General features: G+C 45.2%; 1 protein-coding gene across 1 annotated transcript; it reads right to left on the bottom strand.

Moving 5' to 3' along the window:
• Window positions 1–11695: 11695 nt before the first annotated feature.
• GALNT13 (polypeptide N-acetylgalactosaminyltransferase 13) lies at window positions 11696–104994 on the bottom strand. Its single transcript, XM_068407408.1, has 13 exons — window positions 104910–104994; window positions 91078–91177; window positions 89888–90136; window positions 66344–66512; window positions 59485–59651; window positions 56276–56483; window positions 54067–54237; window positions 47235–47352; window positions 41147–41327; window positions 32802–32941; window positions 27794–27892; window positions 23982–24116; window positions 11696–13314 (listed from the first exon to the last, which is right to left on the bottom strand). The coding sequence occupies exons 3-13, from the start codon at window positions 90027–90029 to the stop codon at window positions 13174–13176; spliced, it is 1671 nt and encodes a 556-aa protein (XP_068263509.1). The 5' UTR covers window positions 90030–90136; window positions 91078–91177; window positions 104910–104994; the 3' UTR covers window positions 11696–13173.
• Window positions 104995–122062: the final 17068 nt, after the last annotated feature.

Raw genomic sequence — 122062 nt, 5'->3', positions numbered from 1 at the left:
CCCTGGGCAGCCCCTTCCAATGGCTAATGACCCTTGCTGAGAAGAAATGCTTCCTCATGTCCAACCTGACCCTCCCCTGGCCAAGCTTGAGGCTGTGTCCTCTTGTCCTATCGCTGGTTGCCTGGGAGAAGAGGCCGACTCCCACTGCGCTCCAACCTCCCTTCAGGTAGTTGTAGACTGCAAGAAGGTCACCTCTGAGCCTCCTCTTCTCCACGCTAAACACCCCCAGCTCCCTCAGCCGTTCCTCAGAGGTCAGACCCTCCAGACCCTTCCCCAGCTTGGTCGCCCTCCTCTGGACTCACTCCAACACCTCAACATCTTAATATACTCATATACTTACAATTAACCCAAGTTTAGAGCAATAGTTCACCAAAATGCACAGGTAAAGCCGGCAAGTTACAGAAAATATGGCTGTGTTGACTGGAAAATTAAATCCATCTTCATTTCAGATAAGCAGTTAAAGCAGAAATGCAGCAAATGTCTTTTTCTACAGAGAATAAATGGCTGTTAGCTCAAGACGAGCACTCCAGCAGTCTCTAAATTTCCCATCTGTGCTATTAGCAAATGAGCTTTTCCCCATTTTTCCTATAAAACAAGTGTAAATCATGACAATAAAATGCTGCTGCTCTCAGAAGTTGTTACTGAGGCTGGAAAACATTTTTTTGTGGTTTCAGTTTCTGTGTGAAGCCAAGCAACCTTGAGGAGACCCCAAGACGCAGGGAAGCACTCAGACAGTGAGAAGAGCCTGAGAGATGGCTCTGGGACCTCTGGGACCAAACCGATGCGCAAACACAAGGGATGGGGCAAGGAGGTGCTAACAGGAGCTGAAACCAAAATGTCCTACTGCCTGCTTTGTATTGTACTGATCCCTGGAGGGAATGAGAGAGGTCTGCTCCGTCCCAGCCTTTCAGCTCATCCCTGGGCAGGAATTGCCCAATAAATTATCATTGGAATTTGCAATAAAATATTATTGGAATATTTTAAAGCCATATTAAGAGCATATGACAAAGATGTGCTTGGTCCAGGCTTCCTGAGCCAGGCTGTCCAGCACGAGGCACCTCGTCCTTGGCATCAGCCCCTGTCCCACCCCTTCGGGTCATTTTTTCTTCTCAGCAAGGGTCATTAGCCATTGGAAGGGGCTGCCCAGGGAGGTGGTGGAGTCACCATCTGTGGAGGGGTTTAAGACAAGCCTGGCCATGGCACTTAGTGCCCTGGTCTAGTTGCCATGGTGGTGTCAGGGCAATGGTTGGACTCGATGATCCCAGAGAGCTCTTCCAACCTCATTGGTTCTGTGATCGGTCTGGTTTTCCATGCCCCCATTCCTGCTGCGGCTGTTGGACTCCCGCACCCCCTTCCAACCCCTCCACCACTTGTACAAGACACAGCGGTGACATTTGACAGCACAAAAAGATTCACACAGCCTAGAAGAGAGAAAAAAAGCGTGTGTGTGTGTGTGTTTCCAGCTCTTTGAATTCCCTTACAAACGTGTTTCCAAAGTTACAGTGCCAGAGCGCTGACCCTAGGTCATTTGTAGGCTTTTATGAGCTTCCCATTTGAAGTCTCGAATCATTAATTCTTCCCCGAATAAACTCACACCTTTTAAAAAATGTGCAGTTAGTTCTGTTTCTGCTGGCATGTAGGCAGCTAAAAATACACCCAATTATTTCTGCTTGAAACGCCAGCACAGACAGGTCTGGAAGTTGTTCCCTTCCCATCACATCTTCAACAAACCAGCCTGGATCTCCCTTCTAGAACAAAGTTTTATTTGCTCCTGAACTCTGGGAGAGAAGTGGATGTGAATGCAGGCATGGGTCAAGCTTTGAAAAGTTTGCAGGAAGGAGGGGGAAAAACCAGCCTGGGCTTTCTGGAGGAAGTTTGGCTCTGTCCTAACTCAGATTCCTTGAACTCCTGGATCAAAGGAGCTGTTTGGGCTGCAGCAGCCCCATGGATTGCGAGGATGGGGGCTGGCAGGGACGGATGGGCTCCTTCCTGGGGCAGCATTGGGGCACTCACCCTATCCCTCACAGCCACAGCGAAAATCACACACCCCAAACCCTCCAAAACATTAAAAAAAAAAAAAAAAATATATATATATATATATATATATTCTTCACAGGGCTGCCCTCCTGGGAGCATGGATGCTCTCTGCTGGGACCACAGCTGCTGCACAGGGGGAAAGAGGAGGGATCTTCCCTTTTTTTCAGGAAAACCTTTATTCTGCTTCTCTCCATCCTCCCCCTCGCTAACACATCCAGGCTGTAACCTGCCTGCCCGGCCCCCGCCCCATCCCCGGTCTCCTGCGGTCTGGCCTTAAGTCAGGATCAGGAAGAGAATCCAAATATCTCCCAAAAACGGATCAGGCTAAAAGCCTGGTCTTAGAGCAGCTTGAGAGGGAGCAGGGGCTGGCGCTGGTTAGGGGATGTCTGTGCCAATCCTAGTGACTAAATCTGAGTGGAGAAGCTGCCCGCTCACATCTATCCGACCCGAGGCACGGCTCCCCTCCGGATCACCATCAGCTTAACATAACAGCAATGCTTCAACTCAAGCCTCCCGTGTTTAATTTATACCTAACAGGCAGTTTTCAGCATGTCTCAGCCCGGCAGCCCCACGGTGTCACCTTTGGGATGCAACTGCCCAAACCCGCAGAAAGCAGGGGATGTTACATGGCGTGCCTCAGTTTACCAGCTGCGAAGCAGTGGGGTTTATCCGCTGGCAGTCAAGTCCACTGGCTGGGGAAGAGCGTGTATTGAAACTGCCCCTTCCTTAGGCCACTGCTGAGGGGATTCATTATTAATCTTACTGTTTCCTTATGACTGCAAAAGTCCCTCTCCCCCAGCATAGATTTAGGCTGCTCAAAATATTCCTGCAGATGTTTCTCTTGTAGCATCTCCCAGCTCCCCTTTTCACAGAATCACAGAATCAGTCAGGTTGGAAGAGCCCTCTGGGATCATGGAGTCCAACCATTGCCCTGACACCACCATGGCAACTAGACCATGGCACTAAGTGCCATGGCCAGGCTTGTCTTAAACCCCTCCAGAGATGGTGACTCCACCACCTCCCTGGGCAGCCCCTTCCAATGGCTAATGACCCTTGCTGAGAAGAAATGCTTCCTCATGGCCAACCTGAACCTCCCCTGGCCACGCTTGAGGCTGTGTCCTCTTGTCCTAGCACTAGTTGCCCGGGAGAAGAGGCTGACTCCCACCCCGCTCCAACCTCCCTTCAGGTAGTTGTAGACTGCACTAAGGTCACCTCTGAGCCTCCTCTTCTCCAGGCTAAACACCCCCAGCTCCCTCAGCCGTTCCTCGGAGGTCAGACCCTCCAGACCCTTCACCACTTGGTCGCCCTCCTAGTTTAAAACACCTCTTGATCAGCCCTGCCAGCTTCTGGGCCATAACCCTTTTCCCCTTCTGACTTAAGTTTTCCTCACTCAGCACCTTCTGTTAGCATTCCCAAGGAACTAATGTCACACTAATAACCAATATAACATTTTACAGAGATTTGAGGGTTATCCAACCTGCCAGCGCGTCTGGTCAACAGTTTTCAGCTGCTTCACCATTCAGATGATTTTAACCAATGTCACAGATCGGTGATGCCAGGTGTCCCCTGGAGGGGATCCATTTAAAAAGAACAGGGGAAAAAAAAAAAGCCAAAGTGGAATATCTTCTGAAAAAAATTAATTAGGAAAATGTAGTTTTGCACAATACATTCCTGGGAAGCTTATTTATTTATTTACCTGCTCAAATCCTTCCCGCTGCTGATGTGCAGAGCTCGGCACAGCAACGGCAGTGACTGTTTTCGCTGTGACAGTGCGTTCAAACTGTGCCAGGCATGGGAAAAGGGAAAAAAACCAAGCACAAAGAACCATTTGTGTCTGTTCCTTAGATACTCACCGAGTGTTAAGCCGGGAGAGCCTGCAGGTGCTTGTGTGTCTCCTCTCTACAGGAGAGCAGAGCAAAGAACCCCCATCCCCATTTATAGTGACCCTGATGTCAATGACACAGAACCCACCCGTGGGCCAGCCTGGGGCAGCTGCCCTGGGTTTAGCTGCTCATGGCCCTGATCACCTCAGCTGGCCACACACTGAAACAAAATCTAACAGAAAAGGGATTCTATAAATTTTATCCCCATGAAATCAGGTCAGCAGCGTTGTTGTGCAGCGTTTTCTTCAGTGCTTTCCTCCCTTCCTGTTCAGTGTCTTGCCCCTGGCTTTATTTATTGCACATAACTCCAACTTTATCCAAACTATTAATTCCCTCCCATGTTCCCCTGTCACGCCTGTCATTATGGTATCGGGGTACTTCATAAAAGCTAATTGGTTTTTACCGAATCCCTGCGAGGCAAACGGATTTTATCTTCCCCTAATTTTACAGGCTGGAGTAAGACAGAGGAATTGAGGTCAAAAGAATTCTGAGAGCCTCGTTTAAAATATCTGGCGACGTGATCTTCTGTAGCTCATTGCACTTCGTTGCGTTTGGTGTGTTCAAACACGGGCTTTATCGACACCAACCGCAGCACTCCAGCAAACGACGCTGTAGCACATCGACCCGAGCAGGAAAACAATCAGTTGGAGTGGGATATTAAACAGCCCGCAAGAAAGGAATCAGACCTCCAGAGCATCGAAGTGGTGATACTTCTGAGAAACCTCCATATGTCCAACACCCCCCCGGGGCAACACCTGCAGCCCCGAGACCTCCCTTGGCACAGCCCAAAGGCACAGCAGCACCTCACTGGGCTGGGCACTCAGAAACCACAGAATCACAGACTGGTTTGGGTTGGAAGGGACCTTAAAGCCCATCCAGTTCCAACCCCCTGCCACAGGCAGGGACACCTTCCACTAGACCAGGTTGCTCCCAGCCCTATCCAACCTGGCCTTGAACACTGCCAGGGAGGGGGCAGCCACAGCTTCTCTGGGCAACCTGGGCCAGGGTCTCACCACCCTCACAGCAAAGAATTGCTTCCTAATATCTCATTTAAATCTCCCCTCTTGCAGTTTAAAACCGTTCCCCCTCGTCCTGTCACTCCAGGCCCTTGTAAAAAGCCCCTCTCCAGCTTTCCTGTAGGCCCCCTTCCAGGTGATAGCCTCAAGCTTGGCCAGGGGAGGTTCAGGTTGGCCATTAGGAAGCATTTCTTCTCAGCAAGGGTCATTAGCCATTGGAAGGGGCTGCCCAGGGAGGTGGTGGAGTCACCATCTCTGGAGGGGTTTAAGAAAAGCCTGGACATGGCACTTAGTGCCCTGGTCTAGTTGCCATGGTGGTGTCAGGGCAACGGTTGGACTCAATGATCCCAGAGGGCTCTTCCAACCTCATTGTCCTGTGATTTCAAGCATTTTCATTTGCTTGAACTTATTTTTAAAAGAAACTCGCCTTACGCTGGCAAGGAGGGGCTGGGCCAGCCGCTGGGGACCGTAAAGGGGAATGCCGTGTTCCAGCCCGCTCCTGCCGCTCCTGGCTCCCATTTTAGCACCCGACACTGTGACTCACGCTGCCACATGCATATTTTATCACCACCGTGACCAACGCGAAAGTGCAGCCCCATGAAGCCCCGTGGTGCTTGCTGAGCATCCCCACCTCCCCGCTTCAAATTGGGCACCAGCACCGCCCCAGCCGACTTTAAATCCACGTAATTGAACCTCAGAATCCCAGAATCAATCAGGTTGGAAGAGCCCTCTGGGAGCATCGAGTCCAACCGTTGCCCTGACACCACCATGGCAACTAGACCAGGGCACTAAGTGCCATGGCCAGGCTTTTCTTAAACCCCTCCAGAGATGGTGACTCCACCACCTCCCTGGGCAGCCCCTTCCAATGGCTAATGACCCTTGCTGAGAAGAAATGCTTCCTCATGTCCAACCTGAACCTCCCCAGCACTTCTCTGGCAAAAGGAGGAACTTCTACCACGGTGGTTGTAGTGGCATAACCACATGAAGATTTTTAAGCTCTGAGAATAAACTAAAGCGAGCAGGATGTGGGGACACAGGAGACAGAGGCTTCGGGACTGTCTCACAATCACTTGCAAACACAATGGGAGGGGGAAAAAAAAAAAAGCCTCTTTGCACAGTCTCCTCCCAAACGAGGGGAATTTAATTTAAAATGTACTGAATAGTTTGGGAGTGTTATATGCCGAGACAGCACTTTTGATGGGAAGCAATTAGAAGAGCCCTGCTGCAGTGAATAACCTCCCCTGCAGCACGGAGGGCGATCTGCTGCTGAACCACCTTCCCACTGCAGAGCCGGAGTTCTCCAAATGAAGAGCTGATTCCTTTTTAAAATGCATTTTACTCAAACGCAGGGAAAACGGGCTGGTGCCCTCCAGCCTACACTACATCAGCTAGTCTGACCTTTACTATAATGATCCCTTTTTGCCTCAAAATCTCTGAGTCTCTACGGGAAGGCACCGCTACTGGTTGCTTTTAACAGCTGGGTGAAGGGCCAGAGGCACCCAGGGTGCTGCTCAGCTGCTGCACAGCCAGACCCAGTGCCAGGGCTCTGCAGCCAAAGCCTGGCTTCCACCCGCGAACAGCCCTTCCCATGGAAGGGAAAGGCTTGCTAGGGCATGAAATGGCTACCTACCAGATCTAGATGGCAAAGCCCCTGGCACGGGGAGGGATGCTCTGCTGCACCCCTGATTGTCAGGGCAACGGTTGGACTCGATGATCCCAGAGGACTCTTCCAACCTGGTTGATTCTGTCCGGGGGCTGCTGCGCTGGGGCACCATGACCGGGGGTCCTGCGCTGCCCAGCTGGCTTCCTAGGGAGGTAACGCTCTTCTGCTGCTCAACCCTGCTGGTTTTCAAAATTAAATCATTTAAAAGCCATTACTGGAGATGTTGTCATGCAATATTCATAAGACCACTTCTCTCTGAACTGGCTGAAAGCAAAGCGAGTCACCTGCGATGGTTACGTTAGCAGATTCCCTCAGCTTTAGTCTGACCTTCAAAATAAACTCCAGTGGATAATATCAGTGTGTATAAAAAATAAAATACGCATACAAAGCATAATTAATGTTGGAGAAGGGGTTTCCTCGTTGCCTGCCAGCGTTGGTCTGGACACTTCACACTGATGTGTGCATCATTTTGACATTAGGAAGCATTTCTTCTCAGCAAGGGTCATTAGCCATTGGAAGGGGCTGCCCAGGGAGGTGGTGGAGTCACCATCTCTGGAGGGGTTTAAGAAAAGCCTGGCCATGGCACTTAGTGCCCTGGTCTAGTTGCCATGGTGGTGTCAGGGCAATGGTTGGACTCGATGATCCCAGAGGGCTCTTCCAACCTCACTGATGCTGTGATTCTGTGACCCACCTCTGTGGCTTGACCACTTTTCTCATATAAAATTTCTCCCTTTTCCTTTCAAAATTATTTAGAAGTTGGGTTTTGGGGTTTTTTTTATTTCATTTTGTATTTTTTTTTTTAACATGACTTGCGCAGCATTATTCATATTCACATTTATTCAAAACCCATGTTACCATGTTAACTACTGACTCCAGGGTGAAACACTCACCAGTTCCAGTGGTTTTGGTCTGATGAGAGGTCACTGGTGGCCAGGACAGCGCTGCATTTTTTAAAAGCTGGGTGCCTTTAGACACGTGCTTAGCAAGGATACCCCACTGCGCTGCGGAGCCGTGGCCCCCCCGAGCCGAGCAGAGCTCAATCAATCAATCAATGAGGTTGGAAGAGCCCTCTGGGCTCATCGAGTCCAACCATTGCCCTGACACCACCATGGCACTAAGAGGCTGTGTCCTCTTGTCCTAGCGCTGGTTGCCTGGGAGAAGAGGCCGACTCCCACTGCGCTACAACCTCCCTTCAGGTTGTAATCAAACCTGATTCATTAGTATCATAAGGATTAAAAGAGGTTAATGAATATGTTACTAATCCTTCTAAGCAGCTAGCCATCATGATCTCTTCTTTATACAGGACAGGTATAAAGAAAAGAGATTTCAGAAACCTCAAACCAAACTCGCTGATCTTTGCCCTTTTGCTAACAAAATTACAACAGGTTACTGGGCGTAGCTCTGTTCTCTCCTGGTCTGAAAATACTTTAAGTCAAGCTTTAGCCTGGAGCAACCTGCAACAGGTCCATTAGAATCTGCTCAACAATAGCACCACTTAAATACACACACATATATGTATACACACACATACATATGTAACATACGGATACACACATTTATTAGAGACAGAGAGCTCAGGGAGGTTATTCAGTCCATCTACTTTACAAATTTAAAACCTCCCTACAGTATATTTCCAACCCAGTTTTCAAGGCCTTTCCATATTTTTACCAGAAGATGATGCCATTCCACAAATCTCACCTGGAATTTTCCAACCTCAGCATCTCCTTAGTACTTCTTCTCCACTTCTCTCAACATTTTTTCTATTTCTGTCTTTTTACATGTGCCCAGCAGGTGTAAAGAACTGAGTGAAGCACTCACCTAGTCAAATGGACTTCTTGGTTTCCCTGGTGACCTTCTGACCCCCTTGCTGAGCCTTCTCCATGACGCAATGGGATGCTTTCATGTAGCCAAATAACACGTGTCACCCCATGATCCAGGCCAGCAGCACTGCTGCTTCTTAGGTTTTTGTCCTGTGTCATAGAAAGACATTTCAGAATTAAACAAGTGGTAAATAAACCAAAGCACGCTCTTATTCATGGGCCGCAGGAAAAGTTATCTTTGCAGTTTTGGCTAGAAAACATTTATTTAGAGATAAGGTATGCACTTGTAACTGGCTTATTTTTAAATCACAGAATCAATGAGGTTGGAAGAGCCCTCTGGGATCATCGAGTCCAACCGTTGCCCTGACACCACCATGGCAACTAGACCAGGGCACTAAGTGCCATGGCCAGGCTTTTCTGAAACCCCTCCAGAGATGGTGACTCCACCACCTCCCTGGGCAGCCCCTTCCAATGCCTAATGACCCTTGCTGAGAAGAAATGCTTCCTGATGTCCAACCTGACCCTCCCCTGGTGAAGCTTGAGGCTGTGTCCTCTTGTCCTATCGCTAGTTGCCTGGGAGAAGAGGCCGACTCCCACTCTGCTGACAGAGGTGGTTTAAAAGTGAAATGTATCTCCAAGTGCTGTAAATTTTAACTGTGTTTTTTTAATTTCAAAGAAACCAGCAGAGAAAAGGAGATCCTTTTATTGGAGAACAAGCAAGGTGCCCGTTGGCAGCCAGGGTTTCTTCTGCTGGGAAGTCGGGTGAGCTGCTGAGAAAGAGCAAGGGTCTCCTGCGCTGGGGAATGTGGAGGGCTCCCCACGGCCACCTCAGTGAGCAGGGCTTTGTTAAACCCAAGCTTCGTTACAAAGCTCGTTGGCATTAAGTGGATGGCACAAGGGAGGTTGTAGCGCAGTGGGAGTCGGCCTCTTCTCCCAGGCAACCAGCGATAGGACAAGAGGACACAGCCTCAAGCTTGGCCAGGGGAGGTTCAGGTTGGCCATTAGGAAGCATTTCTTCTCAGCAAGGGTCATTAGCCATTGGAAGGGGCTGCCCAGGGAGGTGGTGGAGTCACCATCTCTGGAGGGGTTTAAGAAAAGCCTGGACATGGCACTTAGTGCCATGGTCTAGTTGCCATGGTGGTGTCAGGGCAATGGTTGGACTCGATGAGCCCAGAGGGCTCTTCCAACCTGATTCTGTGATTCTGTGTTCCCGTTACCAGCAGTACCCTCAACCTGGGGTACATCCAAATGTACACCAAGGCGTGCTTTCCTTCTGCTGCCTCCCTGGCTCTGCTCCATCAAAGGTCCAGGGTCAAGCAAGGGAATCCCATGAGCAGCCCTCAATCACCAAGCTGTGGCACTACCAAGGCTGGTTAGTGCTCCTGCAGCTTATCAGCTGTCCTAGAAGGTCCCAAGGTGAAAGGCACCGTGGTGCAAGTCACACGCAGAAGGATGCTAAGATGTGGTCCTTAAACTTTAATTCACAGGTTAATGTAAAAATAATTAATGGTAATTAATGGTACTGCGGGTGCAGAGGGGAAGCCAGTGCTTGAGGAGCAGGCTGAGCTGATGGCAAAGAAAATGATTCAGCTAATTATTTCTGACCTGAATTCACAGCAACAGTCCCCAAACTTGTGTCGCCCAGTCCCACTGGCTCGCAAGGTGCCTGAAGATGGATTTTAGGGCAGATCCTACCTTCTTGACTCTGAAAAAGTACTTGGTGGTGCCCAGGCACGAGGTTTGTCCTCAACCCATGGTGACACCCTGCAGGGCTTCGTCCGGGGGAGTTTGGCTCTGTAAAACCCTAAAACGACCTCAGAAGAAGACGTAAACACACGTACAGCTTTTAAGGACAATGAGGTGTGGGTTGTTTCCGTCACTGTAATTTTAGCTCTATAACCAGTCCTAGTTATTAACATTTCTGAGAAATGATAAAAACAAAGCACCTCTACGTCTGCATTCATTACTCACAAATGGATTATTTTATGATTCATTTAAATGATTCACATACTATAATTAACATGAGCTCTACAGTTAATTGCATCTTTGCAAAATAGTTTAATAATCAGAGTAGGAACCTGACAGTCGCTTTTTTAACCGCACGTACGCGATGGATGTTTTATATAAACCGCAGCTCATCACACACAAACACACGTTTCTCTGAAGACAACCTGAAGAGGGTAAACCTTGACAAAAAGGGTTTAATTTTTTTTCTCTGTAGTCGCATGGGCAAGGACATCACCTTGTTAAATGAGATATTGCCCAGCAGCTCTTCTGTGCATTAGCTGATTGAAGTGCACTGTAGCAGCGTGAAGGATGAATTATACAACTCCTCTAATCCGCTCTGTGATTCTAAAACTGTTGTTATAAAAAAATCTTTACCATCTTTACTGTTATAATTTCTTTCTCAGTTACTTGGAGATAACACAGACGAAGGCTACATAATCCTTGTTTTTAAAATATTCTCCCTCCCCCCTTCTCACCAGAACTTACCCAGCCGCTTCGGGATTCAAGATGCGACGTGAAAAACCAAAATTCTCCAACCACCAAAACAAGACTAAAGCTCCGTTATCGACATCAGGTATTATCCCAGAGTCAATGAGGTTGGAAGAGCCCTCTGGGATCATCGAGTCCAACCATTGCCCTGACACCACCATGGCAACTAGACCAGGGCACTAAGTGCCATGTCCAGGCTTTTCTTAAACCCCTCCAGAGATGGTGACTCCACCACCTCCCTGGGCAGCCCCTTCCAATGGCTAATGACCCTTGCTGAGAAGAAATGCTTCCTAATGGCCAACCTGACCCTCCCCTGGCCAAGCTTGAGGCTGTGTCCTCTTGTCCTATCACTAGTTGCCTGGGAGAAGAGGCCGACTCCCACTGCGCTACAACCTCCCTTCAGGTAGTTGTAGACTGCACTAAGGTCACCTCTGAGCCTCCTCTTCTCCAGGCTAAACACCCCCAGCTCCCTCAGCCGTTCCTCGTAGGTCAGACCCTCCAGACCCTTCACCAGCTTGGTCGCCCTCCTCTGGACTCGCTGAGTGAAGAATGAAGAAACAATTATTAATTTTTTTCTGCATGGAGACTCATGTTTAAATTTGATTACAGTCTTCTGTTTTGCTGTCTTTTAAGCCACAGCGTGTACTTTTGTGGCAGTTTGAAGATGAGAACTGGACGTGTTTGACCCCACTTTGAGCAGGGAGGCTGGACTAGAGCTTCCAGCCTGAGTCAATCCGCGATACTCCAGCTCCCACGCATGCACAGCAATCACTTCTCCAATTTAACACCCTTCTATTTTTCGTTTAATGAGTATCAAGAAAATACGAATGCTCTATAAATTTATAACACGTACATATATGACTCTATTAATCCATAACAACCAGAGCATTATACAGAAAATATTGTAATTTTTAATTAATGACCCAGTGCATAAACAGACCTTTTGAGGAACTGTGGCTGAAACGATGGGAAACCATTTCACCACCTACCCGTGCTGCACCACGCTGTGGTTGCACACTGTGATTTAGGTCTTTTGAACCCTCGAGGCAACGGGACGTTACAGACTAGTGCTGAACACCCAGCCCAGCCCGGCACGCAATTTTGGGGTCACCAAAGGAAACGTCACCTGTATGTCTAGGACCCTCCTGACCCTAGGTCACGCCTCCGACGCGACCCCGTGCCATCAGCACATCTTTAATAACCACGCTAACAAAATTATTAAGCCACAAAAATATTAAAAATATAAATAAGCATCTGTCGTCGCTATCGAAGCAAGAACACCTGGAGGCAGAACTCAGAGTCAACCCAGTTCCATCCTCTGGGCGTAGGGGGTCCAGGGATGAGGCCCTCTCTGTGTCTCACGCAGGGATATGCTGAGGGGTAGCAGTGAGGGATCGAGGTCAGAGCGACCCAGTGGTCTCAGAGGGCCAGTTTGTGGTGCCTCCATCTGCAACCCCCCTTGCAGCTCCCCAGGGCTCAGCCCCAGCCATTTCTCTCCCCGCTGCAGAGGACAGTTCAATCTGCACTGCTCTGAGTTACCCCCGTGTGTCACCTCTTCTCATTGTTCCACGTCTTTTGCTGTTGCCTCATTTATTTAATTTCCATTTCTGAGTACAGTCGTTGCTCTGTTCTGCTGCTTCTCCGGACGCTGGAGCTCATTTTCCTCCCGGACAAACCACAAAGCTTTCGCTCTGTCTGGAGACTTTGCTGCCCAGTATGGTTCTTCTCCGAGTCCCACTCGACACAAGAGCACAGCAAACATTCCCACCACGCTGCCAAGAGCAGCACCAACACACCCAGCTCAGGAGACGCCTGCCAGGACGGCTCCCAGTACCAGTTCGTGTCATAAGGCATTTTATACTGGGTCACTTCTCCATAGTGGTGTGAGACACACAGAAAACACCCTCCATCCCCACCTCTTTGATGTAGGGTTCGTAGAGGTTTCTCTGGAACCATTTTTGAACACGTTTGTGTGGATAACAGCACATGTTCTGACATTTATAGGCTCAGAGGAGCTTCTTTTGAGCAGTCACAGGTTTCGAAGGGGCACATGGAGACCCACCACATCAAGGAAACCTCCCCGTGGCTTTGCTCTGACAGCTGGGTTTTGGAGAGGGCTTCAGGACCGCTGGCCTCAGCAAGGAAGAGGAGAAGGAGGAGGAGGAGGAGGACGAGGAGGAGGAGGAGGAGGAGGAGGAGGAGGAGGAGGAGGAGGAGGAGGAGGAGATCCCAGCCGAGGCAGCGGGTCTGTGCCAGCTTCAGGCACCCAGGGTCATGTTGCGCAGCAGCCACTGCTGGGAACGGCTGTCACCGCACTCCCTCATGGTGGGAACCATCTTGTCCTCCTCCGACGGCTCGTCCAGACACTGGTTGCTGTTGATGTGCCTCAGGGTGAGCTTCTGCAATAGAGAAGGGTAAGAGCTGCAGCATGGTAATTACTGCTGAGTAACACTAATTGCATTTTTGGTCTCGTTTCAGCATTATTCTAGTCACTACACAAGCCACGAGACAGGTACTCAGCCCTGGCTACCACTCATACGGCTCTACAACACCTCTACCACCCTACGTGCTGCTCCACGGGGTGCCCAGCTCACCTCCTCGCACGTGACCAGGCAACCCAGGGAGCGAGAGCCTCTGCTGAACCCAGCAACAAACGAAGGCAACAGAAAAACACAAAATAAGGGCAAGGAAATATTATTTCAAAGCAACAGAACTTTGGATTAAGGAGTTTAGACTCCAGCAACCTGAACATGTGCGTATCAGAGCAGTGGAAATACGTTTGCTAACCCAGCACGGGCGCCCATCTCCTGCCGTGAGACCAAGGGCCGCGCTGGGTGCTGGGGCAGAGGCAGCCGTTGGGTACGGGCTGCTGCTGCTGTGGGACACGTCCTGCTCCCCCTCTGCTCCCCCATGGCGCTGATGGGCTCTGCCCTGCCGCTGCTTTTAAAGTTAGTCATGCAACCTACACAGGTAGTTTGGAAATCATAGAATCACAGACTGGTTTGGGTTGGAAGGGACCTTAAAGCCCATCCAGTTCCAACCCCCTGCCACAGGCAGGGACACCTTCCACCAGACCAGGTTGCTCCAAGCCCCATCCAACCTGCCCTTGAACACTGCCAGGGAGGGGGCAGCCACAGCTTCTCTGGGCAACCTGGGCCAGGGTCTCACCACCCTCACAGCAAAGAATTTCTTCCTCATATCTCATCTCAATCTCCCCTCTTTCAGTTTAAAACCGTTCCCCCTCATCCTGTCACTCCACACCCTTGTAAAAAGCCCCTCTCCAGCTTTCCTGTAGACCCTTCAGGCACTGGAAGGTGCTAGAAGGTCTCCCTGGAGCCTTCTCTTCTCCAGGCTGAACAGCCCCAGCTCTCTCAGCCTGTCTCCACAGCAGAGGGGCTCCAGCCCTCTGAGCATCTCCGTGGCCTCCTCTGGACTCGCTCCAACAGCTCCATGTCCTTCTTCTGTTGGGCCCCAGAGCTGGACGCAGCACTGCAGGGGGGGTCTCCCGAGAGCGGAGCAGAGGGGCAGAATCCCCTCCCTCGCCCTGCTGGCCACGCTGCTGGGGATGCAGCCCAGGACACCGTTGGCTTTCTGGGCTGCCAGCGCACGGTGCCGGCTCATGGTGAGCTTCTCGTCACCCATCGCCCCCAAGTCCTTCTCCTCAGGGCTGCTCTCCATCCATTCTCTGCCCAGCCTGTGTTTGTGCTTGGAATTGCCCCGACCCACGTGCAGGACCTTGCACTTGGCCTTGTTGAACTCCAGGCGGTTCACACAGGCCCAGCTCTCCAGCCTGTCAAGGTCCCTCTGGATGGCAATGCTCCAGGCAAAATGCCTCAGGTAAAGAGGTCAAACAAGGTCTGAGCTGTTGTACAGCAGCTCCACAGGGATTACAACCCTGCCCCAGCAAGAACAACCACGGGAAGAGGTGATTTCAGGACTGCAGCCTTGTTTGCAGATCCTCTGCTGAAGCAGAGACCGATTTTATGCCAAACACCACAGAAAGGGTCAAACAGGGGCACAAGGGTGGGCGGCACAACCCCCATGTCCAGTCTTTTCTTAAACCCCTCCAGAGATGGTGACTCCACCACCTCCCTGGGCAGCCCCTTCCAATGGCTAATGACCCTTGCTGAGAAGAAATGCTTCCTCATGGCCAACCTGACCCTCCCCTGGTGAAGCTTGAGGCTGTGTCCTCTTGTCCTAGCGCTGGCTGCCTGGGAGAAGAGGCCGACTCCCACTGCGCTACAACCTCCCTTCAGGTAGTTGCAGACTGCTCTGTTGCCCTGTGTAATTTCACACTGCCCTCCATACCGGATTGCCACGTCGCATATTAACACTCCTAATTTGTACCACAAATATCCTTTGAACAGCTCGTCCCTAGAGATTCGCTCCTCAGTTTAAAACAAACTATTACACAATTCTCCAAGAAGAGCCTGTAGATATTATAACAAATCACCGAGGGGCCATTTGATATGCACTCAGTGATGAACAGAAGGCATTTTTCCCCTCTAATTACAAGAGGAAAGAATTAGTAGTGCTAACAGCAGTAGCTTGTTTACTAAATAGCACTGCTCAAAGCATCACTGATTCCTCACTTATATTGTTTTAAGTGCAATTAAGCTGCTATCATTTTCTACTATAACCACAAATGCAAACAAGTCTAAAAACGCTGCTGTTGCCTTCATCAGCTGTTCCCTTTTATTCAGCGCATAATTTCATGCTAGATTACCATATCATTGGGATTTTCAACCGTCTCATAAATTTTTTCTTTCTCTGTTCTATCATTATTTATGCTATTACAAAAAAAAGGCCTCGTTTGCTTGGAAAACAATTAATTACTAGGCAACATGATACTTACACAAGCCAGCCTACAATTTTTATTTTACTGCAACGTGCAGGGGTGCAGAGCGAGCTGTGTGGACACGCAGATGCACGGGAGCGAGCTCTGCAGCTTCTCGCATACCCAATATATGCAAATAACGGCTGTGATGGGTGAAGACACTAAATACGTCATGGCAAAACGATGGAGAGCAGATCCTTCACTCCAGCACTGCTCTGCTTTGGTGGGGTCATTATAAGGGAGGATGTAGTGAAGTGGGAGTCGGCCTCTTCTCCCGGGCAACCAGCGACAGCACAAGAGGACACAGCCTCAAGCTTGGCCAGGGGAGGGTCAGGTTGGACATTAGGAAGCATTTCTTCTCAGCAAGGGTCATCAGCCATTGGAAGGGGCTGCCCAGGGAGGTGGTGGAGTCACCATCTCTGGAGGGGTTTAAGAAAAGCCTGGCCATGGAACTTAGTGCCCTGGTCTAGTTGCCATGGTGGTGTCAGGGCAATGGTTGGACTCGATGAGCCCAGAGGGCTCTTCCAACCTGGTTGATTTTGTGGTATCAGCAATATCAGCAACTGCGGGAGTTCTCAGTTGTAAGAATCGACTCTTGTGAAACAAAGACACCAGCAAAATGTTGTTCCTAGCAGAAGAGGTGCTCAGAAAATGAAAAAAAAAAAGAAGTTTCTCGAAATAATAGCCTCTGCAAGGAGTGCTTGAGGAGGGCAGGACGTCCCCCACGCCTGTGGTAATCCTAATATCTCCAGGATTGAATTACTTAAAATTGGGAATTTTCAAAATGAACATTTCTGAAAAATATTATGCAATTGGCATTATTTATACATGTTGGAATAGGGACCAAATCTCCAGCTATCGCAAACAGGAATCATAGAATGGTTTGGGTTGGAAGGGACCTTAAAGACCATCCAGTTCCAACCCCCTACCACGGGCAGGGACACCTTCCACCAGACCAGGTTGCTCCAAGCCCCATCCAACCTGCCCTTGAACACTGCCAGGGAGGGGGCAGCCACGGCTTCTCTTAATTCTTCTTCTTAATGACCACGTTGACACCAATAGATCATGAAGGTAGCTCAAGACAGTTGAATTAATCTAAAATTAGTTCTAACTAATCATAACTAACCCTAAACATACATGACATTACACAACTATACACTCATCTGAGAGAACACGAAAGGAACGCAGCTCAGTTGAACAGGTAGAGAACAGAGAAGCGTTTTTCTGGGAATAGCTTAAACCATGACGTGTTATATTTGCTTTTGAATACCAACCTCCAACCGTCTGTTAAAGGAAATAGTCAGTGGGGCTGTAAAAAATGTTTCTAAAGACTTCCAGCCTCGTGTAGTTCCTTAGCATCCACGTTTGCGCGGGGCTGCCATTGCAAGCCTCCACGGTGGGCCCGTGGGTGCCATCCTCTATCCTGCTCAGAGTCAGGCACGACTGGGTGATGACATGAAGAAATGTGTGGGTCTGCACGACAGAAAAACGGTGAAAGTAAACAAAACCAGGCAAGGGAGAGACAAACAAAGGAAAAAGCAAGAGACTCTTTGACTAGACACCCACAGCAGCGAGCCAGGTGGAGCTAGGAGCACTCTTAGAGGGATTACTAAGGGATAATTGTGCCTGGGAACACTCTGGTGTCACACCGTAGGCAAATGGCTTTAGCGTACACACACACAAACAGGCATATGCATGAAGCAAGCTTTAGCCCCACAAAAAACCGTTCTTACTGCTCTGCTCTGAGGGCCCAGCCCACCTGAGACTCATTCACTTTGCATTCTGAGAGCTGCGCCTGCCTCCGAATCCTCCCCCACGTCGTCTCGCTGCAGTCGTGATTTCCCATTGCACAGCAGGATCTGGGCAGGGCTGACGTTGCTACTGCAGTAACACGCTGCACTAACCACCCTGAAGCCTACTCAAGCATTACTAATTTAAAAATGTAATGAATTAAACATTTGCATATAAGGAGGCTGCGCAGCCTGGGGATGCTCCTCCCGCATCCCGGCCCCGGCTGCTGCCCCCTCGCCCCTCTCCTGCTCCCTGCTTTTGGTTAGGAAGGGGAAAAAGTAACCTACAAATAAAGAGGCCACTAAAAACATCCAGAATAAATGTCCTTATAATGTCACTTTGAGTAACCAGCGCACACATCAACGCTTGGGTTTGTTTCATTTGTATTATTGCTTCATGTTCACTTCTATCTATTATTCTTTTAAGGGAAAGCAGAGGTACATAAATAAATTACTTTGAAATGTAACGATCTCTCTATGGCATGTTTATATTATATTAAATGCCTAAATTTAGTGTATTCTTCACATGGCTATAAATAGTGCTGAGCATTATCGTGGTAGTCTGACCAGCCTCTCTTCTCTGGCACATGAGACAGCAAGTTTAACTCATGTACACCAGCCATGCTGCACTGGCTTTAGCAAACCTACAGTAATCGAAGCAGGAGAGCATTTGTCCCCTTCACACAATTTATTAAACATCACCTTCTAAGGAGGTAATAAAAAAACCTGCACTGTTTTCCCTATTCATTTTTGTCCTTTCAAATCCATAGTAATAAGATCACAATTTATAGGGATATTCAAAATATTCGCCATAATCTCTTATGGGAGAAGTTAGTTTGATTCCACCAAGTGCAGCTGGTCCCATAACTTTAAGAAGAGAAAGAGTCACAAGGTCCGTAGGAAGGACCTTGGAAGGACGCAGACCAGCAGATGTGACACTGATGATGCAATGTGTCCTCACATTGTTTGTGAACAGAATGCACCAGCATCCTCCCACATCAGCACCCACCTTCCATCACAGACCCACAGAATGGTTAAGGGTTGGAAGGCACCTCTGGAGATCATCAACTCCAACCCTGGCCAAAGCAGGGTCACCCAGAGCACGTTGCACAGGGTCGTGGTCCAGGTGGGTTTGAATATCTCCAGAGAAGGAGACTCCCCCCCTCCCTGGGCAGCCTGTGCCAGGGCTCTGGCACCCTCACACCAAAGAAGTTCCTCCTCGTATTCAGATGGAAGGGCACTAGGTCGCTGCGGTGTCACACAGCACGGTAGGGAAGCGAGGGATGAGCTCTGCTAGGGTTTGCTACAGGAGGGGAAGCCGTTACCCAACTTACCTCGAAGCTATACTCCCATTTACCAGCATACTGACAGGAAGGGGGAAAAAAAAAATAGGAAATTGGAGTCAAACAGTGACTCAAGAAACATTTTTGTGCAGACCCTCATCTCTCCGTGAAGGCAAACCCAGCAGCTTTGCACAGACACCGTGTTTAGTGACAACAGTAATAACGCAAGATAAATCCTGGTGTCAATATTCATGCATGAGGAAATGAAAGTGTTTCCTACCAGATGTGACATATTTACAGCATCATTTTTTTCCTGAGATCACTCGCGTGTGTTACACATCATGAGATGTCACCACGCTGTATGTGCTGAAATCACAGAATCCCAGAATCAATGAGGTTGGCAGAGCCCTCTGGGATCATCGAGTCCAACCATTGCCCTGACACCACCATGGCAACTAGACCAGGGCACTAAGTGCCATGTCCAGGCTTTTCTTAAACCCCTCCAGAGATGGGGACTCCACCACCTCCCTGGGCAGCCCCTTCCAATGGCTAATGACCCTTGCTGAGAAGAAATGCTTCCTCATGTCCAACCTGAACCTCCCCTGGCCAAGCTCGAGGCTGTGTCCTCTTGTCCTATCACTGGTTGCCTGGGAGAAGAGGCCGACTCCCACCCCGCTACAACCTCCCTCCAGGTAGTTGTAGACTGCACTAAGGTCACCTCTGAGCCTCCTCTTCTCCAGGCTAAACACCCCCAGCTCCCTCAGCCGTTCCTCACAGGTCAGACCCTCCAGACCCTTCACCAGCTTGGTCGCCCTCCTCTGGACTCGCTCCAACACCTCAACATCCTTCTTGAAGTGCGGGGCCCAGAACTGGACACAGGACTCAAACGTGCCTGGATGTCCCTGGGCGACACAGCAGGAATCACCAGGGACGTGAGCACAAACCTGGACATGCTCTCACGCCTTCCAGCCTCAGCCTGATGGGTCTGTTTGGCAGCCAGGCACCAGCTGTATGTAACTCCTGCAAAAATATCTCCCCCAACACCAGGGGAAAACAAACAAACAACTACTCAGCAAAACCAGGTTCCATCAGACGAGCAGGATCAGGCGCTGATGGAGCAGCTCTGGCTCCAGCCCATCCTAACTCCCAGATTTTTTTCTACTGATCCGCCGCCTCGTTTCCCACCCTCGTTCCAAAGCAAAGAGCATTTATGCATTATAAATATCTTATAAAGCACATGTTGATAGGAAGCCTTTGGAAGCTGGGAAATTATGACTTGGCAGGTCCCATGGACAGAGCTGATTGATAGGGCTGCCCTTGCAAGGTAATGGGCAGCTTGAGACAGGGCCAGGAATCTTAATGTGCTGCTCAAGAAGTGGGAAAGACGAGCATTAAAATTCAATGATGGAAGGAAATGGATTAAAAAAAAATAAAAAAAAAAAAGGAAAAAAAATTCCTGGCAAGATGTAAAAACATTCAGAAAAAAAATGTTTAAAAATGCTGTGTACTACTGCTGCCTGAGTGATAAAAGCCATTTAGCATCAGAAATGGAGAGGGCTGCCCAGAGGAGGGGACCCTGCTTGGAAACAGCTCCTCCGGGTGATCCGCAGGCTGAGGCTCGTTGCTGCTGTTGCTCCTGGTGACAGCGGGTTTCTTTATTTAGCGTTCCCTTAAATCCAGAGTACACCATTGACACTTTGTGCTATAAGGGCTTCTTTTTAAATTATAAATATAATATCAATATTGGGCTCTCTTTTTTTCTTCTGTACATAATATCTAAAGTAATTTGTCCTATTGGGTTAAGAAAAAAAGATGCAGCTCGGTGAAAAACACCTTGTAGGAAACAGCAATGGAATAAAAGGTGGAGGCAACGTGTGGGGTCGGAGCCAGCAGCCCCAGAGCCTGGCGTGCTTTAGCCGAGATGAAACACAGACTTATGGAAGAGCCCTCAGGGATCATCGAGTCCAACCATTGCCCTGACACCACCATGGCAACTAGACCAGGGCACTAAGTGCCATGTCCAGTCTTTTCTTAAACCCCTCCAGAGATGGTGACTCCACCACCTCCCTGGGCAGCCCCTTCCAATGGCTAATGACCCTTGCTGAGAAGAAATGCTTCCTAATGTCCAACCTGAACCTCCTCTGGCCAAGCTTGAGGCTGTGTCCTCTTGTCCTAGCGCTAGTTGCCCGGGAGAAGAGGCCAACTCCAACTTCACTACAACCTCCCTTCAGGTAGTTGTAGACCACCTGAACTTTCTTCAAGGTGAGAGCAATCATTTGGGAACTATGACGTTCCCTTCCATGATATGGGATTCATCTGCCTGCTTTCATCTTTAAAACTACATCCTTCTCTTCAGTGACGGTTTTCAGTGACACAACCTGTGGCAATCTGCTAATATTTAGTATCTCCTCAGTCACAACTGCTTTAGCTTAATAAAAAAAGTATTTAAACTCAGTTCTGGGGTGTTTTGGGTTAAAAGCTTTTAGCACACACTTAGGGTATGAGAAAATGAGAAAGGGGCTTTTTGAATAGTCTCCTTCAAACCAATTAAACCTGTTACTCTCAAAAATATGTACAAAAACACTTGATATTTACCTTTCTTATCACCACAAAATCTTCTCATCTTGTTTATTTGTGACAAAATAGAAATGCTGGGAATATCTAAGAGAACTGTAATTATTAAGGTATAAATTCATGGGAAAGACTTTCTGTGATTTTATAATATATTATACCTTTAAATACCATAATTTAAACTAAACCAGAACAGCACAGAAAATTTAATAACAGTATGTAAATCAAAGGAAATTATCTGAAGATCTCTACTGGGAAATCCCTGTTTATGATTATTTGCACTTCTTGTACCTCCAGATGTGGCTGCTCCTGCAGCACTCGTACTGAGGGTCCATCAATACATAATAAATGTATTATAAACACCAATACTGGCATCAATGGGAATTTGCAAGCTGAAGTCTGAATGTTCAGGGTAAAATTGTTAGCAAAAATATTCTTGTCAATAAATAGAAAGGTGCATAATACAATGGGCTGTGTTTTGTACATAGGACAGACAGCAAACCCGTTCTCTCGGAGATCCCTTATATAAAATAAAGGGTGTATTTCTTTTTTGTGAGCTCCATCTAACGGCTGGTTTTGTTTTTACACAGCTACACAGAAATTTTCCATAACATTTTTTCAATATTCAGAATTTATCCTTTAAGGTATTGACAAAATAAACTGAAATACTCCAGTTTAAGAGACTGAAAAGCTGATATTTTAAGGTGTTCTCGTTTAAAACAGAACCGGGCACACCGGTGGGCTAAGGCTCTGCTGCTGTGCTACAAACTGGAGCGAAAGCGTGTGCTGCACCAAGGGGTGTGAGACCAGTGAGACCCTCCTGACCCCTCCAAACAAAACCAAAAAGCCACCCCGGCCCCATGCAGGGCCCTGCCTGGATTTGCTCGGGGGAACTGCGAGCAAGGAGGCACTGACCCCCCGCACAGGGGAGACGTTTAATTTCCTACGGAGACGGATCAGGAACCTGTGACACTGACTCCACGTCCTCGGCCACAATCTAAAACTGATGAAAAATCAATTATCACAGAATCACTGAGGTTGGCAGAGCCCTCTGGGATCATCGAGTCCAACCATTGCCCTGACACCACCATGGCAACTAGACCAGGGCACTAAGTGCCATGGCCAGGCTTTTCTTAAACCCCTCCAGAGATGGTGACTCCACCACCTCCCTGGGCAGCCCCTTCCAATGCCTAATGACCCTTGATGAGAAGAAATGCTTCCTGATGTCCAACCTGACCCTCCCCTGGCCAAGCTTGAGGCTGTGTCCTCTTGTCCTAGCGCTGGTTGCCTGGGAGATTATTATGTGCCCAGTTATCTGCTTGCAGGAATGAAACGAAGGATATAAGATCTTAAATCTCATGTGTTACTTGCAGGCATGAACATCCTCAACAATGCCTAAAAATATCAAAATATTCATGCATTTTGTGTAAGAAGAAAAATAGTTGCCTTTATTAAAGAGAAAACTGGTTTAAGTTCAAATGTTAAACTCAAGAATGTATGAAAAGTTACCAAATAAATTGCACCTCAACGCAAGTATCGTCGCTTTCCTGCTTGGCAGGTCGATGTTATGCAACAGCAGGTTTGTACGAGTTTTTTCATATCATAACATGTAAGAAAGATCCTGTCTCGAAGAAAATATTAATACCTTTGCGTGAATTCCACCGTGCAGAACTGCACATTCACATTTCAAAGCAAAAGCTTAAAATGAGTGTTTGCATTTTCATCTGCTGTTTCCTGTCTCATTTAAAAAGAACAACTATTCGGCTATAAAATACTGAGATATTTACACATATTTTGCATTAATTTCACAAGCTCTCCTTACGCCACAGAATTTCTTCAAACTGCACTCTCTGAAAACCCAGAAGCAGCCACCTCCCATCCCATGGTAGAGTCAAACTAAACACATGACTGGGATATGGAAAATGATTAAACACAATTTAAATCCAGAGTTAATAATCTTTAAGAGCCAGCAAGAATGAACTGGAAAAACTGTAACTGGAAAATAAATAAATCTTGTTTTCATCATAGAATCACAGACTGGTTTGGGTTGGAAGGGACCTTAAAGCCCATCCAGTTCCAACCCCCTGCCATGGGCAGGGACACCTTCCACCAGACCAGGTTGCTCCCAGCCCCATCCAACCTGGCCTTGAACACTGCCAGGGAGGGGGCAGCCACAGCTGCTCTGGGCAACCTGGGCCAGGCTCTCACCACCCTCACAGCAAAGAATTGCTTCCTAATATCTCATCTCAATCTCCCCTCTTTCAGTTTAAAACCGTTCCCCCTCGTCCCATCACTCCATGCCCTTGTAAAAAGCCCCTCTCCCCTCTTCATTTAGATAAAAAATGCAGAATACTTCTTTAAGTTGGTAAGAACGTGAGGCAACGGCAGCTACTAGAAATGAGCATTTTTAAACAACAATTGACTTTTTCACTCCTCTAAAAATATAATTTTGTGGAAACACAATGTAAAACCCGGCAGTCAGCTGAATGACTCCACACTCCTGAGTCCGTGCCACAGCACACCACCTCACCCAGCTCCCTCTCCCCGTGACACGGCCCTACTCCACCAAGACCCAACTTGGGTACCTCGGCATCGTACTCCCAGAGCTGGTTCCCCCTCATGTGGTGGCACTTCAGCATGATGACGGGGCCGTTCAGCCTCGAGACGTCCAGGCACAAGTCGTCTGTGCGGATCTCTTTGTCAGCAGTGTAAGAAAACACCTGTAAAGAGAAAACGATGGCAGGGACAAAGAATTAGCAGAAGTCCTCCCGACTGCCCATTCAGAATATACAATTTTCACTCCAGTGGAGCAGAACTACTTTCTCCCCCAAACATTGAGGTGATGGTGCCTTGGATTTCACGAGAGTTTCATGCACGTTTCTCCACGTGAACGTCTGTTGTACGTAAGAGAAGGAATATCATGTTTAGGAAAACAAATGTCATGGAAATGTTGGAGCGAGTCCAGAGGAGGGCGACCAAGCTGGTGAAGGGTCTGGAGGGTCTGACCTGCGAGGAACAGCTGAGGGAGCTGGGGGTGTTTAGCCTGGAGAAGAGGAGGCTCAGAGGTGACCTTAGTGCAGTCTACAACTACCTGAAGGGAGGTTGTAGTGAAGTGGGAGTCGGCCTCTTCTCCCAGGCAACCAGTGATAGGACAAGAGGACACAGCCTCAAGCTTGGCCAGGGGAGGGTCAGGTTGGCCATTAGGAAGCATTTCTTCTCAGCAAGGGTCATTAGCCATTGGAAGGGGCTGCCCAGGGAGGTGGTGGAGTCACCATCTCTGGAGGGGTTGAAGAAAAGCCTGGACATGGCACTTAGTGCCCTGGTCTAGTTGCCATGGTGGTGTCAGGGCAATGGTTGGACTCGATGAGCCCAGAGGGCTCTTCCAACCTCATTGATTCTGTGATATTAGAATAATGTTCAGCCACCAACCTACTATAATTACTATTCAACAAGAAAAAATCTGTGGGGGCTTTGGTTTTTCTTTTAAACATCTTCAGTCACAAATCACTGTTATTGATTTATCATTGTTAAGAGATTTATCCATTACCATTCACCCTGCAGCAACTCTAACTTTAATTTTCTACTAATATGTGTTGTTTTTTTACAGTAAACAAATTTGCATCAGCCATTTTCTTCCAGCCTGAGGGACAGGTTTTTAGCCTCAGAGAGATGTTTTCTTGTCTGTTTTATAGAAAGTAAATACTTATATTACGAAATGTATTTCCATTTGCATATTTCTTTTTCCTCTCATCTCTGATAACTGCAACAAACTGCTCCACTATATCTTTCAAAAGAATAAGTGATGTCTGAATTAACAAGTAGAGAAGATGGGTTTGAAAAACATGATTAGGAAAGAAAAATGAATGCTCATTAAAACGATGTAAAATTATCAGGCTAGCATTTCGTTACCATCCATATTAATTATAGATATTATTACATTAATGTCATATAAAAATAGAGGGTGAGGAACAACACGTTGCATTTTATAGCTAATTAAATAGTATATTTCACGCCATACATTCCAGTGCAAGACAGGAAAGGACTCCCCGAGCAGGAGCCCAGCCTTCACTTGAAGGAGACACTTCATAGAATGACAAAATACAAAATATTCTCCCAACTGACGCAGCACTTTTCCATACAGACACAAAGAGAGACTGTCACTCGCTTCTGCTTTTTGTGGAGCTGATCAAAACAAAAAGGAACAGAGTATTTTCCACCAACACCTTGTCTTTCATACTTCTGGTACAGACAGATTCCTTGCCTATACAGAGTAGCAGGTTTTTTGTAGGAGTTAATATATTTTGTATTTATTTTTGTTAATAACCTTTATTACTGCATTTCCACACAGCAGGTTTAGAGGAGGCTCAGAGGTGACCTTAGTGCAGTCTACAACTACCTGAAGGGAGGTTGTAGCGCAGCGGGAGTCGACCTCTTCTCCCAGGCAACCAGCGATAGGACAAGAGGACACAGCCTCAAGCTTGGCCAGGGGAGGTTCAGGTTGGACATTAGGAAGCATTTCTTCTCAGCAAGGGTCATCAGCCATTGGAAGGGGCTGCCCAGGGAGGTGGTGGAGTCCCCATCTCTGGAGGGGTTTAAGAAAAGCCTGGCCATGGCACTTAGTGCCCTGGTCTGGTTGACATGGTGGTGTCAGGGCAACGGTTGGACTCGATGAGCCCAGAGGGCTCTTCCAACCTGATTGATTCTGTGTGATTTTCAAGATCACTAATAGTCACCAGGTCGTAACCGAGTTAGGATAATCTGAAATATCCACACCAACCTAACAACAAATCCTCCAGTTTTATACTCTGGAAACAATCCTCGCATGAAGGGCCGCAGGTAATGTACTTCATTTTTCTTAATTTTTTAAAGAAATTCATATTTTTAGAATCTCATTATCCTTAGGTCCTTTAAGACACTTCAATAGCTATGAGATATTTGCCCCTGCCTCAAGCTGGATCGTGCCCATGCATCTTGCTCGGCTCCAACGAGCTCGGTTTTATTCCTGCTTCATTTTCATTCTGCAGCAGTTTCATTCCTCAGCTATTTCTGTAACCATACAGCCCCCCCCTCCCCACCCCCAGCATTTACATGTCTTAGCTCTCTTCTAATTTCTCATTAGAACGGAATTTAATAAAGATAACTTTTAATGGGAGTTGTGTGTGAGCACAGAAGGATGACTAATGCTCTGCGTGTAGGGCAGGTGCTCCCAGCAAAGCCTCCGCTCGATGACAGATACTGCTCTTGGCTCCTGCAGACTCTTCATTCTGCAGGTGGTTTCTGGCTGATGCCAGAGGTATAAAGGAGACTGAGGCCAAAATTTCTTCAGGTTTGGAAAATCTTGGCTTAGGAAGGCTCAGAGAGAATGGTCATATTTATTAGCAGTTCAGGTTTCTATAGGATATATGGTCCATACACACATTTACAACCCATCTGTCTTTATCTCAGAGCCTTACAGTCCTCCTAACCCCACACCTGGTACTTCAGAGGGACTGAGGGTTTGGAGATGTGACAGGCATCTAGGATCTTTCTCCTCTTTCAACAAAAAGAGAGCGGCCTTCCCAACGCGTACAGAAAGAAGGGGAAACACGCCGAACACCCAAGGTGTACAGAGAATCTCCAACCTTGACCATACACAGTCTTATTAAAATGCCAACACTCCCATCTCCTCGGGCAAGTTTAGAAAGATGGTGAAGTCTGGGACAAATATGATGCACGATCTTACTTCTCACACCACCATGGCAACTAGACCAGGGCACTAAGTGCCATGGCCAGGCTTTTCTTAAACCCCTCCAGAGATGGGGACTCCACCACCTCCCTGGGCAGCCCCTTCCAATGGCTAATGACCCTTGCTAAGAAGAAATGCTTCCTAATGTCCAACCTGAACCTCCCCTGGCCAAGCTTGAGGCTGTGTCCTCTTGTCCTATCGCTGGTTGCCTGGGAGAAGAGGCCGACTCCCACTTCACTACAACCTCCCTTCAGGTAGTTGTAGACTGCACTAAGGTCACCTCTGAGCCTCCTCTTCTCCAGGCTAAACACCCCCAGCTCCCTCAGCCGTTCCTCGCAGGTCAGACCCTTCACCAGCTTGGTCGCCCTCCTCTGGACTCACTCCAACACCTCAACATCTTTCTTGAAGTGCGGGGCCCAGAACTGGACACAGGATTCAAGGTGCGGCCTCACCAGTGCTGAGTACCCTCATTAAGATGTTTCCTAATTGCTGCTATTGGTTTTTACATGGAACCAATACGTCTATTTCTGAGCTGCATTAACTGAGAACATGCTCTGGGTGAATCCTCACCAGTTTTTCCTGACATCTGTTGTGCCTGTGGTTACACAGCAGCAGATTGAAGCAGTTATTGTACAAATAATACCTTTTTTCTTTTATTTTTTTTCATTTTACCTGATTTCCTCCCATGCCGTGGCAGTTGAAGATGCCCACTTTTTCATTTTCCTTGCGGCCCATGTTGTCTAAACACTGGTTGGTTTCCACATTCCTGATCTGAAGAAAGAAAGAGATGAAACGTTCCTTGAAAAAAAAAAAACGCCTGTAAATGTCATATTTGTGCAGAAAAAATTACATCACTGTAGGAGAAAGTACATTATCCGTGCATTCAGCTATAAGAATGTACTTTAACTTGCAATTTGTAAATATGTCACACTCTGAAAAGAAAATGGAAATAATTATGAAGAGTGTAATGAGGTTTTAAATTACATACTAAGTGTAAGTACGAACAGCATTCGAGGAGAACCTCATTCAATGCCCTGCGTGGTTTTGTTTAATGAATATAACACACTTGTACTTCTAAACAACGCACAGCTAACGGCGTGCCCGAGGTAAGCACGGGCTGACTCTGCTCCGAGAGAGAAACGCTGAGCACAAGCGGTGTCCAACAGCTGACTCCTGCAGAGCAGAGGCTGCTGGGCAGCTTTGTGACTAATTATGGGCTTTGGAAAAGTTTTATTTAAAAACTTTCCCCTCAGATTCAATCCGTCCTCGGAGCAGCACAGACACGCTGGCCCAGGTTGCCCAGAGCAGCTGTGGCTGCCCCCTCCCTGGCAGTGTTCAAGGGCAGGTTGGATGGGGCTTGGAGCAACCTGGGCTGGTGGAAGGTGTCCCTGCCCGTGGCAGGGGGTTGGAACTGGATGGGCTTTAAGGTCCCTCCCAACCCAAACCAGTCTGTGATTCTATGATCTCTTGGCACACTTGTACAAACATGCATCCCCCCTGCTCCTCCCCGCTCTCAGCAGCTCGGGGTGGTCTCCTTACTCATGTGTGCAAAGCAAAAGCACATCTCCATGTCCCTCGTTCCTTTGGTAAAACTCTTGTGAAACCCTCTGTCTTGCAATACTTCAGTGGCACTTCGTGCAACTCCAGTCCTCTGCAATTGCCCGTGCCATCCTCCGAGGCCCAATGGGCCCATGCACCGGTACAGGCTGGGGGTGACCTGCTGGAAACCAGCTCTGCAGGAAGGACCTGGGAGTTTTGGTGGACAACAAGTTCACCATGGGCCAACAATGTGCCCTTGAAGCCAGAAGGCCAATGGTGTCCTGGGGTGCGTGAGGAAGAGTGTGGCCAGCAGGTCAAGGGAGGTTCTCCTGCCCCTCTACACTGCCCTGGTGAGGCCACACCTGGAGTAACTGGGTCCAGCTCTGGGTCCCCCAGTTCAAGAAAGACAAGGAACTGCTGGAGAGAGTCCAGTGGAGGGGTACAGAGATGGGCAGAGGGCTGGAGCATCTCTGTGACAAGGAAAGGCTGAGGGAGCTGGGGCTGTTCAGCTGGAGAAGAGCAGACTGAGGGGGGATCTTATCAACACTTACAAATACCTTAGGGGTGGGTGTCAAGAGGAGGGGACCAGACTCTTCTCAGTGGTGCCCAGTGACAGGACAAGGGGCAATGGGCACAAGCTGACACATGGGAAGTTCCATCTGAATATGAGGAGGAACTTCTTTGGTGTGAGGGTGCCAGAGCCCTGGCACAGGCTGCCCAGGGAGGGGGGGAGTCTCCTTCTCTGGAGATATTCAAACCCGCCTGGACACGACCCTGTGCAACGTGCTCTGGGTGACCCTGCTTTGGCCAGGGGTTGGTCTGGATGATCTCCAGAGGCCCCTTCCAGCCCCAACCACTCTGTGGTTCTGTGGATCTGTAACAGGCAGGGCAGTCAATAGCCAGCCACCGCCACCAGCCTGGGCTTGACGCAGCAACACAAGTAAAATGAGATCTGATTAACGACGCTGGGGAAGAGTGGCCCAGCAAAGCTCACATGGTCGCTTCTTAATCTGCTCTGTGTTGTTAATCACACAGAAAGAAATCGCACCACCTTGTGCCGTTGAGTAATCTCAGAGGCAACTGAGATTAATCTCCCAACACTGTATGCTAGTGATGAGCTCAAATGGTACTCCGAGCTCCAACGGTAACCCCAGCCTTGTTTCTTAAATCACCTTTTTGTAGAAATAGTTTCAAGTATCTCCACGAGAAAGGTAATTTTATCTTTGCAATCCCTTGGTTCATTTTCTTCTCAGCAAGGGTCATTAGCCATTGGAAGGGGCTGCCCAGGGAGGTGGTGGAGTCCCCATCTCTGGAGGGGTTTAAGAAAAGCCTGGCCATGGCACTTAGTGCCCTGGTCTAGTTGCCATGGTGGTGTCAGGGCAATGGTTGGACTCGATGAGCCCAGAGGGCTCTTCCAACCTCATTGATTCTGTGATTCTGGGTGATTAAAACAGAGGACTAAAATAAAAGGTGACTTGAAAACTCACCTATGATTATTATGTCTTGAGTTTACAAAATAATTCTTGTCTTACACTTACTTTGTATTCACTTTCAGTGTAACATGATCAAAATGTAAGAGAGAATATTCAGTATTCACCACATTTTGCACATTTAATGTCCATTCTGAGGCATATTTTCATCCATCTAGGAAATTCAAATCTAATAAAGTCACTGTATATATGTTATGTTCTAACTGAATGGAAAATTTAGTTGCAAATAAAGGCTTGGCCACCTTCAGGGTCTGTGTATTAAGTGTACGATGAATAAACTTCATAAACTACTTACGAGCTTCAGCTCTATACAAAAATTTCATTTAAAAACTACACACTTCATTTATAAAAGCAACAGATGTATATAAATCACTTGTGCAACAGCCAAATAAAATCCAAATTGAAATGTAATACAACACTGATTATTATTTCTGACATGTTGGGCGGTGTGAGTGAACCATGTGTGACCGTGGTCTGATTTCCAGTCACGCCTACACTATCTTCCAGGAGGTCATAAGTAAATTAAGGATGATTATCCCAAATCTGTCAAAATTATTCACTCTTTTTATCACTGTTTATACTACAAAAGAACAAAATAGGCACTTGCACAATATAATTTGAGGCCCAGCGCTGAACACTCATTACATTTAGATTGCACTGCATTAGAGAATAATTTTCTCAGATTTATTAACAAATTATGTTCTTAGTAGCCACCAAACCCATGGCTTGCACCAGCGGGCTGCTGAGCATCGTCTTCGCTCGGACTCCTGCATCATGGACCATTTGTGGACTAAAGACCCCATCCCCACCAACAACTCAGACGGTTGGGCCTATCTGAGACTAAAGCTCTGCTGCAAGAGAGGAAAGTGACTGAGAAATACACTTCTGATGCTTGAAAAATTGGCCATTGCTGCTGCTGGTGGTACCTGAGCTTTAGGTCTGAAAATCCACTTCACTGCTCAGCTGGCAGCCAGCAGCTGTAATAGTCCAGTGTGAGTTTTAATCCATAGCTCCTGCCTGACCTGCTGTTTCCATAGAAACTGAGGCAGTGTTGGTAAAAATAAGGTGTTTTAATAACTATTTTATTACTTTCTCATACTTTCCCACTCCGACAATACCGTACAAAACCTTATTATCTGACCCTTGTTAGATGAGTTCTTTCCTTGCTGTAAAACCATGTTTCACTTGACTTTGTCACAGTTAAACTGGAAACCCTACCGTGGCTTTTATTTTTCCCTACAATCGCAAGTTTCAATAGTAAATTACTTTCCTGGATGTAAAAAAGCCATTTGCTCGTTTGATTGCTATTCTATCCGTGGTAACTTTAAATCAAACCATTCAAGAGCTTTGAAAAGTCGGCTTAGGTACGATGCAAGAGAATATTTTTAACAGTGAATTATCTGAATTTGAAAGAGATTTCAGTTCTGGGTGGTGCTAGAACCATCAGCCTCGCTGGAAAGCACAGCACCAGTGAACAAACACATTCCTTTAAAAAAACAAAAAAGCAAAATAAGCTTTTTCTACTCTACGTGTAATTGATAAGTGGTGATGGAAAGTTTCCTTCAACTACTGCATGCTATTTAATAATTTCAAAGTATTTTCAAAGCACTTTCCAATGTGCTACTCAATTTAAAAGATAAATTTTTAATGCTGAACGTAGTCGTTCAGAATAGCAATGTCCCTTTATGAAAGATTTAGAGAAAATGTAACCTGCTCAACACAAAGGATAAATAAGATGCAGCGAAGGCACACAAGCGCTTCACTCCTTCCTCCAAACCCACGTCACCTTCCCAGCGATGGCCCCGTTCACACAGTGTAATTATTGGTCTAATTTAGCCGAAGGAAACAGAATCAATGAGGTTGGAAGAGCCCTCTGGCCTCATCGAGTCCAACCATTGCCCTGACACCACCATGGCAACTAGACCAGGGCACTAAGTGCCATGGCCAGGCTTTTCTTAAACCCCTCCAGAGATGGGGACTCCACCACCTCCATGGGCAGCCCCTTCCAATGCCTAATGACCCTTGCTGAGAAGAAATGCTTCCTAATGGCCAACCTGACCCTCCCCTGGTGAAGCTTGAGGCTGTGTCCTCTTGTCCTATCGCTGGTTGCCCGGGAGGAGAGGTCGACTCCCACTGCGCTACAACCTCCCTTCAGGTAGTTGTAGACTGCACTAAGGTCACCTCTGAGCCTCCTCTTCTCCAGGCTAAACACCCCCAGCTCCCTCAGCCGTTCCTCGCAGGTCAGACCCTCCAGACCCTTCACCAGCTTGGTCGCCCGCCTCTGGACTCGCTCCAACACCTCAACATCTTTCTTGAAGTGCGGGGCAAAGAACCGGTCTAATGCTCCCCGGGAAGTGGAGGATCCTCTTCCCCCTCCACAAGGAGCAGGAGGAGACCTAGGGGATGGGGGGGAATGGAGGCAGGTCCCTGCTCGGGGTGGTAGGTAAATCCCATCCTGACCTTCCTCCCCTCCCCACATCCCCCTGCAGAATAGGTACGAGGCGCTGGAGCCTGAGCGTCTTCCTGAGCACCAGGAAGACATGAATCTAGGTGAAGGACCTTCTAAGGGGCTACTTAAACAGAAGCAACCAACTAGGAGGGTTTCAACCAGCTCCAAAAAGGAGAAAATTAAAAAAAGAAACAGTTCATACCTCCCCAAGCGAGTAATAGCGCCGTGGAATCTGCGAGTCGGGGTAGATGTTTTCCAAGTACCACGAGAAGGGCTTACACTGCAGATTGTCTCGTAGTGCTTTTCTGACGGACACGTCGCCATAATCCACCTTCACAACACCTGGAATTAAGAGAATAGATGATCAAAGCGCAGTTTTTGTCAAGCTGCAAAGCATAAATCACAGCTCCTTCTGCAGCTGTCGTGATTTGCTTTTTATCAATACCCATTTGCTGGAATTATGGTGCAGCAATATGTGAATATACGTGCAGCTGCTACACCGTAGGTCTTTACAAGCATTAAATAATTAATTTAGCAAGCTGAAATGCTTGGAAAATTACATTTTTTCTTTTCAGATAATTTATCAATGCGGAAAGGCAGGACCACTGAACTTGATTTCTTCATATTCCAAAATATTAAAGAAAAGAAAACCACATCCATTCACATTTTTATAAACCATTTTTCCCAAAGCATCTTTTCCAGCACTCTGAGAGAAATAACTCGGCCGCGGCACGGCTATTTTAGTGATGTAAAGAAATCCATCCATCATGCTGAGCAGAACTGTCAGACATACAACTTCAGTGCCAAAGACAGGAAGGCTTCATATATCCAAACTTCTTAACTTTCTGTATGAAGAAAGTATAACAGGAAAATACTATTTCCATTTTCCACCCTCTTATCAAGCCGACTTTTGCAGGGGTGCATATGACTTTCAGAGGTTAAAATAATATTGAACCAATGACCTGCAACATCCTTTCCAATACCAACACGCTCCAGGAAGGGGACAGCTCAGGGAGGAACCGTGCATCACAGAAAGAAACATACAGGCCAGTCTTAGGGTGCTTGGACACCTTGAGTTACCAGGAAAGATAACTAAACCCCAAAAAGCACGTCAAATATTCTCTGTAGCCTAATTTAATCTAATTTTAGACAAGAGCTATCGTCCAAAGAAACAGTGGTAGGCAAAGCATTAGTAACTGCCAGCACCCAACTGGACAAGAGGACACAGCCTCAAGCTTGGCCAGGGGAGGTTCAGGTTGGACATTAGGAAGCATTTCTTCTCAGCAAGGGTCATTAGCCATTGGAAGGGGCTGCCCAGGGAGGTGGTGGAGTCACCATCTCTGGAGGGGTTGAAGAAAAGCCTGGACATGGCACTTAGTGCCCTGGTCTAGTTGCCATGGTGGTGTCAGGGCAATGGTTGGACTCGATGATCCCAGAGGGCTCTTCCAACCTCATTGATTCTGTGATTCTGTGAAAGATGCTCCCAGATTTAAATCTGCAATCCCTGCTGCATTTCCATCATCTCCTGCTTTACATTATTTACGGGATCTTATTTTGAAATTATCACAGAGGTGAAGCTCCAAGGACATCAGCGTATTCTGCTAGGAAATCACGCCCTAAAGCAGAAGGCGGTATCAATTTGTAAAGAAATTCAGCACACAACAACAGTAAAACTATTCCTTACTATTCACAAAAAATCAGCTTATTTTGGATAGCCACTCTTACCCATATTTCCAAATCTTTACTGGTTACTTCTTTGACAAATTATGTTTATGGATCATAATGTAACTGTAGGAGTGTTCAAGGCCAGGTTGGATGGGGCTTGGAGCAACCTGGTCTGGTGGAAGGTGTCCCTGCCCGTGGCAGGGGGGTTGGAACTGGATGGGCTTTAAGGTCCCTTTAAGGTGACACGAGTTTTGCTGCAGAGTATTTGTCCTTTGCACGTACCCGTGGTGGAAGTCCAAGGACACTTGCCTGACTTCAAAAGCGATCTGTGCAACGTGTGCCACCCAGGGCTGAGCTGAAAACGTTTTTGTTTCAGAAAAGAGACTTCATTAAAAAAATAAAGTTATGTTTTCCAAGCTTTTAGGGGCAAAGGGGAGTGGGGGTCTGTGATCTTCTAGAGGAAGAGATGTGCACTACTGCTATTGTTTGTGCTACTCAATCCTTACTTATAATTAAGCTAATCTTCCCCATGGGAAGGCATTGGAAGTGTGAGGAGAAAAGCAATATCCGTGTTGTGTAGTGCTTTGTACTGTGGGGATCTGATGAAGCTGAACATGAGGAAAAGGGTATTAACACTGTTATAGTCTGCGATGGCAAACAACAGCCTGCCCCCACCGCACGCACACACCTCGATATTCCACTTACAAACCAAATCAGCAGCTCTGTCTCTCAATGAAATTACCCTGTGGATCCACCAAACACCTTGTTTCCATTTTGCTTTACAATTCTTACAGGGATTTCTATTTCCACGTCTGGTTCAGCCCCGCAATTGCTGGAACAGAAAGCAATAAACCTTTACCCACTCAACCTGACTCAACTTCATACTTGAGTTTTCTGTAACTAAACAAACCCCAGCAAAATAAATTCTAGTTTCACATTCTAATAAAACTTAGCCATATAGATGGCGAGCCTTTGGTGGGTTTGGCATGCTCACCTCACTGGGGCAGGTTTATCTAAAGGCTCAGGATCCCACAAGAGATGCAGAGACCACGGCACTGTGCTCCCCCCAGAACAGCGGTGACCCAGGTCTCCAAGGCACTGCCATCAACCCCCCCTTCAATTCAAGCTGTCTCCTCCCTTTCTCTCCATAGGCTCCTAACACCATCACCACCACCATCACCACCACCATCACCACCACCATCACCACCACCATCACCACCACCATCACCACCACCACCATCACCACCACCACCACCATCACCACCACCACCACCACCACCATTAACGTTGATAATACTCCACGCTACAACCCCGACAGGTTCTCCCTTCCCAAAGCTCCTCTATTATATACATGCCTCATCTGGCATGGACTGGGCTGGCCCATTTGGGCAGCACACATTCATGTAGCGACACCAGCATGTACCCCCCTGCTTTGTCTTCAAGCAAGGACCTCATTTGTATGGATCTCCAGGAAACCTTTACATTCCCTTCTGCTCAATTTAAAGCCAAGCTATTATAAATCAATACCTATTTATTGTCACTACTTGCTAAATAATCTATGGGACTTGGAGGAACTATAAAAATAATTAATGACTAATAAGTCTGCTTACACTTAAATAAGAAAACTTAAGTAAAATGTCCTTGGGTGCAAAAAAAGAAATGAAACATCACAAGAAGCTACAGAAATTGTAGCGTGCAGAAGAATGGATTAAAAATATCTCAGGAAAGAAGCAGATTGTTTCAACAGAGCAGCAGATGTGTTTCAAGCAGAACAAATTAAATGGTTGCAGCACTGCATCACACCTGCATTTTTTTCTAATGGGCACGTCCTGCAAATTGGCAGACAAGGTCATAGCTTCAAAACCGGCTCAATGTAGCATTTCTGCAGAACAAGACATTCATTCATGATGATGAAGATGAAAAAAATTTTATCTGGAATGAAACAGAATTTTTCCTGGCTGGCTGGCAACGATCTGGCAACGATCTGCCAACCCCCTCTTTATGCTCCATTTTACTACAAATTTAATAAAATGTTTTTTTGCAAATAGCAGTGCTATAAATGACACAAAAGATAAAACACGACTTTGATGTGTCTTGATTCGTGTATGCTAATTACACAGGAGCACTTCTGGGTTTGTTCATCTACAAACGTCATCTTGCTCCTCTGAAAAACCCCAAGGATACACACAAGAGGGATCGAGGTGCTCTCTGAACCCCTCAACTTCCACTGTTAATGCACACGAAACCAATTTCTGTAGCTCAACTGGTTCATACTCAAATCCAAATCATTGCCTTAAATTTTGTTTTGCATAAACCATCTTAGCTAACTGTTAGCACAGCAATGAAATGTTGAGCTTTCCCGAGATCAGCACCCCAAACCACTGTCTGTAACTGTAATGTTTATTACTTAGAATGATAACAACAAATTCCAGTAGACTAATACCAACCAGAAATGGGTTGGTAAATACTGATTTAGGAGGAAAGTCTCCTCTGTCAGCTCAACTACCCAGCACCATTTTAACCTCATCATAAATGAGATGGGCTTCAGAACAAATTCATATATTTCTTTTCTAAGAAAGGGACTTCCTTTAATCCCATTTGAAGTGTATCCAGCATTTCTGAGATCTTTTTTAAACTCTCCTGAATTATTTGGCTCTTACGGTTTCAGGCTGCAATCATGCTGCAGACCCTTAGTTAGGCTCCTGCCAAGTAAAATTCAAAACTCCTTGTCAAACGCAGTATTTGTACTAAAATAAAAGGTAAGTGTTCCTCGCTACGATTATATTTTGTGATCTTACTCTCAGCTTTCAAATCCACCTCAGCCTCAGTAAACAGAGTTCTCACAGCCCCGGGGCCCTGCGCCAGACAGAGAGCAAAGCCACTCTTCGCTCCAAAACACGCAGCGAAAATAAAACTGCATTGTTTCCCCACACACCAACACAAATACTCTACAAATAGAGTATATTTTCTACAAGAATTGTTCCTCCAACCTCTCACCATGTCACAAATTAAGCCTTTTTTTCAACTCAAAATATTTTGCACAGGACTTAATCTGGATGATTTTTTTTTTTTTTTAATTCTAGGTTGGATATATTAAAAATTCTGGTCCCTAACTCATCTGAGGTGTTGAAGAAACTCCAGAGGAGGGCGACCAAGCTGGTGAAGGGTCTGGAGGGTCTGACCTCCGAGGAACGGCTGAGGGAGCTGGGGGTGTTTAGCCTGGAGAAGAGGAGGCTCAGAGGTGACCTTATTGCAGTCTACAACTACCTGAAGGGAGGTTGTAGCACAGTGGGAGTCGGCCTCTTCTCCCGGGCAACCAGCAATAGGACAAGAGGACACAGCCTCAAGCTTCACCAGGGGAGGTTCAGGTTGGACATTAGGAAGAATTTCTTCTCAGCAAGGGTCATTAGCCATTGGAAGGGGCTGCCCAGGGAGGTGGTGGAGTCACCATCTCTGGAGGGGTTTAAGAAAAGCCTGGACATGGCACTTAGTGCCCTGGTCTAGTTGCCATGGTGGTGTCAGGGCAATGGTTGGACTCGATGATCCCAGAGGGCTCTTCCAACCTCATTGATTCTGTGATTCTGTGAGCATGTGGCACGAACAAACAGGTAACACACAGGATGGCCAAATTCAAGGGTAGCAGAAACAAAAAAATTTATTCTTACCCACACACAGCTTCTACAAAGATGAGGGAAGGCAGCAATTTTAAATACGTCTGAGACAACAACAAATTTCAGATGGGCTCCTCTTCAGTGGAGCTATATTTTTGCAAGCAGACAGCATCAGGAAAGCAACTCATAACTCCATTTATCAAGACTTTTACCTCAAAATATAATTACTATGTGTGCACCCTAATTACGCCAGGATATATTTAACACAACGCCACCGTGAACATCCATCGGTTCCTCTTTCTCTTAGGACATCATCTAAGAAATCCAATTACTCAGGTCCCAGAGGAGAACTGGGCAGATGAGTGTGCGCTGATAGATAATAGCTTCAGAGACCTAATTACTAAAAGGCAACTTTCTTTGTTCTCTAACAGAATCATCCAGAGATCTGTGTTTTTCAGATTAATAAACTAAGAGAAATGTGTGCCAGACAAAAGCATAAAAAAAAGACGTTTAATAATATTGGGAACAATTTCTGACGTTTAGAAATGGCCTATTTAAAAAAAAAAAATCTACTATTGCCTACATGTTTTTATTGAGATTTTTTTAGTGAAAATGTTATTGTTAACTTTATTTTCTAAAATCCTTAAGTACCTTTCTCCTCCATTTGCTTCTTAATCCTGAGGAATATCATCATGATCACTTTTTAATTGAAGCAGTTTCATTAAAAATTGTCGTGATAAAAAACAGATCATTTTGTCCTGCACTGGTTGCACAGTTGTACCTATAACTAACAATTCGTATCTGTGCTTAGGAGCCTAAATTAAAATGCCCTACAGCAAGAACTGGTCTTTTCAATGGGAGAAGGGATGTCTTCTCACCTTGGAAACCTGCTGAAGAAAAGCAGGCTAGAAAGCCCAACACTGGACATCCACATTAAAAAATGTTGCTGACAAAATCCTCTGCTGCTGCTTGCTGAAACCTCAGGAATTGTAAAGGTAGCTGCAAAACCGACTATCCAAAGCCATTTCAGAAGCTCTTCTCTAATGTAACAGGAATAGTCTGTAATTCCTGTCCAAGTGCTAATGAGGAAACTTCAAAACGCACCTTCAGTTGACCTCTTACATGGCAGGCGCTCTGCTAGACAGAGCTTCACAGTGGCTTCTGCCAGCAAAAGCATCTGCGTGTTTCCAAATGTCCATATCAGGCGTTTTCTACCCAGCTGGACTGCAGGATACTGGCCAGTTCAACAGCCCAGTAGTCACTACTCCTCCAAACAGAATCACAGAATCAATCAGGTTGGAAGAGCCCTCTGGGCTCATCGAGTCCAACCATTGCCCTGACACCACCATGGCAACTAGACCACGGCACTAAGTGCCATGGCCAGGCTTTTCTTAAACCCCTCCAGAGATGGTGACTCCACCACCTCCCTGGGCAGCCCCTTCCAATGGCTAATGACCCTTGCTGAGAAGAAATGCTTCCTAATGGCCAACCTGAACCTCCCCTGGCCAAGCCTGAGGAGTTTAAAAAAAAAAAAAATAATCAAGGCCTACAGGGAGTCCTGCTGTAACCAAAGGGACCCTTGCTTAGAAGATCCCAGAACAAAAAGAAAAGCAACAGAAGAGAGAAAAAGAAAGAGAAAAATAAGTTCTGATCCGGGATTTGAAGTGTTGCATTTAGGAATTTGAAAATTAAAACATGACCAATTTGGAAGCATTTTTTAACTGAAATATTAAGGCATTTTAGAAAAGTACACAGCAGCAATTCCATCTGGCACTCTTTGAAATTGGAATTTTTAAATTTTTCTACCATGTACATCACGATTCTCGTCGCTTTTAAATGCATTTTGCTACATCTCATTTAAAATGTATTGTATTTTAAATAGCCCTTAGTCCACACAGTCAGCACTATGACTGATGACAAACACCAGCAGCTTTAACAGCAGACCTGGTGCTCCAGACTAAGGCAGCAGCTCACCCCCGCAGTGACTCAGAAGAACCATAGACAGCAGAGGACAAACAGGATCTGAAGGTACCGATGGCTTCTGGAGACCCTGCTCTGCCCTCCAGGAATCCTGGTGCCACCTGTACAAAATACAGGCTGGAGAGGGATGGTGGTTCAACTCGTTGGCTAGTTTGGCTCTTGTTACCGGTCCTGAAGTCAGGACCATTTAGCCTTCTTCCATGGTTTCATCCCTCCTACAGGGCCAAGAAACCTTTCCTCACAGGCTGTTGCCTGGATAAAACAGACTTACTTTTCCTTGAGGAGACCAGACGTTCCTCCTTAGACGTTCCACTCTAAGCCCTGTTGCCAGAGCACCACGAGAAGGTGCACCCGAGAAGGTAATTCAGAAGGTGCACCCGAGAAGGTAATTCAGAAGGACAGAGGAAATCTGCCTGCACCTCTCTCCCTTGCAATGCAACAGCCCTTCCTCCAAGCTGGAGGCAGAGCCCTACGAACGCTTCCCAAAAACACTCGGTGCCAACCCAAACCTCTCATCAGTGGTATCACCCCAACCTCTGATTGGTGGGGATCATCAGTCTGTTGGCATTTTTTCAAGATTTGTTTCATGCTTGCATCTCTTGGTTATATACACCTTTACACACATCTATATTTAGTGTACATATAAGGTATAGATATATAATTATCTTTTTTACACCACTAACAGGACACTTAAGAAGTGCATAGACTTTTTTTTTACGGTGCTTTAAATTTTTTGGCTTGATAAGGGTTTTCCAGGACAGACTCAGCATATTTTTTGAGCACACACTGTGACAGCCACAGGACTCATGCCATAACCCATGCAGAAACCAAGTTTTTCTGACTTCACAGCAGAATCTGGCCAAACTCTGCATTTCTTACACCAAATGGCTCAAAGAGCTTTCCTACTTGGTTGCAAACTAACATTATGAGAATAACGTTCTGAAAAAAACCCCTTATGATCTTCAGGAGAGGAAGAGCCTTATTTTTACCTTGGGAACAGAGTATAGATGGTTTTGGCACCCGGGAAGGACATTCCCTTGGATTTTCAAAGCACTTTTGCTGTTATGTCTCAACTTTTAGTACATATAGAATCATAGAATGGTTTGTGTTGGAAGGGACCTCAAAGACCATCCAGTTCCAACCCCCCTGACACAGGCAGGGACACCTTCCACCAGACCAGGTTGCTCCAAGCCTCATCCAACCTGCGTACGTGTCTACACTTACCTGTATGTGCCTTCCTTTTTCTAGACAGCTTTACAGACCATCATATGATCAAAAAATAATTTCTTACCTGGGGATATTATATAGAAGAAGTCCTTAAACTCATCCATCCAGACCTCGGCCAGTCTCCTGTTGTTCTTGTTGATGACGTGTCCCGTGCCCCCAGGGAAGGTGTAAGGTGTTGCCTTTCGGAAAACGTGGCCAACGTGCGAGCAGGTGACAATCTCGAGGGAGCCGCCGCACTGCCAGATCTGGAATGAAAACGTGCAGAAAACGTTGACTAAAGCAAACACAAACCACGCCGAGCTGAGAGCAGGAGGGACTCAGACAGCTTAGCAGCTATCTCCTGATTCATGTCCCCAGGTCACAATTCAACAGGGAATGTCAAGCAAAAGTTTAAGGGAAACAGCAGGGGCACAACTCTAACAGCAATGGAAGGGCACAGACTGCAACGGCAAGGTGAGAGCTTGTGTCAACGGCTCCCTGCCTCTGTGGCCTTACAGCATGAACGGACACAAAGCATGGTCTTGGGAAGGTGTCCTGCTACAGGGGATGAAGTGTAGGGTAGGGAGGTCATCTGTGTATTTGAGTTTTCCAGGATTTCAAAATATTTAAAGAAACAGAGAACTACTTTTACTTTTTTATATATATATATGTATATATTTTTCAAAGCAGAATCGTGCTGATGACCATCCCGAGCAAAGGCACAGCAGATCTCGGTTAACACCACAGGCAGCAACACAAAGCAGCAAGCACAGGTAATGAGAACATCACGACACCACAGAAGCGAAACACAGATGCAAAACACATGTTCTCTGGTTCTTACGCTGGTGAGTACCATGATCAACTCAAAAAAAAAAAAAGTTATAGATGAAGAAGAGAATTTGTTGAACGTCTAGATGCAAACTGTCCCTTTCCACTACTGGAGCCAGGATTTATACTCTGAGTAAGCTCAGTGCCTTCAATACGACTGCACAAGAATAAAAAATAAAAATCATATAATCCTGGACTTTAATACCCCATTGTTAAATGAAGTGACGTATTTTTCTGTCAGATCACTATGATATACCTCGGTTTGTGTGCTGACCGCTGCTCTGCAACCTCCCATCTTTCTAGGCTTGGAAAGAACTAGAGAAGAAACCAAAGGTGGCGGAAAGTCCAAGTGTACAAAGCTCTGCTGCTCTGCCAAACAACATCGATTCCTTGGGATTCACTCTTCACTGACGTTTTTGGCATCACCAAAGGTATCACCAGCTGCCCAGTTCCTTATTCAGGCTCGTCCCACCCTTTGCTTTAGTCTCCTCCCAAGCAGCCAGCAGGACTAAAATTTACAATCCCTCCTGGTAATAAAGCACCGTTTAAGAACCAGTGGGTGTTTTAAACAGGAATGCTGGTACAGGCTTGTAATTAGAGCTCCTCGACACAGACATAACAGTTACCATCGTAACTTAAGGCAGATTTTATTTAATTGGGGCTAAATCCTTTTATATAATTTCATTAGCATGCTAAGTGATGTACTCTGTTGGGATAAGCCATGACAACATCACAATATTCTTGTGTGTAACATCTTGTGTTTTACAGCTCAGAGACAACTAGCCAGTTCAGGTGAAACTTCAAGCTGATGGATGCCAAGGAACAAAGAATCCCAGAATCAATGAGGTTGGAAGAGCCCTCTGGGGTCATCGAGTCCAACCATTGCCCTGACACCACCATGGCAACTAGACCAGGGCACTAAGTGCCATGGCCAGGCTTTTCTTAAACACCTCCAGAGATGGTGACTCCACCACCTCCCTGGGCAGCCCCTTCCAATGGCTAATGACCCTTGCTGAGAAGAAATGCTTCCTCATGGCCAACCTGAACCTCCCCTGGCCAAGCTTGAGGCTGTGTCCTCTTGTCCTATCGCTGGTTGCCTGGGAGAAGAGGCCAACTCCCACTGCGCTACAACCTCCCTTCAGGTAGTTGTAGACTGCAAGAAGGTCACCTCTAAGCCTCCTCTTCTCCAGGCTAAACACCCCCAGCTCCCTCAGCCGTTCCTCGCAGGTCAGACCCTCCAGACCCTTCCCCAGCTTGGTCACCCTCCTCTGGACTCGCTCCAACACCTCAACATCTCTCTTGCAGTGCGGGGCCCAGAACTGGACACAGGATTCAAGGTGCGGCCTCACCAGTGCCGAGTACAGAGGGACGATCCCTTCCCCAGACCAGCTGGCTACACTGTTCCTAATAGAGGCCAGGATGCCATTGGCCTTCTTGGCCACCTGGGCACACTGCCGGCTCATGCTCTCTTACACCTATGACTTCGCAGCTGAAAGCTGCCACCTTACACACAGTCAGGCTGAAAAAAATGCTATTAATAATCCTTTGTGCACATCTGGAAGAGCTTCATCAATAGCATCCAGCCTCATTAGTACTTACACCAAGACAGCAGCCTGCATGGCGTGGCTGCCTCTACGCGTCCTATAACGTGAGTATTTCTATAGATCGGATACCACGCTAAGTTACAAGTGAATTAAACATCCTCACTCCTTAGTCATTTGCTACGAGACTTCCTACCACAGTACAAACAGAAATTTTAGAGAAAAGTGTATTAATATCTCACACTACTTAGGAAATACACATGGGAACATTTGTGTTCTCTCTTCTGCACTCCTGACAGCTGCCAGAAAACCAAAAGTAAACAGCATCTTACTCCTGTTAGAGTATGTGTTTGCTTTCTCCAGCCTTGCTTTGGCCTAGCTGGATTATTCTAAAGAACAATCTTCTCTTTTTCTGATGGACAGATTATTTTTAATACCCTTTCCAAAGCTGTATGAGCTTCTTTCGGACTATCAAGTTTCCAGGGCATTCTCTGACTGGAAAACAACACTTAGAGAATTTAACAGAAAATTAAAAATGTTTAAGGAATTCTATAAATAGAAATATTGTAAATGTTTAAGAATAAATGAAGTTTTCATTTACTAAAGAAGACTCTTACAGCTGTAAGAGATTTTTGCCAGGATTATTTTTTTCCCCCAATTGCCATTATTAAAAGAACATCCTCCAAAAGGCATCAATAAAGCCCTTTCAGCCTTGGTATTTTATTGATCCAGCCGTGCTTCATGGACTCGGCTGTTTGGTTGGTTTTCTTTACAGACAACGGCTCTAAAGACCAAGGAAAAGCATCGCACGGCTGCCTGGTTCTGCCCTTGACACCATGCCCTCTCGTTAGGCTGATGCACGTGCTCCAGCCTGGTAATGTTTCTTGAAGTTTAAGTAGGAAAATCTTCTGAAGGCATAAAATAATGTTCTCTAGCATGATGTCCCAAAATTCACGTGCTTCCTCGCCTCACTCCCCCCACCTCAGTCTTAACGAGCAAAATAAGAGTACCACAGAGCTGCTTCCCTGCTGTTATCACCAGGGCTTTCTGTGGAGAGCACGGCTACTGGTGGTCTTTGTCTTTCCACATAGTTTGGATTGAGATTTTTAATTTAAAGCTGAAATGAAGATCTCATGACAGTCTTATCACAGAATCATAGAATGGTTTGGGTTGGAGGGACCTTAAAGCTCATCTAGCTCCAACCCCCCTGCCACAGGCAGGGACAAATTCCACCAGACCAGGTTGCTCCAAGGCTCATCCAACCTGGCCTTGCACACTGCCACAAAATTTATGTGATTAAGCCCATCGCTGGCTTATTCACATAAGCATTGAATAGAACTCAAGTCCAATTTGAAACAGGACTCAAGCAACCATTATCTAGGGAAGGAGGAAAAACAAGAGAAAACCAAACCCTCCAAGTATTATTATATATTATATAGAACATAGAAGTGCCCAGGAAGCAGAACCAGAGAAACCATACCAAAGGCAGAGGCACCAACTCAACCTTCACTACCCACGACCACGACCCCAAACCACCCCAGCCAGGAGGTGGCTGGCCCGTGCCAGGAACCCCAAGGAGTTTCCCACGCAGCTGCCAAGAGCCAGAGCAGAACAGCACTAGATGAAGACACACCACCACCACTAAATTGCTAAACTCCTCAGGAAAGGTTTTCAAAACACGTTAGCATTATTCGAGCAAGAGTATGCACGAAGAATATCCTATTTAGGGCATTTCTCCAGCACACGCTGGAAGGTGACTACACGCTCACATGCTGCTCTCAGCAGAAGATCAAATGCTTTCTGCTCAAATGAATCTATTACACCAGGGAGCGGGAAAAGGTCGTGGAATTGTAAATTATTTTATTCTGTTGCGTTTACAAGGCCTGACAAAAAAACAATCAATATTTGTGTCTTTGTTAACAAAAATAGCCACTGCTGAAAGGAGCCCGTGGAGAACCAACCTCCATATATTCTCCAACACGGACTCCTCACAAAAATCCCTTTGTATTAGAGTGGGTTTTTCAGGGATTATAATTTTTACGATGAAAACCCAGTGCTCTTCCAAAAGGAGAGTTAAATATTTTAGACTACGAGGAACGGCTGAGGGAGCTGGGGGTGTTTAGCCTGGAGAAGAGGAGGCTCAGAGGTGACCTTAGTGCAGTCTACAACTACCTGAAGGGAGGTTGTAGCACAGTGGGAGTCGTCCTCTTCTCCCAGGCAACCAGCGACAGGACAAGAGGACACAGCCTCAAGCTTGGCCAGGGGAGGTTCAGGTTGGACATTAGGAAGCATTTCTTCTCAGCAAGGGTCATTAGCCATTGGAAGGGGCTGCCCAGGGAGGTGGTGGAGTCACCATCTCTGGAGGGGTTTAAGACAAGCCTGGCCATGGCACTTAGTGCCCTGGTCTAGTTGCCATGGTGGTGTCAGGGCAATGGTTGGACTCGATGATCCCAGAGGGCTCTTCCAACCTCATTGATTCTGGGATTCTGTGACTCTTCACTAACGATAATGGGACCTTTCCACAGCGATGACCCAAAATTGGTCCTGCAAAAGGTTTTCTGTAAGCGAAAACAAACAGCTTCGAGGTTCCCTCTGTCAGGGTTTAATGTGCATCAGTAATTCTGATCTTAACATTTCAACGCACCAGGTGAGCTTCACTTCACAGAAATCACACGCTCTGATACTCAGTGAGAAACGAACAGTGGCAACAAGCAGATTTAGCCTACGAGAGGCACATCTTTAACGCTTTAAAGCCGTGCTAGTCACTCTCTGCTCCAGGGATCACTTCTGGAGACGTGAAAAACGAGCCTACTAAGAGGCTAAAGTTAAAAATAAGCTCCTCTATAGGGGCCTACGTACATCCAAGGAATATTCTTAGGGCTCTACACACCAAAAAATTTTGAAATCCACTGATTTAAAACATTCACTCTCCAAAGAAGTAACTCTACCCTTCTATTTTACTGGCAAGTGAACAATTATAGTTTATAGAAAATGGCCTGAAAATGCTTTCAGATTCTCAGCTGATCTTCTCTAGAAATACCCGCTTCAGAAAGATCTTCAAAGTAGTTTCTGGCAATAGAAAATAGCCCACCAGCCCTGGCTGAAGACAAAAGATGAATAAAAAAGCAAACGAGGATATTTCACGATGTGCTACGGGTGCTACATAGCTACACCAGGGTTTATTCTGCATACTTATTTAAAATGCATAAACGATGATACATCAGAGATGTTCAAAGCAATTTCCAACATCCTTTCTAACAATTACTTATCAAAGCCCCAATTTTCCCATTTTCCTTTATGTCTAAAGGACAATTACCAAACGCATTTCACTCAGAGATGTTACCCTTGTCACGGGCAGCACACCCATCCCCAGCAGAAACACACTCACTTTTCTGGAGGATGGGAAATTTCTTGGCTCTCACGGAATAAAAACCCCATCCAGAACTTGCAAGTTCAGGACAACAAAAGCTTCTGTTAAAACATACATTTGAATTTTTTTTTACACTATACAAATTTATATCTTGTTTGTATCAGCATGTGCACTATTTGCCTCGTTTCTTTCATGAAGGTATTACTAAATATATATTATTTTGAAAGCGTAAAAATTCCCAAACAGTAATAAAACGTTTCATGCAGTTTAAAGGACCACAATACTATAATGAGGCACCCCCAGACATCTCCAGAATTTAAATTACCCCACGACTTGCATGAGAGCTAAAGCACAAGCGCCCTGTCCGCAGCACAGGGACCGGTACAGCACAACTGTGTTTGTCGACAGAAAAATGAAGGAAAAACGGCAATTACCCTAAAAGACATTTCAAGATTCTCGCCACCCCAGATATCCATTCCTGCATCGTAAGTTCCTATCTCTTCAAAGTAGTTTCTGTCAATAGAAAATAGGCCACCAGCCATAGTAGGGGTCCTAGTTGAAAACAAACAGAAAAAAAAAAAAAGAGGAAAAAAGAAAAGAAAAAATACCTTTTGAAAGACACTGTGGAATTTATTGACACTACAGTACATTTCACTACCTCAGACATTTTGACTATAAATATATTCTATTTACAGCAACTTAAATGCAAGCTACTAACAACAATAAGAGGGTTTTGCCTGCGTGCGCTGGGCTCTCAGGCAGAGCTCCCCCGAGCCAAGAGAGCGCTGCCCAAAGAATCCCACCGCCGAGATCATCCCAGGAGCATTGTCACGGGAAAGGGGATGGAATTTTGGCTTTCTGCACCCAAATCCAATCTGAGATGCTCAGTGAAGAGAGTTTAATGCCTCAGCTTTGCCTTACAGGGAGGCTAAACGTGCATAAAATTACCAGGCGTAATCTCTCTTAACAGGATTATAAATCCTTACAACAGGCAAATCCCCTCAGAGCGCAGCTTCTCATTGTGTAAAGATGTCCCGTGTCCCCGTAAATATCTGCTCTGGGCTTTTTCAGCACTTAAAGTCTCCCTGGAATGACAAACGCTCCCCCCGGGGAGCAGGAACACGGCTCCGTGCCTGCACCCCTGCACACCCACAGCCCTCGCGGAGCTGCACGTCAAGCCTTGCAGTCAACCACCCCTCGGGTTTCTGTCCTCGGCTACAAACACCACTGCAGAGTGGGTAAAGCTGGGGTTGGAAAGTGCACACAGTAACGCTAGCTCAACACGCACGTGTCCCACCGCACGCAGACGTGCCAGTGACCACTGCCGGCGTGCGAAGGAGTCGGTCACAAAAATCCCAGAATCAATGAGGTTGGAAGAGCCCTCTGGGATCATCGAGTCCAACCATTGCCCTGACACCACCATGGCAACTAGACCAGGGCACTAAGGGCCATGGCCAGGCTTTTCTGAAACCCCTCCAGAGATGGTGACTCCACCACCTCCCTGGGCAGCCCCTTCCAATGGCTAATGACCCTTGCTGAGAAGAAATGCTTCCTAATGTCCAACCTGAACCTGCCCTGGCCAAGCTTGAGGCTGTGTCCTCTTGTCCTAGCACTAGTTGCCTGGGAGAAGAGGCCGACTCCCACTCCACTACAACCTCCCTTCAGGTAGTTGTAGACTGCACTAAGGTCACCTCTGAGCCTCCTCTTCTCCAGGCTAAACACCCCCAGCTCCCTCAGCCGTTCCTCAGAGCTCAGACCCTCCAGACCCTTCCCCAGCTTGGTCGCCCTCCTCTGCACTCGCTCCAACACCTCAACATCTCTCTTGAAGTGCGGGGCCCAGAACTGGACACAGGATTCAAGGTGCGGCCTCACCAGTGCCGAGCACAGAGGGACGATCCCTTCCCCAGACCGGCTGGCTACACTAGTCCTAATAGAGGCCAGGATGCCATTGGCCTTCTTGGCCACCTGGGCACACTGCTGGCTCATGTTTAGCTGGCTGTCGATCGGCACCCCCATCTCCCACCCATGGCAGAACCTGAATCCTTGGGCATCTCTCAGCTCCTCCTTGAGAAGCTTCTGGACGTACTGCACACAGCGTTAATTACCTAACGCACACCCAACGACCGTGTTACAGGTTAGTGTGGGTGCTGCACACCCACGAGGGCAGATGCGCAGAGCGGCAGGGACAGTGCTGGGCTGCACAGAGCTTTTCCCGTGGTGGCACTGGAGACAGCCCGGGCAGCGAGGAGTCCTCACTCTCAAACTCAACAAACGCAGGTAATTTCCCTGCTGTGCCATTATTTCCCCTTCTGCCCGAGCCAATGATCGTTACTCCCAGAAAAAAGCCTGGTGCAGCAGTGAAATAACACTGGACCCCAAGTCTACCAACACTTCTATTTTTATCCCTGTGCTCTCAGCACTTAAGCTGTTAATTAACTGTCCGTCACCTGGACGGGGCTAAACCTTCCCAGGTTTCAAAGCCGCTTTACTGCCCTCAGCCTTGCTGGGTTTCTGCCACAAGCAGCACTGCTGGCTCCCTGCGCTACCCTGAGCTACGCTACGAGCAAGCAGGGAATGGCCGTGGTGCGACCCTCTGCCTGCTGGTATCATGAAGGTTAAATACCATCGAGTAGAGGGAGACCGAAAGAAACCTGACTCTGAAATCACACAGAATCAATGAGGTTGGAAGAGCCCTCTGGGATCATCGAGTCCAACCATTGCCCTCACACCACCATGGCAACTAGACCAGGGCACTAAGTGCCATGGCCAGGCTTTTCTGAAACCCCTCCAGAGATGGTGACTCCACCACCTCCCTGGGCAGCCCCTTCCAATGGCTAATGACCCTTGCTGAGAAGAAATGCTTCCTAATGTCCAACCTGACCCTCCCCTGGCCAAGCTTGAGGCTGTGTCCTCTTGTCCTATCGCTAGTTGCCTGGGAGAAGAGGCCGACTCCCACTGCGCTACAACCTCCCTTCAGGTAGTTGTAGACTGCAATAATTAAATCCTCCCCCCTCCTCTGTCTGCAGCACAAACCCTCATCCTCTGCCTCCTCTCCTCCCTCCCCCTCCTTTCTTTCCCCAGAGGATGACAGTCTTTGATGGAATGGTACAAAATTCCCCGTTCTTGCAAAGATTCAGTCCTAAGCAGTTTTTTAATGATGCACATGAATCGCACACACAGGTCTGGACTCCTCTGAAATGTCATCAGCAACTGTTTATGAAAAACAAACAGCGTTTTCCTAATAACTCACTCGGTGAATTCGGAAGTGCTGAGTTTCAGGCTGTAAAATGTAAGTAATGATGCACCAATGTACGCCACGGATCCTCAAATAACTGAAACGCGGCAGCAGGACTCTCCTCCGTTATGTAAATTTAATGTTACACAAACGGATCTGCAGAGCTGTCACTGTAAAAACAGCTGAAACAGGAATATTCAAGAGAGTGAGGGCTCCTACAGTGTTTTTCTCAGCTTTGCACCTAGTAGCTGTATTTTGTCCATGTGGAGTCAAAACCAACAACTACAGTAATATGTTATGATTAACTCTAATCATCATTCAGACCCACTTTTAATTTTATTTTGGAGAGAACGTCTGCTTCTCATTTCTGTGATTACTGGCAGCAAGCAGTGCTCCCACTCCTGTGTATCTGCACCTTTAGCTGCCCGTAGGAGGAGCAGCACAGCACAAAGCCCCCCAGGAACCCCGGGTTTGCTGCGTCCCACCGGTGCCTCCAACCCACAGAATCACAGAATCAATGAGGTTGGAAGAGCCCTCTGGGATCATCGAGTCCAACCATTGCCCTGACACCACCATGGCAACTAGACCAGGGCACTAAGTGCCATGGCCAGGCTTTTCTTAAACCCCTCCAGAGATGGGGACTCCACCACCTCCCTGGGCAGCCCCTTCCAATGGCTAATGACCCTTGCTGAGAAGAAATGCTTCCTAATGTCTAACCTGAACCTCCCCTGGTGAAGCTTGAGGCTGTGTCCTCTTGTCCTATCGCTAGTTGCCTGGGAGAAGAGGTGACTCCCACTTCACTACACCCTCCCTTCAGGTTCGCCGTGCCTGGAAGGGAACGTGAGGAGCCGCTCCCGAGGGGACCCCAGCCCCTGCCGTGGCCGGGATGCTCAGGCCAAGTCCCCCAGGTCAGGAGCTCCCCAAAGCCACGTAACGTCACCTCACCCCGCGTCCTCCAACCTCCCCGTCCTGCGCAGCCGCTCACAGGGGTCCCACAGTCCCGAGGGCAACAGCACTAATGAACAGCACCACTATTTATCGAGTTTGGAATGAGGTTTTTTCACCAGTTTCCAACACTGCTGTGTCCATCATCTAGGCAGTATTAATTGTAGTCAGCTCTACGTTTAATTACCCATAATAAGAAGAAGATAAATACAATATGCTCCTAATATTTGATCTTGTATTTTTCCTCTCAATAACTAATTTATACTTGAGAAAAGATTTTCTGGAACAAAATGTATTTTTTTTAGTATTTATAATACTAGTCTGGAGTGTCTTCAGCTTCAAAAAATTAAGGGCAAGTATGGAAATGTCCATAGAAATGTGCTGTGGAGAGACTGCAACTGCCCAGCACAGAAACACTTCATGTCTTGAACACTGTAGATGCAAGAAGAGAAGATGTTTGTAAACTGACGTGAGCACCGACAAGTCTTCTATCGCCGGAGGCAAAACCACAGAAGGAGAAATGAGTTCACTTAAAGACAAAGGATGTCGTGCAAGGATTTTTCAGTGGAAAAAGAAGAAAATACTAATGAAAGGTTCAGCAAGGCCCTTGGCTTTAGCTGGCACTCCCCCCCTCCCTGGGCAGCCTGTGCCAGGGCTCTGGCACCCTCACAGCAAAGAAGTTCCTCCTCATATTCAGATGGAACTTCCCATGTTTCAGCTTGTGCCCGTTGCCCCTTGTCCTGTCACTGGGCACCACTGAGGAGAGTCTGGTCCCCTCCTCTTAACACCCACCCCTAAGGTATTTGTAAGTGTTGATAAGATCCCCCCTCAGTCTGCTCTTCTCCAGCTGAACAGCCCCAGCTCCCTCAGCATCTCCTCATAGCAGAGATGCTCCAGCCCTCTGACCATCTCCGTACCCCTTCGCTGGACTCTCTCCAGTAGTTCCTTGTCTTTCTTGAACTGGGGGGCCCAGAACTGCACACAGTTACTCCAGATGTGGCCTCACTAGGGCCGTGTAGAGGGGCAGGAGAACCTCCCTTGACCTGTTGGCCACACTCTTCCTAATGCACCCCAGGACACCATTGCCCTTCCTGGCCCCAAGGGCACATTGTTGGCTCATGGGGAACTTGGTGTCCACCAGAACACCCAGGTCCTTCTCTGCAGAGCTGCTCTCCAGTAGATCAGCCCCCAGCCTGTACCGGTGCAGGGGGTTCTTCCTCCCAAGGCGCAGGACTCTACACTTGTAAAATACCTGACTCAGGAATGCAGCAGTTCCTTTAGCTCCCTGGGCAAACCAGCAAGCAGCATCCTACACCTACGGACTAGAAAGAATCAGGCACCTTCTTCTGCGAGTGCAGCACCTTCTGCCTTTCCCTTCCTGGGGGTTGATGGTCCCAGCACATGGGCTGGCTGAGCTCGGCTCGTACCGACTAGTGAGCTCTCATCGCTAAGCTATCCCCACCTTTTCCCTAAAATTACTTATACAATAATATAAATTATACATAAATAATAAATTGTACATAAAATAATTCATAGTTTGAAAACGCATGCATTATCATTTTAAATCTAAAAAGCAAAGGTAGGAATTTATCAACGTTATTATGGAAGATAAATATTTTGAGTAAACATGGATTTTTATCCCATAATAAAAAGCAGAATTTGAGTGCAACGATTATATCATGCACACCCACACATAATCCAACGATGGTTCTATTCTACACCCATTCCATTGATTACAAATTAAAAATATGAATAAAGACACAATCTACATGAGACTGAAATAATGTTACAGAATGGGGAAAGCAGCATGGAATTAAGAACTGAACTCACCAATTTTTTCTAAACCTTTGGTATGGGTTAGGCTTTTGGTTATTTTTATCCCCTAATTTTTTGAACAATCAGGTTGCAGCGGCTGCTAAAACCTGCTCTGCGCCTCGTTACCATAATTAACTTCACCAATTTCAACGCACACCTCGGCTTTAATACAGGAATAGCTGCTGGAAGACTTCACAGCTGAGGGATAATATTTTAGATCGTGAGAAAAAGTGTTCTCTTGGCTCAAAAATAACTCCATCCCTTTTCTGCTGAGGACAGGGTCTGCCCCTGGGGACCCTGCCTGCTCTTCTGGGGTCACCTCCTGAGAAAAAAAACTAAAAGAAATCCCACCCTTCACTGACTCCAGGCTTCGAAGGGACAGATTTTGGCCACTTTCCAGCATAATCGATTTTGAAAGGCTTTTCTTTGCCCATCCACTGCCTCATCCGGATGGTCTGGCTCTCCCTTTACCTGCCTGTTGCGCACAGTCGGGGTCTGCAGGGCTGGAATTCCTGCCACTCCATCATGGCTCTACACAGCTTTGAAACCATTACATCCACTTTTTTTTTTTCTTTTTTTAGCTTTTCATGAAGACCACAGAAGCTATCAGAGTTGAGCAAATAACCCACTGCAAGGAAGTGATTCAATTTGTTCTGTTTCAGCCTCATTTACAATTTTTCTCCAGGTTTTGTTACACTTCGTGGTTTGAGCAATTAAAGGAAAGAGGTCAGGAATGATCACGGGAATTCAGGACGTGCTCTTAGATCATCTTTGACTCAGTGTGCACAGTCATCAGTTTTATTTTCTAGGCAATAAAAGCAAATCATCATAAATACTTGGCTTCAATGTTCAAAAATGTGTATTTCAGAAATATGTTACAGAATCAACCAGGTTGGAAGAGCCCTCTGGGATCACCGAGTCCAACCATCGCCCTGACACCACCATGGCAACTAGACCATGTTCTAATATTTGCCTTGTAAACACAAGGTCAACAAGCTACTTGCAAAAGCAAACGTGGAACTTAAAAAGCAGGGAATATTTTGAATTATTCAATGTTGGAAAGAAGATCTACAGGAGTTTTCTCAGCTCTGATAACCACGTTGCAGCATTGAGGATAGGTCAGCTTGTGGTCTTCTCTACCCCGAGCAGTGTGCCACAGCGATCCGACACGTGTTCTCTGATGCTGCAGCAAAATCTTAGGTATGAAGCGTTATTATCTACATGAACAAGTGGAGTGTGACAGCACAGTGCTCTCGGGTCGCTGTCCTTACCTCACAGGCAGGGTCCTGTCCCCTTTCCTCCTGTCCATCTCCCTCTGGGGAACCGGGTACCAGCGGAAGTTGAGTTTCCAGTTGAACCCTCCATAAGTCATGTCTGACCCAGCCATGTATTCAAACGTGTCGTCGCTGATCACATCGATGATGGGGCACACCACAGTTTTCCTGTAAGAAAAGAAAAAACGGCTTTTTTAAACAAAATGTTAGTCACTGAATATTGCACTTATTTGGAGGCTGCTCTGCACAACACCCCCTTCCCCTCCTCTCTACACAGCTCTGCTCCTCCAGAAACCAGGCTGGGCAAAACGCCTCGGCTGCTGCAACGCTGCCAGGGAGGACAGCGAGGTGCTCGGGTCTCACTTGCGGTGCCTTTAGGCACAAAAAAGGGGGGAATTGCATCACCTACTGCAAAAAAAGAAGGGGGGGAGAAGGGAAAAAAGGGGGGGAAGGGGGGAAAAGGAAAAAAGGGGGGGGAAGAAAAAAAGGGGGGAAAGGAAAAAAGGGGGGAAAAGGAAAAAAGGGGGGAAAAGGAAAAAAGGGGGGAAAAGGAAAAAAGGGGGGAAGGAAAAAGGGGGGGAAGGAAAAGGGGGGGAAGGAAAAAGGGGGGGAAGGAAAAAGGGGGGGAAGGAAAAAGGGGGGGAAGGAAAAAGGGGGGGAAGGAAAAAGGGGGGGAAGGAAAAAGGGGGGGAAGGAAAAAGGGGGGGAAGGAAAAAGGGGGGGAAGGAAAAAGGGGGGGAAGGAAAAGGGGGGGAAGGAAAAGGGGGGAAGGAAAAGGGGGGGAAGGAAAAGGGGGGGAAGGAAAAGGGGGGGAAGGAAAAGGGGGGGAAGGAAAAGGGGGGGAAGGAAAAGGGGGGGAAGGAAAAGGGGGGGAAGGAAAAGGGGGGGAAGGAAAAGGGGGGGAAGGAAAAGGGGGGAAGGAAAAGGGGGGAAGGAAAAGGGGGGAAGGAAAAGGGGGGAAGGAAAAGGGGGGAAGGAAAAAGGGGGGAAGGAAAAAGGGGGGAAAGGGAAAAAGGGGGGAAGGAAAAAGGGGGGAAGGAAAAAGGGGGGAAGGAAAAAGGGGGGACGGAAAAAGGGGGGCAGGAAAAAGGGGGGAAGGAAAAAGGGGGGAAGGAAAAAGGGGGGAAGGAAAAAGGGGGGAAGGAAAAAGGGGGGAAGGAAAAAGGGGGGAAGGGAAAAAGGGGGAAGGGAAAAAGGGGGAAGGGAAAAAGGGGGAAGGGAAAAAGGGGGGAAGGGAAAAAGGGGGGAAGGGAAAAAGGGGGGAAGGGAAAAAGGGGGGAAGGGAAAAAGGGGGGAAGGGAAAAAGGGGGAAGGGAAAGTGGGGAAGGGAAAAAGGGGGGAAGGGAAAAAGGGGGGGAAGGGAAAAAGGGGGGAAGGGAAAAAGGGGGGAAGGGAAAAAGGGGGGGAAGGGAAAAAGGGGGGAAAGGGAAAAAGGGGGGAAAGGGAAAAAGGGGGGAAAGGGAAAAAGGGGGGAAAGGGAAAAAGGGGGGGGAAAGGGAAAAAGGGGGGAAAGGGAAAAAGGGGGGAAAGGGAAAAAGGGGGGAAAGGGAAAAAGGGGGGAAAGGGAAAAAGGGGGGAAAGGGAAAAAGGGGGGAAAGGAAAAAAGGGGGGAAAGGAAAAAAGGGGGGAAAGGAAAAAAGGGGGGAAAGGAAAAAAGGGGGGGGACAGGAAAAAAGGGGGGAAAAGGAACAAAGGGGGGAAAAGGAAAAAAGGGGGGAAAAGGAAAAAAGGGGGGGAAAAGGAAAAAAGGGGGGAAAAGGAAAAAAGGGGGGAAAAGGAAAAAAGGGGAAAGAAAGGGGCGGGGGGAGAAAAGGAAAAAAAAGTGCAAATTTCACAGACTCTTGGAGATCACATGGACAAGAAGTCACACCTGGTAAAAAGGAGGGAGAAAGATGGCCATCAGGGTGGGGACACCCAGACCGTGGGAAAGTCAATGGCACATGCTGCTGTCCTTACTGGCATTATTATTGTTATTATTATTATTATTATTACTGTCAGCAACAAAACCCACCTGTACCAATCAAAAGCTTATCGCATATTTATTTAGAAATTAGATTTTGATACAAATATTAGACAACACCTATCTTCCTGATAATTTTTTTTTAAAGATGTTCATTTCCAGATCAATGAATTCTTCCCAGTTCTCTTTTCCAGCAGCACAGTGACCCCCAGGCCTGGCCCGGGGGCAGGAGGGTCCCCCCCTTACCTGTCCTCCTTGATCCTGGCCAGCAGCGGCTCGAGCCAGCCCCGCGTGCACTCGCAGTGCGCGTCCAGGAAGGTGATCACCTGCCCCGTGGAGGCCGCGGCCCCGCGGAGCCGCGCGCGGATCAGCCCCGACCTCTGCTCCATCCGGAGGATTTTTATAGGGACTTCCAGATTTTTCACGTAATTCTCTAACGAGGCCTTCAAAAACTCTGCCAAAGATAATTGGAAAAAAAAAAAGAAAACACAGAAGAAATACATTATTTTTAGCCAGGTTCAGCACCAAGGACTCCAAATATAAGAGCAGTTGATGTGTCACGCTCGGCCCTCCAAGGACTGTCGTGCACAAGCACTGCCCCAACACGGGAAACACATTTTGACATATTCAGAGCTTTCCCAAGCCGGAGAGCTGAGCCGTGGAGGCTCCCACGGGCACTCCAGGGCAGTCACACAGAAACAGCCCCCACACACACATCTGCCAGAGCATCTCACAGAATCAATGAGGTTGGAAGAGCCCTCTGGGATCATCGAGTCCAACCATTGCCCTGACACCACTATGGCAACTAGACCAGGGCACTAAGTGCCATGGCCAGGCTTTTCTTAAACCCCTCCAGAGATGGTGACTCCACCACCTCCCTGGCCAGCCCCTTCCAATGGCTAATGACCCTTGCTGAGAAGAAATGCTTCCTCATGTCCAACCTGACCCTCCCCTGGCCAAGCTTGAGGCTGTGTCCTCTTGTCCTATCGCTGGTTGCCCAGGAGAAGAGGCCGACTCCCACTGCGCTACAACCTCCCTTCAGGTAGTTGAAGACTGCATCCCATGGACGTATCCCAGACATTGTACATAAGTCATCATCAGTTTCCTTGGAATAACCCATAGCGAGCACAAACTGATCACAGTTTTGCTGATTTGTCTGTGGTTACACACAAATACAGCTCTTTGTGATGAATTTCACCATTGAGCCCTTCAGGAATCCAAAACTCTGCTATCAGGAAAAATTGTAGTCACTTGGGCTGAAGTCTTCCTCCACCCTCTGGCACAAACACGAAGCTGCTCGTTTTCTGGAGCAGGGAAATCCGGGAGAGCAATGAGAGTTAGTGCTACGTGAGGCAGAAATAAAGGACAGCTTAGGCTGCATCCCCTGTCCCTCGAGCAGTGCAGCTCGGTGCTGCATTTCCCATTACACACTCGGCTACTGCAGGAAAATTTATCGTTCCATTGATTCCATTTACACAGTGTGATGCGGTTCCTTTTCCAGGTAATATCAGTTTCACATGCAGACAGATTTCTTTCTAAACTGTGGGTTTGGAGGGAGGGGGAAAGAAAAGGGGGACGGAGGGGGAAAGAAAAGGGGGACGGAGGGGGAAAGAAAAGGGGGACGGAGGGGGAAAGAAAAGGGGGACGGAGGGGGAAAGAAAAGGGGGACGGAGGGGGAAAGAAAAGGGGGACGGAGGGGGAAAGAAAAGGGGGACGGAGGGGGAAAGAAAAGGGGGACGGAGGGGGAAAGAAAAGGGGGACGGAGGGGGAAAGAAAAGGGGGACGGAGGGGGAAAGAAAAGGGGGACGACGGGGGAAAGAAAAGGGGGACGACGGGGGAAAGAAAGGGGGGACGATGGGGGAGGGGAAAAAAAGGGGGAGGGGAAAAAAAGGGGGAGGGGAAAAAAGGGGGAGGGGAAAAAAGGGGGAGGGGAAAAAAGGGGGAGGGGAAAAAAGGGGGAGGGGAAAAAAGGGGGAGGGGAAAAAAGGGGGAGGGGAAAAAAGGGGGAGGGGAAAAAAGGGGGAGGGAAAAAAAGGGGGAGGGAAAAAAAGGGGGAGGGGAAAAAAAGGGGGAGGGGAAAAAAAGGGGGAGGGGAAAAAAGGGGGAGGGGAAAAAAGGGGGAGGGGAAAAAAGGGGGAGGGGAAAAAAGGGGGAGGGGAAAAAGGGGGAGGGGAAAAAGGGGGAGGGGAAAAAGGGGGAGGGGAAAAAGGGGGAGGGGAAAAAGGGGGAGGGGAAAAAGGGGGAGGGGAAAAAGGGGGAGGGGAAAAAGGGGGAGGGGAAAAAAGGGGGAGGGGAAAAAGGGGGAGGGGAAAAAAGGGGGAGGGGAAAAAAGGGGGAGGGGAAAAAAGGGGGAGGGGAAAAAGGGGGAGGGGAAAAAAGGGGGAGGGGAAAAAAGGGGGAGGGGAAAAAAGGGGGAGGGGAAAAAGGGGGAGGGGAAAAAAGGGGGAGGGGAAAAAAGGGGGAGGGGAAAAAAGGGGGAGGGGAAAAAAGGGGGAGGGGAAAAAGGGGGAGGGGAAAAAAGGGGGAGGGGAAAAAAGGGGGAGGGGAAAAAGGGGGAGGGGAAAAAGGGGGAGGGGAAAAAGGGGGAGGGGAAAAAGGGGGAGGGGAAAAAGGGGGAGGGGAAAAAGGGGGAGGGGAAAAAGGGGGAGGGGAAAAAGGGGGAGGGGAAAAAGGGGGAGGGGAAAAAGGGGGAGGGGAAAAAGGGGGAGGGGAAAAAGGGGGAGGGGAAAAAGGGGGAGGGGAAAAAGGGGGAGGGGAAAAAGGGGGAGGGGAAAAAGGGGAGGGAAAAAAGGGGAGGGAAAAAAGGGGGAGGGAAAAAAGGGGGAGGGAAAAAAGGGGGAGGGAAAAAAGGGGGAGGGAAAAAAGGGGGAGGAAAAAAGGGGGAGGAAAAAAGGGGGACGGAAAAAAGGGGGACGGAAAAAAGGGGGACGGAAAAAAGGGGGACGGAAAAAAGGGGGACGGAAAAAAGGGGGACGGAAAAAAAGGGGGACGGAAAAAAGGGGGACGGAAAAAAGGGGGACGGAAAAAAGGGGGACGGAAAAAAGGGGGACGGGAAAAAGGGGGAAGGGGGAAAAAAAAGGGAAGGGGGAAAAAAAAGGGAAGGGGGAAAAAAAGGGAAGGGGGAAAAAAAGGGAAGGGGGAAAAAAAAGGGAAGGGGGAAAAAAAAAGGGAAGGGGAAAAAAAAAGGGAAGGGGAAAAAAAAGGGAAGGGGACAAAAAAGCCAAGACCAAAAGAAATTAATGACAACTATGAGAAATAGAGAAACAAAAGGAAATTGGCTCAGTCTGGACATTGAGGAAAACCTGAAACTCAGAACAGCGGGAGGTTGAGAGACAGCAAGAGAGAGAGAGAGAGATGTGGCAAAGGACCATCTTTTACAGTAACATGAACTGATAAAGCACCGTGCAAAAAAAGCACCGAGGCAGTTGTGGCGGGGCTCCCCCCTGCCAGCCCACCTCTCTCGCTGGCGTCGTCCACCAGGATGATCTCGGCGAGCAGGCGGTGCGGCGAGCGGTTGATGACGCTGTAGACGGTGCGGAGCAGAGTGCTCCAGGCTTCGTTGTGAAACACGATGACGACACTGGTGTTGGGCAGCTCGTCGGGGTAGAGTTTTGTCTTGCACCTGCCAAAAAACACAGAAAAAAAAACACCGAAGGGGGGTGTTAATCTTTAAGAAAATCTTAAAGTGCTCTACCAATGGGACAGCTGGGAAAAGCACTTCAAGCCTGTTGAGCAGGACACATTTCAAACCCGTTACTGCTCTCTTCAGGCTCCCAAGCCAGAAGCCCAAAGGCAGAGGGAGTTTCAAATCCTGTTTTCTGGCTAAGAGGACACGGCAGCGTGTCCAGAGAAACGTGCACCGCTGAAGACCTTCCCGTATTCGGTGGTTTCTTAAAAAGAAGAAAAAAACCACTGCTTTCTAGAACACTCTATGTGCGCATTCAATGGAAGAACAAGAGGTCAACAGTTTCACTTATTTTTGGAAAATCACAGAATCACAGAATCAATGAGGTTGGAAGAGCCCTCTGGGATCATCGAGTCCAACCATTGCCCTGACACCACCATGGCAACTAGACCAGGGCACTAAGTGCCATGGCCAGGCTTTTCTTAAACCCCTCCAGAGATGGTGACTCCACCACCTCCCTGGGCAGCCCCTTCCAATGGCTAATGACCCTTGCTGAGAAGAAATGCTTCCTATTTTAAATGGAAATTTACGCCAGCGAAAGCTAAATAGAAAATAATTGAACAGGAATTTATCTCACTGAAAGTAGAACTGTGCCCAAACTGCATCTACATTGTCTTACTGAATTTTGCTCTATCAAAATACTCCAAAGCTAACCAATTTTTATATCCAGCAGATGATGGATGTGAAAATACCTTATGAAAACTGTTCTCTGGTGTTTCATTACAGAGTATAAATAGGTTGGCAGTTCGTAGGACCCTTCGCTCACCTTCAGCTCTGGCTGTTCATAAAGCTTCGGGTACAGCCTTGAATATCAACTCTTCCTTGGGGATTTCCAACCTCAAACTCTATTTGAATATTTTAGAAGTTATTTCAGCAGTCATTTGCTAAACGGTCAAAGTTCCTTCTATGTTTGATGAAGAACACAGAAATACAGCACCATATTATTAAAAGCAAATAACATAGTGCAGGGGGGACTGTTTCTTTTTCAGAGGACTACACTAGAGGATCCTTTGTACTTTCTCCACTTTTTCCAATAAAAATCAAAGATCTGTAATGGAAATTACAGATCAGATCAGGCTTTCCTGGATGTTTTTGATCATTAATGTCATTCTATTTCCAGCGCCATTCTTTATTATATCATTTCCTTTGAAATTCACCAAGCTCACCTCAAACTTCCCCTACTTGTTAAAATATTTCGAAAAATATTAACTTTTGTAAAGTATTAACTTTGAATCCCCAAATCTCTTATTGATATCTGCAATAAAGGATATCAGAAACTTCTCAACTGAATCTAGAGAGTCATTCCCACATTTCCCCTACGGGTATGTATAAAAAAGAAAGATGTTGAGGTGATGGAGCGAGTCCAGAGGAGGGCGACCAAGCTGGGGAAGGGTCTGGAGGGTCTGACCTGTGAGGAACGGCTGAGGGAGCTGGGGGTGTTTAGCCTGGAGAAGAGGAGGCTCAGAGGTGACCTTAGTGCAGTCTACAACTACCTGAAGGATGGGAGTTGGCCTCTTCTCCCAGGCAACCAGCGATAGGACAAGAGGACACAGCCTCAGGCTTGGCCAGGGGAGGGTCAGGTTGGACATCAGGAAGCATTTCTTCTCAGCAAGGGTCATTAGCCATTGGAAGGGGCTGGCCAGGGAGGTGGTGGAGTCACCATCTCTGGAGGGGTTTAAGAAAAGCCTGGCCATGGCACTTAGTGCCCTGGTCTAGTTGCCATGGTGGTGTCAGGGCAATGGTTGGACCCGATGATCCCAGAGGGCTCTTCCAAGCTCATTGATTCTGTGTGATTCTGTGGTTTTTAAAAGATCAGTCATTGAAATAAAAATCTTCAATTAAGCATCCTCACCATCCCCATTTTCAAAGGTCTGGGGGAAAAGCTGCATGCCAGCTGTCCTACAGACTCTCTGGGAGAAGATATGGTGGGGAAGAGGTGAGGTCCCATCAGGGCTGGCTTCCACGGCAGCCTGCAAAATCATTACTAGAAAAAAAAATGAGAACAAGACCTGCCACATAACCCTGAGGTTATCTGCTCTTTTATACAAACTGTTAAAGCGTTTACTAGTATTCAAAGTCACTTGAAGCCATAAATAAAGGAAATAAAAATCTCTCCTTTAGGTCAATTTTTCTATAAATAAAATCATTCTTTACACTTAGTAGAGTGATATTTCAGGGGCCTCTCTAGTAAGGCCATTAACCCAAGCTGACAGCAGTGCTGCCGTGAACTGAGATTTGTTTTCAACTGTTTTAACACTAAGCAAGGAGCTGACTTCTTCTATTTCACAATCACATCTCCTCACACTAACTGCATTACTCCAAAGCAGACTACAGTCCACACAGAACAGCACATCAACAAGAAGTAGGTTTATCTTTCTGGAATTCAAACTCTTTGGAAGTTCTCTGAAGAAAGGACACGTTTAAGGATTTATGTGTATCAATGTCTACAAACAAATGCCAGTACTAAGGATAAAGAACTAACTAGGTCAACAGCCAAAACCACTTACACAACCTCCAGATGCAATCCCTTCTCCCTAGCAGCAGTTCTGCTCCTTTGGTACACCTCCAGATGGACAGCAGTTAATCCATTTTCAGGTTAACAAGAATAAGCCACTTCCATTCAAGTGAGCTGAGCAGATCTACCTCTATCAAGCATTAACACTTTCTTCTCCTCTGACACACGGGTGTAAAACTGAAAGAGGGGAGATTGAGATGAGATCTGAGGAAGCAATTCTTTGCTGTGAGGGTGGTGAGACCCTGGCCCAGGTTGCCCAGAGCAGCTGTGGCTGCCCCCTCCCTGGCAGTGTTCAAGGCGAGGTTGGATGGGGCTTGGAGCAACCTGGTCTGGTGGAAGGTGTCCCTGCCCGTGGCAGGGGGTTGGAACTGGATGGCCTTTAAGGTCCCTTCCAACCCAAACCAGTCTGTGACTCTATGAAAGACTCAGAAAACCAGTTTAGAAGCCATCTGTTGACTCATGAACATAATTTTTCTCAATGCTGGAGAATTACTTTTCTTTTTTTAATCTCAACAGTCTTTAGCTAATTTATACATCGGGAATTGGCTTTGATCTCACCCAGATCACCGGTATGTACTTTCTCTCCCTACTGGCAGTCACCCTGGGGTGATCCCACCCCCACCCCCCAAACAAGGTGGAATAATTTCTAAACTGCCATTTCACAGTAATTTCTAGCCAAATCTAATTACTGATTTCTCCCTGAGCTTTCTTGTTCACGGGTGGTTTATACTTCTCTATGCATAAATGTATATACACAGTAAAATCTTAAAAAGTAAATTAGCTTTTAATTACACGAAGCTGTAAGCAGATAAACCTGGCAACAAAGGAACTCTTATGTACTGTACCCACGTCATCTGAGAGCTGGAAGAAGAACTAATACAACACTTTCTGGTGCAAGACGAATGGATTAGGTGTGAACATCACAAAATAAAACAAACTAACCCCCGTTATCAGGGCTAAATTGCATGAAGAACAAATAGTGGTCTCACCAAAAGAGATCTAATCAAAGCTTCCTGCCCATTAACACGGAATTCAAAGCACTAAAGGATTCCACAGACGTTTCACAAAGGAAATTTTCACAGGCAGTGGCCAACACTGAGTTTAAGCTGCAATTACTATTTAGAAAATCATAATGTGAGTTTGTTTCTGATCAGAAATGTGTGCTCGTGAGCACACACACACACTGCAACAGCTAACTTCAACCTAGATTTCAGTAAGAAAATCCAATTATAATGGTTTAGCAATTTGTAGAATAGCACTTGCAACCTTACTCATGCAGAAAAGATTGAAGATGGAGTTCTTGCCTTGCCAGAGAAAATACTTAGAAATAAAATTACACATTTCTATGTTGAATTAAATTGAGTTTAAGGTTTAATCAATAGCTACTTCAAATTAGACCTGACGCTGATTAAAATCTTCAAGTTGGCCATTACCAACAGAACTCGGGCAATCGCGGGACGTTCTTTGGCAGACAACAGCAGACGTAATGGGAAGCAAGTTAAACCATTAGTGTGACAGTCACATTCATTAGCTGGAATTACAAAATCAACACAGGAGCAGAGAGATGATGGGACTCAGCCATGCTGCTCCCTTACAGCACAAGGGAGGTGGATTTTGGGGTCTCCTGATGAGAGACCTCGTTCCTACAGAAGTCAGAGCAAACTGTCGTTGACCTCGTGGAGGTCAGGACATCCCATCAGGTGTGTTCACAAACATCCCTGTCACGAGACAAGAGGCAGACGCCTTATTGCACAAAACCATAAAGGGAATTTCTCATTAGCCAGCAACCAACCCAGCCTTCCTTGGCTTCCTGCAACTCATAAAATGAAACTTTTTTTACGAAATCTAACATTTTTCCTCAGGAAAAAAAATCTCCCTCGTCTTACAAACACAAGTACTACGGTTGCAGTGTACATCCAGAATTAGCTCACAGCCATCAAACGTTTAATCACAAACAAAAAGTCATGAAAGGTTTCAGGAGCTCTTTCATGTGCTAACATCAAAAACAACCCTAAGATTCTCTCCAATTTTTTTCCCCCTTAAATATGTGTTTCTTATTTAGACTCTGATGCCATTTACACACGGCCACAGCACTACTTTGATCATTTGGAGGCACAACAGCAGCAACGATCCCAAGGAGCAAGAGCCCTGGTACTATCTGCCGCTGTGGGATACGAGTACCAAGCTGCAGAGGAGAGTGAAAAGGACTGACGAGCATCTTTGATCCTTACTCCAAGTCTGTACAAGTGTAGATTGTCTCCCAGAAGTACACGCAAACCTCTGTGTAGACAGCAGCAGCCCTGGCAAAGAGAAGCCTGTACATCTACATCAAGAGGATGGGATCAAACTGCCCACATGCACAGAGTGCAGCAAGGATCGAAGAGGGAAAAGGAATGAGGAAGGTCAGAACAGGAACAGAATGGGAATGGATTAATTTTATACATATACTATATATAAAAATTTATATATAACATATATAAAATATATATAATATATTCACATACACCCCACAACAATGAAAAACTACCATGTCAGTGTACTGTTTCCCATTCAGTGCTCTCTTCCCAATGACTTGAGGACACAGCCTCAAGCTTGGCCAGGGGAGGTTCAGGTTGGACATGAGGAAGCATTTCTTCTCAGCAAGGGTCATTAGGCATTGGAAGGGGCTGCCCAGGGAGGTGGTGGAGTCACCATCTCTGGAGAGGTTTAAGAAAAGCCTGGACATGGCACTTAGTGCCCTGGTCTAGTTGCCATGGTGGTGTCAGGGCAATGGTTGGACTCGATGATCCCAGAGGGCTCTTCCAACCTCATTGATTCTGTGTGACTTTGCCAATAAATGTACTGTAGCGAAACTGAAGAATGAACTTCTAGAATGAGAAATTACAAGACGACTCTTTTCCTTGGGCTATTTGCTTCTTATCAGAATCCTTACGTCTATTTGTAGGCATTCATTTGTGACATGGACATAATATTATAATGCACAAATCTGAATAATTGTAGCAAAGATAAAGGCAGTGGGAAACCTCACCAGGAGATGACACTTTGCATTTAGGGCTAAACCACAGTTGGAAATCGTAAAACCTTCCAAGCACAGGAGCAATGGGTAAGCTGAGGTTTTGTTTTCATTGAAGACAGGGTGTGGGAAGTCAGACACATCATTTTCTGCTTTAAGCCTATACTTGAAACCACCAGGAGCAGGAAGAGGACGTCACCGAGCAAAAGGCATCCAGCTCCTTTTCCAGCATCTTAGTCTTAAACCAGCCCAAGACAAAGTCGCTGCATCCATCCTGGCCACCTCGTGCAAGGCTTCTCTAGAGGAGCAGCGCTCAGGACTGCTGACAGCAGCCGTACACTGATATAACACATTTACACCTTGGTTACACTGATCTTTAACCATAAAATCATAATCTTCCTTAACAGCAAAGCGTTATAAATTGGCTTTCAGAACCATTTAATAGTCCCTAAAGACAGAATATGTACAGAAAGCACCTATCTGAAGAGGAAAATGAGAAAACACTGGAAAGGTTGCCCAGAGGTTTTCAAAATAAACACACACATTTGTGCTTTCACATCACACACGTGTGTAAACACAAGCCCACTGTTGTGACTTTAAATTCCATTAAAAATAATTCAATGGACTCGGTGGAACACAACCCCAAGCTATTCCACAGCCTCAAAGTCACCACACAGACTTCAGGCTTCACTCAAAAATATTGATTATAAGTTACTATATGTAAAAACAAAACCAAACCTCCAAAAAACCCCAACCACAAAACTCCCTTCGGTTTTAATATTGTTACAAAACATTCTGAAAGATGTTCTATAAAATTCTGATTATTCCAGAAATGTCTATGGATAAAACTAAAAGAAAACTACATCCTGCAGGCAGTTTTTGGTACTGGGAGCATCTTCTCTTCACCAGCATTAAAGTGTTGATTTCTAAATGCTGACAGCATTAATAAGAAAATTTATAAAGTTGACATTGATATTTTTATCACTTTAAAACCTTAAAGTTTGCCATGAAAAAAGAATAATTACTTATTCCAGGTGAAATGATACTCATTACATGCTGCAATGTAAACCACAGGCGGCCCCGAGACCCGCGGGGACTCACCCGTCCAACCGCACGTCGGGCAAGCTCCGGTTCAGGGCGATCAAGTCGCTGGCCATCAGGTTGAACTGGTTGATTTTGAAGAGCTCTTTCATCTTCTCCTGCTCGTCCTTGGGGATGAGCACGGCCTTGCCCATCTCGCCGGGTCCCTCTTGGTTTCGAGAAATAACAGCTGGAACACAAGAGAGCAAGAGCCAACGTTGAGGACGCGGGCGGCAGCTTTACTCCTCACCTCCGCAACTCTCCGTGTTCACTGAGGAACATTAAAATTAATCCCACATCACCATCTCCTCTCTGCTCCGCCGTTTTATCTCTGTCTGGATCTGAATTTATATCTAGTTCTTTTCTAAAATGACTAAAAAAACCCAGATCCGTTCACGTGCATTTTTGGTTGCAATCACACTGACAGCAAGTGACTACTCTCGAGAGATTGGCATGAGGATTCCAGACTCCCTGTGAAATTCTGCAGGCAGAAAAGGTTTGGAAAACACTTGGATAGATAATGAAAATATTTTAAGAACATTAATATTAAACTAATTCTAACCAACTTCTGTTTTTTATTTAGTTTTAACTACCAGGCACGTGATAGCATCATCCCATCCCTGTAAGTAAATAAAACAATTAATCTTCAGTGACAAAAAATAAAAATCCATCATGTAAAACACAGCGTCCCAACCCTGAGAGAGTATTTTTTACCTATTATTAGAGACTAGTTTTGAGAAATATTTATACAATTTTGAATTTTAAGGAAATTATAGTATCATCTCATACAAGCATACAAAAATAAACAAGACAGACTGCCTTTTTAGGAAACAGAATGTGAAAAAGGCAACATCCCACGTATGCAAATTATTATAATCACTGTTCTAAAGCAAAAGCTTTAGACAAAGGATGACAGAGTCACCACCAGTTTCCTCCTCCAGCCCCAGCATGCAGCCCAGTTTCCCTCCCAGCTCCTTATTCCCTGGATGCTGTATCAACCAACACAACAAGAAACACCTCTTTTTAAACTCATTTTACATTCACACTTTAAATCAGCCTCTTGACTGAGGCTGATGAATTAATACTGATTAATTTGTCCTCTGACGCTCATGAATAAGCAAAACCCTGCAGCGGGTGGCTCCTGCGCTGGGCAGGACCTGGGGCTCACGGTGCCTTTCAGGCTCCGTACTTCTATGCCACGTCCCAACATTACCTTTTTATCTTCACAAAGGCATCTTGGGGTTATTTTTCTGCCATCACACTCACTTTTCATCTTTACTATCAAAATTACTTTGAAAAATTTGATATTTAATATCCTGACTTACTTATGAAGGCTTCTTTACTAGCTGAAGAGCAACTAAAATATTTATTTTTGCAAGAACAACAAAAAAAAGCTGAGAGAATAAAGCCTTTTCTACTAAATGCACAGATAAGTGACTTTTGAAGGAAAAATCTGTGATTTTTCCAAACAAATCAGCCATCAGGGCTTGCCATAGAACCACAGAACCATAGAATCATTTACGTTGGAAAAGACCTTCAAGACCATAAAGTCCAACCATTAACCCAGCACTACCAAGCTCACCACTAACCCATGTCCTCCAGCACCACATCTACCAGAACAACCTATCAGAAATTTACATAAAAGGCTTTTAAAAAATAAATATTACAGATTCTGGGCACAGAAACTTTGTTTCTGCAGTTCTAGTTTATGCTTCAGTTGAGCAAAGAACATTTTACAGTATTATTTGATATATTTTTTTATCCTTCCCTTCGATCAGAAGTAGCACCTTTACATGCAGCAACATTTCATAAGGTCTATTTATGTCAAGTGTAATACGAGCATGAAATATTTGGGATTAATGGTTGGTAATTAAACTCTATCGTCACTTTCTGGAGAAACGATGAGGCTCCTCAGAGATGGCAATGTGAAGAGCTGGTCCCTCAAGCTGCAAACAGTTCATGGAAATAAATTCTGCCTCCTTTTTGCTGGAAGAGGCAGAGGGCACAAATTTATCTAAATAGCAGGAGGGAGAAGGCAAAAAGAGTGAGCGTGACTGCTGAAACTGTGGAAAAACAGGTGAGAAGCACAGAAAGAAGCTTGGCCCGTGTCCTTCTCCTCGAGAAAAGCAACATGAATGGAAAGGAATGAAGGAATTCCTCAAAAAAAAGGATTAATGTCTCTGAGGAGGAAAAGTAGTGATGAGAAGGTGAAGAAAGTTTGTCCTTGTGATATCCTTCAGTCTGACCATCTTTTGGAAGAGGAATTCTTTGTTTTTCTGCCTCCAAAGCTCTATTGAAGGGTCTGTACTATCTCCAAGGACTTTGCAGACCCTATCCAGAAGACCAGGACCACCTCTCTGTAACGAGGCATCAGCACATACATCATCTGCCTGCCTGGGCAGGGAGCCGTACGGTTCACGTTCAGATGAACGTGATGGAGTCACCATCTCTGGAGGGGTTTAAGAAAAGCCTGGCCATGGCACTTAGTGCCCTGGTCTAGTTGCCATGGTGGTGTCAGGGCAATGGTTGGACTTGATGAGCCCAGAGGGCTCTTCCAACCTCATTGATTCTTTGAATTACGTAATTTAGTCTCTCCCCACAGAGAGGTTTCACCCAGTGAAGTCAAGTTGGTTTGAATCAAGCACCAAAAAAAAAAAAAAAATACAAAAGCTTTTGTCCTTCAAGGGCATAAATTCACATGCTTCTAGTTACAGCAAGCAAGGCTGCTTTCATTTGCAGCAGAACTCTTCTGCTGTGATTATCTTTCAACATCTTGAAACCAAAGCAATCTACAATTCTCCACAGACGTCTCCACCTTGTCACACTCGTGTAATTCCGCAGGAGCTGTACGTAATGCTTTTCGGAGGAGGCATCTGTACGCGCCTCACGGTGCTTCAGTTAACTCTAACTAACAGCTGCAGCTGAGGAGGAGCAGTGATTCAGCAGCTTTGCTTAAGTTACTGAAGAGGATTTCAAATATTTTCGATATATGTCTATCAAAAATAGCCTTACCTCCAAGCACAAGAATTAAGCTCATCTCTTCAATGACCATCTTGGTGCTCGCGGGGATAATGGAAGTAACACGAAGCGTGCCCACGAAGAATAAAAATGCTATTTTTTCCAGCATTCTGCCTGCAGACGTTTTTCATCATCTGCCAGCAGAGACAGGCCTCCTTTGGAAATGAAAACCCCCTCACAAGGGCTTATTCGAAGTGCTGAGGTCTTTGGTGGAGAATAGAAAGCACAAAATCCAAGATAAAGGAAGGGGGGAAAAAGCAGAGCCCAAAAGATTTCAAAGCATTCAATTTATTTAACAATTCAGTAAAGGCGCTGCACAGGGACTGCTGCACCAACGAGCCTGGCAACACTCAGAAGATATAAGGACTCATCATCCAAGCTTTTTTTGTTGTTGTTGTTTTTCACCCCAGATGTTCACCTTCCTTACCTGCACTCCCATTGCAACGCCCGCACTTTGGTTTTGAGCAACAAATAACACTGCAAACGATTCCTGTTTCAGAAACTGTCTAGTCAGTAAGTTATTCCAGTCGTCTTCATACATTATTAAACGGCTGAAATTTCTAAAAGGGGAAGTTGGAAACACCACTTCGTCCTTTTCCACTACAGGTAAAAACCTCATTTTCCCCCAACAGCAACGATCACAGAATCCCAGAATCAATGAGGTTGGAAGAGCCCTCTGGGATCATCGAGTGCAACCATTGCCCTGACACCACCATGGCAACTAGACCAGGGCACTAAGTGCCATGGCCAGGCTTTTCTTAAACCCCTCCAGAGATGGGGACTCCACCACCTCCCTGGGCAGCCCCTTCCAATGGCTAATGACCCTGGCTGAGAAGAAATGCTTCCCTGCCTAGGCCTGTTGACCTAAATCATGGTGTCTGCTCGGTAATAAATCTTCTTTTTACGACTAGTTTAAACTTACTAAGTTGTGGAGGCTGTAATAAGTCCTGTACTATCGTGTCAAAAATTACTGCAACTCATGATTTACAAGAAAGAAAAAGGGAAGACTGACAGTTCCCACAGACAGTAAATCACACTGGTCTAGTGATACCTTTTGAATTTTAGATTTAAGTTGGTCATTTCTAGACTTGCACCCCTCAACTGAGAAAATAACTATAAAATAATAAAACAAATACATACCTGTGATTCTTCATGTTATGGCCACTGACTTTGTTCGTAGAACACAGAGTAAGTGACAGATGTTTTTGTGCATTTGCAAAGTCACTCAGCAAAGGACAGTTCCTCAAGCAAAGCACACCGTTAACAAGAGTAAATCACAGAATCAGTCAGGTTGGAAGAGCCCTCTGGGATCATCGAGTCCAACCATTGCCCTGACACCACCATGGCAACTAGACCATGGCACTAAGTGCCACATCTAGCCTTTTCTTAAACACCTCCAGGGACAGTGACTCCACCACACAAGCTACAGAACTTGTAATCGACTCCAGAACCGGCACAAGTGACTGTCAGACCCAGAGGGAGGAGCACAAGAGGGGAGTGGAGCATCGCAGCCCCCTCCACCACAGCCCCCACACCAGCCACCAAAGGGTGGCGAGCAGAACGAGAGGACAAAAGGCTTCATTTACGGTGGTACCATCAGGATACCTCCTGAAGAACTCCTATTGTCAGAAGACATCACCATCAGTTCCCGTTCATGAATTAATAAGGAGGTTAAGGGCCAAGCAGATAGGAAGTGACATTAGATTTGGTCTTAAATCACAACAGGATGATCTGTAGGATAACAGGTGCTTTTTTTAACTTGCAAGCATTAAATTCTGCAGGTTTTATTATTTGCATCAAATTTTAAACATCAGCTTTCAGGCCACACGCATCCATCTTAATTCTATTAGAAAAAGCTGCCTAAGGATGAAGAAAGGACCCAATTATCCTTTTCATAACAGTAACACATCCCATCCTTGACTGAATTCATCCACAATTTCCCATCTAGGTGCACCAGTCAAGTGAGCAGTCTATACAGAAAGTGACATGTGAAGTTCAGCCAATACAGGTTACATCCTGAAGATGCACAGGGGAAAAAAAGAGAAATAAAAGTGGAAAAAATAATCAATCTTAGCTTAAACTGGGAAGTCTCCTAAGGGCAAAATAAAGGGAAAATTCAAGCGTGCACCTGAACACCACTACGAGTTGGCTTTCCAAACCCAAAGCGACCTACCCTTAGAATGGAAGCACACACATAATGCCTGCAGGAGAGAAAGTTTTGGTTTATAAACAGGGAAAGAATCAGACTTCAAAAAAAAAAGTCTATCAATCTCTCCATTAGTCCAATTCACTGCATGCAAATCACAGCCCCATACTTACCTCAGTCCGTATAAAATATGCATTAGCTGCATCAAACCAATGAACTACAATATGCTGTTCACATGACTCCAACTTCGTTTGAAATGTCCTAAAATACGAATTTCACACATTTCCATTAGTGCTGCCTAGAATGAATTACCTGGACTGTGCAATGACAAGACAGGAGAGTGCCATCCAGTTGCTATGAATATAAGCAGCAGGTTTCTTCCTCAGTCCTTCGCTGGGAACGATCACTGAGCACACCCGGTATCAGGAATGACAGGAACTAACGTACCCAACTGCAAGACGACAGCAACTAGAACTGTACGACAAGAACTGGTTCTGAAGCATCACTGTAACTAGTTCTCAGCCACCCCATGCAGAAGATGCTAACAGAAAATCAGAGAAAAAGGAGATACTGAAGTGCCAGTAGTCAAAGCTGATCAGATCTCACAGAATCACAGAATCTCAGGGATTGGAAGGGACCTCGAAAGATCATCTAGTCCAATCCCCTGCTGGAGCAGGATTACCTAGATCATGTCACACAGGAACGTGTCCAGGCGGGTTTTGAATGTCTCCAGAGAAGGAGACTCCACCACCTCTCTGGGCAGCCTGTGCCAGTGTTCAGTCACCCTCACCGTAAAGAAGTTCGTCCTCATATTTTTAACCTCTTGTGTTCCAGCTTGCACCCATTGCCCCTTCAAGGATATCACTGAGAAGAGCCTGGCTCCATCCTCATGACACTTGCCCTTTACATATTTATAAACATTAATGAGGTCACCCCTCAGTCTCCTCTTCTCCAAGCTAAAGAGACCCAGCTCCCTCAGCCTCTCCTCAGAAGGGAGATGTTCCACCCCCTTAATCATCTTCGTGGCTCTGCGCTGGACTCTCTCTAGCAGTTCCCTGTCCTTCTTGAACTGAGGGGCTCAGAACTGGACACAATATTCCAGATGCGGCCTCACCAGGGCAGAGTAGAGGGGGAGGAGAACCTCTCTCGACCTGCTGACCACCCCCCTTCTAATACACCCCAGGATGCCATTGGCCTTCTTGGCCACCAGGGCACACTGCTGGCTCATGGCCATCCTGCTGTCCACTAGGACCCCCAGGTCCCTTTCCCCTACGCTGCTCTCCAACAGGTCTGTCCCCAACTTGTACTGGTACATGGGGTTGTTCTTGCCCAGATGCAGGACTCTACACTTGCCTTTGTTATAGTTCATTACATTTCTCCTCGCCCAACTCTCCAGCCTGTCCAGGTCTCTCTGAATGGCAGCACTGGTGTGTCAGCCACTCCTCCCAGTTTGGTGTCATCAGCGAACTGGCTGACAGTGCACTCTATTCCCTCATCCAAGTCATTAATGAATATATTGAGCAGTACTGGTCCCAGTACCCACCCTCTCGGACGAAACGAACTCAAAAAGCAAAGAGGGTTTCACAGGCGAGGAATGAGCGTGAGCATGCACGTGTGCAGGCAAAGAATAAGACATTTCTATGCAAACTCAGTTTAATTATGTTTTAAACATGTGCTTCTAAAACCCAGTGAGATCTATTTTCAGCCCAGCACGAAGCCTGCGAGCAAACAGACAGACTGCGTTCAGAGGATACATAAATATGTTGATTCTTCTGAGGAGGTTTGTGGGGGTGTGACATCTTGTGTGTGTTTCAGCAGTTACGTACGGCCGCAACAGATGAGAAAATTGTCGATTTTGTAAAGCATTAACTAAATTAATGGATGTGTTAGCATCAGCAGTATGGTAGCGTGTAGTAGAGGGTCTAAAGATTAAAAGACTTCAAACAAATTCAAACCCATCAGCAGCTCCACCAACTACAGTAACAAGTAACTAACAACAATGAGAGTAATTACTGGTGTTCCCTGAAGAGAGCCCGTTTAAGAACAAACATTTCTAACACGAGGGAAGAAATACTGACTAAAGCTGTGACACGCGGGGGACTTTCACGTAGGCACAGTGAAATCAAGCACCAAGAGGCCTGAATTCTTCCTGCAGCGCGAGGAGCTACGGAGACTTGTTTCAAAAGGTTTCAGAAGAGCAATAAGGACACAAAGGTTGAAAACTTTTGTGGTTTCAACCACAAAGGTTGAAAACTAAATTAAAATTAATGTAGATACTATTTGTTTCATCATAAGGTTAATATTTTTCTCCTCACAAGAGCCGATAACGTTTCCAAGCATTAATGAGCCTCACGCTGCTCCTCTATATCTATAAAATATTATTCTTGGCACTTCAGACCTGGCACAAGCAAGGCACGGATGAATTTCAGCTCCATCTGCACCAGGCACAGAAGCAGCACCCAAGCACGGCCGAATCTTCAAAACAAGAGGAATAAGGTCAGTTTTAACTAGCAAAAAACAAAACCCAAGAGGTGATTGGGGTGAACTGACTGAAATCCTGCCCCTGAGCTCCAAAGACAGCTAGTCCCACTGCCAGATCTTACAACTAGTTCGACTTAATTTGTTATTTATATTATTTTCTTCATATCACAGAATCACTCAGGTTGGAAGAGCCCTCTGGGATCATTGAGTCCAACCGTTGCCCTGACACCACCATGGCAACTAGACCAGGGCACTAAGTGCCATGGCCAGGCTTTTCTTAAACCCCTCCAGAGATGGTGACTCCACCACCTCCCTGGGCAGCCCCTTCCAATGGCTAATGACCCTTTCACATAATCCAGCCTCTCTATCAATGCCACCCTTAATTAGGGAAAGCTCAAAGCCAAAGGCATTTTTAATATAAAGTGTGTGTACAGTTATTTGTGAGCTAAAATTAAGACTTACAAATGAAACTGATGGTAGCATTTATCTACTTAGGCTGTTGCAAGAAGTTGCTATAACTGTACCCTGTGTGATAATTAGCAAGGTTTTTTCCTTCTTTTTCCACATTTATGGTATAACAATTCTGACTATAAAAGCAGTAGGAATCTGAAAATACAGAGCTGGGAGCTCCAAACTGTCACCGAACGCCTGACACTTTCCCTTGTTGTAGGTCTCCTTGGTATAATAATTCACATTAGCAATTACGCTTTCATGCCGGCACGAGGTTTTAATTATATCTTACACCATTACAAAAGAAACAGACTATTAACTCCTACTCCTAAAATTGCTGGGGTATTTTTAGTTTTATTTTATAAATGGCCATCTCTCTGTTGTTTACAAAAAGCACCTGAAAGTCCTCAGGAAAAGAAGTCCTAATGTCTTTGATGCTTATTATTTTCTCATCATACCATTTTCACGTGCAGTTGACCTATAAACTGTTCTTTTATCATGATTTTCCTCTTCCATTTTTCCTCTGATGTCCAAAGAACCCAGGAGCTGCGGAACTTACAAACAGAAGACAAGTCACAATGGCGCTGCCAACACCTAGCACGTGGGAAGATGCAGAAGGAGAACTGCTGGAGGTACAAAACAATCATGAAACACTTGAGAAATCAAGTTCTGGTAATGCCGACCTCCAGAAACGGGCGATTCCTTATTATCAAGGAACTATGCTTTTTAGAGACAAACTAATTTTCAGATAACTAAATTTTTTTTAGGAAAAATTTCTTCACCAAAAGGGTTGTCAAGCACTGGAACAGGCTGCCCAAGGAAGTGGTGGAGTCACCATCATTGGAGGCGTTTAAAAGACATGTAGATGTGGTGCTGAGGGTCATGGTTTAGTGGTGGACTTGGCAGTGCTGGGGTAACGGTTGGACTTGATGATCTTAAAGGTCCTTTCCAAGGAAAATGATTCTATGATTCTATGAATCATGCAAGACCAGAGGAACGTGGTTGTCTAGCCTAAAGACAAGACTTAAGAGTCTTCGAAAGAAGAATGTACGTTCATCACACTTCCTGAATGAGTAATTTTAGTACATTTTAATGATCTATTTTTTTTTTACTCCTTGTACCATGGCCTAGCATTAACAATCAATACACCAAGGCCAGTTTAGTTTAGAAGTTAAATTTGAGATGCATGATCTCCTTGTGGGGAAGCAGTTCTTTTCTCTGAGACTTACTGTGTCATCATGCCATAAAATTTAACACAACATAAATGTGTTAGCTTCGCCAGGAGAGGGTCAGGTTGGACATTAGGAAGCATTTCTTCTCAGCAAGGGTCATTAGCCATTGGAAGGGGCTGCCCAGGGAGGTGGTGGAGTCACCATCTCTGGAGGGGTTTAAGAAAAGCCTGGACATGGCACTTAGTGCCCTGGTCTAGTTGCCATGGTGGTGTCAGGGCAATGGTTGGACTCGATGATCCCAGAGGGCTCTTCCAACATGACTGATTCTGTGATAAACAGCATTTACTATTGTAGCATCTGCCTTGCCTAATTTGTGGCTCACAACTCTGGCTTTTTTTCCCCTCTTTCTTTTCTTTTTTATTTTCAGTACACCTTCAGAATGTCAGAGCAACTCTGTACTTCTGTACCTACAGAAAGTCACAAACGTTCCCCAAATGATTTCAAGCATAACCATTTAATTAAAGATGACATAACCCGCAGTTAAAAGACAGTTCAAGAAATCCCCACTGTAGAGGCAGCACAATGCTTTCCTTTAACACCAGCACCTTCAAAACTGCAACAAAGCAGCAAATAACATATAAAAAAAACTATGTGCTTTTTCTGTAAGAAAAATTTTTATCTACAGGTAGACGCAAGCTTCCTAGCAATTGTCAACATACAGTAAAAAAAAAAACCCAAATGAAAGAAAAAAAAATCCCAAACCCCAACCAAACCAAACCTATCCCTCTGCTTTCTTTCTGAATATCCACAAATGCCTCCAGCACTCTTCCCCCCTGCCTCAGTGGGGTGCGTGAGGAAAACGAACTGTCGCAGCTCAGCATCCATAACCGAGCAACCCGATTACTCCTTCTTCAAAAGAACTAAGGGATTCTTGAAGTATAGCAAATATAATATATAAATATAAATGCTTTTTACACAGCGTATATGTCAATTTCATTGTCTTGTCATGTCATATAATAAGGATTAAAGTACCTAACTCTCAGGACTAAATGGATACCTAAATAATGAATACCTTCAGCTACAGCATCCTTGAGGAAATTAAATTAAATGCTTGAATAAAACGTTTATCAGTGATACAGATCTTTAACCTTCAAAACAGGAACAGACCTTTGAGTAGTCAAAAAACCAACAAGAAGTCAAGGAAAGCCGCTTCCTACCCCATTTTTGCTCAATGCAGCTACTTTTCCATTCCTCCTTCAAGGAGACAACCCCTGGCTCACCCCAGGGCTAACGTCAGTCCAGAGAGACAGGTCCCACCAACCCATCCCGCCCAGAATGCGCCTGGCCCAGCGGGGAAGAACCACCCGACTCCACCACGATGCTGATGACAAAACAAGCCACGAGCTCCACAAAAGCACCCACAAGCTCCTCACCTCGAGCAATTCAAGACTGTCAGCACACTCCTACCAACCACTACATCTGCCCCTAGCAGAGTCACGGCACATTCGACTCAGAGTTACGACTTCCACCGAGCAGCAAAATGAGGCAAATTGACATTTTATGAAGTTTAAAATAGGATCATTTAATACAGTTAAGTTTTAAGACTATCAAAAGTGGAAGCAACTGCTGAACCCACCAGCGCTAAGCCCCAATACGCTGTAGCTAAACTTATGAGTTCCACTGGAGTAGCAAATATAGAGATTGCTACTATATAGAGTATAAAACAAGGGAATGTAACGTGGTTAAATTATTCCTAAACCGTGAAAGACTGACAAGTTTTTATTACAGAGAGCTCTTATCACTTAATGGACAAAGTCTTTTATGATTAAAGTTTTATTTGGTTTTCAGATATCAACATTACACAAGGAATATTGGTCTTGTAATTCAACACATTCTGGAGAGCAGAATTATCTCCTTGCAAAGCCTACGATACTTAGAGCTGAATTCACCAGAATAATTGCACAGGACGTGATCTGATGGAGGCATATGTGGTTTAGGTTGGTTTTTTGTTTTTTTGTTTTTTTTGTGGTTTGGGGGTTTTATCTAAGTGTTGCTTGTCACAGTCCCTATCCGCTTTTATCGACTTTAGTGGAGCCAAGATCTATCCCCAAGCACAGGATCTGACCTCCTGCCTGGCTCCACAATACAAACTTGGACAAAACACAGTTCTATTGTTTTTCCTAAGACAGCACCACCTCCATGGAGGTCCCATAACGTTAAGTATGAAGAACTTGAGGGCTTTAGATTAAAGGCTACACGGCTGGAAAGTGCTATACACTAAATAAAGATTCTACTATAAAATAAACACCAAACTGGCAAACCTAAGCAGCAGCATCCCATGGATTTCTAGAATTAAGTGCACTGAAAAATCGCAGTTCTACAGAGACAAGCGATCACTGCTGCAACCTTTAAATCGCCACACAAAGAAGAGCCAGCACCTGTAAATAGACTGGGTTAATTTGGCAAGGCCGCACCTTGAATCCTGTGTCCAGTTCTGGGCCCCGCACTTCAAGAAAGATGTTGAGGTGTTGGAGCGAGTCCAGAGGAGGGCGACCAAGCTGGGGAAGGGTCTGGAGGGTCTGACCTCCGAGGAACGGCTGAGGGAGCTGGGGGTGTTTAGCCTGGAGAAGAGGAGGCTCAGAGGTGACCTTAGTGCAGTCTACAACTACCTGAAGGGAGGTTGTAGCGCAGTGGGAGTCGGCCTCTTCTCCCAGGCAACCAGCGATAGGACAAGAGGACACAGCCTCAAGCTTGGCCAGGGGAGGGTCAGGTTGGACATTAGGAAGCATTTCTTCTCAGCAAGGGTCATTAGCCATTGGAAGGGGCTGCCCAGGGAGGTGGTGGAGTCACCATCTCTGGAGGGGTTTAAGAAAAGCCTGGCCATGGCACTTAGTGCCCTGGTCTAGTTGCCATGGTGGTGTCAGGGCAATGGTTGGACTCGATGATCCCAGAGGGCTCTTCCAACCTGAGTGATTCTGTGATTCTGTAATATTGAAAGCAGAGTGCAACATACTGCTAATGCACTCTACTTTTTTAAAGGGAAAAAATCCACAAATTTAATAGAAAATGTGCAAGAAGTCTTTAAGGTCTGAACTGGGGTTTTCTGAGTATCTGCATTAACAGCTCTATGTGTATGAACCAATGAAAAACCAAATACTTTTCTGTACATTTGCAGATCATTTTTAAAGTTTGAATAAACTAATTAACTGCTCTTTTATACATTTTATTTTGTTGTTTAGCCTCAGAAAAGCTTTTAGCTATTTAGAATAAAACTCAATCCAGAGGTGTCAAAAGTCACACCACTGTGATGCAGAAATTCTCTCTGAGGCACTATTACACCAGTGCCACACAACTTAGCCCTGAAAGGCCTCCGAGTTCCTTCTTCATTAAACCTTGTGCCCTTTTCAGCCAAACACTAAAGGTAAATGACACCCTCCTGTCACCACTAGCTGCCAGATCAGAAAAGGCACAAGATACCAGCTGGTATTATTAATCTCACTCATATGAACACATATTTCTTCATGGGAACTTGATGGTAAGAACCTGGTTTGGTTTTTCTTTGTTTTAATACAGAGTAGAATCCCAAGGACAAGAAGGATGACATTGGGATGAATTTCATTCTGATTCTTCAGTCTTTATTATGCAAATGAATGCTCACTTCAGCTTGTCAGATTTGGCAATCAAGGCCCTGGAGAGCGTCTGTAGCTACAAACCTTCATTGCAGCATACACAAACACTCCGCACGAGATCTACTAAGAGAAGTCTCAAAGGCAGGCATTCAGATACAGAAACAATCGTGGCTTTACAACAGATATTAGGATTTCCAATTATTATTCAAATTCCATACTGTGCTAACACTGACAAACACAATTGTAAAGTATTTCTTAGTGATAAAAACAATTACTATTTATTTCCAAAGTTTCCCCAAAATTCCCCTAGCATCCTGCTTCAGGAAAAAAAAAAGTCAAAAAACGACCATAAAAACTACTTCTCTTCCTTGCAAAATAGAAAAGTCACAGCATACGAGGAGCTAACTTGATGTATCACCTATTATTCTGCTCAGTAATCTTGAGTTCTCCACTGTTTTGCTGTATTTCTTAAAATACAGAACTCATGCAAGATGAAACACTACTCTGCTGCGATGAAGTTTCAAACAGCAAGGAAGAGACTCAAATATACTGTGTAATTTGTAGAACAATTTCAAGATTATTTAAAATTGGATTAAGAAGGGCTGGTGGCAGCCTGAGCTTCACGTTTTTAAGGCTCAGTTCTTGCAAACAGACTATTTGCAGAGCTTCCCTGAGATCAATGAGGCTTCATTCACAGTCTGGAAGCGTGGCGTCAATAACAAGAAAGGAGTCGTAATTTTTAGACAATATCCACTATAAAAGCTCCTGATGATACAAGTACATGAGGTTTTCATGAGTCCTTCTTAGTTTTCATAAAACTGTTTTCTCCCGAGGTATTGATTGTCAATAAATTTTGCAAGCAAGTAGGTCTAAATGGTGACAGGTACTTTGCAAAAAAGAAAAGATAGTGCCTGAGAAGAATTTCCAGTAATCTTATGATTCATCTGTTGAACATAAAAAGTAAAACAGAAAATCTAAAATCCTCCAAAGCAGCTGGAACTGGAAAGAATATTCTGCCGTTGCCAAAGGAAAGCAGATCTGAAATTCTGGGTTTAATCCTCCTAAGAATGACTTGACATTTCTCAACACAGCTAGAAGACTGGCTTCCTTCTTCTGCCTTACAGCACAAACAATTTATGTATCTTGCTATCAGAGTAGCTGTTATTGAGAAAATTATCAGGGACAAAGCGAAATCAAACCACTCCCGAACTACACTCATGTATACACCGTGTAGTCGCAAGCACCCTCAGCCACTCACCATTTTAAACTGGCTCTCTCTCGTGCAAAGTATCAATTTCTAGAAAGGACGATACCTTTTCCTGCCCATCTTGCACATCCAACTAGCAGTAAGATCATTTCCCTTTAAGTATTTTCAATTTTTTACACGTTCCTGGTTTTGTATTTAGGATTTGATACTATACCTACATCATTAAAACCACTAATATTTATCAAACTCTCAGAGAAAGAAAATTGTCACCATTTATATAAAAACTATTTTTCTCTTGTACTATTATAGACATAAAAATTTAAGCTGTTACTGGAAGAATACAAACATTTATTAAATACATGCACCCCCAACCAGCGAGACACGTCTATGCCTACACTTCATTCCTGAGCTCCACCTTGACAAACATGCCTGGTGCCAAGATGAAGCAATGAAACAAAATAATGAAAAGCTTAACTGAAAACACAGAATCCCAGAATCAGTCAGGTTGGAAGAGCCCTCTGGGATCATCGAGTCCAACCATTGCCCTGACACCACCATGGCAACTAGACCAGGGCACTAAGTGCCATGGCCAGGCTTTTCTTAAACCCCTCCAGAGATGGTGACTCCACCACCTCCCTGGGCAGCCCCTTCCAATGGCTAATGACCCTTGCTGAGAAGAAATGCTTCCTAATGGCCAACCTGAACCTCCCCTGGTGAAACTTGAGGCTGTGTCCTCTTGTCCTATCGCTGGTTGCCTGAGAGAAGAGGCCGACTCCCACTCCACTACAACCTGGGAGAACAGTGAGATACATTTAAAGGAAGAAGAGCCAGTACAACCTGATAAGCTCTACAGCACCTGCCACCTGGAAAACTCTAGACAGGCTTTATGAGGACAGCTGGAAAGCACTTGGATACCAGGGATAATTATTGTCAACACGATACAGTTTTTACACTTCAAAACAGTGTGAGATATTCAAGAGAAAAAAACAAAAATAAACAAGCCAAAAAACCCAGCAGTTTATCGCCTTCTCACTTAAAATCTGAAGCGTTACGTAAAATTAACAATATTTCATTCATACCTTCAGGATACAGGACAGACCCACATAAGCTTTTCACACCGACAGTTTACTTCTGAAACATCAACCAAAAAGCTAAGAAGAATCATTATAAAATCCTTAATGTATCAGAACAACAAAAAAAAAATTACATTTCAACAAATAACCCAGGGACTGACAAGAGCAAGTTTCCAGACAGCTTTAAAATGCAGTCCTACCACATACTGCCCTGGAGTTATCCAACTTTTGGCAGCAAGAGAGAACATAATCTCAATTTTCTCACTGCCATGCCATTTTTCTGTCAGCTGCTAGAGATGGAAAGTACTTCTGACACCTTCCAATATTTCTGTGTTTACTGTCAACAAGCTAAGAGTGCAGTTTTCAATATCCACTAAACAATTCCCCAGATATTTGTACTGAAACACAGTTCAGCTCAGAAGACTGGCCACAGTTAAGATGGACTGTGTGATACACAAGAATGCTGACACACATTTTCATACTGCAAACCTGAATTTTTTAATTGTATCTACTTATTAGAACAAGCAGAGCATCCTTCACACTTGTAAATAACTCAGAAAGTTTTCCTCAGTAGCATCTCTGAGGTTTTCACGTTGGGTTCCAACACACTTGTTCAGATAAATGAAGATAAGGAAGGTACTCCAAATGTCAGTGAAGTATAATAAAGGTAATATTGTTCATTCCCACCAACCTTTGATTGACAGATTTTCTTATTATTTGGAAACATATCACAGATTTTACTTCATTTCAATCACAGAACTACTAACAATATTTCAAAACACTGCGTACATAAGCAATGACTTTTTTTTCCCCTTGCCAATTTTTTCATAAAGTTGTTACCCTAAATTCTTAAGTAGTATAAAAGCAATGGAAAAAAAAAATCATAAACCTTTCTGGTGGTACAGAACCTCTCATTGTGTGGGAGAGAAGGAAGGATGAGCGAGGGGGCATGGCCTTCACTAGACTTTTGGCTTGAGCAACTTCTATAGCTTAAGCACGTGTACACTGTAAGGATATACGTGTCATACTTTGCCAGGGGAGGTTCAGGTTGGACATTAGGAAGCATTTCTTCTCAGCAAGGGTCATTAGACATTGGAAGGGGCTGCCCAGGGAGGTGGTGGAGTCACCATCTCTGGAGGGGTTGAAGAAAAGCCTGGCCATGGCACTTAGTGCCCTGGTCTAGTTGCCATGGTGGTGTCAGGGCAACGGTTGGACTCGATGATCCCAGAGGGCTCTTCCAACCTCATTGATTCTGTGATTCTGTTATGGAACAATATCACTACAGGAAGAAATACCTGCCAATTCCCCTGCGGATGGGAGTCCAGTGTGCTAGAAAACATGACATTTTCTGGCTGGAGCTTGTTCGTTCAAACCAGGGAGCCCCCCACCTCTCAGCAACACAACTTCCATTTATTTTTAAGTTTGCAATCAGAAAAAGGCATCTGCTATGCAAGTTTTCCCTCAAGCTTCAGCAATGCTTTTTTCTTGAACTGTGATGAAGCCCTATAAATAAACTGAATGTGTTGTCACAATATCCAAATCAGCCCTTCAGATTTTATTTGTCAACAAGTTTGTGACAAGATTTCAGTGCAATGTACACACTCATCCCTCCATCTATTAAATCTTTATGGGATGCTATTAAAAATATTTGCTCCCATTGTTAGTGCAGACAGTCCAACGCATGCAGTAATCTGATAAACATGTTACTATGGGAACCACCAAAATATGAATGCCTTCTTTTCTAAACTTGGCCATAACCCTGAACTTTTATTGCAGCATCCAAATGTTTCATTCACTTGCTTTATACAATCATAACACAGACCTTTTCTCTTTAAAAAAATGCATAAATACATTGCAGGATTTGAATCAATGAACCTTCCTCTTATACTGAGTTCTCTTCAAAATAGTATTTTAATAATTTCTACCAATTCCTTGACAAATCCTTTTTGTAGCACTTGAGAACAGTTAACGCCACAGAAACAAAAATCTGCATAAAAGCATTAGACACCAAAATAATATTAAAGATTTGTCACCGCTTCATGAAAATCTAAAACATACATTGACATTACAAAGCTGCACTAAAAGCATTATTCACGTTGCAGAGACAAGCACTCAAAATTACAATTTCACCTCATTACTCATATACACTCACTTTAATTAATCACACTTGCTTTACAATTACTGTTTCAATCACGGCACATGCTCCCCATTTTATTTAGAGAGCAGTATTTACTTCCCCCAAGCTCACTACATATTTTAGTCTTAATCTGGACCGAAAACTGCCAACAACAACTGCCTTCAAAGACAGCTTTCCAAATAGGAACCACTAAATTTAACTCACATATTTGAATTTGAAATTAAAAGTTAGAGGTTTTTCTCCAGTAAAGTCCTTTTCCATTTCAAATTCCTTAACCGTGAATGAAGGAAAAACACAACAACAAATGCACAAAACCCCCTCTCTGACTCCAAGGCATGTTCTTCCCAACAAGATGCCTACAGACACGTTAAGATCCTCTCTCACTCAACTGCTGCACCAGGCACAATAAACCCAACACCCTCCTGGCATGGCAGAAACTTGGGGGATGATACAATTCTCTAAGAGTATTTGAGGTTGTGGATGGAAGGCCATGCATAGAGGCAGATGAAAAGACATGAGGTCTTTCTACTTTTCAGAGTAATGTTCCTCCTCCTATCAACAGCAGCTCAACAGGAGAAGCTGCACCTTTGACTCCATACCACACCTTCTTCATAAGGTCCTTTTTAATCTCACAGCTTGGAATTTAACATCGTTCCAGTATGGTTTAAACATTCCCTTCCCTGTAAGCTCATTCTGCTGAGTAAATAGACTTCTAGTTTGTGCACTGTCTTCGTTTAGCCCACACCCGGGGCTAAACAAGAGCAGTTTTTCTCTCACCCAATGTCCCTTCCCCGAATGAGGAAGGGAATTGGGAAAAGGAGAGGGAGACTTGTGGGATGAAGTTAATCAGATTTAATTAAATGAAGAAATCAATATAAATGACAACACAAAACAGACAAAAGTATACTCATCCACAGATCACTGGCAAGTTGCTCCAGGAATCACAACGAGGAAGAGGGAGAAGGGAGGAGAGGCAAGGAGAGCAGGAAAAGCCCCCACCTCTTCCCAGCAAACCCTCTCTTCTATAGTGAGCTTGATGTCAATGATATAGAACACACCTGTGGGCCAACCAGGGCCAGCTGCCCTGGATTTAACTTCTAAGGGCCTTGATCACCATGGCTGGCCACAAACTGACACCAAATCCCAGTGAAACCAGGACATGCATAAAAAAAAAAAAAGAGACTTCTGCTTTTTATCAAAGCAAGACTGCTTCTTCAAACAGACCCAAAAGCATCCTGTCCTGCCAGTTGTATTGTACATTTCAGAAGAACCACCTGCTGGGAACATTAGATTGAACGTGATGAGTTCACAGCATGAGAAAGACTGCCTTTGCAACCCCTTCCTGGGGCAGCTGCCTTTCCACTTCTGCTGTTTCGCCCGTTCACTCCCACGTGCTCTAAACGAGCCCAGAAACAGTCCCACCCAGAGAGACCTCGAGAACCAGCTTTTTGGAAAGAAACAAACCCATCCTTGACAAACCCTTGACACTGTTGTCATTAACCCTAGCACTGCACGTGGCCAAGCTGTACAGCTCTTAGCTGGAAGCCAAACGAGGAATACATCCTGCACCGACACGGAGCAGAAGAGCCCAAGACGAGTCAGAACACCAGACAAACCAAGCACTGGTTTCTCCTGTGCCACGCTGAATCCACAGCTGGCTCAGGCTGAGTAAGGGTCCTTCAAGAGGCAACACAACACATCATGAATACTCTCAAACTTCAGAAACCAAGGGATGGCAGTGGTGTGCCTCCCATCAGTTTACTCAGTGCCCAGGCTCCTCAAGTCCTCGTGCACCCACCCTACAAGCTAAACATTATGGATGTCTGGCTTTTTTTGGACTTGCCAACTCGTTCCTTCCTTTCAAAGCCCTGTCTAAGCAAACTGCTGACTGGTGCACCTTGGCTCTCGATGTTTTAAATCTCCAAGTCAGCTTTGCCTCCTGCTTTTGCGGGAAGGGCTGCACAGAGAGGAGAGCCCTCTCCCCAGCCTGCTCTCTCCTATCAGCAGCGCTGCTAAGTGCTGCCCTGGCCCCGCTTCTACTACACAATATGCATTTTATTCCCATTTGGGGAGAAGCCAGACCCAGCTTCTACTTGATGTGATGCTCTCCATAAAACCTATACCTCTCATAGCTCTTCTGAAATGGTTCAGGCATGGTCAGACCTACTTTAAACTTCCTGAAACTCAACATAAAACCTGAGTTTCCAGGGAAATCTCTGCTTTTGAGCAGGTTGCTACAAGATGCAAGGAGCCTCGGGGAACGGGAAGGGACTGCCACCCTGTTTCTATGTTATTGATTGCTCTTGAAAGAGCTTCCCCATAGTCTGTTTGACGCACTTTCTGGGAACTTACTCCTCCGTCACCTCCTCAAGATTTATCAGACAACGTTCCCCAAACAACACTGCGTCAGGCACCCCAAGGCATATTCAACCTACACTAAAACGTTAGGAGAAAGCAGCAGTGCCGTAACTCGAGCCCCTGGATGGGGACCCTACACGAAGGGGAAGCAGAACCGCTGACCTGCTGATAGGATATTTTCACAGTTTCTGCATACGCCACTGATAAACAGAGGCTGGTAAAGGCTGCCCAATATTAATTGTCTTCCAAAGTAGGAAGGAAGTTTAAGAAATGTGTTGTGTCTTTCAACAGTGGCACAAAAATAAATGCAATTAAAAATGACTTGACAGAAAGGCAGCTCGGGGTTGATTAGGATAACACTTGCGAGGTGTGGAGTCATACCACTAACCCACCTCGCTCCCATAACACTCAGCTTTTATACTGGTCACTTGTACACTTAAGAGATCTTTCCTCTCTAATTAACGACAAGGGTGATGGATTAAGTGATTTCAAATACGGGATTACCACGTCCAATTCAAATTTCTATTAGCATATTGATTCTTGTTGTGTCTTTTTGAATATCCTTGTGGAAATACTGTAATTATGGTGCTTTTTATGTTTACAGATAATCTGCACTCTCAATTAGAGGTATTCGGAGACTGACAAATACACTATTAATAAAGACAAAGGTGATAGCACCCATGCAGGTACTTTGCAGCAAAAAAAGCAGCACTACATTTCCATCATAATAGCTCATGGCACTTACTGTAAAGAGGTTTTAGAAGCCTGTTGGATTGGAAGCTACAGAAGCTGAAAAAGCATTTCTAATTACTCCACCAGAACACACATCGTTTCAGCAGAAATAAGTGAAGACATTTTGCTAAATCTCCATAACAATGTGAAAAATTACTCTGGATTTGTTTTGTTTTCAAATATGCACACTGACACGGCAATACGTATGACTATCTATATAACAAGAAATATTTAGGACACTGGAAAAACCCAAAAGTCAGAGAAATGAACTTTGACTTTGAGTGGGAGTCGGCCTCTTCTCCCAGGCAACCAGCAATAGGACAAGAGGACACAGCCTCAAGCTTCGCCAGGGGAGGTTCAGGTTGGCCATTAGGAAGCATTTCTTCTCAGCAAGGGTCATTAGCCATTGGAAGGGGCTGCCAAGGGAGGTGGTGGAGTCACCATCTCTGGAGGGGTTTAAGAAAAGCCTGGACATGGCACTTAGTGCCCTGGTCTAGTTGCCATGGTGGTGTCAGGGCAATGGTTGGACTCGATGAGCCCAGAGGGCTCTTCCAACCTGATTGATTCTGTCATTCTGTGACTGGAATATAAGTTGAATTCAAGAACACACACACTTATTTGGAACAGGCTGTACAGCATTTCAGGTCTGGGGATATCCTAACATAAAACCCCACAAACTAAGTTCCCAAATCTCCAGTGATACCTGCCAGCGAGAAAAGGTGGTTTTGTGGCAATTATTTATGCAAGTCATTGGTTAGTGAATTAACAGCTGTCACCTCCTAAACAACGTTTTCCTAAAACCAAAATCTTTTAAATGAGACTGTTCAGCGACTTTTATTTATTGGAATTGTTGTCATTTAAGTCCATATGTCACCAAGCAGAGCAGAGGTATCAGTGAAGGATGTGTTTTTAAATTCTACAGCATTGGCTTTTTTTTTTCCTCCCTCCCTTTTAAACAACCAATCAAAAACTTAAGGATAAAGTAGATTAACTCTCCTTTTTCTTATCCTGTTCCTCTGTGGCAGAAGCCTTCTAGAATTTCCGTAATCTCACAAAAAAAGGCACGCAATCATTTTCCAATAAAACTATACTAGTGTCCCCAAACCTTACATACACTTCCATCATTTTGTAAAAAAGTATTATAATGAAATATTCCTCCGGGATCACGTAGAATATGCAAAGTATAGTAACAGACTCAATATTCCTCTTTATCTGGCTTTAAAGTAGAAATAATGTTATATATTCAATATAACTTTCTTCTCAGAACTGACAGCAAGGAGTGTTGCTTTCAGAATTTCTGTGCAGAAACCTCACCTCTTTGTAACAGGCACAGCACGGAGAGCTCAATAGGTTGAATGTAAAAGAAAAAGTCATTTCAAGTAGTCAAATGCAACAGAGCCCTTCAAAAGAAAAGTCAAGTATTGAATAGTATTGTGCTGACCAAAAAAAAAGCCTCAAAAAGGTGAATTTATACTGCTAAGTTCCAGATATTTTCATTTAAATTTGAGTGGTGGTGGCAGGGACAGGTGTTTATGCATATTTTTTAAACCTATATTGTTTTAAAAGTTGTTAATGTTCAAATAAAATCTATCAGTCTAATATTTAATATTTTTCTTTACAAATTATCCAATTACACAGCAAAAAAATGCAACTGATTAAAGACATTTCACAAAATGTCATCAATTTTGAGAAAATTCCAATGCATACTTCAGAAACAATCTATGATCACTTTTCTGCTGCTGACAGTAGAGGTAAAATGGGTTGTTTTACCCACGATATGCCACATTCTTGCCTAGTATTTGTTTAAAAATACAGTAATTCAGTTACAAAGGGAAAAAAAAAACTGACAACAAGCAATATCTTTTTCCTTTGGAAAAATAACCGATTTTTTTTATTTTTAATATCATGTAGCTATTTATATGATTGGAAGGTGAAAGTGAAGTCTTGCAAATACATTTTAAGGGCTGCTATGTGACAAACCCATCACTGAATGGTATTTTCATTTCAAATTATTGCAAAGTTACCAACTCAACTGAACCAGAACCCTGAAGCCCTTTTAGAAGGATGACCATGATTTATCCTGTGGACAAAACTGAGGCTCAGTAGTTTAACACACATGTATTCATGAAGAGAGGAACAGCATCAGACACAATTTTTGTCTATAGTCAACACGTTACAAAAGCAGCTGCTCTAGTTCTCACTGATCTTGTTCCAATCCTATTAGGGACTCAAAGTATCCTCCTCCTTCCATATGCTGAACCTAAACTCCTTAAGAACAGGACGTTAAGTTACAACGAAAAACAAACACCTGTATTTTATAATTTTATAATATTATATAATTTTATATATATATAATTTTATATTTATAACATAAATAATTTTATAAATTTCTACTCCCTCTTCTTCTTGTGCATTACCCATAGATTTACAGTCTTAACTGCATTCCAGAGTCAACGTTACAGCTTCTACAGGTCACTTTCAAGCTCATGGCAAGTACTGAACTGCAGGTACTTGTGTCTTTTGGATGCACAGAAGCACATGATCTGTCCTGTCAATGACTGCTCTGGAAATCAGCAATTACAAACTCCAAACCTTGTAGCTTCTGTCAAGGCTCAGTTTTCATGAACTCCCCTTTAGTAAACTCCATTGCTAAAAATATTTGGAGTGAGATAAGAATCTATGCTCCATCTGCATTTGAGACTCAATCCTAATGTTCTCATGTGGTAGAAGGAATCTAAGTAACTCTTAAAATGATTGCTTCAGCCAGAGTTAAGAGTTTAAAAGCAAGCTTACAAGTAAGTATCTCTCACAAATGAGAAAAGCAGCATAGAGCATCGATTCTCTGGTAGGTCAAATGACTTCTGATAAAAGAGGTTCTTAATATGTTTACTTCGGTTTTCTCTTCCACGTATTGGAGACATTTTATTAGTGTTGATGAAGAAAACATAGAAGACTCGGGCTTCGTTATGGCAAAGGTCAAACACTAAGATAAATGAAAGCAATTCAGAAACCACTAAAGCACTACAGAATCAAAGTACTTCAGAACCTGGTATTTTGTCTGTTTGAATGGGAAAAATAATTTAGAAAGTACAGAGAAACATAGATTCTTTTTTTAATTATTTGGCCTCATATATGACCTTCAAAGATAGACTTGGCACTTACCCCTCAGAGCAGGCAGCAGAGACCTCTCCTTCTTGTCATCACATTTATTGCATTCACTAAAGTATAATAGTAAAAAGACGTCCACAAGCACCCACATGAGAGAAGTGGCAAGAACCACCTTGCAGTAAACAAATCTCCTCATCGCTTTACTTGGTTTCTAGCTCAGACGCTGAGGAAAGACAGCAGTTGCTGAGATGTATCAAACTCCCACAGTCAAAATCCAACATGGAAGCAAAGACAAGCATCCCACTGCAAGCAAAGAAAAAAAAACATCTGAATTAGCTAACGAGTACACACAGTTTGAACTGACAAATGGATAGGGAAGTGCAGTGTGGAGATGTTTAAAATGTTTTTTAGGAAGCATTTCTTCTCAGCAAGGGTCATTAGCCATTGGAAGGGGCTGCCCAGGGAGGTGGTGGAGTCCCCATCTCTGGAGGGGTTTAAGAAAAGCCTGGCCATGGCACTTAGTGCCCTGGTCTAGTTGCCATGGTGGTGTCAGGGCAATGGTTGGACTCGATGATCCCACAGGGCTCTTCCAACCTCACTGATTCTGTGATTCTGTGAAAATATCTGGTGCTTTCCATATATGCAGGTACCTTCTGGTTTCTGCCATCCTTCTACGAATACCTACCATTTTGACCTGCATACGTCACGGACAGTCTACATAACTTGCCTTCATTTAGAAACACATGCAACATATATACACCTTTCATGCAATGTAACAAATTTTAATAAAGGTTACACAAAACGACAACAAAGCAGTGCTATCAGACAGCTCTAGCTGATGTTCATCGCTTTATTGAACATTAGACATATTGACACAAAGAGGAAAACCGGAAGTTTCCTTTTCCTCAAATAATGTGTTTATAATGCTATTTTAAATAGCATTATAAATGGCCTCCGAACACTAAAATCAAATTAATTTTTATCTTGCAGAAAAATTTTGAACAGCACCTTACTACCACCAAGGATGCTGGCAAAAGAACGCTGCAGTCACTCACAGAATCAACCAGGTTGGAAGAGCCCTCTGGGCTCATCGAGTCCAACCATTGCCCTGACACCACCATGGCAACTAGACCAGGGCACTAAGTGCCATGTCCAGGCTTTTCTTAAACCCCTCCAGAGGTGGTGACTCCACCACCTCCCTGGGCAGCCCCTTCCAATGGCTAATGACATCACCTCACACTTACCATTAGAAGCTGCATTCCACGTCAGGATGGGGAGCTCTGCTTCGGCCATGCTCCCGAAGCACTGCCTTAGCACTGAACCACTGGATAACCTCCCAAGTGCCTGTAAAGGAAAACAATCAGAAGAAAGTCCTTATCAATTGACTGTCTTTTCCAGAGCATAAAGAAGTTTCTTATAATTTAAAAAAAGCTCTCACAAATTTTCTCCATATTTTAACCTACCTATCTTAAGTAAATGTGATTTTATACATGACACTTCTCTATCTTAGCTCTGAAAAACCCTCAGCTTCTCCATCCAGCAGTATCACAACCCGTAACCTCTGTGGTTTAACTCACTCCTGGCCCCGCTTCCTTTACACATCGTTGCACTCCTGCCACATCCACTAGTAGACTGGGTTTCTGTCCCTCCCAAAGCGATCTCCCCAGGGAGCACAGTCACACCAACCCCCGCAGCACGCGGGGAGACGAGAACCAGGCAACGAGTCCAGTTCATCTTCTTGTTTAAACAGTATTTCCAGGTGAAAAACAGTGCCGAGGGAGCCTCTGTAACAGGTCATTTGTATTTCAAATAATTCCAGAATATAAGAAATTTACATTACATTTTAATTACAGTTCATTTGAACCAATGAGATGGAAGAGATGGAATTATTTAAATACAGTTTTTCAAATTATTCTTGAAGCGCTATTTTACTACGTAACCATTAATACAGTTTTCCATCTGTCTTAAATCTAAACACAACCAATAGCTCCTGGTCTTGCTGAAGCAATTCACAGCCAGGAGATTTAAAATTTCAAGGGCTCAGGGATGTTTCAGGTTAGCCGAATTCATTTTCATGCTAATCAACAGGAACAGTTTAATTATAGGAAGAAAATTACAAAGAAAAAAAACAAATTAACAGAGATCTTCATTAGAAAAAAAAAGAGAGGAGAAAAGAGCTGGAGTGTTAACCCTCCCCACGCAGCCTCGGTCACCATGGTGGCTGTAATTGGCTTTTGTAGCGTTGAGTAGAATAGTTACTTGTTCAGCACCAGCTGAGACACAAAGGCACTTCCTCCCCAGGACCTTCATCATACAGAAGAACTTTTTTCTTCATCAGTTCTTGTTTTAATATAAGTAATGACATGTAATATATATGTATATATACATTATATATGTAATATATATGTAATAATGACAAGTGCAGCCTGCCATGAAATGCCCCTGGCCTCAAGCTCGAACCATTAACCTAGTCCTGGGTTGCTTCGCTACAGAAGTGATTACTAGTGGTAAGGAACCAAGCCTTCTGCTCTTCATGTCCTATAAATACCTTTTTTTTAAATACCCCATGTATGAGTCCAAGTTGGGGACAGACCTGTTGGAGAGCAGCGTAGGGGAAAGGGACCTGGGGGTCCTAGTGGACAGCAGGATGACCATGAGCCAGCAGTGTGCCCTTGTGGCCAAGAAGGCCAATGGCATCCTGGGGTGGATTAGAAGGGGTGTGGTCAGCAGGTCAAGAGAGGTTCTCCTCCCCCTCTGCTCTGCCCTGGTGAGGCCGCATCTGGAGTATTGTGTCCAGTTCTGGGCCCCTCAGTTCAAGAAGGACAGGGAACTGCTAGAGAGAGTCCAGCGCAGAGCCACGAAGATGATTAAGGGGGTGGAACATCTCCCTTCTGAGGAGAGGCTGAGGGAGCTGGGTCTCTTTAGCTTGGAGAAGAGGAGACTGAGGGGTGACCTCATTAATGTTTATAAATATGTAAAGGGCAAGTGTCATGAGGGTGGAGCCAGGCTCTTCTCAGTGACATCCCTTGACAGGACACAGGGCAATGGGTGCAAGCTGGAACACAGGAGGTTCCACAGAAATATGAGGAAAAACTTCTTTACGGTGAGGGTGACCAAACACTGGAACAGGCTGCTCAGAGAGGGTGTGGAGTCTCCTTCTCTGGAGACATTCAAAACCCGCCTGGACGCGTTCCTGTGTGATATGGTCTAGGTAACGCTGCTCCGGCAGGGGATTGGACTAGATGATCTTTCGAGGTCCCTTCCAATCCCTGACATTCTGTGATTCTGTGACAGACTGGAGAGCTGGGCAAAGAGGAACCTCATGAGGTTCAACAAGAATAAGTGCAGAGTCCTGCACCTGGGAAGGAGTAATAAAATGCACCAGTCCAGGGTAGGAGGGGATCTGCTAGAGAGCAGCTCCGTGGAGAAGGATCTTGGAGTCCTGGTGGACAACAAGTTATCCATGGGACAGCAATGTGCCCTTGTGGCCAAGAAGGCCAATGGCATCCTGGGGTGCATTAAGAAGAGTGTGTCCAGCAGATCGAGGGAGGTCCTCCTCCCCCTCTACCCTACCCTGGTGAGACCTCACCTGGAGTATTGCGTTCAGTTCTGGGCTCCCCAGTTCAAGAGGGACAGAGATCTACTGGAGAGAGTCCAGTGGAGGGCTATGAGGATGATGAAGGGACTGGAACAGGTGTTCCAGGTTGAGAGACCTGGGGCTTTTGAGTCTGGAGAAGAGAAGACTGAGAGGGGATCTGATTAATGGGTATAAATAGCTGAGGGCTGGGTGTCAAGAGGAAAGGAGCAACCTCTTGTCACTTGTGCCCTGCGATAGGACAAGGGGCAATGGATGTGAGCTGGAGCACGGGAAGTTCAACCTCAACATGAGGAAGAACTTCTTCACTGTGAGGGTTACAGAGCACTGGAACAGGCTCCCCACAGAGGTTGTGGAGTCTCCTTCTCTGGAGACTTTCAAGCCCCGTCTGGATGCGTTCCTGTGTGACCTGCCCTAGACTGGTCCTGCTCTGGCAGGGGGTTGGACTCGATGATCTCCAGAGGTCCAACCCCTCACATTCTCTGATCAGCTCAGCCCTTCCTCTGGGCATACATGGAACCAGGTGGAAACCAGAACCAGATACCATCTGTAACCATTCAGGCACTGCTCAGTCTAAACTGCTCCCACACAGGCCTGAGAGCTCCCAGGCTCCACCTAACCTCACTACAAACAATTACCAAATTAGCTTATATTTCAATTAAGGATTATTTGAACAAATAAGCCAAAATCCATGCATATTGAATCCCAAATGGATACACGTCCATCACCAAGACAGGCTAATTGACCATTTTTCTACAATCAAGTGGCTGAGTTGAATTTGAAAAAATATCGTTCCAGATAGAATGATTTTTTAATAAAATTAAGGTTTATAATTGGGAATTCAATTTTTTTCCACGTACCTCTGTTTCAAGGTGGAAGTATCTCCCCTCTCCCTTTCTTCCCCTTCCCTGAATCTCATATTTGCACAAAAATTTCACAGTCATTTTGACTAGCCGAGGTAGCATTTTTCAGCAAGTATTTGGAAACAAAAAAGCTAGGGCTGGGCAAATAGGAGCAATGTTCTCCTTCTCCAATCTGAGATAACATAGAACACAGAAGAAAGATACTTCATCAAGGTCCAGAACACCTGACACTGATCTCAGGCCACTTCTGCCAAAACCTCCATGTTCCTCTCAATACACTCATGGATTTTGAATGCTTTTCAGTCCCCATAAATGCTTCATGTCACGATTCCTTAAGAGACTGTTTAATGACTACGTCTTAAAAATATATCAAATGCAAAAGGTTTACACCAAGAACTAGATACAACAGCTGCTAACCCAGAACTTCCTTCTGCCCAGGGAGGTGGCGGAGTCACCATCTCTGGAGGGGTTTAAGAAAAGCCTGGACATGGCACTTAGTGCTCTGGTCTAGTTGCCATGGTGGTGTCAGGGCAATGGTTAGACTCGATGAGCCCAGAGGGCTCTTCCAACCTCATTGATTGTGTGATTCTGTGAAAAACCAAACAGCAGCATGCCTTTGGCTGCCTTTCCAAGATTTCATAGCAGTAAATAAGAAACTAAAGCAAAGACTTGTGGCCATAATAAGAAACGTGCTCAACATTTCTCCACCTTCCTCCCAAGTGCAGACACCCTTGTGCACCTGCAGCCCAAGCCACTCATGTTGGAAAGCTTCGTTTGAACGTGTACTGCTCAACTCCTACCACACAAGGAAAACATGAGTGCTACCTGAGGACCACTGAAAGTTCAAGCACTTAAAAAAACCCAAACAAAACAAAAGACCCCACAAAGAGCCAGAATTGGGGAGCACAAGGTGACTCCCAAAGCACACGCGCATTATGACCCTGCCACCCGCCTTCTCCCGCAAGACGTGGGCGTTCCAACACCCTCACCACCCAGCCCTTCCACCAACACACCCAGCCAGGGCTCTGCCACTCTCCCACTTCTTCCCACCCTTCCCTAAGTCCCCCTCCCAGTCTCCTCTGTCCTCAGCTCTCCCACCACGGAGAGAAAAGCAAACTTCTCATCAGGTGTCTCCTCCTCCTCTCATTTCCCAAGGCCCATGACCAGTTTTTAATGTTTCCTCCTTCAGCTATTTCCGATGCCCAGACAGCACCCTCAGTGCTCTTCTCCACCCTTTTTCCCTGCACCCCCAGCCTCCTTTTCCAAGAAGTTGATTCTCTCTTTGCCTCCACATACTGGTCTCTCTCCAAGGGCCAGGCTCCTCTGCTCAGCTCAGTCTCTTCCCTCCCAGCCTGGCTCTCCTCCTGCCTCTGCTCAAATAGAATCATAGAACGGTTTGGGTTGGAAGGGACCTTAAAGACCATCCAGTTCCAACCCCCTGCCACGGGCAGGGACACCTTCCACCAGACCAGGTTGATGGGCTCCTTCCACCTGACCACAGCCCAGAGCAACACCAGCCAAGGACATTCGGCAGGCACTGCTGGCAGGTGGGACGCAAGGAACCCCTCAACACAAACACCATCTCCAGCCATTCCACCTATTCTTATAGCCTAACACCCCTCCTCCAGACCTCAGAAGAGATGAAGCTTCTCCAGGAACAGGGGTTTTAACTAAAACACAGAGCAACAAGGTTTTCAGGAGGAAAAGGAAGGTAAATGGAGTCACCATCTCTGAAGGGGTTTAAGAAAAGCCTGGACATGGCACTTAGCGCCATGGTCTAGTTGCCATGGTGGTGTCAGGGCAATGGTTAGACTTGATGATCCCAGAGGTCTCTTCCAACCTGGTTGATTCTGATTCTGTAAATACGCTGGAGTTCTGAGCTACCACTTCTCGGAATAAAGCTAATTTAAAAACAGTCTGTAGCAGCAATAAAGCAAGGCAAATTCCTGCCCCCAAAAAAACCTGCAGTTTGGCAGTGTTATAAGCAATAAAAACATGGTTTTGTAACAGAAAACAGAATGCAGATTTAGAAGTCATCTGCACTGCCAGCTTTTCCTAAAACTGCCACAATAAAATGCTGTGGTAAGAGAAGTTACGGAGGTTGCAGGATTGAATAGAGCTGCAAAACCTTGACTTGCCTTTCTCATGTACTAAAAAAAAATCCCCCCTCTGCAGAGCCCGCTTTCACCGAGAGCACAGAGCAGATCAGATGTGGTAAAACAAGGCAGTTGTTCAGTATTTATTTCTGTAACTCACCACACGGCCCCCTGCCCTTTTTATTTCATACCAGCCAAGCCACGCAGAGAATGAACTGTATTTAATTATCTCAGGGGCTCAAAGCCACAGCATTCATCACTCCCCTACCCAGTCACCTCCAAAGCTTTTAATTCACTTTCACAATATCTCTTGTGAGATTAAAAAAATATTATCCCTTCTGTAGAAAGAATGGCAGCACAGCCTGAGGCCAAGACTTTGAAAAGCCTTCACCAGTTCTGCTCCCCTGGTGATTGCTCCTGGAGTCACACCCTTGGAAGTCTGATGTGGAGCCCACGTTAGTGCATGGACTCAACAAAAGGCCCAATTCTCGAAGCAGAAAGAGTGGCCTGTTAAGTGCTAAGCATCAGCTTCATGTCCTGTGACTTATCAGACTGTAAATATTAAAACAGCAAATACGCTGCACGTTAAAATTCCATCTAAGGCGTCAACTGAAAGCACATCCTTGAACGGCCCCTTAATCTGTTGCCACTCTAAGACTCAATATGAATTAAGTGTCCTAAACCTTGAGCAAGACAGAAGCAAACTGCTTACAAAAGTTCACAGAATCACTCAGGTTGGAAGAGCCCTCTGGGATCATCGAGTCCAACCATTGCCCTGACACCACCATGGCAACTAGACCAGGGCACTAAGTGCCATGGCCAGGCTTTTCTTCAACCCCTCCAGAGATGGTGACTCCACCACCTCCCTGGGCAGCCCCTTCCAATGGCTAATGACCCTTGCTGAGAAGAAATGCTTCCTAATGGCCAACCTGAACCTCCCCTGGCCAAGCTTGAGGCTGTGTCCTCTTGTCCTGTCGCTGGTTGCCTGGGAGAAGAGGCTGACTCCCACTCCACTAGCTCCTGCAAAGAAAATCAGAATTGCCTGATTCACCACTCAGCACTTTTACTCATTTAATATAGAGGCACAGTTAGAGGCCCAGAGTCCATCTACATCCTAGAACGGTGATTACATCCCCCAAACTCATATCAAAACTACTCTGACCTCAATCTGATCTCCCAAACCTGTGAGACTGCAACCTGTGCAAAGCAGCTTGTGTTCACCACCTACACTCCTAGGAACACCAAAACCAACCAACGATGTCTAGATGCTTAGATAGAAAGGATACAAACTGCGAATTATTATTATGAAAGTAAAAAACAGTCAGTTTCTCATGGAATGAAATCAAGACTAGAGCTGAATATCATTTTTCAAGTCAACGTTGATCCTAACGTAGCCGTAAAAGCTTAACGAAGTGCCTACAGGAGCTAGGGCCGACAAAAACGCAGCTTAATCTACCACGCATTATATGAACAGGCACAGGATGCGAAGAGGAATGCTACACCTCCTCCCTTTGCCAGATGTGGCCACATCTGCACGCAGGCAGAGCGCGGTGGTGCAGCATCAGGCAGCGGTTGCCTAGCAACCGGGGGGGCTGCTCCCCTGGGTCCCAGGCTCTGCCCAAAGCCCCCGCGCTGCTCCCTGCTTTCCCATCCCTCCCCAGACGCAGCACCAGTAACTCAGAGCATCATTTGGGTGGGAAGGGCCTGTTAAAGGCCACCTACTCCACCCCCCTGCAGCGACAGGGACACCTTCAACCAGGCCAGGCTGCTCAGAGCCCCGCTCACACCAGCCTGGCTTTCCAGACCCTAGGGAGGTTTAGGGCTTGCTCTCAGGGAGGGGAAGGGATTAGTTTCCTCTGCTGCTGGGTGGTTCCCAGCTCCTCCAGCCTCCCCCGAGCCCAGCCCACAGCGCCTGACAGCGACGTGGGACCTGCTGGCAGCGGAGGGGACGCACTGGGCAGCACCAAGAGGGATAACGCAACACCCAGGAATCCCGCCGGCACCCCACAGGAGAAGGGCTGCTTCTGCCTCCGGCTCAGGACACACTTGGACAACCTTTGCTATATGCTAGAAGAGCTGTAACCGACAGCATGATGAAGAGAGCAGCCCTGAGGAGAAGGACTTGGGGGTGATGGGTGACGAGAAGCTCACCGTGAGCCGGCAACGTGCGCTGGCAGCCCAGAAAGCCACCCGTGTCCTGGGCTGCATCCCCAGCAGCGTGGCCAGCAGGGCGAGGGAGGGGATTCTGCCCCTCTGCCCCGCTCTCGGGAGACCCCCCCCTGCAGTGCTGCGTCCAGCTCTGGGGCCCAACAGAAGAAGGACACGGAGCTGTTGGAGCGAGTCCAGAGGAGGCCACAGAGATGCTCAGAGGGCTGGAGCCCCTCTGCTCTGGAGACAGGCTGAGAGAGTTGGGGCTGTTCAGCCTGGAGAAGAGAAGGCTCCAGGGAGACCTTCTAGCACCTTCCAGTACCTGAAGGGGCTACAGGAAAGCGGGAGAGGGGCTTTTTACGAGGGCAAGGAGTGACAGGACGAGGGGGAACAGTTTTAAACTGAAAGAGGGGAGATTGAGATGAGATCTGAGGAAGAAATTCTTTGCTGTGAGGTGGTGAGACCCTGGCCCAGGTTGCCCAGAGAAGCTGTGGCTGCCCCCTCCCTGGCAGTGTTCAAGGCCAGGTTAGATGGGGCTTGGAGCAACCTGGTCTGGTGGAAGGTATCCCTGCCCGTGGCAGGGGGCTGGAACTGAATGGTCTTTAAGGTCCCTTCCAACCCAAACCACTCTGTGATTCTATGAACAGGACGATGCCAGCAGTAAAGGAACAGAAAACACAGCACAACCCGCCCCAGCGACACCTGCACTGCCACCACGGCGCCTCGCCTGCTCAGAGGGCACGGGATGGAGCTGTGTCTCCAAAGCACACCACGGTTCTTACCGCAGTGAAGTCGCACACGCCATGGGTGCAATGCTTCACCGCTGAAAAGCAGACTCAGAAACGCCTGCTCCTGATAACCCGTTAGTCATAGGGGTGTCTTAGAGTGTAGATTTGATCACATCTCTCCGTACACAGCTGCACATTTCCACAGACACCATTTCCCCAGACACCTCTGCACAGCACCGAACTAACCAGAACTCCTCCTCCTCCTCTCTTCCTTTGCATCCCTCTAAACTAGCAGTATTGGGGGGGAAAAAATACACTTGAGGGGGGCAGAAAACTGCCCTGTTTGACCTTTTGGGGCACATATCCATTCCTGTGCACAGCCTTCAGATGGCAGGCGCACAGAAACATGAGTAAGTGGATGGCGTTACACCACGGCTATGACTCCACTGGTAATTTCCTGCCTTTTCATTATTTCACTGAGGCATCTCGTTGCCTCAGTGCACGCTGCGTTTCCTAGCGAAGCTGTTATTTGTCACACAGACCATTCTTTTAACGTATGCAACTTAACACCTCAGCCAGCACTGAAATCTATCCCGTTTGACATCTCTATACGTTAGCGAGCATCTCAATTCACAGCCTTTCAAGGGTTCCTCTCGTACGTGCTTGAAAGAATTTAGGCTAAAGGCAAAGAAATAGAACCCGCAGGATGGCCATAGATATGATACTGACCACGAGAGAACTGTGTATGAGAATACCAGATGTTTCTATGAACAAGTTAATTCAGACATATTAAATTACTGCTGTTGACAGATCCTTGTTGTAACGCAACATTCGACACTCAAGTGACATATCCTTGTTATAGGGGAGGTTCAGGTTGGACATGAGGAAGCATTTCTTCTCAGCAAGGGTCATTAGCCATTGGAAGGGGCTGCCCAGGGAGGTGGTGGAGTCCCCATCTCTGGAGGGGTTTAAGAAAAGGCTGGACATGGCACTTAGTGCCCTGGTCTAGTTGCCATGGTGGTGTCAGGGCCATGGTTGGACTCGATGATCCCAGAGGGCTCTTCCAACCTGGTTGATTCTGTGATTTGACACTCAAGTGACACACATACTAATGAACACTGAGCTTGTGACAGTAGCAGAATACTTAATTTTTAAAACATGAATGTAACTCAGTAGTAAAAGCGTCCATAAAGTAGTGTTGCAACCTTTCAGAGCTGATCTATAGCATACATCTGCTCTGCCAGAGCCATCTGGATCCAACCTCTGCAGAAGATGGGTAGGTCAGCTGAAGAGTAACCAGAAAGAAGTTTGCTGGCAGAAATTCCCAAGCAGAAATAAGAGCGATCACAACTGTCTTTTTCACACCTAAGGGAGGCAGAGCAGAGCTCAGCTCATCTCAAACCTCCAGCCTTCACCTCTAACAAATCAAAGGGTGAACGTGACTGTTTCTCGTAGCTTTCCTGTGATTCACTGAAGCTGCAGGAGCAAAAACAGACAGCAAGAATATTTAAGCGCCGGTCACAGAAAGATTTGGCATTATTATTTTTGCCAGTCTCTGCTGCAGAATCAGAGTCCAAGGCAGGCAGTACTGCACCGAATGGCAATTAGCCAGCGTGAACTGACAAAACTCTGTTAAAACCCAACTGCACCTTTGCAGACCAGCCCCGTGGTATCGTGGAAGAGGATCTAACGAGCTGAAATCCACTGCTTAAGCTTTGAGTAAACTGTGCTACATCGCATTATAAATTAATCAGAGTTGCTATGAGAGTAGTTATTAAAAAACTGAAGAGGCAAGCTTGCTTTAAAAACTGTTAAGGTTTGCAACCCTATCATTCTAAGGCATACCTTAATTTAAAAATAAATATATTTAAAATATATTTTGCCTATTGACCTAACCAAACCTTAATATATACTCTCCAAAAACCATGAATCATCATTTAATACCACAAGCAGTTTATTAATTCATGCACAGCTATCTGACAGTTCTAGCATTATAAGTTCTTCAATCTCCAAGATCAATACAGGAAGGTTTTTCACATTCAGTAAGAAGGAAAAAAAAAAAAAAGAAAAAATAATCAGGGACCTCTAGTTAGAGCGATCCAGCGTTGTGTTTTCAGAATTTGTTTCTCCCCCTCTCTCCTTCCCTGAAATAGGCTGCTTGACATTTAAAAATAGACCTATTCTTCATTTTAAAATGCATTTCCATGACTCAGAAATTAAAGTGGAAAAGACTTATTAATTCCTCTAACCAAACTTCTCTGTAATAAAAGCCTACCCCTTATTTTGTGTTGCTTTGTTCAGACTACCAGTTTCTCCCAGGATCGATACCTCAAAGCACCACATCCCCAATACCCAGACAAGAAGAGCTTTTTGTGTTCAGAGTCACCTCACCACAAACGACTTCACCTGCAAATGATGTCAAATTTGTGAGGAATTCATCTGGGTTTACTCCCTTCTTTAAGCCCATCCCTTCAGATACCAATCTTGTACTAAACAGGCTGTTTCTACCAATGTGTTGGCGCAAAGCACTAAAAACATAAAGCCAACTGAAAAAAAAAAGCCAACCCTCAAAGAATATGGGGCATAAACTCAATACCCAAATATCAGAAGACAATCCCAGGTGCTATAAGGCATTGGAAGTTCACAGAAGAAACGCAAAGTTCTCCTCTCACTCCTTTTTTCCACATTCTTTCCCCAAAGCACAGCCCATGTAGTAACAGATATAAACAAATCAGAGGATTATGGTCACCAACCTCACAGGTTTCTCCTTGCCTTGACAGTCAGACCTGGTATCTCCCCTCTCTAACCTACACTGCCCACCCCACCAGGCGACAGGCAGGTATCCCCTTGCAAGCTGCTGCACAACCTCATCACAGCTAATTAGCAGACGAATCTGACTATATTTATTCTGGTTTCAGGTGGTGGGTGCTCTCCCACACACCAGTGAAACTAAAAAGCAACAAGTACTTGAGTGGTATTGAGAACTTGACAGATACCATCCAGGGCCAGTTTTGTAGCTCTTCAAACCAGAGCAAAATGCTGGACCAAGTCAGGCAGTGATGCAGCGACCAGGGATAACGCTATGGAACAAGTATCCGAGGAAGAACACAGCCCAAGCAGCTGTAGCCATGTACCAGAGGATTTCCCCATGAACCTCTGACAGTCTCCTATAGTCATGAGTAGTCACCACCTCAAACCTGAAGATCAGTCGAGCAAACAGCGACCGTAAGGCATTCCTGCTGACAGGAGCTGGGAGGATGTACCCACCAGGGAACACCTGCAGCAATGGAAAACATGTGTTTCACCTACTTGGTGAAGAGAAGCACTTGTTGGTTCTTTTTTCTACATACCAAGGCCAAAGGAACTCATTGGTGACGCTGGGAAATCAGAACTCCCTCACTTCTTCCAATCCAACAGAACAAGAGTCTTGAAAAAAAGCAGTTTGGGAACACTAAGAAGGCCACTTTTGCCAACCAATAAGTTGTCACACCCTACTTACTCTAACTTAGAACTGACCATCACAGAAGTAGTATATTATGCACTGCCCATCCTTCTTTTTTAAACTCATCTCAGAGTTTTTGACAAAAGCAGGTTTGTTAAAAGTGCACAGCTCTCACTAGACTGGATTTAAAAAAGAACAAACCATATTGTCCTACACTCATAAAAGTGATGTACAGCCACATGGAACTCAGTTCTCCCATATTTTCAGCAAAAATATTCTCTTGAATTCACCTGTTAAGGTACAAAACCACACTAGAATTGTGTCTTACATAGAAAAATATTACAAGGTTTCCTAGTTCCTTACTTCCAAACAATTCTGCATTTCTTCTTTGGCCTTAATTTTTCTGTCATCTGACAGCGGGGTTAGTTAGTCCTGTACTGTATTTTGCCTGAACCCAAAACAACTGCCCTTAATATTACAAGGAAAGTAACACGACCCGATTTTGCACATTCCCAAATATAAAATGGTCACAAGCTTTTGCTATGGTTGAAAAAGAATGTTTTTCACAGCTTATTCTCTCATAGTAATAGAGTTTTGGGGGGTATGGATGGTGGGAACAGCTATTCCATCTCTCCTCTTCATAAACATTCAGGAAGAACCATGTTTTTTTCCAGGGTAGGCAGGTGTTAACAGACATAAATCCCAGAACCGTGTAAGCTTACATCCTTCCCTTCAGTCTTCATTTGTGCCCAAAAGGCACAGTTGTTTACACTGGTATTTTCTTAAAGCTCATCCGCAGTCAAACAGGAGACTGCCAGTCTGGCTTTCCACCCTGTTCTACCAGCATCAGCATCTCCTGAGAGCACACACTCATCCTGGGGAACTTGCAAACACTGATCACTCACGTACGACACAGAGATGGGAAGATACAGGACACGCTTTGCTCCTCAGAATACTGCTTCAGCGAAGAAATCCCTTCTAAACCTCAAAAAACTAACCCCAGGGGAATCCAAATTTATGCCATGTTACACACACTCAGTTTAATGCCACCCAAAACCACTTTTTATAAACAAGAAAAAAAAAAACGTAAAGCCTAGCTAAAAAAAACCATCAGAAGATAAAGCACTACTTTTCCAGTGATATTAGGTTTTTTAACTGTCCTCATTAGCCTTAGCACCTTTGCATGGTTTTACTGATGAATGCAGATCATCAAGATCACCGGGAATCAGATGTGCTATCAAGCAAGGGCACAACAGTAGGAAAATCTTTAAAAAAAAACCTAAATAAAGACTACCTGAAGAAAAAATACTAGCTTTAAGGCCTCATCTCTGTCCTCAAAGCCCAGTAGCCATCAATCAGTTAAAATAATCTTTGCCTCTTACTTTCCTCGACATAATTCTGAGCATGTTTTAATCTCTCAATCTTTTCTCTCACCATTTCCAGTCACTCAGGAGCACCCAAATATTCAGCCCATTCTCATTTTGCAACAAAGAGGAAATAACAGCAGCTCTAGCAGTTATTTTTTTCTTTACTATGTCAGATTGATAAAATTTCCTATCAAAAACTGTACAATAAACTGTATTTTCTGTTAGCTCCGAAGAAGTTTTTACCCAATTCTTGGGAAAACAGTTGCCATCCTAACTTTATAATATTCTGAAGAAATACCCTAGCTTCACAACAGCTGTGCCAAGCCTCATTTACACCGGGGTTTGTTTACACTCACACGAAATAAGTGGCCAGTAACATCCTCCAGCGTTTCGCCCTGCCAGCTCGGTGCTCAGACAGCGTTGGGAAACACGGCAAGAAAAAGCTCGTGGGCTTCCAGAGAGCTCGAAATTCACAGCCCAAACCGTTATTCCAGCTCCACCGTAAATATACTCTAACTTAGCCTTCCAGTGCCACTTACCTCTCCCCCTGCAACCTCAAAAAGCGGAGATAATTAGTTCATTAAGGAGAAAACCGCATGCCAGGGCTCGGATGGAACCACAGTTTGTCATACACCGCTGTCTAGTGCTTCAGGTCAGGCTTATCCCTGCTTAAAAACCTCTCCGCCACGTTAAACGCGGCTGGGGGAAAGGCAGCGGGATAAGGACAGCTTCATCCCCGAGGCGCCTCGCCCAGCGCTCCGCTCGCCCCGGACCCGCGGCGCTGAGCGCGGCGGCCGCCCCCCGGCCCCGGCAGCCCCCCGGCCGCCCCCCGCTCACCTGCGGCGGGACGCCGAGCCCCACAGCGGCGGCCCCGCGCTCAGCAGCGCCGCCGCCGCCCTCCTCCTCCTCATGGCCGCCGAGGCGCGGCGGGACAGAGGCCGCAGGGCGCGGCCGGGGGTCGGCTCCGCGCCGCTGCCTCGGCGGGTCGGTGGCCGCGCCTCAGCCGCCGCCTCTCCTCCAGCGCGCCGCCCAATGGCTGCGGCGGCGCGGGCAGCGCCCGGCTCCCGCGATACTTGGGGCTCGGCCCGGCGGAGCGGGGACGCGGCGAGGGGGGTGTCCCCGCAGCGGGCGCCGAGCGGGAGGGGCGGGCAGGTGCGGGGGGGCGGCTCCTCGTCGCCTGACGGGGGAGGCGGGAAGCGGCGCTGAGGGGAGCGCGCGGTGCCGCCATGTCCCCGCCGTGAGTGATTGTTGAAATGTGCCCCGAAGCGGGTGTATTTCACCGTTCTTCAAGTAAAATTCAGAGGAAACTTCTGCTGCCTCTCCCAAAGAGTCTTTACAGACTCCCAGCCTGGTTGGGGCTGGAAGGCACCTCTGGACATCATCAACTCCAACCCTGGCCAAAGCAGGGTCACCCAGAGCACGTTGCACAGGGTCATGTCCAGGCAGGTTTTGAATATCTCCAGAGAAGGAGACTCCCCCCCTCCCTGGGCAGCCTGTGCCAGGGCTCTGCCACCCTCACAGTAAAGAAGTTCCTCCTCGTATTCAGATGGAACTTCCCATGTTTCAGCTTGTGCCCGTTGCCCCTTGTCCTGTCACTGGGCACCACTGAGAAGAGTCTGGTCCCCTCCTCTTGACACCCACCCCTAAGTGTTGATAAGATCCCCCCTCAGTCTGCTCTTCTCCAGCTGAACAGCCCCAGCTCCCTCAGCCTCTCCTCGTAGCAGAGATGCTCCAGCCCTCTGACCATCCCCATACCCCTCCGCTGGACTCTCTCCAGCAGTTCCTTATCTTTCTTGAACTGGGGGGCCCAGAACTTTACGTCCTAGCAGAGGCGTGCTCGCATGTACATACAGTTAGGAGGTTTTTTCCAAATCATCACCCACAGATCTTAGAGGCCCTAGCGCTCGTATCAAACGTGGCAGGACATTTTCAGCGTTGGCTGAAATTGTATTACTTTTTGTGAGGGAAACCTCACTCATTGGAAAAGGAAAGCAAAACAAAAAGGCTGTCTATCCTGTTTACATGACCAGCCGGGTAAGGATTGCACAGACCTTAACTTTTTTCTCAGTGGGTAGTGGCTAAAAGGGCTGGGAAGTTTTGTATTTTCACACAGCGTGTTGGTGTCAGTGTGCTCCTTTCCCCTCTTCCTGAAGCTGTGTGTGACCAGACTTGGCAGCACTGAAGCGAAGTGAGAAAGTCCTGACTTATTTTATTGTCAGTTGAATAATATCTTTTTTGAGACTGAAGACTAACTGCATAAAGTAACTGCTTTGATATAAGGATGAGAAACCTCTTGGCACTTTGTATTTCTTGTTACCCTTAATGAAATAATTAATAAAAGCATTTTCCACTATGCTGCAAAATAACGTAAATAATTTGATGGCCTTTGTTTCTCTTCTCAAAACGTACCAAAAGATTTCTCAGACTTTTTTACCATCTCTTTGGGGTACAAAGTCTGTTCAGTGTATATGATTTAAAGCCTGTAAAGTAGTAAATGATTCCTGAGGTAGACTCAATATGAGCAAAGCAGAGAACTCAGGAGTGCAAGACTGGAAATCCAGTTAGTGCTTCGCTGAGAAAAAGCAAGTCGATGTCTCTGCATTGCAGCTTTCTTATCTCCAACCTTGCACGGGTGCTGGAAGCATTAATTGCTTCCTGTAAAGTATGTTAAGATGCAGAAATGGCTTTTGCCTGTATAAGTGCAAAGTATTCTTTCTCTGTTCATCTTTAATACTAATAGTAGCGTGGTTGTTCCAAGTAGGAAAAAGTGAACTCTCATAGTACAAGAAAATTACAATCCACAGAGTTTGGCACCCTTAGAACGATCCTCTCCCTCAAAGGTAATCAATACAAAAGAAACAGCAAAATTCAGTGTCTGCATTATTCACTCAGTCCTAAGGCCAGGTTAGATTCTGGGCAGTGCCACCTGGTTGAAAGAGTGGTGTAAAAATACTTCAGAACAGTCTTGTCTCATGGAAGGCCTTTTTTTGGCACCTGACTAGTAACCATGTACTGTCATAGAGCAGAAACGTTCACTTCTCAGTAGAGTTTTCCTTTTAGTTCATATAATAGACAACTGCTATCTTTATTCATGAAAATAACAAACCTCCAAATGTTACTAGGTTACTTACTTTCAACAAGCTCCTGACACTGCAACCGCACAAATCTTTAAACTAGTGTATAAAAGATATTTTCTGTGTCAAAAAAATTTTACACTTCATTTTTCCCGAGTTGTTCAGAACCAGATTCCTCTGTAATAGCAGTTATTTGCTGTGTGCATACCAAAGCTTCTGTCTTTGGCATTGCCTTTGTCCCAGTGTTAAAGATGTTAATGTTGAGGTGTTGGAGCGAGTCCAGAGGAGGACGACCATGCTGGTGAAGGGTCTGGAGGGTCTGACCTACGAGGAATGGCTGAGAGAGCTGGGGGTGTTTAGCCTGGAGAAGAGGAGGCTCAGAGGTGACCTTAGTGCAGTCTACAACTACCTGAAGGGAGGTTGTAGTGAAGTGGGAGTCGGCCTCTTCTCCCAGGCAACTAGCGATAGGACAAGAGGACATAGCCTCAAGCTTTGCCAAGGGAGGTTCAGGTTGGACATCAGGAAGCATTTCTTCTCAGAGTCACCATCTCTGGAGGGGTTTAAAAAAAGCCTGGACGTGGCACTTAGTGCCCTGGTCTAGTTGCCATGGTGGTGTCAGGGCAATGGTTGGACTCGATGATCCCAGAGGGCTCTTCCAACCTCATTGATTCTGGGATTCTGTGATCCTTCACAGTTCCAGATGACTTCAGTACAAGTGGTGCGCATTAAGCACCTCTGCTTCAGTCATGACAGTGGTTCTGCAGTGACCTACCTAGTTTGTCTGCTTTTATTTTCTGTTTTTCTTATCCTTTAATATATCGTGGCCAAATGATACATAAGGCCAAGGCAAGACTTCTTTCTCCAAACTTACATTAGATACCATTACATAGCATTAGTGACCTTTATAGAATAATGTATGCCTGACAATTTAAAAATCCAAAATAAAGCCACAGAGGTACAAGGATGAATAAGACATGCAAGGGTAGATGTACAAACTATACATGTATGGCTTGTGTAACAGCGTGGTGTTTGCACAAGAGCATCTGGTTTATAACTTCCCGTGGGTGGGCCCCGTGCTGGTAACCATGACGAAAGGAATCCCCTTTTTCAGGAAAAAATTCATAACAGCTAATGCATGGTGGTAAAGGGCACATAGGAGAAGAATGGACATGCTTGATGGATTGAATCAGAGGCAGTGATCTGGAGTGGATGCTTGGAAAACAGTGTAAGAAATAGCGAAAATATAAAATAATTCTTCTCTCAGCAATCTGTGTTTCCAGCAATTAGCAGTGTGGAGTTTCCAGTGTGGGGGCTGCGTTCAGACCATCGCATTTAACATCTATTTATAGATCTTCTATGAATTTCTCTTAATGTGTATTTTAATCTGCTTTGACTTGTGGTTTCAACAACAGCTTGAGCCGTAGAGTTCCAAGATTAATTACGCATTTTGTATAAAAGCACCTCAACTTCACCACGTTAGCTGTATACTTGCTGCTTGATATTCTTACTGGGTCATCTCCCATTCATGTATTCTGCGAAACGGTGGGCAATCATTTTTAACATACCTTTTTATGACATCCATGATTTCACAGGCTTTAGTCTTTCTTCTCCCTTAGCCTTTACAGGCAGAAGAAAAGTCCAGGTTGCCTCAGTTTCCCTTAGACAAAAGCCACTCCCCATCTCTGCTCATCCCCATTGTTCCCTATGCTTTTTTGTGGTTTTTCTTCCTACTAGAACTTTTCTTTTTCCCTCCCAGAGAAAACAGGAACATAGAACTAACCCTTTTCTTTCCAGATATGTGAGTGTTATCACTGTCAGAGTGGCCATCAGTAGTTTACAGGCTGGAATTGAATAGCACCTAAATAAAACCAGTGCTTTTTCCTGGCAAGTACTTTGAAATATTGTGTTGCATTACTTAAAATGTACGTATCGTTGTGCCAAAAAATGTATTCCTAGCTCTCCTGGAGTAGCTACCGTGACCTTCCAACCAATCTGTCATGCCAGAAGGTAAACTTTTTTTTTCTGGCAGGTGAAGTTGGAGAAAAAATTTATGTGTATTTATTTCCTAGAACAGATCCTTTGACTTGTGTATGATCTTACACAGAAAGGAAAACAAAGCTGAAGGAAGAAGCCAATTTGTTTTCATCTGAATTTTACATCAATAATTACACAAAATATAGAACTCTTTCGTACCACCTAATAGAAATAAAATGGGCTGATAGATAACAGGCTGACAGTTATTGCCTGCATGCTGCCTTTCAGTGTAATTCATTTATTAGTTTTTAGGTAATAGCAGCCTATACTGTTCTACTCACTCAATTTTATTGCTTTTGCTGTATTACCTTCTCAAATGCAGAACCACAGGTAAACCAAATGTAACTATTCATCAGCCCCATGAAGTATCATTTATATTATTAAAGCAATCACAGCTAATACACCAGTTAATCCCACAGCTCCTCTGACGAAGGCTTCCTGAACGACCACACAGCCTGATTTTACCATTTCAAAAGAAATTGGGTAACCTTTGAGATAAATTTTCCTGCCCTATATGAGAAGGTTGAAATACCCTTGCATTTAAATACTTTATGCCCTGTACTCCCTTTATGTCTTGAACACAAATCTTAAGAGCTTTTTTAAAGCAGGGTATGACACTTAGTCCACTCATCTGATGTAGTAGGTGTGTGTAATGATGAATTACATACATTTGGCAGGAGCTCAGTTACTTCAGACTTTAGGTTCTTCAAGACTCTTAGACAAATGTCACCTGGGCTTTGTGATTTAATTTCCTTTTTTCTTGCACATCTTAGTAACTGCCTGTGTCTTGCCTTCCTTATTTATAAAGGGTAAAACTCGGGCTGCTTCTTGCTAGTCGTGTTAGGTTAGTGGTTGGACTTGATGATCCTTTCCAACCAAGACAATTCTGTGATTTACCTCTGCTTCTGTTTTCTGGATTAAAGAATAGAACGTATTTCTCTGGTACTGGAAGTGAAGTAAGGGCATTAGCATTAAAACTCCATGTTTTACTCCTTATTTAGATGCATCAGTCTGCTTCAAATGTAAAAATATGAGTAAGACCAGTAAAGCTGGAAAACACATAGAACTGAGTCTAAACCTTTATACTGACCGTGAGTGTCTTTCTACAGCTATGGACCTGGAAAGAACCTCAAAGCTCAGCGAGATCTGTTTCAGGTCCAGTGAGAGGTCGGTGTGGAGCACCCTGAGGTCTGTATTTACTCAGTGAACCAACCCACGTTGGAGTTGGTGAAGAGCCCTTCTTCTCGTGGTTCCTGCTGTTTGACTATGTGCACACTGGGACTGGCACTCAAGGCTCTGCTCGGTACCAGTTAGCGATGGGAAAAATAATACTCCAGAATTGTTTTCAGTTTGAGGGTAAGGATGATCAAAAGGACACAGGCACTTTTGGATGCAAAGCACTTGTGATGCAAGGAAATATTTGGGAAAATCCTTTTTGCTCTGAATTCAAAACACTGTTATCCCGATGCATCTATATTTGGCATTACCAGAGAATTAATTTTGTCATCAATGTATTTCTTCATGTTTGACAAAATTCCCTTTCAGAAATAGAGGATTTATAGCTTACTTTCCCTCAATGCACATTATCATTTATATAACTGACAGCTTCAGTTGTTAAAAGCAGTACATGAGGTTTTTTCTGATAAAGGGCTCACATCTTGCTGACATTTATTACAAGTTTATTACTTCTATACCCTTCTCAGTGAAGCTTTTTCATTCATTGTGGGAGTGTCTGAAGTACAGATTTTTCATTCCATCTGACTTACCATTAACTCTAGCCCAGAAGTGGTTTAATTTTGACTAGTTGTTAAAAACAGGAAGGGCATAAAACCACATGAAGTCAATTAAGCTAAAAAACTCTTTTGCAATGGAAGGGGAAAGTTAAGGTATGTTTTTTTTCCCAGGTGGTATGTCTGCCCTCTCAGACTAGAGAGAAGGTGGGTTACTCACTCTTTTGATTTACTTTAGAATAAAAGTCACTGCCTAGAAGATTGAGTGAACTGGTTATATGATACAGAATTTTTTTACTTCTGTATCACCATCGTGGTGATTATATTAAGACAACACAGTCCTTAACTGAGTGCTTAACTGAGAAGCATCCTTTGTCCCAGGTAGACAGTAAATCAAGTTCTGAAGGACATTTCTGCTTCTGAGCACAGATGCTAAAATGGGATTGCATATTCCCCTGTGGAGGTCGAGGCCAACCCATGCCAGTTGGTCTCAGTGCCAGAGAATGGTCCCGGGCAAGTTTAATGTACTAATACAGATGAAGCCTTAAGGAGCCTTCCTCAAGTCCTGAATTCATGGCAAAGATCCTCAAAAATCAATATATATAACCACTTCTGTTGAGGGACCACAGTTGCAACCCCAGCCCCTTAGATCACAGAGCTGAACTAGTCTAATAGTTTTTCCTTTGTGCAGGACAGGGTCTGGTCCTCTGTCAAGAAATGCATCAAATTTCCATATTTGTAACATTTGCTTTTGATTCTCAGGAATGTTTTAGGTGTCAGATAAAGATCTGCCACCTTGCCAAACCCCAGTAACAATTTCGATCGTGATCTAATCATTTCTCTAGCTTGTTCATAGCAAAACTTACATGCTAAATGAAGACACCATTTTAGTAAAACTCTATTTTCTTTGTCAATACGATTTATCTTTCCCCTTAAAATTATCTCTTTTTTCTAAAATTAAAACTTCTGTTACTAGCATTATCCTATCAATTGTTTGGGGTTTTTTTTTCCCCTTAATCTGTGCTTCCAATCTGCATCTGTATGAAGGGCAAATTCTACTTCAAAATCTTATACAGAAACAATGCTTTATGAATGTTGGAAGTTATGTAGCTTTCTTACTAGAAATAAAAAGTGGCTTGAATTCACACCATAAAACTCCCTTTGGGATTTCAGCACTTGTTCTCTTGGAAGCCTCAGATGCGTTGATCAGAGAGATTACTGTCTTTTTGGTCTCAACTCAGAGGAAAAATAATGTTTTACAAGCTCAATGAGAGTTCTGGAAAATAAAGTAAAATGGTTAGAAATGGCAGTCTTGGATGGAAAACATGAAATGATAACAGGAGTTTGATCTAGCTGTGTGCAGGTCACGCTTGAAACAACTCATAAGCCACAAGAGAAATAATTCACCCAGGGAAAAGGGAGGCTGGCAAACCCAGGCACATCTGAGTTACTCCCTTGACAGTGGATGAGGATGTTTATCTTCCTTTGAGATGGCAGTGGCTAAATGTGGTTACCTGTATTATTTTTTGCTTTTTTGTTTCACATGTGTAATTGCAAGGAAAATGAGCATCCTTTTTAAAATCAGGATCACCCTTTCTTTGTGAACCAAATGACGCTCTAATTGCACTTGCTGCTTACAAAACAAAGGTATCACTAAATCCCCCAGTATAACTGGGTGGTATTTTGGGCTGATGCTGCCTAGGAGGTATCATTTTGTCTCTTCTAGTAGACTTGAGCATCTCTTTTCCACTGGACTTTGCCCAGTTACCTGCTGCCTCCTTTCAACCCAGCAGGGCAGTGCATAAATCATTCATCAAGGGTGTGGAAGACCTGGAAATAATTATCAGCTCTGCTCGAGGAGACCTGAACTGGTATGTTTGGTCTCCCCAGTGTGAGCTGCATGCAGACACTCTGCCAGCAAGCAAAGCCTACCGGGCACTTTTGGGCTGAGCTGTTTCAAACCTCCCTGCTTGTGCAGCTCCGCGGTGTAGCAAGTGGGATATTCCCAGGCTTGCGAGGTGGTGAGTTGGCTATCTGCTGCAGGCAGAGGGACACGAAGGTCTAAACCCTGCTTTTACACTCTGCTGCTGCATCACAAATCGATCAGTGTAAGGGTGGCAGTCTCTGTGCTGCATCCCCCCCCGCCCCTGGATGTGCCAGCGACAGACAGTAATTTTATACCACTTAAGTGAGCAGGCCTGGCTCCAAGTCCCTGCTTAAAGGCTATTTAACAGGAGAAAATTAAACATTGATTGGAGGCAGGCTTAGGACCCAGCTATCCCCAGCATCACCCTACCTTCGTCCTGGCCCAATTAATACTTAATGAATCTGTACAAAGTGATACGGCTTTAATAGGATGGACTGAGAGAAATTTCCTTCCTGCCTCATTAGCCAGCAGCCTCCCGAGCTCTCACGGGAAGTTCTCTGAGGCAGAGGAGGAAATCAGATCCAAGTCCTCGCATCCCATGTGGGCACGGCAGCTGCCGAACTGGGACTGTGCCAGAGGCACCAGTGGCACCTCCTCTCCCTGCCAAAGGCACACCACCATTTACTTAACGACACTCGCAGCAAATCCTCCGCTGTGTTGTGTGCGAGCACGTTACTATGTGCTAAACATTGTACTCTTAATTTCCAGACTAATATTCATGGAGTGTGATTTGAGAAAACTGCAGCAATATTTTAATCAGAATTATTCACCTGAAGTAGCTGCTAGATATTTATGGCATTAATTTAGGCTTAATGGCTTTCTGCCTAGGGGAATCTCTCATTTTAATAACACATAGATCACATCCAAGGGTGACCTCATTCGTATTTGGAAAACAGATATTCTCTATACAGTGTTTTCTGGGGGTTAGTTTTGCTTCTGTCAGGAGCTGCTGCCACATTTTAAATGAGATAGCACATTTTCATGTGCATAATAGCGGCCAACGATCTTTTTGGCTCGAAAATAAACCACAAATGTTCTTACTTACAAATAAATGAACAGTCATTATCCATTGTGGTGTAAACTCGGTGTCTCACAACACACATGCATTTGCTGCCTTTAAATGCAGAGGGGTTTGGCCTTGGTACCTACAACAACAACAGAAATGTTACTTGTAAAGAAATGAAGTGTGCTATAGTGAGAAACTAGAGTTCCCTTTGTACGTACTCTTTCCAAATGTTATCCTGAGGCGTTACCCAAATGTCATTCACGTTGCTTGCAGAATTCCCCATGTTAAAAAATGCATTAATTTGGTTTAATTTTGCAAGGCATTATATGAATCCCTCTGAAACCATGCGGTTCATTGAAATCTTGTGGTGGGAAGATGCCACCCACACCTTGGGAGAGCATCTGCTGTGCTGTAGTCAGCCTCCAAGTAACGCTCAAACCTGGAAGTGGCTTAATTACCTCCTTCGATGCTGCTGTCCAAGCTCCACACACGACAGACCATACTAGTTGCCATCAATGATTAACTTTTTCCCACCTCAGGGAAGGTTTGTGACTCCACCAACAGAAATAGTCTGCCTTTCTCCTGCTTCTCTGCCTACGCTGAAAAGAACAACGGGTTTATGTGTAGGTTCACTCCTACTGAAGCAGCACGTAGCAAAGAATGAGTTAGGTTTCTAGTGGTCTATTGTGGGTTAAAATAAATCCTGAGTTAGGTTTCTAGTGGTGTATTGTGGGTTAAAATAAATCCTGAGTCTGCATAATAAAAGGCTTTTAAAAAGTTGAGTTCTGTGGCAGTGCTAATTTGCAAACAGCTGCCCAATTCTAAGCTTATTTATTTCAGACTTCCTAATAGAATTATGAGTGCTCTGCTGCTGAAAGGGAAAAGTTTTCTAATTAAGTCCTTACAAACCAGGGTGCATTATTTACAGCTCCGAATTGGTGAGTTCCAGACTTTTTCTTCCTATTCATCGATTAATTAAAGTCAGAGAACAGTTTCAACGTATTGACATCATCTGAAATTGTTCTATTTTGTGGGAACATAAAGCAGCATATAAATTGTTTACAAACTTCTCCTTATTAGGAATACTTCAGAGAATTTGAAACCACGGATTTAATACTTGGAGTAGCCATAGGTGTATGCTTTGGGTTCTTCTAACTCCTCCTGCTTCACAATTTACAGTTAATAATAAAACAGTTCAATATTTTCCTTCCTGCGCTCATTAGGCTCCCACTACAGACAATTAATCCTGACCATGTTCTTCTTGTTGATCAGTTCTGACTTGAATGAGTGTTGTTTGCATCTGAGCTCAAAACATCATTTCCTACCACAAAGCTGTAACGTCATTCATTCATTTTTAATGCTTTTTGTCAGTTTGTCTTTTTGGGGGAGACAACATGTATATTTCTACATGAGGAAGCAAAATATCCTGATCTGATCTCATTACGCTGGGCGTACCAAAATGAAAATGCTAGTAGAGGAAATGCTCTCAAGTGTCTCTGAATATGTAAAAGGTAATTTAATATTTCATTTCCCATAATTTTTGAAAGCCTTCTGCATCAGATGCATCCTATTGTCAGATTCCTCCTTCTCTCCCCAGCTGTTCCGTCAATTACAAGAACACTGCATGTTGTGACAGAAATTTATGAAGCCTTCTTCCACAAATATCATTCCTTATTTGATTTTTGAGATTAGCATTTCATACCACGTCCTTACAAATTTACTTTCTTTTTCCAGGCTTTGAAGGCTATTGATGTTTTCTCTCTTTTTTTCTCAATATTTTTTTTTTCATTTTGTAGTGGGAAAATATTAATATGATTTGTGGTACCTCTGATTTCCCTATTTCATATCTCTGAAAAATAATTATCACTTGGAAAACATATTGCATTGAAAGAAAATTATTCCAGTCCCGTTTGAATTTCATTGTGTTGTTTTCTTTCACTGACCAACTTTTAAAGATTGTTTTAGCTTGCACACTGAAGTAGGTAATTCATTAAAATACACCCCCTGAGCAAAAACAGTCGAAGATTGTGGATGTCTAAAATGAGGGGCTGGTGCAAGTTATTAATGAAATAAAAGCCTGACAATTAAGGACAAACCAGTAGGTGTCTGGTAGAAATATGTATCATTTACTCTAGGGTGAAGACATAAGTAGTACGTTCCACTGAGTGAGTATCACTTGAGTATGAGTTTGAAGAGGGAAAAAAAAAGATGCTTTGACATACTATGTTATTCAAGGTAACCATTTTAATCTGATGTCTCTGGTCCTTTACTGGACAGGAGTAAGTAGATAAAGGAGAATTAAAAACAAGCCTTAAAATGCTAAAGCAGTAATAGCGACAGGTGCATTTTTTTTCACATTTTATAGATGTTTTCATTAAAAAATGGAACATCATTAAATAAAATTACACAAACATTAGCTACAGTGTATGTCTATCAAATGACTCAATTTCTCCCTCATTTACTGCTGTAACCACAGCAGGACAGTTAAATGGTAGTGTTCTGGACAAGGCTGAAGAAACCAGTCATTAACACGATACCCTACTGTGGATTCATAATGTTATAGCTTATCCTGCTGGAGTAATAAATTTGTAAGGCCTCTGTTTTACACAACTAATTCAGTCTGCCCTGGCTGTGTCCTTGTTTCAGTATTTGAAGAAAGAAAAGAAGAAATCAGCACATCACTTCCAACCCAAGTAACAATATTAATCACCAGCCCTTGTGAAAGTCTGTTCTTGTATAATTACCCAAAGCCCTTGTGCTGTGGCGTGTCGCAGCACACAAGAGAGTGCCTCTCCGTGGGGCGTCTCCATGCACAACTCCTGACTGAAACGTGACCGTTTTAGCTCATGGTACAGAGCTCTTTGGAGCTGGTGGTGCCAACTCAGGGGTTTCTGCGTCATGCTGTTGACAAATACACACCCTTGGAGGAGTCTACATTGTCTTGAAATCAATGGTTTAGGCTTCTAAGTCACTTAATATTTTTGTTCTTAAGTGACCCCAGTCCTACCAGCTGGCCATGTGGGCCTGTTCATACGTGTTCTGGGAAAATGCTCATTGCAGGGGGTTGGACTAGATCACCTTTAAAGGTCCCTTCCAACCCGAACCATTCTGTGATTCTATGAAAAGAAAGAGTTACAGAGATGTGCCACTTATGGACAGTATTTTAGTAAAAGACTAGTTAAGGAAATAATATACCAGTTTTAGCTGTTTAACATAAACCCATTTTCCCAATACTATACTAATTTTGTAATGGATTTTCACATCTTAAGTGTCTATTTAGCAGGAGACAAAAAAGCAACCGATTTATTTGTGGAAAGAAGCTATGATGTCTTTCTTGAGTCTAATGTCATGTTTTAGTGGTACAGCAGTTAACTTGCCAGTTTTGCTCCTGAAACTTCTCCAAGTATTTAACGTTTGCGCAACAGCCCTCAGTAAAAGCTGTACCACCTGAAAAAGCAAAACCAAAACCAAAAATGTTTTGTTTAAAAATGACAAATCATTAAGAAATAACCAAAGTAGCAGGAGGATGAAAAATTTCTGTTTTTCTTGATGCTTTACAATAGAGGATGGAACCACAGAGGCTGGAGCTTATCGTGCCAACAGCACAAGAGACGTGGCACAGATATTTTTTACTTTGAAAGCTGTGTGAGTAATAAACTCTAGTAGTTAAAACGCAGGATGTAACAGATGAGCTGAGAGAGAATGCGAAGATCAGACAGTTAAAGATATAAAAACTTTAATTATCTCAGAAGCAGGCAAGTTGCGAGAGAGCTGGGGGACAGGCTTAGCCACAAGGGTACAAAGAAAGTAATTTTGTAGGATAAAGACTCTCTTGAAACGCTAAAGTATTTATCTGTACAGGTTATTATTATAGAAGAAACTGGAGAAATTTCTTTAATGTAACAAAGGTAGACTATCACAGTCAGAAATGTCAGAAGGAAAAAAGCAGAGGTCAGATCAAACCGGCCAAATTAAAGTGCTACAGAACTCCGTGGCCAAATAACACTTTTCTAAGAGATCTGCAAGAACCTAGAGGATTACAGATAAAAAGCTGGTAATACAACCTGAAACAGAAATTTACAATAATGTTGTAAAACAACTAAGCTTTATATGTGAAAGCCACTGGCCAAAGCATCTTGTTTACATCAGGTACTGCTCTTCAAATGAAAACTTTGCTAGCACATCAGCAAACCAGGTGATAGTAAAGAACACCCAGAGTAGCTTGGGGTTTTCAACAGATAACAAAGTTCTTCAGAAGTATCCAGGTGAACAAATCAAAAGGAAGTGTTGACCAAACCTTGGAGCATGTTTCAAAAAGCGGTGTTACTAAGGACTGGTTGGTAATTAGCTGGGCTTGTCTCCAGCTATAAACACACTCTTCAGATTTGTGGCTTTCCTTGATATAAATATCAGCTCAGTAGAAACTCTAGCACACCCAAAACTCAGTTAAGATCATTATCTGCTGTCTGAACAAGAGACTTTGCTTCCTTCATCTGCACACCGAGGGTAATATTCATCTTGTGAAACCTTCCATTTAACAATTAAAATAAAGCTTACAAGAATGCTGTTATCAAGTGTGGTAACCATATTTCATCAGAGATTGTCTTAGGTTGTGGAGAATGTGAACAAAGCCTAGGAAGAAAATTTAGAGAACGGATACTGGATGAACCTTGAGTTTACCTACTTGGTTTACCCGTCATCTCACAGAAAGGTTGATAGCTCCCAAATTGGTTGGCATTCAAGTGATGGACTTAATAGCCATCTGTTTAGGGGCTCACTGTTTACTTATCTCGGCTATCATAGACTGGTTTGGGTTGGGAGGGACCTTAAAGACCATCTAGTTCCAATCCCCTGACACAGGCAGGGACACCTTCCACCAGACCAGGTTGCTCAAAGCCCCATCCAACCTGAGATTAGCTTATAAGAGAAGCAGAGGGTTTTTTAGCTGTGCAGTTTTACACTTCAAGATATTTCCAGTAACCTTTTCTGAGACAAGCATGGGATGAAGTAGAGTGAATAGACCCATGATTATAGACACTGATATTCAGAAGCATGTAAAAATGATTGCACAGAAGAAATTTAACAAACATGTCACTCAAAAATAATTCACTGATGTCTGGGAAAATCAACTGAAGAGAATAAAATAAAGCGAGACAATCTCTTCAATGTTTTAGGTTAAAATGTATCTGTGGACATCTATGATGCGTGATTGTAACATGCCTCCAAATCACCACATACTAATCCCCGAGTTGCGCAGTACAACTCCACACCAAACGTTTACACAGAGACTCACCAATGTGTATTTGCAATCAAATGAAACGTAAAAGCTGAGTATTCCGATTTTCAGAACTCCTCAAGTGATACCACCATACAAGCAGCTTCTTGGAGGGTTTTTCGGTCCTTATTCTGTAATTTGCCTCCGGGACTGGGAGAAGTTACAGACTTCAATTCCGTTTCCAATGAAACACAGCCAGAACACAGCACTAATGATTTGAACACAAGCAACAACTGTGCTTTTCCTCCATGTACACCAGATGCTGGACAGCTAGTCAGGATCTGCCTCTTAGGCAAGAATTCATTTGGCAGTGTAGTACCAAAGCGGCGTCTAGACCCTGTGTTGGTCTTTGGCCACAGCCTCCTCTCTTCCCTCACACCACCACCTCCCTGGATCTCTCTAACTCTCGTAGTTCACCTTGGCTTCAGCACTTCAAACTGAAGTCTTCAGCTCAGACCTAGTCGATAAGCCCGATTCCCCACACCCTGGTCCTAACGGCCCTATAGACCATGCAAGTTAACGACAAGGAACGAAGTAGAGGAGGATAGCGTAAGATTTTGTGTTTTCTGACCACTGATATTAGTTATCAAACTTCTTTTTTGCTAAATGTAAGTTTTCTCCAAACAGAATTCAGCCAAAAGTAAGGTTTTGGTGGTGTCAGGGCAATGGTTGGACTCGATGATCCCAGAGGGCTCTTCCAACCTGACTGATTCTGTGATTCTGTTTTTATTTTCCACACCTTTATTTAGAAAGTGAAATATGGAAAAGAAGAGCTAAAAATAAATACTACCAGCAATGACAAAGTGACAACTAAAGTAATGACAGTCAGGGACACACTGCTATATTTAAATTCAGTGGAATGGTTATTGCTGATCATCTTGGCTGGTGCCTGCTTTCTGTGCCTTGCTGGAGAACACGAATGCTTACAAATTGCTTCCTTCGTGCGTGTGGAGTGTTTCTTGCTTGTTTGTTCAGCCTGTTATGTTTGTCTAAAGTACTTGTGCTCCAGCGTATTCTAGCGTCACCACTGCAGTGCCATGGTTATGGTTGAGAAGGCATTTAATTCTGATTCTGTGTTTTCAGGAGCTTAACATCATCTAAACAAATTACATTTTGGACACACTTTTCTGTGCCTGTTGTGAACCCAGAGATGAGCTACCTGTTGCGTCCAAACTCTGCTGCAACTGGGGTGGGTAAGAAATTCGTATTCCCCACATTTTGGAAGTATTTATGGAAATATTTTTGCATCCTTTTTAATCATTTGAACTTAAAACATTACACTTTTAATCAGATGGGGATCTGATTAATGTGTATAAATAGATGAGGGCTGGGTGTCAAGAGGAAAGGAGCAACCGCTTCTCACTTGTGCCCTGCGATAGGACAAGGGGCAATGGATGCAAGCGAGAGCACAGGAAGTTCAAGCTCAACATGAGGAAGAACTTCTTTACTGTAAGGGTGACAGAGCCCTGGAACAGGCTGCCCAGAGAGGTTGTGGAGTCTCCTTCTCTGGAGACTTTCAAGCCCCGTCTGGATGCGTTCCTGTGTGACCTGCCCTAGATTGGTCCTGTTCTGGCAGGGGGGTTGGACTCGATCTCCAGAGGTCCCTTCCAACCCCTCACATTCTGTGATTCTATGACTTCAATTCTCACTTGCTGCCTGTGTGCATGAAAACATACCTGACTGCAAAGCATAGGGGATTTTGCAGGATTCCACGCATCACCACAGATGTCCCAGGCGACTCTGGCCAGCCGTGTGGCAGCAGCTGGAAGGGTGGCCCACTAGTGCCATGGTCTAGTTGCCATGGTAGTGTCAGGGCAATGGTTGGACTCGATGATCCCAGAGGGCTCTTCCAACCTGATTGATTCTGTGATATACACTCCTACTGTACATCCAAATACATATTTGTAAACCAACCCACCTTTCTTTCACATTCCTTGCTCTTTCTAAGCTCTAGCAAACAGACTTCATTAAAATAATGTTGCTTTCCTTGGGAAATGGATACAACTATAAAAATGGATGGTTTGGAGAAGTTATAATGCAAATAAATTTTTTGCAGTGGCTTAGAAAAATCTATTAGCTAAATATTTCTACCGCTTCTGTTTTATAACCCATAAGCCATATTCTTATGAAAGAAACTATAAATTATTACATGAGCTGCAATTACAGAACATAGCGTTTGCGATACTGATTTGTGATCAGTAAAACAGGGCAATTCATCCTTCTGCAAGACATCCCAAACAATAATGGTAAAAATCTAACAGCTTTCAACAATCGCCTGTTTCTCAGAGGAGCAAATAATGTTTGAGAGACTCTTCTGCAAGAACAACAGAGCTGCGTAAATCACACTCAATCTCTCATCTAGGAACGCAGAAGTTCCCTCAGATCCCATCACTTTTTACTGAAGTCAAAGGAGTTCTCTGAATATTGAACACTAAAGGCATAAAACTTTAAAGATACACCTTTCCATGAACCCACAGCTAGGTTAAAATTTGAAATGATTCAGATCTCACTTTCATACACAAGAGGGATTTGGCAACGTGTGTTATAAAGTCAGCTACCAATGAGAGAATCTAATCAAGCAAAGATTTGGTTAATGCCATTTACCTCAACTTTTGTGGGGAGGCTCCGTGGAAGGTTTTGAAGATTCTGAACCATGCCCACGTGCATCAGCGAGGAGAGCTTTTTAAAAAAATATCACAAAGAATCACAGAATCAGTCAGGTTGGAAGAGCCCTCTGGGATCATCGAGTCCAACCATTGCCCTGACACCACCATGGCAACTAGACCAGGGCACTAAGTGCCATGGCCAGGCTTTTCTTAAACCCCTCCAGAGATGGTGACTCCACCACCTCCCTGGGCAGCCCCTTCCAATGCCTAATGACCCTTGCTGAGAAGAAATGCTTCCTCATGTCCAACCTGACCCTCCCCTGGTGAAGCTTGAGGCT

This window comes from Nyctibius grandis, chromosome 9 (assembly GCF_013368605.1).
Source record: "Nyctibius grandis isolate bNycGra1 chromosome 9, bNycGra1.pri, whole genome shotgun sequence".
NCBI classification, from domain to species: Eukaryota; Metazoa; Chordata; class Aves; order Nyctibiiformes; family Nyctibiidae; genus Nyctibius; species Nyctibius grandis.
This window is presented reverse-complemented; position numbering and strand designations above follow the sequence as displayed.

Coding starts and splice junctions, on each gene's coding strand:
- GALNT13 (XM_068407408.1), bottom strand. CDS start 90,029: ATGAGGAGATTTGTTTACTGCAAGGTGGTTCTTGCCACTTCTCTCATG. Junction 56,484..59,484: donor GGACGACGCCAGCGAGAGAG/GTGGGCTGGCAG, acceptor TATCTTTGGCAG/AGTTTTTGAAGGCCTCGTTA. Junction 47,353..54,066: donor GACAGGACCCTGCCTGTGAG/GTAAGGACAGCG, acceptor GTTTTCAACTAG/GACCCCTACTATGGCTGGTG.